At 43.8% G+C, this 144,179-nt stretch overlaps 3 protein-coding genes across 7 annotated transcripts; all 3 read left to right on the forward strand.

The window, feature by feature from the left end:
* Window positions 1-4,313: 4,313 nt before the first annotated feature.
* serinc2l (serine incorporator 2, like) lies at window positions 4,314-42,880 on the forward strand. Its single transcript, XM_080768725.1, has 14 exons — window positions 4,314-4,454; window positions 6,131-6,292; window positions 7,017-7,210; window positions 7,530-7,609; window positions 8,659-8,796; window positions 10,734-10,903; window positions 11,908-11,998; window positions 13,705-13,864; window positions 15,332-15,538; window positions 16,697-19,783; window positions 23,750-23,851; window positions 24,233-24,299; window positions 41,598-41,697; window positions 42,837-42,880. The coding sequence occupies exons 1-10, from the start codon at window positions 4,416-4,418 to the stop codon at window positions 16,833-16,835; spliced, it is 1,380 nt and encodes a 459-aa protein (XP_080624851.1). The 5' UTR covers window positions 4,314-4,415; the 3' UTR covers window positions 16,836-19,783; window positions 23,750-23,851; window positions 24,233-24,299; window positions 41,598-41,697; window positions 42,837-42,880.
* Window positions 32,190-97,667, forward strand: hivep3b (HIVEP zinc finger 3b). Of its 5 annotated transcripts, none has more exons than XM_080768719.1 (10): window positions 32,190-32,627; window positions 80,270-82,601; window positions 83,933-84,267; window positions 85,025-86,672; window positions 87,296-87,678; window positions 88,498-88,631; window positions 92,072-92,247; window positions 92,921-93,022; window positions 94,839-95,509; window positions 95,749-97,667. In XM_080768719.1, the coding sequence occupies exons 2-10, from the start codon at window positions 80,648-80,650 to the stop codon at window positions 96,415-96,417; spliced, it is 6,072 nt and encodes a 2,023-aa protein (XP_080624845.1). In that variant the 5' UTR covers window positions 32,190-32,627; window positions 80,270-80,647; the 3' UTR covers window positions 96,418-97,667. The 5 variants fall into 5 exon arrangements, with proteins under 5 accessions (XP_080624845.1, XP_080624846.1, XP_080624849.1 ...); XM_080768720.1 differs by lacking the exon at window positions 32,190-32,627 and adding an exon at window positions 42,941-42,998; XM_080768723.1 differs by lacking the exon at window positions 32,190-32,627 and adding an exon at window positions 42,972-42,991.
* Window positions 97,668-119,307: 21,640 nt separating this feature from the next.
* LOC308318682 (uncharacterized protein) lies at window positions 119,308-124,215 on the forward strand (the record flags this gene model as incomplete). Its single annotated transcript, XM_080768306.1, has 5 exons — window positions 119,308-119,427; window positions 120,429-120,588; window positions 122,334-122,447; window positions 123,651-123,716; window positions 124,089-124,215. The coding sequence occupies exons 1-5, from the start codon at window positions 119,370-119,372 to the stop codon at window positions 124,213-124,215; spliced, it is 525 nt and encodes a 174-aa protein (XP_080624432.1). The 5' UTR covers window positions 119,308-119,369.
* Window positions 124,216-144,179: the final 19,964 nt, after the last annotated feature.

A 144,179-nucleotide genomic window follows, 5' to 3' on the forward strand; every position in this document is an offset into this window, starting at 1 on the left:
ATTTATGTAGCAACATTCAGACCACATTGCAGTTTAAATGGATGTACAGGGAATAAAATGAAAGAACAAACAGCATAAAATGTAAAAGATAAGTACATGACATTTGTCACATATTCCGTGACATTGGGGAAAATACTACCACCGTGTGTTGGATAAAGGCAAATAACAGATGCTGACCAAGGATCTACATTAGTGTAGTCTCTAGAATCAAATATTTAATTTACATACACAAAGCAATAAACGCATTTACATATTTGTATGTAAATGATTTTCTTACATAGTCACAAAACATACAGCCTGATTAACAACTGGTTATTACGTTGTTGTTTTTTGTATAAAATATATTCAATACAAAAAGTATCTTTAAAAGGCTTTTTGATTGCATTGTACAACAAACTGACTGATTTATTCTCCTACATAATCACCGCTTTTCATTATTTCTTCTTACTAAAGATTGGTTGATTATTCAGACTTTGTTAAATAGAAACAAGAACTATGAAAGCACACATTCATTTCCATGTACAGTATATATGTCACTAGTACATATACACATATTTATACATATTTATATGTACCATACGTCATCAATCTCCATCTTTGGCTGTAGGTGTTCTGCAGAGTGCTCAGTATAAGTTAATTGTCCTGCATACTTGAGGAGCAATCGCTTTATTGTAAGAAGATAATTCCTGGAAACCTGCCATTTAAAGCCACAATGCAGAACTTATTTTAATTAACTTTAACCAATCTGTATAGTACAATATTTGAACACAATATAACTAGCACATCTGCAGTGGTTGGTGTCTGCTAGCTGGTTGAGAAGTAGTACTGCCTGAAAATCAGAAGGCCAATAACTCCCCTGGCCAAGGAGGGTTTCTGTCTTGAGTCAGCGGTCCCACGCTCAAGACGCGGGTTCAAATCCCAATAAAGACACAAAACTCACCTATAAGTCCCTGGACGGTCAGGTAATTAAGTGAGAACACTGTAACTCCCTCCTCCTCTTCAAATTACGCTTGCACCTCTTCATCCCTCGAACCCACACTGACTGGCATGCAGTTCACAATAGACAGCTGTAGTGTGCTGGGCACACATCCCAGGTTCAAGAGTGAGTATTTTGTACAGTAACTCTCTCTACAACTTGCAACAGTTCAGGCTAATTTTTTGCTTAGTCCAGTTGCAAAGTTAGCAGATCAATCAAATCAAATTAAGTACCGGCACTTAAAGTCCCGTTCTGGATCATCCATGGCACCGAGATCATTTCTCCTCCACTATGAAGCCTGTCTTCCCTCTGTACTGTCTCTGGAGGTGGAAGACAGCTCCTCTGAATCAGGTGACTGGGTCCCCCCCGGACCATCTGAGCGAAAACAAAGAAAGTGTCTTCATACTCTCGTGTGTGTGTGTGTGTGTGTGTGTGTGTGTGTGTGTGTGTGTGTGTGTGTGTGCGCGCGCATGCATGCGTGTGCCAGTATCCCAGCATTGTCAGATAACGTTATACAAGGTTGTACAACATATTCACACTAATGCAATGTATCCATTCGTAACAACCGATTTGGTTCCATTTGTACACGCTGTGAGGATATTCCAAGTGGACCTCCAAATAATTGGAGAAACACTAACGATTTTATTGATAGGCCTGTGTTTTCAAATTGGTTTTCATTGTGATACCAATATATGCTATAAGAACTTAAATTATACTATAATAATGTTAGTTGATTGATGGATCATTTAAAATAAACATTTGAAAATGCACGCGCATCTGACCACATAACGGCTGCTGTGTTAAGTGTTCAGATGGGTGGGTGTGTTCTAATCTAGACTACAGTCACCTGACCTGTTAGAGTCAACTCAGCCAGTTTGACTGAGAGGTCCACTGGGTTGACCCCCGCCGGGGAGCCCAGGATGTCCGGCAGGGCGTTCCTACGACCGGCGCGGTCCGATGAGGCAAAGTCCAACATCACTGGCACCTCCGTCATCTCTGTGGTCCTTATCGGGCTGCAAGAGAGAAGCAACAAAACACTGTCTTGATTTGGAGATAGATCGAACTAACGAACGGAACAAACGATTACTTCTGAGGGGAAATTAAGGTGTCCTTCATTTGTAACACTCACAGTGGATTATACAGAGGAGTAGCCCAAGGCTGTTCCCATATCTCTCTCTCTCTCTCTCTCTCTCTCTCTAGCAGTATGTTAACCTGCTTGTCCATGCAGTATTAATGTCCTGCTGCCTTCAGTCCACATCCATCCAGCAGATACAGTACTGTACTGTCCGTAGCTCTACCCAACTCAACTCATCATGATGATCTGTCACTTTGGCTCATGTTCCTCTCACTGAAAATGCTCACATTTTAAAATCCAACATTTTAGGACTAAAATGTGAAGTACTTGCTCTTTGCTTATTACAGACAGACAGACAGACAGACAGACAGATATTTAAATCTTTATAAGCAGATTCGGGTCCATAGAAATAGACCTGTATGCACGCATGGTCGCGCACACACACACACACACACACTGTACATGTGCACATGTCAGACATGCTACACACGTACAGTATTAACAATTAAGGTACTCTAGATACAGAAATCTTGACCTTTTGAACAGTGGACACTGGACAGCATAAACATTCTAAATGGGTTGATTTCCTCTTGCAGTGTGTTTGTGAACATCAGTATCATGGCAGATTGGCAGGAAATAAACTTAATTGGACCCAAACTGTGGCTCCCTTAGCAACCCGGCCACTCTAGTAGAATGACAGCATCTTAGTCACATTAATGCAGTATGCAGATGTTTCCAGCAGCTGTCAATTAATCATTCAAACTAGTCATTTAGGCTATATTGTACCAAGCCAGGCCATCACATACCCCCAGGGCAAAACAACAACACGTGCACTGAAATAGAATTTGGTTTGGGGAAGGTATTCACAATTTCACATAGGTGACTCCCATATATGGCTATAGATTAAAAACCTTCAATCAAAATGAGTAATGTATATATTGACGACAAAATATGGAAGTATAGGCTATAGCCTACATTCACCTGTTATCCACATCCATGCTATATCTTTTTGACAGCTGGAGAGTCTTGCAGAAAACAGCTGCTTTTTTCAGCCGACATAGACACGCTGTTTGACCGTCAAAAGATCCATGAGAATAATGAATGTAAACAGGTAAACAGAACAGCTACAAAGATAGCTGCATGTTCTACAAAAATGCTAGGCTATAATGGTTAATTACTTACCGTTATAGATCGAGTTGACTGCTGAGAGGGTGTTCTTGAAATAAAGACGAATTTCATTTAAGCCTCTGAATTCTTCAACGAATCAATCACAGATTGTAGCCTATTCACGATGGATGGACTGGAAATTTATCGGAATGATCGAGCCCCCATGCACCACCACATTCAGCTAATCAAAATCCAGTGCACATCTTCGATGTTGTTTGGTTGTTTATTTCGATTGACGTGGACAGACAGAGCCAAGGCGAAAGCAAGAGGGCGCTTGGAGATGATAGGCTATTTATAGTAGTAGGCTAAGTATGATAGTAGGCGGCTGTATGCCATATTATATTATATGTCAAATTAGGCCCCGAGAAGATCAGACGATCGTGGTGGTGATGAGGATAATGATGCTGACTGAGTGATACAGTGATGATTGCTTTATTTATATGTATTTCGTTTTACGTTTTACTTAAATATCCAGACTAAGTATTATTACTATTTTATTTTATGTGGGCGGGCCTATAATTTTGTTTAATTTAATGTATTAATTTATTAGGCTATCTTTTGGTTATAGCAGTCATCCAACGTATGTGCTACCTACCTGTATGAGTGACGTGACAAATAAATAATTGATTAGATTAAGCTGCTGATCTTGATTTTTATTTATTTATAGGCCGACGTGTTCATTGTATTGATTTGGAAAACCACATCCGACCTATCATCTTTAGAAGATTAGACTCTCGGTATGTAGGCTACCGCCTACCGCTATTTGGACATTGTATGTGGAAAAACGATAAAATAAATGATCTATACTATACGTTCGAGGGTATATCTATGTAAAAATGCCTGTCTGTCTGTCTGTCTGTCTCTGTGTCAGTCGCAGTCAGCTGTCAGGCCCTTAGAGTATACTCTAAGGTCAGGCCGAGCATGAACAATGTAACATTTATACAGTGAGGAGATACCGGTAGGCTGCTTTTATTTTGGAAACAGGTCAGACTGTAGAAACTGCAACAAAAAAAAGGGGGATCTACAAGATATCGACGCGGCGCGGGGCGGCGCGTCGATAGCTTGTAGATCAGCTCTGTTTTGGCAGGCTATTTTTTGAGTGGAAGAAGAGCACTTTCGTCGTCGCGTCGGTCAACTGTATATTTCACATGTTTACACATGATAAATAAAGATAAGATATATATTAAAATATAAAAAATGGGGGCGTGTATGGCCTTAGCGTCCTGCGCCAGCTGTGTAAGTATTTTTTATATTTTTATATTAATGCTAGTAAGTAACTGACGTTAGAGTTTTATGTCCCATAGTGGGCTAATCATTGTTAGCATGTTTTGCTAATGCTGTCGCCATCTCAAGTCTTACTGAGCTAAAAATGAACGTTGCTGTATTGTTGTTGTTGTATTATTGCTGGTATATACTCAAGTTGTAATGTCTTTGTGACTTTGTCCAGGGAAAATGTCATGTAGGTTAGATTACATGAATACATTACATCATTCAGTCCATGTTTCAGTTCAAGGTAGCAGAAACGGTTCATTTGTTCTATACTGTATAAAAAGCCAAACCCTCGAAATTGACAAGAACTTAGAAGACAAGTGTTCTCTCTGAAATATATGTCCTGAAGAGAACTGTCAGAGACCGACATATAGGCACAGGCAGACCGCATGATTTGCATTGGAGATGTTGAGATGTACAGCTGTGTAGTAGCCTACTGTATCTGTGTGGTTCCTGTTCCTGGATAGCAGCCTGTAGTCTGTACTGTACTCTGTATATGTGCAAAATGTGGACCACTGACTGGACCAGAGCAGGAAAGTTAAAAAAGCTACAATCCCTGTAGCCGCAATTTGCAAATCTAGAGTTGCAAATTGCGGCTACAATCCCTGTGCCCCTAGAATTATACATGTCATGTATCTGAACTGGAACACATGAAATAAATGTGTGTAATATCACCCTGGTCTCTCACAATCCAACGCTGAAGCAATAAATAATCCCCTGCCTGGCCAGGGAAGAAGCAGGGCTACTTGTCAGCTAGTGGGTGTCTGACTCCTACCTGACAGCAGGTGCTTAAATGGAACTTGAGAGTAGGGAGACCACTGTACTGTACATGTACTAGTTATTGTATTAACATACTCTACCGATGTACTAGTTATATAATTGTATTCATATTTTCTACCATACAGATGTACTAGTTATATAGTTATACTTGTATTAACAATACTCTACCATACAGATGTACTAGTTATAACTTATATTGTATGAACAGATTCTAACTGTAGCAGATTGCTTAAAATAACTTTTAATGGCCCTGTCCGGCCTAGTGGTCCAGGCACCTAGGCTGCTAAGCCTGACAGCGTGTCGCGGGTTCGACTCCCGATCCCGACGACCGTTGCGGCGTGTCACTCCCCATCTCTCTCTCCCTATTTCCTGTCAACTTATTGTACACTATTTAATAAACTATAAAGGCAGATAAAAGCCCCAAAAAAATCTTAAACAAATAATAAAATAAAAATAATGTTTATTTCATTGAACTAAGTTTCGAATTGCATGGCTTTGGGTGAAATCAGGACACAATAACTGACCCGTATGCCTTGTGACATGAACATGTCATAAACATGCTGATTGCTCATACAGTAGCCCTAGTGGGCATAGTCTCTCGAGCCAGACTGTTGACTCACACAGAAAATGTGAGTATATGGTGGTTCAATCATTAGCTGTTGGCGGCTTGTACACTACAGTACACACTACGTTATTATATCACAAGATCAATAGTAATTGTGTCTATCGCCCAGTCGTTGCGTGAGGCTCTCATCACTGTGGATGCTTGATACTGTCTCTCTCTCTCTCTCTCTCTCTCTCTCTCTCTCTCTCTCTCTCTCTCTCTCTCTCTCTCTCTCTCTCTCTCTCTCTCTCTCGCTCAGGCCTCCTGTCTGTGTGGATCAGCACCATGCTTGCTGTGCGGCTGCTGCCCCTCCTCCAACAACTCCACCATCACGCGCCTCATTTTCTCCATATTCTTGCTTTTGGGGACTGCAGTGTCTGTCATTATGATCCTCCCTGGAATCGAGGCATATCTCAGAGAAGTGAGTTAACTGTACCCTAAGTGCCCTTTAAAGGTATTTTATCAGCGACACAACACCTACAGTACATACTCACTTGGATCTGGTGGCTTGCACTGCACTGTATTCACAGCGTTTCTATGTGTTGCACAGAATAAAGTGAACACAATTCACCTCTGGTGTGATGAGCACGAATGAGTCAGCCAGGCCTGTCAGATTGCCCGCTCCTCCCTACATGCCTGCTCACCTCTCATTGAAAATGAATTTCTAGACGTGTCAGTCGCTCCCCATTTGAAAAGTCCTTAATAACAACACTGCAGTAGGGAAGGGATGACGATGCTAGTCCGTCCTTACTCCTTTCTCCACTTTTGGTACGAAACAAGATACATAGAAAATGAATTCCATGGATTACCTTGGGATTTGAGATATCTTGTGTGCAAGTAAATTATGGTCATGGGCCTTCCCTACTGGTTTTGATGCATGGCCTTCTCTCTAGTGTCACCCTTAGAACAAAGCTTACACTTGCTCACAAGATATCTCATCTGATGGGCAAATTTTCATGACATTTTTTCTGTGAATTAATTTGAATTAACATTTGAGTGACCCCCATTTATTTCTTATTGATACGCTGAAGCCGAAACAAAGCTTGTTTGATTTTTTTGGAGTATGGTGCATGGTTTAGTAGTCTCTTATATTGTTTCAGTAAAGCATAATTGATCTTTTTTCCTTTTTTCTTGCTGACTTCTAGATCCCAGGGTTCTGTAAGGGAGGCAGCACCATACCCATACCTGGCGTGGAAAACCAAGTGAACTGTGATGTCATTGTGGGCTACAAGTCTGTGTACCGGATGTGTTTCGCCATGGCCTGTTTCTTCTTCCTCTTCTTTGTAATCATGTTACGCGTTCGCAGCAGTAAAGACTGTCGTGCCGTCATCCAGAATGGGTAACTGGGCTGTTACAGCTTTATTTCTGTGTAGCATGCTATATAAATGCGCCATTTACCATTTAACATGCATGCATTTCAGTATAATACGGTGTACTGTGTGTGTATGGAACTAAAAAGCAATCAACCAATTCCATTTCCTCTTGAACATATTCAAATTCTGAATATAGGACATTTATATAGTGTAGGACATTTTGCACTAAGTAGATAATAACTATAATGGACAAGGAGAAATTCAGTTTCTAATGTGTTATTTTCAATCCATCTGCCAATGTGCCAATAATAGATTTCCCCTAAAGTTCTGTTGTATATCTTCCAGTTTCTGGTTCTTTAAGTTCCTGATTCTGGTTGGGATTACAGTGGGAGCCTTCTTCATCCCAGATGGAACATTTCATACCGGTACTAACAGTCTTTGACAGGCACATTCACACCACAGACAACACATGGCTATTATTAGGCATAATCGTTGCTGTCGGGCAAATCTCCGTAATTTCACTTTTTGTGTTGTGTGTAAATTAATGGCATACTTGATCATACTACAGCGTCACACAAAAGCATCAAAAGTAGCAGATCTGCAAGGTGGAAGCATGGTGTAAAGTGTTTTGAGCTTATAGATCTGCTACTTTAGATTTTCTTTAATTTCAATCCTGAAAAGTAGCAGTTTTGGACGTTTTCCACCCGACAGACGATATTTATTATTAGCTATTATTTTGCACTTTGTCTTTGGCTTTTAATATTTTTTTGTGTGTAGCATTTTGAATTGCGTTTTTGTTGAAAAGGGCTGTACAAGGAAACTAGTCTTGCCTAGTGAATTTTATTATAGTGCGAGTGCCACTGTAATACATTTTTAATTGAATCGAAAACAAGAATAGTGCACTGGCTTTATCATTCACCAGTGACTGTCTGGGATACAGGCCTATTCTGAGTACAGCCTTTATCATTCACCAGTGACTGTCTGGGATACAGGCCTATTCTGAGTAGTACAGCCTGGGGACATGGGATCAGCTGTATTCATGACGTCTTCATGTATTCAAGTTCTCAGTCGCCATGAATGATTTCAGTTATTTGGATTCCATTGAAGCATGTCGCACAGCGAAAATATAGGTTATTAAAAAAAAAAAAAAGATTTGAGCATTTTGAATGGTCAAACTATCATTTTCTATAAAACCCTAATGGTCTTGTATACTTACTATGAAGCAAAGGTTAAAGCCTCAATCTGTGATATCCTCACATGGTTGGCAGCATGTGGAACATCAGAAAGAACATGACTAGAACACCATCATTTTACAACTGTTTAGGAAACAGCACTTATAGTGTGGAGGGCTCCTTTCACACTGTTCACACATATCCCATAATAATAGGACTTGGCCATACACATTTTGTCAGTTGTAAGATTTAATTTTGCTTTAATCCAACTGTCTTGTTTTTGTTCTGCACCTCAACAACAGTTTGGTTCTACTTTGGAATGGTGGGATCCTTCTTCTTCATCGTCATCCAGCTCATTCTCCTTATCGACTTTGCCCACTCGTGGAACAAAGTGTGGGTGGAGAACGCCGAAGGCGGTGACAATAAATGCTGGTATGCAGGTACGGTGTGGTGCCGTGGGCGTAGTCTTCGTAGGCACTGGATTCATATTACAGACCGTAACCTGGCAGACAATGGAATGTATCAGCTCAGTCTATTATTCAGTATATTCTTACAAACAAGTGCGATCACATAGCTGTCCCAAAAAGTAACTCAGCCACTTTGAACTTATCGTGCATTAGTGATGCCTCAGGTCAGCTCTGGAGTCCAGGACCAGGTGATGCCTTGGAATCACAATCACACATTATTATTGCAATGTAAACTATACAAAACTATATTAGTCATTTTTTATGTACTTATATCAGTACTATGTGCACACTCATTTCCCTGCACAGAGGCAAATACTGTGCCCCCCAAAAACGATAGATTTGAAACTTATACATGTGTGCCTTGATATATTTACTTGCCTGGCGTTGGTCAGCCTTGGGCAGCGAAGTTTTAAAAACACGGAGCTGAACTTTCTGTCCTTCTGTTTTGTACAACACCCTTGCCGTCGCTCCATGCATTCGACTCTTCTCCCTGCTGGCTACCAAGCTGTGGAATGACCTCCCGCCTCAGCCAGAACTGCAGACTCACTCCCCATTTTTCACTGCATTCTGAAAACGCACCACATCAGACTCTACCTCACCCTCTAGCACTCCTTATTTTCCCTTGTATTACATTAACTGATAGATACTAGTTATACTATGCAGATGTATGTTGCTTCAACTTACTTGTTGACATAAACAATTGCTAAAGCTTATTTAGATAACATGTTTTTTAGACAGATGCTATATGCTGCTGTAGGTTTGATGTTTTTTACCTGGTATCCTTGTTACTTTGTAGCACTTACTTGTTGTGGTGTTTGTTCACTGGAGTCCATGGCATTTGCTCTTGCACTTTGTAAGTTGCTAGAGCCGGAATTGTAATGAACCCACCTGCAACTGCAAACCCATCCCACTGTTAGTAGACAGACAGGGATAGATAGATCTCAGCTCATAATTACATTTTTAGAGACAATGCTAGCACTGTAGGCTAGTATTGGCTTTTTCATGTATTTACCCAGGGTAGTAGCTGAGCACGAGTGCTCATTTTCAGCAACGCCCTGCACACACAAAACCTGGGAGCTGACCAGTACAACCACAGTCTAAAGCCCTGCACACACACCGTCTGCGAACGCCGTGCGTCAAAACAGCCGCCTCCGTTATTTTCAATGAACCTATCCCACACCGGCGGCGTCTGACGCACGTTCACGCCTCGCCTCGCCTGATGCTCCGATACGCCACTGTTCTATTTTACAGGCGTTGCCGCGCGGCAACGCCTGTGCCGCATCGCTGCGCACCCGGTGTGTGTTGGGCTTTATACTGTTGGCCACTAAGCAGCCCCACTGGAGCAGTTTGGAGTTCAGTCCCTTACTCAAGGGCACTTCAGCAGTGTTTGGTGAGCGATGGCCATTCACTTTCCCAACACAGATTTCTCCTGCCGGTCAGGGGAATCGAACCAGCAACCTTCCGGCAACAAGGGCACTTCGCTGTCCCTAATAATGGCCGTTAAGGAATCAGAAATCTTAAATCCTAAACCACCACTGCTTAATGGCTTAGCCTTAGGCCATATGATGACTTACCGTAATTGCTTATTTGCTTTGTATGGTTTTAACCACTTAAACCTTGTTGTAACATCAAATAGCGAAAGTAGCCCATCTTTTTCTTTTCATTTTTTGGACAGGACATTACATATGAATGCAACGTAAATACACCGGTTTTAGAAAAGATGCTAGTTTACATCTGCAGTCCCCACAAAAACATAAAAACAAAACAGGCTGACTGGCAGTGGAATACATTACATCTACAGTGCATCTACAATTCTTTGCCTATTATGATATGCCCAGAATAGAGAATGTGGTGTAGGCGTTTTAAGAGGTTTATAACCCTCGGTGTCTGTGTTGTATTGTCTCTGGCAGGTCTGTTGACCTTCACCGTCCTCCAATTCTCCATGGCCTTCGTGGCGGTGGTGCTCTTCTACGTCTATTACACCCAGCCTGATGACTGCACCGAGCACAAGGTCTTCATCAGCCTCAACCTCATCTTCTGCGTCATCATCTCCATCGTCTCCATCCTGCCCAAAGTACAGGTAACAGTAGTACGGCAACATGTCTCGTCTATTTGGCCTCAGCAGTTGACTTGGTGATGTGGGCTTCACAACAATGTGGTGCATTTCTTCTCTGTCCGGTGGAAACCCTCATATGTCCAAGACTGTTACTTTTCAGAATTCAAATGCAAAAAAGGGGGAAAAAAAGAAAATGTAGCAGAGCTGAAAGCTCTAAAGGCAGTACAAGTCGAGATACATTTGTGTGACGCTGTAGTATGGGTTGGGCATTAATTTAACAACAAAACACAAAAAGTTAGAATAATGAGATAAGAGGTTTCTGCCCGCCCCAATGCATTATAGCGCCTTCATCCAAAGCGCTTCACAACATTCATTAGATTGACTGAACAATTGCTAACATATGAAGAACTTGATGACTCACTGAGTCAAAGTGTTTATAGACTTGGCTGGACTTTCCCCCACTAGCGCTGGTTCAACCACAAAAACATGAGCACAGCTTCCAGGAAATACACAATTGCAGAATGTAACACTCTAAGAGAGAGCACCAAGTGAATTTTCCCTGGTAAACAAATAAATAAGAAACATACCAATAAGAGCCAACACTGACTGGAGATCAAACACACTGACTCCACTAATGTGTTTCAGCCAATAAAGGATATGCACGTGACATCATCATTTGATTGCATTAAACAACGTTAAACAACATTAAACTTACCGGTACTTTGTCACTCACTGTGACTTTGCCACTCGATTTCATGTGCATACCCTCTATATTGACAAGATGATCAATTGCACACTACTACTACTACATTGCTGCAGGACAGTGCATTTTTACTGGACATTTACATTGGTGATGTGGCTTTGATCTCAAAGTTTGTGTGTGTGTGTGTGTGTGTGTGTGTGTGTGTGTGTGTGTGTGTGTGTGTGTGTGTGTGTGTGTGTGTGTGTGTGTGTGTGTGTGTGTGTGTGTGTGTGTGTGTGTGTGTGTGTGTGTGTGTGTGCGTGCGTGTGCGTGTGCGTGCGCGCAGGAAGCCCAGCCTCATTCAGGACTGCTCCAGGCATCCCTCATTTCCCTCTATACCATGTACGTCACCTGGTCTGCGATGACCAACAATCCCAGTAAGTCCCTATAGACTTCTATTTGTCTATACAGGCATCTATTTAGTTACTGCCTCTGTCCATGTGTTGTGTGTTGAAATTCTTTATTGGGAATAACCCCTTGAGGTGAACCATCTCGTTTTCAAGGGGGTCCGCAAATACAGAATACATAACAATACGTAACATTATATATCTATATTACAGGCATCTATTTAGTCACTGCCTCTGTCCATCTACAGCAGTGGTTCTCCACCTTTTCAGGCCAAATTGAAATAAATTTTACAAAAGTATTGAGTGCATATATTGTCATACATTTCTGTGTTATTAATCCTTTTTTGAGTGGACTTATGTAATATCCTAGTCTCCTCCGAGGCGTCATTCAAATCGTTATGCATGCTGAATCTACAGTAGACTCTGTACACTTGCTTTTAGTGCACATTTGACGTACTGCAGTATAATGTATTGTAGTCTGTCACCTGTTTCTATTCATACCAAACATTATTCTTGACATCAACCTTGGGGGGTAAAAAAAATGCATCTCAGCTGAGTTCAATTCTAACAGCAAAATGTATCATCAGCCTTGACAACTTCCTCTGATAATTAAACACCCTAAAGAGGTGTTGAGCATATTATAACCATATAATAATGGTAATGCATCCAGAGTACTTTTAGCGTCTTGACTCTCGGGAGGCTGTAGAGCTGTGTGTGCCTTGGCTTGCCTGGCTTCATTAATTAGGCAAGCACATCACAGGCAACAGCTGGTCTTCCATATTGTGCTGCTATTAGCCAAGTTTCCAACCTCATCTGCATTACTAGTGCTTTTGTAAGTCTGAAGCTGAGTGCATAGTGAGTCATTCAGCCTGGAAAACCAGAGGCCCTGGTTGTCGCAGGTTCGATTCCCAGCCAGGCCAGGCCAGCAATGTGTCGACGTGAGTGCCTTATTGGTCGACAGAAAGCACAAAAGTGGGCCACTCGACACAGAAATACAGTCTCTGGACATGTATTAATATAACCTCATAGAGTATATTAATACAATATAACTAGTACATGAAATGTTGAAAAATGTGAAATGGTTGGAGGTGGTCTCCCTCCCTGCTCTTCCAGTTAGTGATTTTCTTTTTACCTTGGTGACAGGTAGGACACCTAGTGGTGGACAAGTAGTACTGCCTGAAGTGCCCAGTCTAATGTTGGGTTTAAATCTCTCCTCGAGACTAATTTCTTTTCTCTAGATTTTAATGTTTGAATATTTGTCGTTTACCTTGTTTCAAATGTTTTTATCTTTTGCTTTGTCCTGTGACTATGTTGTTGCACAGGCCTGTTCTGTTGTTGCCTTACTTCCATATACAGCACTATACATTTTGATTGTTGTAAATGCGCTCTCCCCTGGCCAAGGGGCATGAGCGCCGGTAAACGTTTGGATTTCACACACAGGAGGGCCGGGTTTGAATCTCAGGACATAAAACTTGCTGATTGTGGTTTTGTGAATGTAATTTACACGTGGATGTTGTTCTCAATGGTTCTCAACATCAGGTCCGGGGACCAACCAAGGGTGCCAATGGAACCATTGCGGTTCCATTTGCTTGCATTTTGTACTGTACATTCAGAGTTACATTGTTGTCGCATTGTTGAAATTAAAGTTGAGAATCACTAGTTTAAACGATCTGAAAATAATCAATGTGTGCATTCTGTGTGCAGCACGTCATATTTGCATATTGTGGTGTTTTCAGATAGAAAGTGTAACCCCAGCCTGTTGAGCCTGGTGTCCAACGTGAGCCTGGCAGAACCCACCCCGGGCCCTGACGGCAGCACCGCGCCTCCTGTTCAGTGGTGGGACGCTCAGGGCATCGTTGGCCTCATCATCTTCCTCCTCTGTACCCTCTATGCCAGGTAAGGTTAATGTCTATTCTGTACCCTCTATGCCAGGTAAGGTTAATATCTATTCTGTACCCTCTATGCCAGGTAAGGTTAATGTCTATTCTGTACCCTCTACCCTCTATGCCAGGTAAGGTTAATGTCTATTCTGTACCCTCTATGCCAGGTAAGGTTAATGTCTATTCTGTACCCTCTATGCCAGGTAAGATTAATGTCTATTCTGTACCCTCTACCCTCTATGCCAGGTAAGATTAATGTCTATTCTGTACCCTCTATGCCAGGTAAGGTTAATGTCTAGTCTGTACCCTCTACCCTCTATGCCAGGTAAGGTTAATGTCTATTCTGTACCCTCTACCCTCTATGCCAGGTAAGGTTAATGTCTATTCTGTACCCTCTACCCTCTATGCCATGTAAGATTAATGTCTATTCTGTACCCTCTCTACCCTCTATGCCAGGTAAGGTTAATGTCTATTCTGTACCCTCTACCCTCTATGCCATGTAAGATTAATGTCTATTCTGTACCCTCTAGGCCAGCTATTCAAATTCAATAACTGCAAAAGTAGCAGATCTACAAGCTTGAACCACGGCTGCAGATCTGCTACTTTTGATGCTTTTGTTGTGTGATGTATGAACAAGCATCAAGTCATTAATTTACAAAATATATTTTTTTTAAATATGGTTTCTGCCCGACAGCGACGCTTAGTTCCACCTGTGTTTTTCTCTCGTCATCACTCTCGCTGTCCCTCATTAACTCTTTTTCTCTCCACTGTTCATTTCCGTCGAGTAAAACTATGACGATTTGGTGACTAACACTACATTTATTGACAATTTTCTCAAGAAATTAAAACTAGACAAAATGTTAGGGACGGACTAGTGGAGAAGAAATCCAGCTCAAAACTGTGACACGTTGTGAGCTTGCACATTGGCTATTTTCAGCATGCAACCAAGTCTAAAATCAGCCATTACGGCGACATCATGGCCCACCAACCTACCTTTTAGTCAGCTAAATCTGTACTAAACTGTAGATTTAGCCAAAGAAAACATGTCAAATGACTAAAACTAAATGGAATTTTATTCCAAAGACTAAAGGCCTATTCATAGTCCAGTTTTCGGTGGAGATGTGACCACCGGCGGTGGTTAGTAAAAATCACACCCGTGTGAAGTGAGGGGCGCTCTTATCATCGTACATCGTCCATTCATTGTGGATTTGCTCTTCTACATATGACGTGAATTCCCCAGTCATTGTCAATGGCATTTAATAATATACACTATATATAATACACTATAGCTGAATATAGGAGAGGCTAGTGCCCCTCAAAAACAGAGCGATGTGTTGTGTGAGCGGTGACCACCGCGGCGTGACGCCATGTTGTAGTTTTCGGTGGTCACCTCTGCACCTAAAACTGGACTATGAATAGGCCTTAAAACTAAATCAAAATGTCCTTCTTCTTCTCTCTCTCTCTCTCTCTCCTCCCCCTGCAGTGTCCGCTCTTCCAGCAACACTCAGGTGAACAAGCTGATGCTGACGGAGGAGGGGGGCGGAGTGTCTGGCGGGACGGTGGGGGAAGACGGCGTCCTGCGGGCCGTGGACAATGAGGAGGAGGCCGTGGCCTACAGCTACTCCTTCTTCCACTTCCACCTGTTCCTGGCCTCGCTCTACATCATGATGACGCTCACCAACTGGTACCGGTACGTGTCTCTACGGGGTGTACACGCAGAGCCGACACACCAAAGGTCTGGAACATGCGTTGGTCCGACATGCGCTGCTCCGTGCTAGCGCTTATGGTTAGGTTAGGGGTTTGGATCGTCGGTTCAATAGTATGTCGGAACTAAAGCCTATTCTCTACATCATGATGACGCTCACCAACTTGTACCTTTACGTATACTCACTGTACTGTACATCAGTGGTTCCCAAACCTCTCAGCCCATGGCCCAAAACAGAAATTAGATATTCGCCCCGGGGACCCAAACTATAGTGAAAATAGCCGATCTACAAGCTCAAAACGCGGCGCTTCGCTCCACGTTGTGAGCTTGTAGATCGGCTATTTTCACTACCTCTTAAACAGTTCAATGGTATTCATGGTATTTATCAGATTCTTTTCGTTGATATCTTCATGAAATTACTTTAAAAAAGAAAATCATTGAATTTGCTTTTAATTCAGGAAATGTTATTTTGCTACTTGATTTTTTGAATATTTCTTTAAATAATATTAATTAAATAGATAAAATAAAGGGACCCGTCTGTGACACACAGATGGATCCCGACCCAGTGCTGTATGTACATCATGTTAAACCCTCAATCTTATGTTCAGGACCATAGGGGAGAGGGGGGGTCAGAAGGTCCTGAAAGTCCCTCCACTATTTATAAAGACTATTCAGCCTCTTATCTTTAGGACTGAAGAAGGAAGGCTCTGGAGCTGACATTTAAAGCCTTTTTAAATAACCTAAACCGGCTGCAGGCAAATCATGTGACAACTCACTGCATAATATCTACCATGCCAGGCTACCATTCTCCTCTCTACCACTAGAGGGCACAGGCCTCAATGACATCTCAAAAAGCACCATGTTCAGCATGGGAGAGAGAAATGGCCTGTTCTCAACAAGTAATTACAACACCTTTTGTATTGTTTGGCAGCAACACGTCGCAAGCTTGTAGATCAGCTATTTTCGGCAGGGGGGGGGGGGGGGAAGGGGCCTTACAGACCTTTACAAGCTCAGAGCACGTCACTTTGTTCAGCACTGCGAGCTAATACATATCCATTTGGGGGTCCTAACCTTAAGGTTTGAGCAGTACCAACTGGCCTAAATAGTGAATGGTCTGTCCTGTTGTGTGCTCCGTCCATCCAGGCCAGACACCACCATGCAGGCCATGCAGAGCAGCATGCCAGCGGTGTGGGTGAAGATCAGCTCCAGCTGGCTGGGTCTGGTTCTGTACCTCTGGACCCTGGTCGCCCCGCTCATGTTCCCAGACCGAGAATTCGCCTAGACGCCCTGGTCGTCCACATCATCATCACCGTCGTCATGAAGTGGTCGTATCGTTGCTGTTTTATCCTAAACTTAAGAATTATACTATGAAGGATATTGTAAAGGGTGAAATGTTTGATGATTATTATTATCGTTATTGTTTGAGGTTTGCTCATTTCTGTTGTTTACTCCTCTTGGCTGCTTCCTTTGATCATTTCTGTGAAGTTGTACAGTAGGATACTATGTAATGTCACTTTCACGTTTGCCTTTTAGTCGTCATGCTGCCCATAGTCTCGCGTGGCAAGGCTGTCGCCTCCCACACATTTCAAATGCTTCCAGTCATACATTCTGGAGCAACGGAAGCTCTGTTGATGATCAGAGGATGAAGCGAATTTGATGCCTCCTCCCCGCTTCCGTTTCGTCTTTACCGTCACACAAACGTATCCTGATATTATAGCTCAAAATCATCTAGATCAAGATATTTTAAAATATATTTTAACGGAACGGAAATGACGAACAGATGACAGCTTCCTGCCTCGGGTTTTGGGAGGTGTAGTTCCAGACTCTATATACTATATAGAGTCTGGAACTACAACTATATAGCGGTAGTATGTAGCATTCCAAGATTGTGGAATAGTTGTCTGGCTATGCGAGACTATGCTGACCACAACAGTTTTTCTTTTTTTTAGCCACGCAAAGTAGTTTGATTAACTTTTGGTGATTTCAACAGGAAGCTCAGATACTATATAGCAATGCCTCAGTTATAAGGTACATAAGTAATGACTCTGTAATAAGGTACGCAAGTAATGACTCAGTATAATACGGTACTCGATATCTGACATGTTTCAGTGAAGGGGGGATTCCATCTCAGAGGTAAACAAACAAGGAGTGTGTGTGTGTGTGTGTGTGTGTGTGTGGGGTTTCCCTGATTGGCAAGGAAACCCTCTTCAGAGCCCCCTCTGAGCCTGGGTGTAGCAGTGCGATAAGACCAGGGATGTGGACACACCCTATGGCTCACCACCACACTGTGTCCTCCTTTAGTGTGCAATCTGCAAAGCTTCTTGGCAGGCTTCTGAGCCCCATACACACAACAATGATGACATAAAAAACAACCGCACTCACAAGTAACGGCCTTTTAGTACCGTAGTCTTTTCAGTCTTTTACAGACTACTAAAAAGACCCTTACTTTTTACTCCTCAAGACCCTGAAAATCAATGTGCACGTTCAGCATACACGTGCACGACCATTCATGCATGTTCATGCACGTGCACATGTATACGCACTATAGCTGTCAACGACTGATTTATGCGAACGAAAATAAAAGTGACTACGACTGATTGACAAACATCAGCATCGAATTCAGACTGCTGATTATTATACGGATGCACCGATATATCAGCTTTATGTCGGTATCGGCCGCTATTCGCCTCGTTGACTGCCATCGCCATATCTGCAAATAAGTTGACATTCACCGATGGCAGTTAGCCAAAGTTCAGTTGTTGTGAGGCAGAACGAAGGTAGGATGTCCGCACACCGTTCTTAAGCTCCCAGTAGTATTTTATTAGTATTCAACGTTTCAAGACCCGTCTTGTGAGATTGTACATCTGCTATTTTTGAAAAATCTAATCTAAAACGACACAGATGCTTCCCCGGTAATAATGGGTTAAATAGCGGTATTGTATGGGCCCAGAATGTCCATATCGGTGCATTCCTCCCTAGTGTTGCTGATGATATCCTGAAGTTTACTTCACACCGCTGGGCAAACACTAAATACCACCTGTATGTTGGCAGAATGTTACATGCGCTCTAGTGATGTGAAAAAGGGAATTTGTGTGCATTTCAGTGATGATGTGTTTAAATGGTATTGATGCCGTTGGTACAGTAATTTCATGCATCATATGTTTGCCTCTATTTGAATATGAATAGAATTCTAATCAAATCAGTATATTTTGTATGCATAGTAGTAATGTAGTGAGAATGTTTTTTTTTCTGGGGGAACTTTAATTGTCTACAGACACTACTACACACTAGACTAGAGTTATGTATTAGTTATGTATGTATTAACACCCCGAATCTTTTTCTTTCTGTTTGCTTGTGTGGATGAGTATTGTGAATGGAAATGACTGGCACAATTCTGTCCGATTTATACCGTATGAGGCATGCAGAAAATATAGTAGGTATTTCAATATGTTTGCCCTGCTAATGACTTCATCGGTTGGGATGATGATCCTTCAGTATTGATTCAATGAAGAATTGTCAGCTAGAAGAAATGTTTTCTTAAAAAGTGCCTTTCTATAGTCCTGCGTTTCAAATAGAAAAAAAAACACGCTAATAATTCCTATGCGTACTTCTTGTGCCTTGCCTCAGACATGGTGGTGAGGCAGAAGTTTGCATGCCTCAAGTCTAGGGTTGGGATCTGGACCTGGAGAAACTGCAGGAACCGTATCCAGTATTGAAGGAATGGAATCGGTTCCATCACATTTGGAACTGTTTACGGAATCGGGTATCACACTAGACTAGAGAGCTAGTATGTGGTCTTCACGTGTCTGCTATAGTATACATATACTATACAAATACAATACCGGTGCTTCTCAAACATTTTAAGGACCACCATAACTCTGAGAGTGTACAAATGGAACACTCTCATTTGTACACTCTTACAAACCCCCCCCCCCCCCCCCCCATAGGAATTGTTAAAGGGAACCATTTAGGAATCAGACAATCGTTAAACTCCTAAAGGAGCCCAACCCTACTCAAGGCACAGGCCCATTTCATTCAATGACATTGGAAATGTTTTTTGTAAATAGTGTTTTTAATAAAGAAGTTTCACTCTGATTGGGTACATTATTTGTAATGCCTTCTCACTTTCACAGTTTTTTTCTCTCCAAACTTTGCCCACTAGGTGGAACTCCAAGTCTTTCAGTCATGCTTATTATCTTCCTGTAGGATCAACAATGGACTCTTTATCAGGTGGGTCCCTTTTATAAGCAGAAATAAATGTTTAATTTAATTGTAATAATAATAATAATAATAATACATTTGATTTATAACACACTTTACATTTGAAGGAAATCTCAATGCTACAAGTAAACACATTGGCATAAAAAGTAATAAGTTACAAAGTTGTGAAAACAACTAGGCAAATCATATATTAATTTACTTATATTGATCCTATAAACAATTTAATATCGGTATAGTTTTACCCACTGAATTCCTAATTAACGTTCCAATTTTGGAGCTCTGACTCATGGACTAAGAACCAAAAAGAACTGAACCAGGAACCAACCGGTGGAAAAGAGGTCAGACTGTATACAGACTGAAGTTGCACAGTAAACTCTAATTGGCAGGAAAAGCAACCCTGAGACATTGCACTGGCCTCCAGTTGAATGTGGTGACCCTTTCAGAGACTGCATGCGCTTATCTCCAGAGGCGACTCAGAGCCAGACAGAGTGCTGTCTATCTGGTTTGCTGAGTTGATGATGATAGCGTTCCCCATCAGATTGTTGCTGCAGGGGCACCTGATCCCACACAGATTAGGCTGAGGAGGAGGAGGAGGTCACCAGAGAGGGTTGTTCAGTGTCAGTGTGGGCCTGCTAAACAACAGCCCAACAACTTGTTATTGTGCAATCGCTGTATGTGTGGTGGGTGGTAGGAGGCTCAGTGCCTCACCCCTTGCATTGGTTCCCTTTCCACGCCTTAAAGCAGTGGTTGTCACAAACATGTTCATGTCAAGGAAATGTATATGCCGCAGATGCAGAACCCCATCTTTTTTTGCCAGGTCATCTTATAAGAAATCGTGTTGTTTTGTTCTTTTTGAAAAGAGACTATCTACAATCAATCCATTTTTGATTGATTGATTGTATAACCAAATTATACAGATATATATTATACAATTATATATATTAGATTGTATAATTGAAAATAACCAAAGTATAAAATTCGATTGAAGAGGTTAAATGAGAATTCCAGACTAGCTTTTCATAATAACTCCATCCTGAGCCCACTGCAGCTCCGAGTGTTCGCGGTGGGTTTAACGGTAAATCGCTTATTTTGATGGCTTGAAAATTAATTTAGTTTGTAGACATCTGTCTTTCATAATGTCATATAAATCTCTATTTTGTCCCAAATGGGCTGCCATAATGGGCGATTTACCGTTAAACCCACGGTGCATGCTCGGAGCTGCATTGGGCTCTGGATGGAGTTATGTCACCTGTACCACTCGTTCTTGGATTTGGAAATATAATCACAGATTCTGGTAAGAAAACGGCTAGTCCGGAATTCTCCCTTTTTAAAATGGACTGATTTTGATGCTACATTAACACATTTTGCTGGGTGTGGGGCCCTGGACCCCCAGCTAAACTATATGGACTGCCCCCACAAAAATGTGAATCAGTTAGGCAAGAGAAAGTAAATTAAAAGCTGCAATCCATACGTTTCATTTACCCAGGATTTGAACCCAAGTCTCCCACATGGGAGCTATAGGAGACCAAACTCATAATGCTAAATCTGCAGAGCTAGTTGAGGCAGACAACTCAAGGCAACACGCCAAACCCTGATCAGGTGACCAGTCACATGGACTCTAAGCCTGATCAGGGCGGGGCTATTTAAACTTTCATGCCTACCTGGTCATTCCTCGCTTCTCCTCCTTGTTGCTATCTGTGTTGCTCTGCTGCCGCTTGTCTCGGCTATGACGTTTTGCAATTCATCTCTGTTGGATGGAAACCTCATACTGTGTTCAAAATGTTACTTTTCAGGTTTGAAATGAAAAAAGCAGCCGATCGACAAGCTTGTAGTTCTGCTATTTTGGATACTTTTTGAGTGACACCGTAGTTTGACCAAGTCGGTCGTTAATTCACGAAAAAACACAAAAAGGTTCAAATTTGGAGATAACCGGTTTCTGCCCGACAGCTACAAAATGTTGCATCCAACGCCAATGTTCACTCACTACCTGATGTACTTGTCTGTCAGTGAGCTCTGACAGCAGCAGTGTCATGTCCCACGGTGTCCCCAGCCCCTCTCTGAGCTGTGACTGTGCTAATTAGGTGCTCGTGACAGCGGCGGAGCGGCTCTCCCGGAGAGAGAGTGAGGGAGAATTGAAAGTGCATGACTTAGTCAGTTATAATTATAGTCTTGTCTGGCAGGAGGAGGAGGAGGCGTTGAACCCAAATTGGCAGAAGTGTCTGAAGCCAAACGTCTTCATACCAGCCGACCACATCATCCCCAAGAGCTCTCATCCCCAAATACTGGGGGGGGGGGGGGGGTTCAGCCCAATGGCCACTTAGCTCAGAGGGAGATGAAGCAGGGTTTAATCTGCAACACAATTTCATAGATCGCTTCATAGACTTGTTTGACAGCTCTGTTGATCAGTGTTGGTGTTGGATTCACGTTAATGTGTGTGTTCAGACATGCAAGCACTTAAATCCTCAATACTTAGTAAACTTGACCTTCGGCTCTGTACTTGTTCTGCTCTTTTTTCCCCCCCTCTACACGAAACCTTTTCCTCCGAAAATGTACAAGCTCACCACGCCTCGACAAACTTCTGTTTGGCAGGCGGCCCTCTATCCATGACCGTCTCTACACATCCATGTTTGAGTTGTATGTCGTGCTACTGCTTACAGACTGTGCGTGCGTGCTAGCATGCGTACAGTATGTGTGTCGTGTCCTTGTTGCTCGGCTCGGCTGGCAGACGGGGCCTGTTGACTTTGGCTGCTCCTCCAAAGCCTTCAACTACCTCCCCTCTGCCACCTGTCGCCTCCCTCCTGTCCTCCTCCTCGCTCAGCCTGCTGCTGACAGCCCAAGGTTGATGGACTGTGTCACGACAAGCAGCACAGTGCTAAACATCTAGTTCCCCCCCAAGACATGGCCGCTATTATCAGGCCGGGGTGGAAACCTTGTACGTCCAAAACTATTCCTTTTCAGGAAATCGTCACTGTCAGGCAGATCTCCATTTTCGAACCTTTTGTGTTTTGAAAATTAGCGCCCTACGTGATCATACTACTACTAGACTAGAGGCTCTTTCATGTGTCTCTAATGGGGATCCTTTAATAAACATTTAAAGATATATAAACCACAGTGTCACACAAAAGTGTAAAAAGTTGCAGAACTGCTAGCACAAATTTGACTCCTTTGGACATACTGTATGAGGAAACAAACTAGATAAAGTGCCCCTCGGGGCACAGGTCTCCACCAGGGCAGCTCAGGGTTTGGCCTCCTGGTAGAGCTGGTGGAGCAATGTGAAAAGAGGGGCATTTCTTCTCATGCCTTGGATGGCAATTGGATGGTTTGAGGCCAATGTGAAATGGGTTGGACGTATTCCTCAGCCTAGTAGGAACGTCTGTGAAATATTTCATGTAAATTGCACGCTGCGTTCATGTGTTTTTCAAAAGTCGGCCTCCTGGTGGCGCTATAACAGGCCGTTCTGGAAGATTTGGGGCAGAGGTTCATCGTTGGCATCTAGGGAGTGTGAGTGCAAAATTTGGCATCGACCGGTTTAACGGTACCGGAGATTAGCTGGTAACAGACGGACGGACTCACACACACACGGACACAAAACATACTACTCTCTCCCTAACCTGGCTAATAAGTCAGACTAATATCACAATTTGCCAATGGCTGATTCGCGTCTGGCTTATTAGCCAGGCTACTCTCTCCCCATTCCTTCGGCCTGGTGGAGACAATAACTTGTGTTCCAATAGATCCAATGTAGTTGTTATTTTGTCGCAAGCTCTTGATACTTGTCATCAATATTAATAAAAACAACACGTAACCGCTTTCATTTAAAAATACAATTCAAACGCCTAATGACAATCGCAGGTCTACAAGCTCAACGCATCGCATCACGCCGTGCAGTGAGCTTGTAGATCGGCAATTTTCGCTACGTTTGCATGATGCCCTTGTATTGCACGACGAAGCAAATAATGTATATATTTTTTAAAGAAATATGGAGATACAGGGTTTCTGCCCGACCGACAACGTGCATTGATGGAGCCATCACACAGCACTGTGGACACCTGAAGGTTAGAGGGTGGTGATGGAGAGGTGCGTGCGTGTGAGGTCGCTCACAGATACCCATGTTGTACATGTTACGCCACTACAATTATTTAAAGATACAGATGCAGATACTCCACCGACGTGTCAGGTAGAGGCACTTGAAATACATAATACCACCACTTTTACAGAACAACATAAATGATACACAACCAACAGACAACTACACTGAAACAGACAACATTTTAACATTTGACCCAGACCGCCCCACGTGATGCCACTGGCGCATGCGCACAAACACACACACACACACACACACACAGATATTACACATTTTAGAATATCCCCACCCCCCTCTCCCCCAAAAAACAAAAAACAACAACTGTACTTCTACATTTGCCCTGCCAATACTTTTGTACTTCTACTCAACAGACAGATGTAGCGATGGATGGAGCCATCACATCCCATTCCCAGCCAGCAGTGGTGTGGACATGTGAAGGTTAGTGATGGAGGGATGGAGTTACTTAAGTACTGTACTTCAATGCAATTTTTAGGTATTTGTACTTTATTTCCAATTAAATACTTTTAATCCACTACATCTCGGATCCAAATATTGTACTTTTACGCCACTACAATTATTTTTAAACTTATTTGCTAGTTACTTGAATCGACTTATTGTTACAAAACATACACTAGTGTCAGATCTTGCAAATTAACGACTTCAGCCCTATTTAAACTACTTTATTTAAAAAATATATCTTTTATAAATCTTATACATTTGTATTTGTATTTTGAGTACTTTCTACTTTTGGTACATTTTGAAGGCAATACTTTTGCATTCCAGATTTTTACTCGTAACATTATTTACCATTTCTACATTGCAGTATTGATACTTTTATTTAAGTAATACAATATGTGGAGTAGTTTCTCCACCAGTGTTGTTGTGGGCATGTGAAGGTTAGGTTACAGAGGGTGATGGAGTGGAGCTGTGTGTGTGTGTGTGTGTGTGTGTGTGTGTGTTTGAGGTCTTCACGCTTCAAGTCACCGCGTGGAATGAATGATGCAGCTTGTTTATGGCTCTTCAATGAGCTCTTCCAACCTGTGCTGTGTGCCTGTGCTGCTGTGTGCACTCCCTCCCGGGAACATCCTCTTTTCATTTAACAAGCGTTGTTTTTATCACACCTTCAAGGGGGTGAGAGACCTCCATGATTTCTGAACAGTTGTTTATCCACCCGGCTACCATCATCAGCCTGCTAAAGGCCTATTCAGTGCATGTTCATTTGACTGCTAGAGTATAAAAATCACACCCGTGTGAAGTGATGATACAATGTTTTACACAACTGACTGACAACTGAATTTAGGTGATTGGTTAGCCGATTTGTTCGTCTACATTTTCCTTTCATTGTCAATGGCATTTAGTTTGTGTTGCCACAGATTTACGTCATATTTCAGGCACATATGACATAAATTCTCCTCTCATTGTCAATGGCAAATGTGAGACTTGTGAGTGCCCCTCAAAGATCCCACCCGTGTGAAGTGAGGGGCGCTCTTATCATCGTACATCATCATGACGCAACATGTCGATTTGCTCAGACACATGACGTAAATTCTCCATTCATTGTCAATGGGAATTTAACAAAAATACCGATTTGCTCATCTACATATGAAGTAAATTCTCCATGCTTTATCAATGGCATTTAATGTTTGTGTTAGGACAAAATAGCCAATTTGCTCAGACACATAATGATGTCAATTCTCCATTGTCAATGGCATTTCATGTTTGTGTTAGGACAAAAATCTGCACTATAGCTGAATATAGGAGGTGCTAGCGCCCCTCGATAATTTAACCAAATGGACCAGTTAAGGATCCATTTGGCTACATTTATTATTGTTGAGCTGCAAACTTGAATTTAGCCTATTTTAGTGAATGCATTTAACCAACCTGTGGAGTAATACAATGTAACTAGTATATCTGTATGGTAGAGTATAGTATGTTAATAGAATATAATTAGTAAGGATATCTCCCTACTCTTCCATTGAGATATTTAGGTCCTGGTGTTGGTAGGACACTTTGCTGCTACACAAGTAGTACTGCCTAAAGCCTATAATGCAATATCTCCCCTGACCTGACCAAGCAGGGATGACTCACATGGGAGTCCCACACACACAATGAAATGACACAAACAAATGAAAATGTCTACGCCAGGTGCATGCAAGCAGTAAACAGACCTTTGTTGGATCAAAGGTATACTCTCACTGTGTGGCCAAGGAGGATGAGGCATAAATGCAACGACAATGACTGGTTCTCAATTTTAGAGTTTTTTATTGAGCATAGAATAGGGTTATAGACAGGAAGTAATGTAGTACATATGTCATGCTTCTTTTTCTATTTTTACATACAAATACAGAGAACAGACAGGGAACAGGACAGTTCTGGTAGTACATGGACAGAGTTGTTTTTAAGTTGGTTTGGTCACAAAACTGACACTGAGACAAAACAAAAATTAGACTAAACGAAACGGAACAAGAGACAGGACGAGTAACGACCCCCCACCCTCCCACTTGGAACTTTGACGCCTTTTTCTATACATTTATTTCAATAGGGTAAATAGTAGTAATAGCCAGCAGGGATATATGAGAAGTAGAAAAGAGAGAGAAATAGACGGAAGTATAAGGAGTGGGGTTGGTGTGCGGAGTAGGAGGGGAACAACATGGTTTATAACCATTGGTCTATGGGACGTTCAGCAGACTTGAGAGATTCTCCAGATAGGTTATTGTCGGACCCCAGGAGGAGGTGAATCCTCCTGGAGAGCAACGTAGATCGAATTTAATTTTTTCGAGATTCAGGAATAGCATGGTATCTTTCAGCCAATGGTCTGGTTTAGGGGGGAGTGGGGATTTCCATTCTAGGAGGATTCTCCTTCGAGTGAGTAGTGATAGAAAGGCTATACAGTTATGAACCTTTTTGTTACACTTAATATTTTTTGGAAGTACACCAAAGATTGCCACTTCAGGACAGGGGAGTAAGGATATACTAAACATTTCTGATAAGGATCGAAATATAACAGTCCAGTATTGTGTTAATTGGGAGCATGACCAGAACATGTGTGTTAAGTTAGCTGGGGATATGTGGCATCTATCACACTTGTCGTCAACACTGGTATACATTCTAGCTAGTTTAGCTTTGCAGTAGTGAGAGCGGTGCAGAACTTTAAGTTGGCAATGACAATGACTGGTTCTGTTATATAAAGTCCAATTTATACCCGTAATAAGAGCTTGGTTGTAAAGGTAAAGGTTTTAATGTATTAAAATTACATTCTCGGGTGTAACTCTGCTGCCATCTTTGCTTTAACCAATGAAACCCCAGCATCCGTATACTGTGGGAAGAGCTTTCGCTGGAAATAGCCGATCAACAAGCAGTCACAACTGTCAATCAGAATAACAGAAAACTAAAGACACTTATAGAGCCCTGAGGGACTCCGCTCAACCATATGGTGTGTTTAATATCTTGAGGTTTTTTCATGAATTAATTACAGTTGAAATAAAATCAAGGTTCAAGGTAACTTTATTTGTCCCTTTAGAGAAATGTGTCTTGGACATACTCTCATAAAAAGAGAAAGACAGAATCTTAGAATCACTTAGTATACTGACTGTATATCTCCTACCCACTATATCTTATTAAATTGCATCATGATCATAATATTCATAATACACAACACATGTCTAGTATGTATTGTTGAAATAGATGCTCATAGTATTGGAATGTTGCTCCACTGTTTCATATAATGTATATCGACTAGTGCAGCTTTTTCAACCATTGATTCAGTGAAGCATTGTGCGGTGAGTGTGGTCCTGACAATCATAGACTGTAAAACAAATAAGGGTCCTTTTTTTTTTGCAGAATGACAGTCGATGCCTGTCATTGCATTTGAACCATTTAAGCCCTATTTCGGATGGTGTCACATGGCCAGACTAGTCGATCTACAAGATTACAACGCATCATGCAATTGCAACGTACATATGTCGTGAGCTTGCAGATTTGCTATCTTCACTAGGTATTCAAATACCGTTTTCTCTCGTATAATGACATAGGGATGGCAGGTTGAAATGGGTTATGTTTTGGACCCAGGCACATTGAATTAAACTCTGCATGCGGGAGGGCTAATTGTGTTTGTGTCCTGCTGGCATACTGTATGTGTACTGGAAACATTTACCCAACATCAAGGCCCAATTATTTCTGTCCAGGATGGACGACTTGGACGGTGGTATAGTGGAGGGAGATAGGCCTATACAGTATATGCTCATGATGATTGCTGGGCTGACCTGATGATGATATTGCACCTGAACCTCCAACCTCCACTGGACTGTCAGCCACACATTGTGTGTGTGTGTGTGTGTGTGTGTGTGTGTGTGTGTGTGTGTGTGTGTGTGTGTGTGGGCAGTGCAATGGAGTTCTCCCAATAGGATGTGTTTTTCGTGTGTATGTTTCTGTTTATTTGCAATGCAAAATGGTACATAGTAATAGTGTGTGCGTGTGTGCAGTTGTGCATGGTCCCCTGCAGCCCAGAGCAGCAGCTAATGCAGTTATATAACAGGCAGTGCAGCCGGAGTCTGCTGTGTTGTGCGTGAGTGTGAGTGTGAGTGTGAGAGCGGCGGGCCAGTCTGCTTACATAAGCCTGTCAGAGTTGTATTGTGGAGAGGGATCAGCTGAAGTCAGCTCACACCCACCCAGTGGTGGTGATGGACACCAACCAAGTAGGCTACATTCACACTACTGGAGTATTGGACTTAAGAAAACTCTTAACTCCACATTTTTACTCTTTGTGTTTTTTCGTAAATGAACGCCTTATTTGATCATACAGCAGCATCACACAAAAGTAGCATTTCTACAAATTCGAAACAGTTTTGGACATACATGAGGTTTCCACCTGATATTATCAATTAACCAAGGCCCATTTAAAATATACTGGTAGTGAAAATAGCAGATCGTCATTTGCATTGTGACTCAGTGTGTAGATTTGCCATATTGTCACTATTTTCTTCTTCTTTTACATTTCTGGAAAATCTTCAAATTTGTTAATGCAGTAGGCCTAATGCATTGGTATTAAAAAGGAAAAAGAATGCCTTCTAATTTGTGCTTTTGTTGAATATTCTTAAAGGCACATACCTTTCACGCAAGTATTTTTAAAAGCAAGTACTCCAATGCCAGGACTTGACCAGTATGCTTTGACTCAAGTACTTTGTGCCCACCACTGGTCTGACCACATGCTGCGTCTTTCCTTCCTCCCTCACAGTCTCTCACTTCTCCCCACTCTCTCTCTCTCTCTCTCTCTCTCTCTCGTTTTCCTCTCCCCCTAGTCCTCCTCTTCTTCTATACTTCTGCCCCCCCCCCCCCCCCCCCTTTCCTTCCATCTTCCTTCCCTTTCTTTCTGTTTTCTTTGCGGTGCTGTTGTTCTCAACTCGGGTTAACAAAGGGTGAGTGTGCTGCTGCCTGCCACTTTCAGATGTATGGACAACAGCTCAAGTGTGACACGCAATGCATAACTATGCACATTTGGATGAGAGACAGACAGATGGACGGATGGACAAAGAGATACATTGCTTTTGAAATGTAAACGTATGTTTTCTCATGCCAATAAAAGCCCCTTTGAATTGAGTTGAATTGAGATAGAGAATAATGTATGCGTGTATAAAGCGAGAGAGAGGCAGGGACAGAAATGTTTCCTCTCTACTGGAGAGCTGCACAAAATACCATCCATGATGATGATGCAGTCCAACTCCAACTGGGTGAAGCTAGAGAATTAAATGGAATTGTTCCAACTTCCAATCCATGTGATAATATTGCTCTCTCTCTATTCCCTCTCTGCCACCCCCCCTCTCTCTCTCTCTCTCTCTCTCTCTCTCACTCACACACACACACACACACACACACACACACACACACACACACACACACACACACACACACACACACCGCCACGCCACCCACATCCTCCATGGGCTGTGTCACCATGGCGATCGTGGATGTGAGTACAGATCAGGTGTGTCCGCCGTCGCCGCTCACTGGCGGAGCTCTGATGTCAGCTGGCCTTTCAAAGCACCGTCTGATGTCCGGCGGGGGGGTGGGGGGGTGGGGGCGTTTAACCCAGGGGTCCTCAAACCTTTTAATTTCAACCCAGAAAGTGTACAGACGGTTCCATCCATACACTCTCAGAATTACAATTCTGTAAGGCTCCATTCGGTTCCCAACTATTGGTATAGGGAGTCGGGGACTGGGACCCCCTAGCCTATAGGAATATTGTCACTCAGCGGGACAATGCACTGGGTTATGATCGTTAAGCTACATGGGAACATAACGCAACTAAAACGATGCCCAGCTCAAACATGTGACCATTGACCACTTTGTTTTTATACATTTCAAATTAGGCTTTAGATATTCTATTGTTTAGGTATTAGTCTTTATGTGGCTTTTTAGTTGGGTTTAGGTAGGTATTCCTAAATTCTTTTCAGTATGTTCTCTGTTTTGTCATATCTATGTGGGACCACGGGTGGAGATTTTCTTATTGATTTGCTTATGATATCACATTTATTGATTGGAATGTTCATTACTGACACTGGTATGACAATACCAGAAATAAATGTCCTGTCCTTGATCGAGATACTGAACACCTAACTGCTCCATGAGCTGCAGGTTCTTGGTGCCTTTGGATTGTGTGTGAATTAGTGAATGACATAATGTGCTTTGGATGAAGGTGCTATGCATAGAATTTGCACCACTTATATACCTTCTTAACATTTTGCAAAAAAGTACAGAGGTACAGTTATACAATAATGCCAAAAGGATAACACAAAAATGCCCTGGTGGCTTGTTTCCATTGTGGTCCATGTGTATTCAGTCAATCAAGACACAAAGTCATGCAATACTATACTATACAATTTATATATAATATACAAAGGTTAGAGGAGTGCCCTTGTTGCCGAAAGGTTGCCGGTTTGACTCCCCGGACTGAAGTGCCCTAGCTTGAACAAGGTACTTAACCCCCGTAACTGCTCCAGTGGAGCTGTTTAGTTGGGCCCTATTTCTGTCAGTGCTCCTAAACTTCTTTGCATGTTTTACTATTTTGAAAAACATGTTTGAATAGTTGAAATAGACGATCTACAAGCTCACAGTGTGTTGATATAGATTGGCTAGTTGAACAATTTTAATATGTTTTGCAAAATAGTAAAAAAGAATCACACCCGTGTGAACTGAGTGGTGCAACTCCCCTCTCTCCCACCTCTTTGTGGTGGTTCTGGAGAACCGTGGGACCAAACGGCTCGATACCTGGCACTGCACTCCCTGTGGGGGTGTGGAACGTGTGTGTCGAATGTGAAGTCGGTGGGTCAAACGGTTGTCGAGTTATGTTCATTACAAGTTAACCGTACACACACGCACGCAGAGACATGGCACATTTATAGTAGGATGTGTCACTTTATGTTAATAACATTTCTGTGCTGCTGGGTAGCAGTTAATGTATGTTTTGTGTTATAATGTAACAATTTAACAAAGAGCCTAACTTTTACCTCAAAGGACGACTTCACCCATTTTTCCAACCAATCTTCATAATTTTGGTCCACCCCACACACTAAGTAATGCTCATGATAATATGGTACAAAAATACTCTGTCTGTGAGTACCACCCTATACACTGCCAGTGACATAATCGTTAGGCAGGAATGGAAAGCCTCCAGTTTCTATTGGCTTGGGTTCTCCATCGATGATCTCACGGTTCTGCCTGATTTGCGGCCGTTTTTATACTCTTTGCTATTGTTTTACTGGCCATATTATATATGCTGGGCTGAGTTGCATCGTCACACATGGTGGTCCCGCCGCCGAGGACGACTTGTAAATCAAGCTGTCACTTAATGCCCCAGTGAAATAGTGCTACGTGCGGCAGGAAATTGAAGTGAAAAAGACAGTTGTTCTAATTCTGACCAAGGAAAGGACTTGCTCTGACTGTCAGAGCCGAGGAGAGGAGTCGGACTGTTGGACAGGAACCCCCAGTCGCCCACAAATTAATTGCGAGTGCATGCAGCCGGGCATTGCAGGCTAATCTTCCGTTAACGCGGTGCCGGTGTGTCGTGTTATGTAATGTTATTGACCGAGGCGGGCGGGAGAACTGCAAGCTAATCATTCTAATCACGCAATAAGAGCTTGTGCTTGTCAAAAAAATAAAATAAACAAACAAAAATGAACAGTCGAGACTCGAGAGTAAAGTTGCGCAACACCTCGTACTGGGAGCGCAACAAGGGCAAAGGAGGAGGAGGAGGGAGGCGGGGTCCACCGGACCTCCTCCTCCTCGTGGTGGTGTGTGGTGTGTGTGGGGCGGAGGAGGAGCAGCCCAGCCAGTGCGAGGTGTTTGTTTTTGTTGTTGTGGCGATCAGCTGCATTAAATGGCATCGCCGTCCCACGGTCCCACCGAAAGAACGGGAACGGGTGTCTGACTTGGACTGTCAACGCAGCGGGAGCACCCTCCGAGGCTCCGTCTCTACACCCGCCCCCTGGCCGGAGAACATCCCTTCTCCTCTCCTCTCCTCTCCTCGGCTCCACCAGGCTGAGAGCAGAGCAGGCAGCGTGAGGAGGGCTGGCTGGCAGGAGGAGCAGCCAGACACACTCTACTCTACTCTACTCTCTCTGCCCGACGCGACACATTCCAGCCCACTGAGCCCAGGAAGGAAGGAAATGCGGACGTCTCCTGCCTGCTGCTACTACTAGACCAGTAGACCTACTGCTATTACACGGGGATAAATGGCTGCATCGGCATGATCGGCTTACTGTAGCAAAGCTGGTAAATATATATTTGTCTAACGCGAGAAATGTGTTGTGTATAATCTAAAAGGACACTTCTGTTCATTTCTGTGCAGCGCCTTTCCTAGTTTCCTTAGTCTTGTACTTGAAGCTGGCTGTCAGCATGTCTGTGACTGAGACTGTCGGAAACGTCTCTGTGTGAAGTTGAGGTCAGTCAGAGAATCCAACAGTCAGTGTCGATGTGTTGAGACAGTACTGCTGCTGGTGGTGGTGTGAAGTTATAATAAGCTGCCAATTCCAGCCACACTGTAACATATAGGCTGCTACTCTATACGCTACAGTAATAATTAAGGCCTTTCATATGTTGTGTTGATAAATCTATGATGTGAAGTCGGAGGGTGCATTTATTTGAGACGTCTTTATGTATTTTTATATATTTGTATGTATTTGTGATGTCGGTGTTTCACGACGTGTGTGTGTGTGTGTGTGTGTGTGTGTGTGTGTGTGTGTGTGTGCGTGCGCGCACGCGTGCTGTCAGAGAAATAAATCACTCCAACGAAATGTCATTTGGGCGATTTCTTTGCACGGTTTATCAATTGTGCATGTGCGTGCGTGCCGCGGTCAGTTGAAAACTATATACCAGTAGCTATATACATGAAACCCAGCAGCGCTCAAAAATGCTTTACACACACACACACACACACACACACACACACACACACACACTCTGCACTGGCAGTGGCGAGACTGGCGACATAGAGACATCAGTACACTTACATTTCACCCCGATTTCCAGGGCACCAAATCAGTTTTTTTAAAGAGACAGACAGTCTCCTCCTGTGCTGAGAGAGAGAGTTGTAGATTCATGCAATATGCAATCCAGGCCACGTTTCAAACGGGCTACACCTACACTCTGCCAGATTTTTAGGAGATGACATCATGCTTCTTGGCTTTGACTCTGTGGAGGATTGCACTGTTGATGCGCTAGCTGTGTCATGTCCTCTATTAATGTTGGAAAAGGTCCACGGGTTGGCCGACATTAATTGTGTTTATCTTGGCTATACCCTGGTAGCTGTAGGCACACACAACGGCTTGTTGAAATGTAAATGCAATGACAATTATGTGCACCCACACCCATTATTAATTTGTATAATAATAATAACAACTTATATAGCGCCTTTCAAGAAACCCAAGGACGCTTTATAAAACAGAAAAACTAAAACAAAACTAATTGCCAAAAGCCTGAGTGAACAAATGTCTTTTCAGTGCAGACTTGAAAGAGTCCAATGTAGGAGTCTGGCGAATCTCCAAGGGGAGAGAGTTCCAGAAGGCAGGGGCTGCCACATAGAGGGCAGAGGGTCCGCTTTCTTGCGTGACGGATGGTGATTGGTGAGGAGCTCCATGTCCGGACTCCGAAGACCTCAGGTTCCGCTCAGGGGTGTAGTCCTTGAGGAGGTCTGTTAGATACTGTGGGGCAAGGGCATGGAGGGAAATACACTGAGACAATGTGTTTCTGATACTAAGACAGACAGGCCTACATAGACAGGGAGACTGACTGACTGACATATACTGTAGTAGATAGATTGATAGATTATGACGTTCAACAAACTGTGTGATATCAGTTTATCCGTAATCTGAGAACCAATTGGCAAAAAAACCTCGCAAAAATGTTCCTCTGGGGGCACAACCTGCGTCCCCACATAGAGACCGGATGTTGGCACGTTCACTCTTCTTCAGTCCTCTATGTTTTCATACTAACAACAAACTCTACACGTTCTATACTGGAGTTGCCGACAGATTCAGCTGTGGAGCTCTGAATGTGTCTTGAGAGATTAGTCTATCAGTTAATTGTAATTGAACATGTGCCTGTGTGTGCATTAACACAAAGCTCTACAAGCAGACCCACTCGGCTGCTAAATATAACGCAGTGTGGTCTTTAGTAGCCTATACAGGGCTGCTAATCAGTGTAATGTCCACCTGGAGGTCAATCTCGTCTCACTTCCATCCACGATCAATAGCTAGCTGAACAGCAAAATTAACTGGCCAAGCAGGCAAATCAAATCTGACATCAGGATAGCACGTTGGAACGTGGCAGGGCAACTTCAGATTTTAGCTTACTGGAGAGAGAAGACACGAGACAGCACCACCAATTTACATGCGCGCGCGGGCGCGTGTGTGTGTGTGTGTGTGTGGGTGTGTGTGGAAATGAGCATCTTGACGACTCTTTCTGACTCTGATGCCCCTTTTGGAAATGAAGTGATGCTCTGAAAATGTTCTCCGAGCTTATGAGAACCAGCATTGCTCATTAAGTGAGCTGCAGAGAGTAGATAGATAGATAGAGAGCACGTAGCTGTCTGGTGAAGAGGCCTGGTTCTTTTTATGACATCAGTACAGGCCCGGTGCTCCGGCCGGCGTAGCGCGGCCTTCAGCCACTAGCCCAAGGTAATACTACAGCGTCTGAGCGTCACACGAAAGCACAGATTTACAATTTAGGCATTTAGCCGACTTAGAGTAAGCAAGAACAACATATGGTAATACATCAAATACTTAGAAATATTGTCATCAAGGATCATAAGCAAGCTAAGAACCTAACATCCGTAACAGAATATCCAATAATAGCAGATCCACTTTGCTACTTTTGATCGTGAAAAGTAAGTGTGGACATATGGTGTGGACGATAATATACAGTACATGTAGCAACATACGCCTTTCAGGAAACTGTATTGAGAAGGCATTCTTAGAATCTGCCTCGGGTCTTCATGGTTAAATAAAAGCCAAACAAAGCCACAGTGAGTTCTGCAGTCTCCTCTCTCCTAGTGCCACTGTCTGGGACCATACAGTGAAGCTGCAAAAAGCCGAGTTTAAATTTAACAGACTGCAAGAGAAATTACAGCTTGCTGTTCACAGAGTACTGCTCTGCCTCGTCATAACTGCATTGAGTGCTGCTTTGGGTAGAAGACTCAGCCCAGGCCCAATTTAGTTCTTAAAGGCCAATACATACTCCTTACGATGTCGGTACATCGTCCGGCTCGGAAAGCCTTTACGAAGTACAGCACATCTGGAGGTGCACATGTTTACGTGGAAAGCTTCTGAGAACGCCTTTCCCAATGCTCGGAACGATGTCAATTTGTAGTTCCATCACCTCACTTTTCAGAAGAAAACTTCAGCCGTCGAGAAGGAGTATGTATTGCGCTTTATGCCCTTTATTCAGATCCCCATTAGCTTCCACAAAGTGGTCATGCGATCGTGCACTGTCGTGCACTGAAAATAGTCAATCTATATGCTCACAACTTTATGGAATCGAGACTGACCGGCACGCCACTCCATCCAGTGTGGATCAACACCACACATGGCGATGGCTGGAGAGACCAACAGGGACTCGGGGAGGGAGGGACATTCTGTCTTTTGTGAATTTTCAGGATTGTATGACAACATAATCTATATCTATTGGATCATATAAAAAAGAATAATGTTGTAGGCTGCAGTGGATTGCTGCCATTTATGGTTACACCCGTATGTGGATATGGGTGAGAGCTGCCAGTTTGCTCCCGCTTTGATCTTTTTATATCATTGTAACTTGGCAGATATTGGCTTGTTAGGAATAGCTGCCAGGAGGATATAAAGTCGAAAGTGAACATGTGCGATTATCTGTTTTTCTTTCCTGCTTTATGTATGCCAGTCAGCAGTTTCATTGTCAGTTCCAGTTCGCTTGATATAAAGAAAAGTCCACACAGCCATCAATTTATGCAGTGAATTTGTTTGAGAGAATGTGTGAGAGATAAAATTAGACCTAACCTGTTGGTCCCAATATTGGCAACCACAGGACATGAACTACTATCAGACAGGTGCGTGTGTGTGCGTTGGATCCTCTGTCTCTTGGAACTCTCCCTGGCACGTGCAACTGTCCAGATGGGTCAAGGATCATGTCTTGCCTGTTAACACAGGACTCAACACCTCGCATGTCTAGAGAGTGTTTCACACACACACACACACACACACACACACACACACACACACACACACACACACACACACACACACACACACGCGCGCGCGCGCACACACAAAGCTGCATGCAGATTTAAATGCATGTAATGGCACAGGGTGATGTGTTTCCCCCCCGCTGCACAGTATTCAGCCGTCTGTCTGTCAGACAGACTGAGATACCGGTAGACTACAGTGTTTCTCAACCAACTGTGCCCCCTTTTCCAATATCCAGGTCCCTTACCCCACACCACCCCCCTTTCTGCTGTGAAAATGTATGTATTGTTCTTAGAACTTATACAACATGTCACTGAATGAATACCAAATGACACATTCTAAATTTAACTGGACTTTTAGAATGTCATTATTAGCCTTCTTTGCGCGGAGAGAAAACAAAGAGAAAGAAACAGCTAGTTATGTACTGTATAGGCTATTGGTACATCAAACTGTTGTAACTGGGTCTCATTATTGTTCACAAACAGCAATCAAAAGGTGCCGATTTGGTGCCGTTCCCAAACCAGAAGCATTCTTATTAATAGTAGTTAGTTACCAAATGCGTATCAAATGCACTCTTTACAGATCCGTTTTTCTGAGTTTGCAGTTCAGTAATAGCTAATTCATCCTAGTGTATTAGAACAATTTCACGATAATTTAAACGAAAACAATAACGATTGTTGTCCCATCCCTAACACACGCACGCATACATTACACACACACACACACACACACACACACACACACACACACACACACACACACACACGCACGTGCACATACCCCTTTGGTAAGCGCCAGGGAACATTATTGTAGAACCCCGGGAACATAGGGGTGACCCCAATAGTTCCACTGTTGCTATTTGTGGAACACATGGGAATGGAAACATTTGGGAGCCCCTGGTTTAGGCTATAAGCTGCTGTTGGGGTGAAGTTGCTACACAGTAATAAAAGGCAGCACACATGGAACCCATGAATCTGGAGAATCTGATCTTTTACACCATTTAAGTGGTATAATGTTATGTCAATCAGATATATAGTATAATATCATTTTGCATCTTTGTGACAGCCCTAAACATTCTCCCCTTCCTCCCCACACACGGGAACGTGGATGTGGGTTTTTGACATATAATAGGACGTGTTTTTTTCGGCCGATCATGAGGAAAAACAATCAGGGATCGGAACCCGATCAGAGCATCCCTAGTTGCAGCACCACCAGCGCTCCTCCAGGGACTGCTGATGGGCGTCATCGGCCCTGTTCACCTGCCTCCTGCGTGACTCTTGTTTTGCCTCGTTCTATTATCCCTGCGGGGGGGAAGTTGTGTTGTGTTGTGTTTGTCTTTGTGTTTTTAAAGTGTTGTCGCTTGCCATTATCAATTGCCCTTGCTTTGTCCTGCCAGTTGGTCATTGAGTACAGGCACGCACACGCATGCATGCAAACGCACACACTCATGCCCCGTGTAATCCCTGGTGGCTGACGGACACGACCTTTTCATGTTCCTGACACCGGCCATTAATCCTGTTCTCCGAAACACCCGGGAATAATGGAAGCACTGTAGCTCTGGGAGAGCAGAGCAAGCCAGGAACACGGCCTGACACACTCTCTCACACGCACACACACACACACACACACACACACACACACAGTCACACACGCACCCAAATGGAGACCAGGAGTGCCAGTCTGGAATACTCTTGAATGTTCCACTAGCCTAATAATCTTTATTGCAGTCATTGACTCCCATTGTAACAAACTTTTGGACTGAATCACGTCTATAGTGAGGACACGTTGCGGTTAGTTTTGGGGCTGCATGTGGCCTTGTGTGTGTGTGTGTGTGTGTGTGTGTGTGTGTGAAATGCCGCTCGCTGCACTCTCGTATCATCTGGGTCAGTGTGTTGGAGCACTGTGTCTGTGTGTCTGTACTTGTATTACTTGTGAGGACCTTGTGTGTCCCCACAAGTAGGCTATATAGAATGTAGGACAAAAATACAGATTTTCTCAACCACATATGACATAAATTCTCCATTCATTGTCGATGTGAATTTAATGTTTGTGTAAGACGAAAATCTACACGAATAGCTGAATATAGGAGGGTCAAAAAGAAAAAAGGCAAAGAAGTTTCGGGAGAAGGGGTAATAGGGCACTGGCAAAAATAGGGCCCTGTATGCCTGAATAACACTAAGGTGCATGCTGGTGTCTTGCACTGACAAATAGCGGATCTACAAGCTCACATCGGTCACATGTGTCATGGTTCAAAATGGCAAAAATACATTTATAAAATTACTGTCAAAATGCCAATGTCCTCCTCACAAGTATAGCAATACAAACCTGTGTGTGTGTGTGTGCGTGTGTGTAGTCTATCAGTGCCTTGGCCTAGGCCCAACCCTTATCCCAAGCCAGTGTGTTCTCTCACTCAACAACAAGCCAAAAAAGTATTACCGTCTTGAAAGGTATAAACACAAATGAAAGAACAATTTTAAGAAGAATTACCCCAAGCGTCTTTTTCTGGTTGTTCTGTTAAAAAAAGCTGTATACTGTGATAGCCATTGTTGTCCAACTGCTGACCGATATATTGGTTGCTTTCGTTTGTCTGTTTAAGTACAGGTGGAGATTTCTTTGCACGTTGGCCACTGTTGTGCAATAGTCCCAGAACAGCTACTGTGTGTTCCCCACCACAGGTATGTGTGTGGCAGGGTTTGGCCTCGGTGAGGCATAGTGTTATACCAGGGAGAGGCCCACAGTCAACTGATCGCAGAGAGAACATCTCATGTCGTGCCTCTGCACATACTGTACAGTACAGGTTAGTGAATGAAGTGCAGGGCCAGGTGTTTACTACTGTACTAGTGAGGTGGCGCGCTGCCTTCACAGATCACATACACAGACACATGCCAAGATGTTTCATCGATTGGCCTTGGAGGCAAACGTATTACGTTTCACTGGTACTGTAGATAATATCTCTCTCACTTGTGCTCTCCAATCTGGTTTTGCATTCCTTTTCTCCCTCGCTTTTTTCTGTCTTTGTACATATCTCACACACGCACGTACGCACGCACACACACGCACACACATCATTGTCACACCCTCCCAGTGTCTATTCTCCACACAAAGTTACTTGTTAATTAAAGATGTATTGTGGCTTGCCTCTAACTCGGGGGATGCATTTCCTCCACCACCCACATGTTCTAGCCTGTACTTAACTTTCTGGCAATCATTTCACTAGATTTTGTGTTATTTATCTCTTGAACGTGTCCACCCATCATCACCAAACCCTGGAGAGATCTGCAGGGGAGAGAGAAATACAGGATGGTTTTGCCCTTAAAAACATTATGTGCCTACTCTTTATTCAACGCTGCGGACTGAAAAGGCCTTTTGTGAGGACTCGTTGCTGTTAGTTTTGGGGCTGTGGCGTCGTGTATGGGGAATGCTGCTCGCGTGTGTGTGTATGTGTGTATGTGTGTGTGTGTGTGTGTGCGTGTGTGTGCGTGCGTGCGTGTGCGCCTTGGCCTTCGGCCCAACCCCTATCCCGGGCCGGTGTGTTTGTTCTCTCTCTCCTACGATGGCAGATAGAATTTCCTTTGCCTTTGGCTGGCGAGTCGTCTCTGGATGCACCTGGAGTTGTGTTGCGTAATGCTACGCACACAGCCCAGCAGGAAGGAAGAGAGGGGACAACGGCAAGGTTTCACCAGGTTACCTACCACTGCATGGCTCTAAGACTGGGTCGTCATAACGGTTAATCATTACCTGCTGCTGCACTGCTTGCTGGCCAGCTGTTATGTCAGGGGTGTGTTCTCAAAGCGGAGGTCATTTGGCACTGAACTTCATCTTGCTGAATTTGGAACATACTGTAGTAGTAGTAGTAGTAAGGTATTTTCAGACGGGCAGCGACTGGCGCGCCTAGTAATTCATTTTCAATGAGAGGCGTGCGTTTATTTTGGACATGCAGAGAAGTTATGGGGCGAGCAATTATGCAAGCATAATTACGTGCCCGCGGGCCCCGTGAAATTGTATTGCGTGTTCTTTTTTCGTGCACATGCTGGATTGTGTTGAGTTCATTTTCATTTTTACGCAGTGCAAGTCGCGCCCCTCATGAGCAGACCTGCCGTTGAACCAGGCGACAATGTCTGTGTCACGCACTGCCTGTCTGAAAAGACCTGTAGTCCTCGTAGCAGTAGTAGTACTAGTACTACCGGTACATATCTTCCTATGCCCAGGTCACTCAGGTTAGTTAACCTGGGACACCTGTCCCACGAACTGAACTAGCCTAGAACGAGTCTTTGACACATACAGCTCCCCTGCACCATTGGTTCTCCAACGTTTTCATGTCAAGGACTCACAAAATTAATGTGTATTTGGCCGCGGACCCCCATCTGAAAGTAGCTTATGCTGGGGACCCCCCCCCCTCGTCGACCACTGGAGGTTCCCAGCACTCCGGCTCAAGACTCTGATCTATTCACTAGCTTTTGAATCGTTTGTTGTTTTTATTGCTGCTTTTATGGTTTATTTGTGTTCTTTACTGTGTTTTATATCGCTCATTGTTTATGCAGTTTGTGCTTTTAGTTTTGAGTTGTATGTCTTATTTTTCTATTTGGGATTTATCTACCTCCTGCTTGACTTAGCTAGTAGTGTTGTTGTAGTACGGTGCGGCATTTAAAAAATGCAACTGCACAACCCTCTGCATCGCTTTGCGGTTGAGGTCGGTGCAGCTGCCATACCAGGCCGTGAAGTAGCCGGTCAGGATGCTCCTCTGTGGTGCCTCTGTAGAAAGCTTTTAGGACTTTGGGGCCTTTGTTGTGCAATGCCTGTACTGGCCAGGTGAGATCCTCAGTGATGTGCACCCCCAGGAATTTGAACTCTGACCCTTTCCACTGCAGCACCCCCAATCTGGATGGGAGAGTGGTCTCCTGTAGTCGAAGATCAGCTCTTTTGTTTTGTCAACGTTGAGAGCCAGGTGTGTGTATGTATTTTGTGTGCATATTATTAGCCACTATTGTGTAATTGTTTTGGCACTGCTACTGTGTGTTCCCCACCACAGGTATGTGTTTGGCCTCGGTGAGGCATAGTGTTATACCAGGGAGAGGCCCACAGTCAACTGATCGCAGAGCTCATGTCGTGTCTCTGCAGATACAGTACAGGTTAGGGTTAGTGAATGAAGTGCAGGGCCAGGTGTTTACTACTGTACTAGTGAGGTGGCGCGCTGCCTTCACAGATCACATACACAGACGCATGCCAAGATGTTTCATCGATTGGCCTTGGAGGCAAACGTATTATGTTTCACTGGTACTGTAGATCTCTCTCTCTCTGTCTCTCTAAAATCCCTATTTACTCTCTACCTATCTCTCTACCCCTCCTCTTCTGTGGCTCTTGTCTCTCTCTCTCTCTCTCTCTCTCTCTCTCTCTCTCTCTCTCTCTCTCTCTCTCTCTCTCTCTCTCTCTCTCGGTCCCAGAGTGCACCCTAGCACCACCACCACACCCTCCAATAACACATCATTTTCATAACCTCCCATGCAGTGTCTATTCTCCGCACACAATGTTTTGTTAACTAAAATGTATAACTCGGGGGGCTTGACTGTCCTGGCTCCACCAAAATATTTATATTTCGGGTTTGTTTTTGCATTGACTTTCTGGCAATGGTTCCACGAATGATTGTAATGCTATTTATCTCTTGACAACGCCCACCTACAGTACCACCACATTGTGTGTCTGTGTGTGTGTGTGTGTGTGTGTGTGTGTGTGTGTGTGTGTGTGTGTGTGTGCGCGTGTGTGGTGGCTTAAACAGCCAGTGAGGATTGGAGGAGATTTCTGCTTGGGGGGGGGGGAGGAGGCGGGCTTTAGGGGAAATCCTCGCAGCCATGCCGTCCCGCTGCTGAGCCCATCCAGACCGCGGGCGACACTCCAACAATCGTGGCTTGTCACTCAAGCAGGGCTGTGGATGGAAGCAGGGGACCCTTAACCCATTCTGACCTGAGATCAGATTCTAAAAATGTCTTCTATACATCCTGACAGTTTTCTGAAAAAGCTATGTTTCCATGTCAGTCGTTCTTCGATTTTTCAAAAATAGCAGACCTACAAGCTCGTATAGCGTGCCACTCGGTGGCGCGCTATGAGCTTGTAGATCTGCTATTTTTCAATAGCTAAATTAGCTATTGAGTCCCCGCCCAGAATGTGTTATAGCCCCAACCCCCAGCCCCTTCCCGCCCCATGCAAAGCCCTGTGAAATCCCTGGCATGGTCCCAACAGCAGCTCCCCTGATGTGCTGTCTCCCATGTCTCAGAGCGCTGCCAGCCCAGCGTCTCGGCTGCACCCTGCCTGGCTTTGAGGATGACTTTGGCTCCCTGATTTGCTGCTGCTGCTGCTGCTGCTGCTGCTGCTGCTGCTGCTGCTGCTGCTGCTGCGTCCGGGAAGCCTCCTGTCTGCTTGTGGCTTGTTGTGAATGGTGAGTTCTGTTTCTTGTTGGGGGGGGGGGGGCTTCTTCAACACCACATCAGAGAAGTCCTGTGTCACAGTCTGCTGTGCTGTGCTGTGCTGTGCTGTGCTGTGCTGTGCTGTGCTGTGCTGCTCATACTTTTGAGATCCTTCAGGATTTTTTCGATTCCGGTTGCTTAACGGTCCGATTCCTTAACGTTTCCCTTTAACGATTTCTATAAAGGGGTTGCAAATGGACCCTTACGGGTAGGGATATCCCTTTCATCCACTTTTTCAGTGGTGCAACCACTCCAAGGAACAGCAATGTCCGTGTTCACCTATGTGTTCACCTACCTATGTGTTCATTAATGAGTACCAGTAGGGGCGCTGTTTGCCAGAAACATAGAGAGAGAGACAGTGCTTCACTGTTGCCTGCTAATGAGAACGATAGAGAGAGAGAGAGAGGGGGGGGGGGGGGGGGGGGGGAGTTGCACCACTCGGTTCACACGGTGTGATTTTTTTGTTTCCGATCCGATCCGATATAAAAAGAAAAAAGATCTTATTTTGAAGTCCACCGACCGGGAATAGTGTTTATAGCTATCTAGTTATATATCTCGTGTTGTGTTTACAACAGATTCCTCACTCAAATGTGCACTTGTAGTTTAGGCAACTTGAAAGCAAACTCCACATGCCCAAACATTTTATTTACCTGCCATAGTGTCAACCGCTTACCCCTGTGTCGGATCGGTGGTTAGACTGGCATATTCGCAGATACCGATATGACCCAAATAAGGGCCGATCCGATACTTTTCCGATACCCAGAGATGGGCAGTATTTGAAATACATGTACAATTTGAAATACTTTTTTTGTATTTAAAACACATTGTAAATGTATTTTGAGCTATTTTCAAATACAGAAAATACGCCGTTTCTGTATTTTCAAATACAGAAAAGACTTTTTTACCATACCTTTCTGTATTTTCAAATACAGAAAATACTTTTTTACCATACCTTTCTGTATTTTCAAATACAGAAAAGACTTTTTTACCATACCTTTCTGTATTTTCAAATACTGCCCATCTCTGCCGATACCGATACAGTATCGGGACATCTCTACTTACGGGTTCATTTGGTTCCATTTGTACACTCAGAGTTACGTTTGAGAACCACTGGTATGCAGACATGAAGTCCACAGACCAGCTCTGGCAGTGTGATTAAAGCATTTCTGGACAACTGTTCCAGATATGATGGAACCGATTCTCATTATTCAATGTTGGATCCGGTTCCCAGCCCATTCTAATTGCACTGGTTCTCAATGATTTATAGTTTACACTTTACAGGTGTGTGGGTCCTATTGGTTCCATTTATATATACACTAAGATTAAATGTAACACCTGAAGACCTTACAGTGTAGATGGAGGTGTCAGAGGTAAGACAGGTATCAAATGGGGGTCAGTCAGTCATTGGCGGCTTGGCCATAATCCATAACCAAACTGTGGAATAAATAAAATGGTTGAGATTCACTCCTCCAGTGAGTGGCAGTGCCATTAAATAGTAGAGACGTTGAGTAAATCAACAATGCGTGTGTGTGTGTGTGTGTGTGTGTGTGTGTGTGTGTGTGTGTGTGTGTGTGTGTGTGTGTGTGTGTGTGTGTGTGTGTGTGTGTGTGTGTGTGTGTGTGTGTGTGTGTGTGTGTGTGTGTGTGTGTGTGTGTGTGTGTGTGTGTGTGTGTGTGTGTGTGTGTGTGTGTGTGTGTGTGTGTGTGTGCGTGCGTGCAGAGGCCCAGCATTGTCAGGTAAGGTCATATGCAACACACAGCTTATTTTAGATGCTTTTTAATTATGCAGAGCGGTGGCTGGGGAGGGAAGGTCATTCCCTCCTCGCTCACCCTCCTGTTGAGCCCAGCAGAGGTGGACGGAATACTTGCACGTTTTTATTTAAAGGTAGAGTAAGTGATTTCACTTAATTCAAATATCACTTATTTTTTTGTTTTGTTGTGATAATCCTCTCTACTATAGAGTGTGCTGACCACATAAGGAGTTCCTCCCTGTCCCCAGTTAACCCCTGGGGGTCAAAAAACCTTAGGTTTCGTTTTTGACTCTCTATCCTGATTGGACGAAGGCTTAGGTCCCACAGCCAAAAACGAAACCTAAGGTTTTTTGAGTGAAATCACTTACTCTACCTTTAAGTAAGTAAGATGTAGAAATACTCTTGGTACAAGTAGAAGTCCAGAATTCTAAATTTACTTGAGTAAAAGTACAAAAGTATTGGTATCAAAAGTACCTAAACTAATTATGCAGAATGTTTTCAAAAGCGTAAAATGTAATAATAACAAGAATAATAATATTACATTTTATTTATAAGGCGCCTTTCAGGGCACTCGTACAAGAAGTTAAAAACAGTTTAAAAGCAAGAGCAAACAATAATGGTACAGCTTGCAGCAGAAGTATACAAAATCCTTTCAAAATAGCAGATCTACAAGCGCACAATGTGCCGTCCCTGACTCCCTAATGCAAGGTTACAATGTATCCCCATTTCTTTTGCCATTCCATTTGTATGTGTGTGCAAAGAGTAATGGAGAACTTGAGGAGGTACGTTTCCACAGCGTTTGTGTGTTTGTGTAGTAGATGTGTGTGTGAAATGGTAAATGGTGCATTTATATAGCGCCTTTATCCAAGGCGCTTTAGATTGTGCATTACATTCACCCATTCATTCACACACATTCATACACCAATGGCAGCGGAAAGTAAACCATGCAAGGCAACAACCAGCACATCAGGAGCAATTAGGGGTTCAGTCACTCAGTGTCTTGCTCAAGGACACTTCGACACTAACTCTGGGGGAGTCCGGGTTCGAACTGGCAACCGGTTGCGGTTACCATCCAGCCACTCTACCCCTGAGTGTGTGAGTGTGTGTGTGTGTGTGTGTGTGTTTAATATATACTGTACCGTCCATAGACTGTTAAAAATATGGACGAAGGCAGACTGTGATGTCAGATCCGTTTTGAAGCGAGGGCCGTAGAACCAGTGGAACACATGTCATGGTAATTGAAAGATGAACTAGCGACTGAAAGCATAACGTATTCATGACAACGTTTACTAAGCTATCAAGTGTAATCATCCATTGGGATTAATGGCATGAAACGGCTTCTGCAGCCAGCAGGAGTGGAAATGGCAACACCCTCTAGAGGCCATTAATGAGAGCTGCAGCGTTTTAATGGCTTCCTCATTGGCTTCATTAAAAAAAAAAAAAACTGATCCTTGCCACCTGATACAGGTACACACACACACACACACACACACACACACACACACAGAGTGTATGGGGCTGTTAATGTGTGCTGATGCCTTCATATCGCAGACCCATGCGAGGGCGTCTGCTCTACCTAATTGAAGGTCAATATTTGCATGAGCATTCCTACAGACCTCCAGACCAGACCAGACCAGGCCTGGACTGGACTGAACACAGGCCGGCTGTGTGTCCCTAACTAGGCCTGGAAGTGCCTGTCATGGTGCGCTTGCACACACACACACTGACGTGCAACGCACGCACGCACGCACGCACAACGTGGTAATGATGAGGTGGGTCGGACCTGGGGCCTGCCTGCTGCTGTGTTCCATCATCCGACAACACACCGGTCCGTGCACCGGGGGGAATTTCCACAATCCCAATTTGAGTCGTTAAAAATATTGGTAGTTGCTTGCGCGTTTATTATTTGAAATTAGCGGATATTTTCAAATAGCCGATGTATATGACGATATGGCCAATGTGGCCTATTGTTGCTTCTTGGACTTTGTTTTCATAGGCCTGGTTGCTAAACACAGGACTGAGGCCTGCTGTGTGCCTTCAACACAGCATGTAGCCTACCTGTTGGATATTCCAGCATCCACAATTTGAATCAGAGACAGCAGACCTTTTTTTCGTGGACCGCCAGAGTTGATGTGATGAACTAGTAGGGTAAACACAGGTGTTACCAATGCTACTAATTTAGGCTCTGTTCCATTTAGTGTAGCGGAGGCTTTCCAGTGAACCATCCTGTATAATTCCCTAACTCTTGTTTGACCTGAATGGAACACGACCATAATTAGTATCATTAGTAACACCTGCGTTTACTGTGCCCTACTTTTCATGTAAAAATGCATGGCTGCTTTGAAAAAGGTATCGAGTATGAGATTCAGAACATTCAGATCATTGTTTTGTTAAAAAGGTAGAGCTCTATATTACGATGGTAATAATCGAAAGTCACGTTGCAGGTAGATTTAATGCCTCGCCAATTTCACATTTCTTTTGACACGATGTCCAAATGGCTTTATCATTGTCAGTTGTAATTTTCTCTGCTGCCTCGGACAGTTTGTTCAGTCGCTCCCTCAATCATCTGAATTCCTTTCTCCATCTCCGATAGAAACCATAATGGAGGTTTTCTCAGACGAGGCACTTCCACCATCGGCTCTCCTCCGTTAGCGTGCTTTGTTTTGTCGTCTTTTTCACTTTCTTTTCCCCACTTTTTTCCAGTGGCATATTTTATACTTTGCTAATATATCACAGCTTGCTTTGGATCCTACAGGCCTGTCACAATGATTGCATTATTGCATAATCACAATTAATTGAGGTGATCACAATTTTTTTTTGCATAATCCTCAATCATTTCCATATTGACTTTTTTTTTATATATATAAAAAAAAAAAAACTAGTGAAAATAGCAGATCTTCAAGTGACGCACTTTTGCTACTATCCACACAACACATTTTCTTCGATTGAAAGTCTGATAGGGAAATCTTAGATTGGGTCATATAAGAACTATATTCCAAAAATAAACAAATCGGCCCCTTGATTCTGTCAGGCATGTGACTCTGTATCATTTATGTTATTGAGTTACATTTGATAATGTCTGTGTTTGGAGATTACAATTTCCGCATGTGCATTAGAGAGTAAAATCTCTTTGCTGATTTGTTTATTTTTGTTACACAGTTCTTATACGACACAATCTAAGATAAAATGACCCTATGGGATTTTCAATAGAAAAAAAGAAACTGTGACCCAGGACGATGACGTCTAGTGGCAGTGATGTCAGACATCAGTTTGCTATTAACTTTAACCTGCGTGACAACAACATTTTTTTAAAGACTTCAGTAACGCAGTCACAGAACAAATTTAGCCCACGACAGCCATATTTATAAGAGACAGATATGGAATATAAAGTAGCATTGCCATTTTTAGTGTACAAATATCTACGTATGCCAACGGAAAACAAATCTGGCCAGGCTATACTGAGGGTGGCAAATACTTTCCTTTGAATCATTTGGAGCCCAAAAATCACAAGGTCACAAACCAACTTCTCCTCAATCCTCACATGACAAGTCAAGCAGTGTGTGTAGTAATAACCTCAGGACAAGAATAAATTGCCTCATTTGGTCCGTGGGGCTGAAAGAGAGTTTAAGACTCCCTGGGTACCACTTGCATGCCTGTTTAGAGCGTTTGTGTCCTGCATTATGCTTCATTATTTGTGCTCCGGTACGATGGGTCCCCGCGGCTGGAACTATCCAATGTATAAGATCTTGTGAGCTTGTACATAGTCTATTTCCGCCACACTAGACCGGCCGGTGCACAACAAAGTATAACATCTTCAGAATGGCCCGCCGTGGGGCCCATCATGGCCCTGAGACACAGTCAGATGACTTGGCTTGTTTTGAGTTTCCTCGACAAAAAGACAAGTCACCCGCCTCACCCACTGGAGCCGGCTGGGGTCTCATATGACATCTTCAAAAGAATTGTCACAGTGTCACTGACTGGCTGGCTGGCTGGCTGGTTTAACGGGGCAGTATGTCATGAAGGAGGTATCTTTTCTGCTGTGCTATCCATCAACGCTGTGTGTGTGTGTGTGTGTGTGTGTGTGTGTGTGTGCGTGTGCGCGTGTATGCGCGCGCGCGCCTCTCTCTCTCTCTCTCTCCTTTTGACAAAAATATGTCCTTGGACCAAGTCATTTGCCATTCATTGTAGTTCACCATTGGCATCTGATATCAAGTAGGCTATTTATTATTGATAACTTTAATGCCCCAACTTTCTTACAGAATATATTCTCAAAGCCCCCATTGTTTTTCTAGAGATTGACTGCCGTGTCATTTCAAATGCAACGCTTAACTGCCATTGACGTGCTGTATACTTGGTGTTTTCAGTGTTTACGATAGAGGGTGCTTTTCCGCAACTTAATCTACGGCTTCCTGATCAGAAAACAAACTAAACTAATCCAAGACGGTTTAGTATAGTATTATAGGATTTATACAAAAATTAATGTAACTGCTTTCTGTTCCCAGACAGCGTTTTTGGTGAAAACAAGCTATATTCAGCTGCCAATAAAGAACGGAACATTGTGATAACACACTTTCCCTCTCCCGAAGAAAGTAGAAACTCTCTTCTTTCGTTTGAGATATTTGGTGTTTACATACCGGTAGTCATAGAACAAAATATTCTCTGGGTCTTGATGCCAGTAAAAATGCTGGCAGTGGAATAAACTGTATAGTATACCCCTGTTTTTTTATGCAAATAAATAAAACAGTTTTAAAAGTCTGTTGGGTGGTGGGGTCAAGACGCGACGATTTGCATCGCGTTTCAAGGCCGCGGATCTGCCATGGTCGATGCTTTTAGTATGATCAAGTCGGGAGCTTAAAAAAGTTAAAATATGGAGAGTTTCTGCCCGACAGCAACAAAATGATATGAGTGTTAAAAAAAAAGTCCCTGCTTAGGAGGCCCAGTCATGGCATACATATATTGATGTTGAATGTCCCCTCCCCTCCATGCCACCAGAGGATATAACCCAGTCCGCTCCACGCTGCCGCCAACAAGCTTGCCTTTTGTGACGTTGCAGAAGGGGAGAGAGGGCTCGTCTGGACTCTGGACGGCTCTGTAACCCCTTAGCTGAAAGAGAGAGAGATGAAGGGTCAAAGTCTTATGATTTGTCACACGTTACCGCAGTGAAATTTGTTATCCGCAATTCCGCATTTCACCCATCTCTTGGAGCGGTGAGCCTCAGCCGTGCCGCGCTCGGGAATCATTTGATTAGTTGATTTGACCCCCCAATCCAACCCATTGATGCTGAGTGCCAAGCAGGGAGGCATTGGGTTCTATTTTACTAGCCTCTCTACCCAGGCTTTCATTTTCGTCTGCACAAAAAATGAAAGCCTGGGGAAACGCATTGGCCGCTCTGGTGACTCTGGTCTAGAAGTGGGAGTCAACCCTTTCGGGTGGGCGTCGCTCCACATGATGTAATGTGGTGCTGCACTGGGGGGGAGAGGAGGGGCCGGGCTGACGGACAGATCAGTGAACCAATCAGGGCGTGCACAAATCTCAGACGCGACCCACCCCTCTAGACCAAAAACCTAACACGTTAGCTCAGACTACATTTTTACAGTCTTTGGTATGACCTGGCCGGGGATCGAACCCCGACCTCACCACAAGGCCACTGTCTGGGGACCCCCCAGTACGAATACCTCAAAACTGTACTTGAGTATTTCCTATTTCCAATACTTTTACTTCTACTCCGCTACATCTCGGATCCAATTATTGTACTTTTACTCCACTACATTTATTTGAAAAATGTTGTTACAACTGTTAGTTCATACATTTGGATTTTTGTTACAAAATATACATTAACCACTTCAGCCCTATCTGCTATTTTCAAAACTTTTTATACATAAAACTATAGAAATGTTGTAGCAGAGTATTTCCACATTGCAGTATTGATAATAGATCAGCTAAAATGTTTTAAAATAGTAAAAAAAATCAAATACGTTTAGGGATAAGGGCTTAGGTGTGGCGCAAGATATAGGGCCCTAAAGCTATTTCACTTTGATCCATATAGGGTGGTGTGTGTGTCTAATGATGTGTTGTTGTGTGTAGCATTATATATGGTGTGTATTGTGTGTAGTTGTGCGTGTATCTGGTGACTGAAGAAAAAAGGGTTGCAGCAGCGTGAAGACGGCTGTTCATGCACCCTGAGGGGGGGGGGGGGTGTGTGTGTGTGTGTGTGTGTGTGTGTGTGTGTGTGTGTGTGTGTGTGTGTGTGCGTGTGCGTGTGCGTGTGTGCGTCGTTATGTAATCATGCCGTCCCCAACAACCTCAAGCAGTCAGCAGTCCCTGTGTTCTCTCCCAGGTAGTTCCCTCCTTACTCTCTCTCTCTCTCCCTCTCCCTCCCATTGGTTGTTCCACAGTGTTGTTGCTGTGTCAGCAGTTCTCCCACCAGGGGAACGACCCCAGAGAGAGGAGGTCCCCTCATCCACACACAGTAACACTTTAATATGCCTAATGGCTCGCTCGTCCTCCAAGGACTAGAGCCTTGGTTGCGCCTTAGCACATTTTATCATATTTACGCATAGTTTTTGTGACGTTATATGATTATGGTTATGGTTTAGGCCTAGTTTTTGTGAGGTTAGGGTTAGGGTTTTTGGTGAGAACCACAAATAAGCCCTCCATGGGTTTCTTTTCTCACCTGCACATAATTCTCTTTTATTGATGTTACCTTTTTTTGTACTGTTTTTATTGTGCGAATAAATAAAACGAAACGAAAGATTAAGGTTATGCTAATACAGAAAAATGCATGAATTAATTAATTGGCTTATTCTAAACATAAATGAAAAACGAATAAATACAAAAGCAGAAAAAAACAAGCATAACATCACTGACTACAAGCCGTCTCAAAACGTCATTGCAAATATGGCGGACTGTGTGTGTGTGTGTGTGTGTGTGTGTGTTGTGGAGGCTCATGGAGGGCAGCACTGTGCCAGTGGAATGGAGTGCAGTTTTTGCGTGACCGGTCGGGGGGGACACGGTGCCCTTCTTGCCCATGGGACGGTGTTGAGGTTGGACTCACTCCATATGTCACGGTGACACACCGGTGGCGCCAGGAGGGAGGCGGGGCCGGCACACTGACCATGTGACTGACCGTGGTGGTTGTCGCTGGAGGGCACAACACAGCTGTCTGTCTGTCTGTCTGTCTGTCTGTCTGTCTGTCTGTCTGTCTGTCTGTCTGTCTGTCTGTCTGTCTGTCTGTCTGTCTGTCTGTCTGTCTCTGTCTGTCTGTCTGTGTCTGTCTGTCTCTGTCTCTGTCCTCCTAACTCTCACAGCCACAAAATAGCTGTCTGTCTAGTCACAGTGTTCCCGGTGTCATTGTCTGGTTGGACGGCGCGCGCGTGTGTGTGTGTGTGTGTGTTCGCTCCTGAGCCCTGTGGTACTGGCATCCTCTGTCCGTTGGCCCCACCCCCTGTTTAACTTTTTACTGTATTGTGTGTGTGTGTGTGTGTGTGTGTGTGTGTGTGTGTGTGTGTGTGTGTGTGTGTGTGTGTGTGTGTGTGTGTGTGTATTCTAGTATGGCTTTTAGGTTGTTGCTGATATGTATAATGTACTTGTATATGTAAAGTCTTGATGATGAATTGAGTACCATATGGACCACAATGGAAACAAGCCCATGTGGTTGCGTGCGACCGTGTGTGTGTGTGTGTGTGTGTGTGTGCGTGTGTGTGTGTGTGTGTGTGTGTGTGTGTGTGTGTGTGTGTGTGTGTGTGTGTGTGTGTGTGTGCATGTGACAGTGAGTCAATACAGCCCGGCGGTGCTTGGCAGGGTGTTGACTGACACACTCATTCAACCTGTATTGGGTGACAGAAGCCAACAGGAAATCAATGTGTTCAACCTCCCATGATGCATCAATACCACTGGCCCCTCCCCCCCCCCCCCTTCTCTTTCTACATTCTTTCTTTTTCTTCATCTCTCCTTCTTGTCTCTATCTCTGCTATCAGTGCAGTTATGGTCATTTGAGTTCTCAAATTCTGCCCGAACCCAACACGACCCAACCCGATACTTTCAGGCCAAGTCGGGCCCAAATTGTATGCCAATTTGTCGGGCCGGGCCTAGTCTCGGGTTTCGTAAAAAGAAAATAAAATAAAAAATGTGTTGGATGCAGCTCAAAGTGAACTTCACTCATCTAGTTGGTCGCCGTCCGACCTTCCTAGCCTGTGTTATTAAAGAGAAAGGGGCGACAATGGCCCAAATTAATTCGGAAACTGTGCGTGTGCGTGCATATATCACACCAATATACAGTACAGCTACTTGCACTGTATAGTTCATTCTGAGGTGTGCGTGTGTGTGTGTGTGTGTGTGTGTGTGCGTGCTGTCCGGTAGCCAGTGACACATTTCTGTCTGCTCGGCTCACACCACATGTCCGTTCATTATACATAAATTGAAAATTCATACAATAAAATGTCCTCAAGATTTATTTATTTTAATTTCTTTTGTAAAATAGCAGATCTAATTGAGTTGATCGACCAGTCATTTCTTCTGGGCTTGTTTTCATAGAACTGGTTCACTATTTATCTCGCAAACACTGGCAATGCGGCTCACACACACACACACACACACACACATACACACGCGCGATAATATCGTTAATCGCATTTTTTTTGCCACAATGTCAATAATCGTGACGTGTCATTTTCATATCGTCCCATCCGTAGTTACAACTAAGAGCTTAGTGTTTTCCTCGTGGCAAATTAGCAAGTCTGCATGAGGCTGCCAGAGATTTGCATCTTTTTCCATACACAGGCGAACAGGAAGACATTTGGACACCCACAAACAACTGAGTTTTTGCTCAGCACTGCAGTACAGAGGTGTTGACAGATGATCCTCATGTAACTGATCCATAGAAACGTTAGTTCGAAAATATATCTAATCTACAAGCTTGTAACATTATTGTAATTATTCCTTTTTTGAAATAGCCCAAGTATAAAATGTAGACGTGAGTGGTTAATGTATGTTTTGTATCAATAGTCTAATTCTCAAGTTTAAGTTTTCAAATTATTGTAGTGAAGTAAAATATTTAGTAAAAGGTACAATAATTTCCCCCTCAGATAATGAAGTAGAACTATACGGTATATAAAGTATTGACATTTAAAAAAAGTAAACGAGTAATGTAAAACTACCATTTACTAAATGGAGTTAGTAGCTACGTTCCACCACTATCACTGATCTGTGTAAAGGTGGTGTTTTCTCAGCACTTAAGGCTGCTGACAGCCACCATCGAAGGCTAAGGATGTAATGCTGGGATGACGTCAGGTGTGACTGAGAACACAACGGTGTTATGTTTAGCCATAATACTAAATACCAAGAGATGCAGATCATTATTAATGCTGGAAAAGCAAATAATGTAAAAAAAAAAAGAAAACCGTACCTGTCTTGTAGTTTTGTTTTCATTCTCATAAACATTCTCGCATAAACATTTTGGGGTGTTTGAGCAGCAGATCCACCCCCGCATTTCCCATCCTCAAGGCTGTGATGTCAGGAAGATATCATCCACCCTGGTAAACTGTGTGTACAAAGAACCCCAGTGACAGTTAGTATCATCCGTAATACATTTCATGTCACAGTTAACACAGTGGAAAGGCCTCCGGAGCATTGCAAACATTCTGGGTTTCAATGCTATAGCTAGACATTTCTGATGCGCATTTATTTAGAGGCTTATATTGTACAGTAAATCGTCTACACACCATGTACAACTTGTGATGTCAATGCTCGCATCCTACTGTCCATCGGTTCAGATCTAATCTATGCTCTGATAGGAATCGTTGCTGATGCTGTTCGTTTGTTCAGTAACGGGGGTCTTACAGAAAATACATTTTCAGTTGGTTACTGGTTAGCCAATTTTATCCAGAGAGCAGCTATTCAATCTATCAGCTTCAATTTGATGGCGTTCCAGTTCTGCTCATTTCTTTGTGTCTGCATCACATCTAATTTAACTTATTTCATCCTGCATCCCGATTGGATAAGATTGGTATCCCGACCTGAAAATGTATTTTCTGTTCACCAAAGAGCTGGAGAGACTCCTGTTACTGAACAAGATACTAATATCAATAATTAGTATTAACAACTTGCACCACATTTAACAGCAGACAGTGTTTTGGGTTGGTGCTGTTATAGCCACTGTGTGAATTGGGATTCGCGCAAGTTGTGAATAGTCCATGTCAGTTATTACATAATGGCCTAATCTCAATAAGTTATTTGTCTTATCTGCCCTGCGCAACTTTTATTTACAAAGCCTAAAAGCCCCAATTCATATCTATTCATAATGTTCCAGTAATGTTTGGCGACACAATTGTTGTTGTGTTTTTTCCCCTACTCGATCACACCACAGCGGCACTCAACAGCATCAAGAGCGGGAGATATGCAAGCTCGAAATGCGAGCTTGTACATCTGCTACTTTCTATGCTTTTGTATCCTGAAAGGTTACAGTTTTGGACATACAAGGTTTTCCACCCGACGGAGACGATATGGAAGACATGCACTTGACAGCCTTTATACAATTCACCCTCTCTCTCTCTCTCTGTTTCACACTCTGCTCCTCTCTGTTCCTCGCTTCCTTTTTGTAAGAGGGAGAGAGTTTCATGAGTGGCACTAGTCACACACGCACGCACTAGTCACACACGCACGCACTAGTCACACACGCACGCACTAGTCTCGCACGCACGCACGCACACACACACACACACACACGCGCACACACTAGTCACGCACGCACACACACACACACACACACACACACGCACGCACGCACACACTCCTACAGACAAACTTCAACTATCTGCCTTGCATGAAATAGACACAAAAACAGATGTGGGTTTTGGAGCAGGGTGTTGACGGGCCTTTCAGAAGAATCTCTCTCTGTTGTTGACAGACTGCTAATACAGCATGGCAGTGTGGGCACTGGGCGGGTAGCGGGAGGGCGAGTGTGGGGAAACCGACACGCCGCCCCTGAATGGAGCTGTTTGTTTTCTGTTGAGCGGCGATTACTTGGATTGGCCAGACTCTGTGTAAACTCCCCTCGCGCGGCAGGGTGCCTTCTCTGCCAGACCAAGGGATGTGACGTGTGTGTGTGCGTGCGTGCGTGCGAGTGTGTGCGCCTGCATGCTTGCACCTCATATTCCTGCGTCCAAAAGTCCTCACAAGGAAAGAGAAAGTCCTGAAAAGTGACTCTTCAAGGTCGTGCGTGCGTGCGTGCGTGCGTGCGTGCGTGCGTGTGGTTGTTTACACATTCTGCGGCCTTGCCTTGGTGTTTGAACACTCCCAGATAGAGCTGCCACCTGCCGGCCCTGCTCTGCTAGGGTGGTGTTTGCGCAGGAGGTGGGTGCGGGTGGCTCCAAACGTATAACGGCTTTTAAAATAATTAACATGGAGTGCAGTGGCGATGTGGCGATGATGAGGTACGCCGCCAGGTCAGGCCTACAGTAACGCTGTGTTGCTAGTGGTGCTCAAAACGTTTTCATGTCAAGGACCCCCGAAATGATATGTATTTAGCCACAGAACTCCAACTTGAAGGACCCCCAGGAGCAAACATTTGAGTTGAAAATCTTCGCTTTAAAATATATATTAAACGATTTTCATGATAAAAACATAAATTTACATAGCAGATCTACAATCTCATAGTGTGGCACGAAAGAATGAAGAAAGAAATGAGTTGGTGAGATGGGGATGTGCCAGTATGGGCAGCTGGTGGTGGTAGATGGCGGAAGGATGACTGCAACAATGTCACACATCTTGGGATCAGCAGCACACAGACGCCATCATTTCAAACCTCCCATGTGAAATGAAGTGGCAATTGACAAAGTATCACCGTTTTCCTTCAGACTGCTGTTTTGCCTCTGTGAGTGTGTGTGTGTTTATGCGTGCGTGTGTGTGAAAGAGTTTCTATTGGTATTAATGTTGACCTTGCTAGTTTCATGCTGGCTTCCTGGCGGGTTGGTGGCGCTGCGTTCAGAGCAGGATGCTACACATAGTATATCATCTACAGTAACAGGAAGTCATTTGAATAAAGTTTTGGACGCCCACGCTATCGTCAGTGAAACGTGTTGGCGGTGTGGAGGAGGGGGGTGTGTGTGTGTGTGTGTGTGTGTCTTGAAAATGTCACTTCCTCGTTCTATTTTTATCTCCTCAGCTGTGCCTTGTCAGAGTTTCCTTTATTTCCTTTGTATGCCGCTGTCACACGCTGTGTGTGTGTGTGTGTGTGTGTGTGTGTGTGTGTGTGTGTGTGTGTGTGTGTGTGTTCACTCTGTAATCTGTTTAATGGAACGATAATTAGGAGTCACCAATCAACCAAACAGCTTAACTTCACAAATTAATATAATTTCATTAAAAAATTGTCAGTAGTCTCACCTATACTTTTTTTTTTGCGTGCCCGTGCGCGTGATGCAGAGCTAACCAAAGCCAGACCAAGTTACTTTGACAGGCAGCACTCTTTCATTTCTGGTAAACATCTCTCTCTACCCCCCCCCCCCCCCCCTCTCTCATTTGCTTGGTGATTAATGCTGTGTTTGCCCTGGGTCTGTGTTTGTTATATTTGCTGTTATTGGTGGCAGCTGCATTCATCCAATCTGTTCCCATTCCATGTTTGAGTGCTTTGGGGCAGATTTATACTCTGTGGCACGACCAATATAACTCATTATTTCCCAACACAAGTTTTAATTAGGCTTTAGGGCGACACTGGAAATGCAAAAAGAAGTGTTGATGTCCAAATTAGATTATGTCAAGTAATTCCATAATAAAGGAGGGCATTAATTTACGAAAAAAGGAGTTTCTAGCCGATAACAATGAAATACTGTTAATGTTATACAGGAGGCCTACATAACGTTTCTGAAATCTTGACTCTCCATATTTCATATTTATGTTTTTATCCTTCGTAAATTAATGCCCTACTTTGTTATACAGTTGTGAAAAAAATAGCCTATGTAGTACATGCTCAGTTGCTCACAACGCGTCACGTTTTATTTAGATTGTTAAGTTAAAGTGAAGAGTGGTTTAAAGTATGTCTGTGGGTTTTATAAAATGCTTAACCAACGAAATATATATCAACAAAATATAAAAGAATAACTACACTGGATACATTGGAACACAACGGCAGCAACGATGAGTGCAATGCAAAAAGCAAGAGATCTGAGATAATGATGTGTGTGTGTGTGTGTGTGTGTGTGTGTGTGTGTGTGTGTGTGTGTGTGTGTGTGTGTGTGTGTGTACACAAAGGCTAAAGGGAGATAGGCACGTCACTGCAGTTGGGTGGTGATCAGTGTGTCAGTGTTGTAACAGGATCAGATCTCTGATGTTCAGAGAGGATAAGTATTGATTTGCATTAACATAAGACCTGCATGAAAGACTCCATTAGCTGGCCAGGCCCCTGGACTCTGTCACTGGGGGTGTGTACGGGTGCGTGCGTGCAGTGTTGTTTGGTTACCGGTATGTATATTCATCCAGACCAAATTTAGACTCAATTGTTTCTAAAGTGTAGTTGCTTGTTTTTTAATGTTGTTTAAACCCAAGGTTCTCAAATATTTTCATGTCAAGGACAAATGTGTTTGTCCACAGACCCCCGTGACTGTTTGTTTGTGGCTGACCACCATCTCAAATTAAACTGTCTGGAACACCCCCAAAAAGTGTGATTTAATATATTTTTTACCATTGGCCTAATAGAGCCCTGCCCGCTTGCTCAGGGGATAAATTCAATCTTGACCATCAGTATGCTTTTGTGTGCACAGAAATGGACTTGGTGCCGTTACTCAAATACACAATAGGTAAACATCGGTACCACAATGGAAAGTCTCCCAGATGTTATTGTGTTATCCTGTAAGTCTGTACTGTTTACATTTTTTGACTAATGAAGTATTCAATCAATCAATCAGTCAATCAATCCCCCACTGATACAGTAGAAGCCTAATATAATACAAGCCACAGGTGCTCTCTCCACATGTACAGTAAGTGTCCAAGGGCATGTTCTGAGTTCGAGCACGTTGTGTGTAAAACAGGAACAACATCGCAAATGTTGCATCATTCAAGCTCCCGAGATACGCACACTCCTGCGAGGGCGAGGGACTATGAATAACAGTGCAGCATGCCAATAAACCTTTGAATTGAGAGAGACGCACACATACACACACACACACATACATACAAGAATGAGAGCTAGGAGCTCCTGCTTATTCCAAAGAACCAGCTTTTGCCTCACTGGCAGAGTACAGGAAGTGTGAGTCACATTCTAAAATAAACACACACACACAGAGCGGGGTGAGCCACACACAGAGCAGATAGAAGAGGTGGAATGCAGAGCGTCTGTCTACCGTTGTGAAGAAGCACCAGCATGGACACATGGCTCCCTCTGGGATCAACACCAGAGGGTGTTGGGATTAGGATGGGCCGCGACTTCACGCAGAATATCTGAATGATTCCTTGAGTTGATCATTCAAATAAGCATGCACAGAACAGGCAGACCCACCTGCGGCCCACCCATCTGACCACTTAACATGCACGACAGCCAGTTAAGTGGTCAGATGAGCGTGAGTCTGTGAAAACAAGACCAAAAGAAGTGACTACTATAGGCTACATGAGAACGTTAAACCTACAGTGTACAGTATATGCATCGGCCATTTGAAAATAGTTTATCTATCAAAACTATTTCAATTTTTTTAAACAACACGTAGTACAACCTTTAGGAAACAAGCCCAAAATAACCAACTACACTTTAGAAACAAGCCCAAAATAACCAACTACACTTTAGAAACAAGCCCAAAATAACCAACTACACTTTAGAAACAAGCCCAAAATAACCAACTACACTTTAGAAACAAGCCCAAAATAACCAACTACACTTTAGAAACAAGCCCAAAATAACCAACTACACTTTAGAAACAAGCCCAAAATAACCAACAACACTCTAGAAACAAGCCCAAAATAACCAACAACACTCTAGAAACAAGCCCAAAATAACCAACAACACTCTAGAAACAAGCCCAAAATAACCAACAACACTCTAGAAACAAGCCCAAAATAACCAACAACACTCTAGAAACAAGCCCAAAATAACCAACAACACTCTAGAAACAAGCCCAAAATAACCAACAACACTCTAGAAACAAGCCCAAAATAACCAACAACACTCTAGAAACAAGCCCAAAATAACCAACAACACTCTAGAAACAAGCCCAAAATAACCAACTACACTTTAGAAACAAGCCCAAAATAACCAACTACACTTTAGAAACAAGCCCAAAAGAAAAGCAAACCATCATTAACCCTCGTTAATCCTGACCATCCACTGTTGAACGATTAACACCCACCCAAGTTCATGCCGTGTCCCCTATAGGGTACGTTACCTCACGAATAACATGCAGTAATCCTGGTCTCTATACTGCCTTCCCTCTGACCGTCCAGGGCGCCTAATAGAGGGGAAAGGAACTGGTTGGAATAACGTGTTCCTTAACAAAAATATACATTTAATGTTTTTGATTTTCAAAAAAAGGAGAGAATCACTTGCATCACCTTTTTATCCTTTCAGGATCTTACAGTGTGGAATACCGTACAGTTACAGTACATGATTCACATACCTCTAATAGACTAAACATTAAACTATTCCTCTCCTCATTCTCCATCTTCTCTTATTGATCCACGCTGTTGCCCTATTCTTCCTGGACTGTGTGTGTGTGTGTGTGTGTGTGTGTGCGCGCGTGTGTGTGTGCTTCCTATTCACTTTGGGGCCAGTCAATAGCAGTGTTGTTTGGGGACTCACTGCGCAGGGTGCTAACCCCAGGCACTGTGTGGCTGCAGCAAGTATAGGGGGACAGCAGGCTGGCTCTGAGGATGATGAGGATGGGGCCTGCCTGCCTGCCTGCCTGCCGGGGCCTGCATTGTGTCTGCTGTGAATGTGCTCATTGTCGCAGTATAAATGTACTACAACACCTTCTTGCGCTGTACTTCCCTGTGAGCGACTTTCGCCTCATCCGTCATCCCTTTGTCCTCTGTTTGTCCTCGCACTGACTGGGGGGTTGGGGTGGGGGGGGGTGGTGGCAGAGGGGAGACAAAACAGCCTCTGTGGGGACGATGGACAGGGGAAGCTTCTCTACACACAGACGTTATGATCGGGAGGCTGGCAGACGCTTGGTATTCTCTCTACGGCAGTGACTTCTCAAATCCAGAGTTTCATGTCAAGGAAGTTTTATTTGGAACATTTTTAATTATATGTATATCGATCTTGTGTTTGGGGGGGTCCTCGATCGGCACAAAACATCTTCAAATTCGTGATTTAGTTCCCATCGCTGTGAATGTCTGCTCATCATCCGCTGATTGACCACCCCGTCTACACCAACCTCGAGCATGTAGTTCTGGATTTACTGCACACACATCAGCAGCAGACCCCCCCACACACACACACACACACACACACACACAGCAACAACAACACAGAAATCGCACAGGGACACCTCCAACACAAAGGGCATACTTTACGAGGGGGGCCCGGTACATGTTGTTTTGGCGCGACCGCAGAGACTATAATTTGGGCCCCGAATAAGCGGTCTGTGAATTTACACACACCAGCATTACGAATACGGGCTGGCATATTTTGGGACATTCGCCCCATAAAGCTGCTAGACAGGGGCTGTAAAAGGCAGAATGGATGGGGAAGAACTCAGAGAGAGAGAGGCCTCTCTCTGTCTGGAGGGCAGAGAGGGCGCTTTATTTGAGACGTGTGGTCTTCCAGTCAACTGACCCCCCCCCCCCCCCCCCCCCCCCGCTGGGGTGCGTATGACTGCGGTATTATGTTTGAAATGAGATCCATTTAAGGAGGGCAGCCCACCTAGTGCACAAAGAACAGTGTGGTCTGTTTTACCTCTCTCTACCTGTTTATGTGTTTATTCTGGGGGTGTGGGTGGGTTGCTCTATCATCAAGACATAATGTATGGTGTTTGCACAAAGTATATTTGGCTACACGCAGATGACGCTGTGCTTTTTTAGTGTTTCCTGTGCCGTGTTGGGCACAACGACACGGGCAAGCGGAGCAGACTTTGATTAATTTTGTGACCGAAATATTGCATCCGTCCGTCCAGCCAGCGGGACGGTGGTGAGGCCCCCATAGACGAGTGGTTACGGTGCGTTCCACATTGATCACAATGTCCTGACTCGTGATCAGCGGGTCTCTCTGGTTCGATTCCCCTATAACACTTTGCTGGGTCTACTCTGTACATCTTTGATTTCCCCCTCATTTTGATATAAGAGAAATGGAGAATATGCTCTGGAGGTATTTCTAGTGTATGTATGGAATTGCCAATCCGTGTTATTTCACCGTGTTTGTGGGAGATCGGGTTGATAAGCCATACTGTATCTCTAAAACCGGTGGGTCAAATTGCACAACCAACATTTCAATTTGTAGCTATACAATTCCCTGCTTCCATTATGACATGAAAACAAATGCTAGATGACTCAGCTCTATTAAGAATGGGTGTATCACAAAACAAAATATGTCGTGATAATCCAGTGCATGACCCCTGATATGAGCGGCGGTGGCTCAGGGGGTAGAGTGGCTGGATGGTAACCGCGAGGTTGCCAGCTCGAACCCGGGCTCCCCCAGAGTTAGTGTCGAAGTGTCCTTGAGCAACACACTGAACCCCTAATTGCTCCTGATGTGCTGGTTGGTGTCTATGTAAAGCGCTGTAGTGACACTGTAGTAGTGTGGTCAAGTACAGGACGTTGTTTTAAGAAAAAACTAAATGAAAACACAAACGGTTAGAATATGGTAATATAGGAGGTTTCTGCGATTAGTTTTTATTTCCCTCTCACACCTCCAGCGTGCCTGTGAGTGACAGCTATAGGGCCGCTGGTGTTTACCGTGCGCTGCTAATCCATCAGGATACAACGATGGCCCTATACGAGGAGGCTGTTTATTGGCCGGTTCCTCCTGTCAGCACCCGCCTCCAGACAGGGTCCCGCCTGCGTCGCAGTCATGCAGGGAAAACCCCGTGCAAGACCTGTTTGTAATCCCATCTGCAGGCACTCTGCCATCGCCACTGTACCATACCGTACCACACTGTGTGTGTGTGTGTGTGTGTGTGTGTGTGTGTGTGTGTGTGTGTGTGTGTGTGTGTGTGCACGTGTGCGACTGTGTGTGTGCACAACATGACTCAGGCATGTCCTGAACTACATGGCAGCTACATGGCCGGTTGTACAGCGCTGACACTGATATTAATTAAACAATAACTGTTGTTTAAAAAATAGAGAGGCATTATTACAGCCCTTATGTGAATTTATGATTTCATGTGGAATATGTCTTTGCATTTGTATGATGTTTTTTATGTTGCTGTGGAACACATGTCCTTAACAATCAATCCTTTCTCTTGATTGATTGAATTAGGCAAGGTTTATTATTTTTAATAGTCCATTTTACAAGCTGTTCCAGATCACGCCCAATTAATAAATGATGTCTATAGAGGAACTATTCATATACTTTCTGTTTCTCTCTCCATCTCTCTCTGTTTGGGCTCACTGCCTCTCTCTCTCTCTCTCTCTCTCTCTCTCTCTCTCTCTCTCTCTCTGTTTGGGCTCACTGCCACTCTCTCTTTCTCTCTCTCTCTCTCTCTCTCTCTCTCTCTCTCTCTCTCTCTCTCTCTCTGTTTGGGCTCACTGCCACTCTCTCTTTCTCTCTCTCTCTCTCTCTGATTCTAAGCAACACACCCACTCAAACAGTCATATCCGCTCCCTCTCTCTCTCTCTCACACACACACACACACACACACACACACACACACACACACACACACACACACGCTGTCGGGCTCTCTCTCTGTGCTTGTATCACAGTGGCTGCGAGACGTCTCTGTGAGAGGGAAGACCAGGCTGCTCTCTCTCTCTCTCTCTCCCTCAGGTAATCCACCCGTCTCTCACTCTGTCTTTCTCCTCCTCGTGTCTCTCTCTCTTCTGTCCATATCGCCTCCCTTAAAGGAGTAGCTCACCCCCCCCCCTCCCCCCCCAAAACAACAACTTATCTTCTATCAATTACACCCCTCATGAAGCCTTAGAGATTTAGTGTTTTGTCGCATTCCTGAGTCAATAACTGGATGACCCATAGCGGAGACTCCGGGGCTTCATGGGCTGTGGAATTGATAAGAAAGTAAGTCATTTTGGGGGGTCAATTATTCCTTTAATCCACCACACCTGCCCTGCCTATCCCTACCTCACTCCCCCCTCTCTCTCCATATCTCTCTCTCTCTCTCTCTCTCTCTCTCTCTCCAAACACACCTTGTGAGGTTTGTCATTGAACTGAATGGTTATAGCTCTTTAAAGGTGTGGTAGGTACATATCTACAGTGTAGGACCGGACTGAGCATGCTGCTGTTGTACAATTATGCAGATTTTGTGTGTGTGTGAAGTGCGCGTTTGTGCGTGAATGTCAGGCTGTGTGTCTCAGTGCTTCTATCTTGGGTGTAATGATGATGATGATGATGATGTTGTGGTTGGTGATTGTTGGAGTTTAGCAGCCAGACAATGGTGTTGTGAATGTACTGTAGTTACAGGGTGTTCTGAGTTCTGTCCACTGTGGGAATGCTGGAGGCTGGGAGGTATTTCTTTCTCTTTTTGATTTACTGGAATGAAAACGCTAGGAGAACTGTGGGGGACATTTGTCTTTATAGCGTGTTTACAAGAGTAGTGTTGAAATGTTGGACGCCAGGTCCAAAACCTCTCGGGTGGAACCCTCTGTATGTCCAAAACTGTTACTTTTCAAAAAGTAGCAAAAGTAGCTGCTGTGGTTTGATCAAGTAGGGCGTTGATTTAGGAGAAAACACAAAACGTTAGAATATGCATAAGAGCAACGTTATGTTTGGCTTGGCTTCTAATCCACAGATGGGACCAAAAGCATCATGTAATGTAATGTAATTCCTTGTTCCACCAAGAGAGATGATTGGCAGTTAGGAACAAGCTGGTCCCGGTATGGTGGACGATTCATGCAATTTATTAGAAGTTTAGCTCCATTTGTTGTATTCTACAGACGACTGTTTCCACTGTGGACGAATTTGTCTCGCCGCCAGGGCTGTTATTCAGGCCATTGAAACCTGAAGATCAGACTCTACAAATGTCTTTTAAATCCTAACAGTTTTCTGAAAAACATTGCTGTATCAGTGGTGCTCAAACGTTTTCACGTCAAGGACCCCCAAAATCATATGTATTTGGCTGCCGACCCACATCTCAGAATGTTCTGTTCCAGGGACCCCCAGGAGAAAAGATTTGAGTTAAAGATGGAGTGCCACGATGTTTTCTACCCTAAAACATGATCATCAGGTATTATTATAATATAAGGAGGAAGAACTTTTTCCAAAGAGTGTACAGTATTTGTTAAAATCATGCTTTTAAGTGGACACGCCCACCAGTTAGGGATGGAGCCCGATAACCGATACCTGAAAATTTCCGAAAACAAGCTTATCGAGTACTCGTTATCAATAAGCTTTGGGCTTATCAAGCCTGTTATCGAGCATAGCGGCCCATGATGTCATGTTTAAACAATCAAGACAAGAGGCGATGAAGGTAATCGCCCACACTGGCACAAACATGTCTAAAAGTGTATTGATACCTGCCAACAGAGTAAACAACATAAGTGTTTAAAGTCACACATACAGTATTAACCAGTTCCTTACTGTAGTTGAAGGCCCTAATAAAATATACTGGTTCTGTTCAGAATTTATTATCTCCCATTTTTCCACAAAAGAATAGAAAATGCTCGATAATGAACTTGATAAGAACCCGGCTCCATAAGCCTGATCGATAAGGTGATCAATAAAAAATAACGAGCTCCATCCCTAGTGGTGAGCCACCTGAACTGAAGCCACACTCACAGCTGTAGTTGTATGATAAAGGGGGAGGGGTTAGGGGAGGGGCTGATAGTGTGATGTCACTATTTTACTGTTTATTTCATTGGCCCGTTTGACTGTCAAGGGTTCAGCCTCCAGGAAGAAACCCTAAATACAAAGTTAATACAGCATTGCACATAAAAACGACTCCAGGGTGTCTAATGAAGTACTGTCACCTCATAGACACATGAAAAACTGGAAAAATACAAAAATTGTGGCACTCCATCTTTAAAAATGTTGGCGAAAAAAAGTAACAAGCCAATAATCGTTTGTTTGCTCGTTCATGACTTGCACGCACACACGGTGCTCGCTCATGCGTTCGGTCCGGCACGTTAATTTTAGGCCCAACAGGGAGTATGTGCTGGGTGAGCAATTCAAGTGGATGGGAGGGAAAATCAGGTGCTATCGATGGGGTACACTCAGACTCAGATACTGTTTGTTACCTTCAATCAGGTCGATCTGCTCTTCCAATTTAGGCATTTAGCAGACGCTCTTATCCAGAGCGATTTACAGTAAGCAAAATGGCAGCACTCGTGTTATTATCATGTTTCTACGGCGACTTATAGGTGAATTGTATTGTTTATAACGTAGGTAGGATGTAGTCTGATGCGGGCATGCGGCCATGCAAATTGATTGTGGCCGTGGAGTTTCTTACAGTACTGCGTCCCAGGACGCCCGTCTAAAGCCCAAAACCACACCAAAGGGTCGAGGCGGGACGAGACGGTTTTTAAGGTCAACCACACCAATGCAACTCATTGAGTTGCAAAGAGTTGCATTGGTGTGGTTGACCTTAAAATGGTTTTGTCCCAAGGGGTCCCTATACCGGTGTGGTTTGGGCTTAAGGACACAGGACGCAGGCTGTAATTTGCATCACTGTAGATATTACAGTAAGAGTATAAAACAGTAGTGTGTGTGTGTGCGTGTTATTTGAGAGAGAGAGGGAGAGAGAGAGATATATATTGCTGCTACACTATGTGGTCATCTCAGACAGTGTTGTGGGTGCACAGCTGCAGCCCACAGTAGTTCCAACTTCATCCCTGACTGTCTGTCTGTCTGTGTATATATATATATATACATATACACAGAATTCATTTTTGAAAAGCTTAATTACCGGTATAACAAAGGAGGTCTTTATTAACCATTTAAACCCCTTGTGGTTGAACGGAGTTCCTCAGGGCTCTATACTAGTGGCTTGTCTGTTTTGTGTTATTGTGGAGAAGGCTTTCGCTGAAAATAGCCGATTGACAAGCTCACAACTCTGTGCAGTCAGCTTGTCCATCTGCAGCGGTACCCAGGCTTTTATTTTCATTCGCATTCGGCTCAAAAAGACAATCCTGGGGAAACCCATTGGACCGCGCCGCCACACAGAGTACCGCCACACAGAGGCGCTAACCGCGCCGCCGCACAGAGGCGCTAACCGCACCGCCGCACAGAGGCGCTAACCGCACCGCCGCACAGAGGCGCTAACCGCACCGCCGCACAGAGGCGCTAACCGCACCCCCCAAACAGAGGCGCTAACCGTTCAGATTGGTGAACCAATAGGATCCACCGTTTGTTTTCGACCGCCCCTCTAGACCAGAGACCAGTCCGGGCTGGGCCAGGCTACGCTGTGCGTGTCTCCACCGCCACACCCCCCCATCAGGTATAGGTGAGGGGTTCATGGTAGGGTGGGGGGGTGGAGGGGTGGTGGGCACACGCAGAGGTCAGGCAACCCCCCCCCCCCCACACACACACACACACACACACACACTCTTCCTACGCTGTCAGTGTGTGCAGTCTGTGCTCACAGAGGACGCTGGGAGATAAATTTAGATCCTCGGCTGAGTCGGCTCCCTCTCTCCATCTGCCGTTTGCTCCGAGTAGGCTGGTTTCCATGGGAACCGGTGTGCCAGGCTGCTGCCAGTAAGCGAGAGACAGAGAGAGGTGTGTGTGTGTGTGTGTGTGTGTATGTATGTGTGTGTGTGTGTGTGTGTGTGTGTGTGTGTGTGTGTGTGTGTGTGTGTGTGTGTGTGTGTGTGTTCTTGTGTGTGTGTGTGTGTGTGGTTATAGTGAAATGGCACCATATTTTCTAAACGGCACTTAAAGCTAATTTAATGTTTAGCTGCCGTAGTTTGTCCGATGATGAGGAGGACGGACGTGAACGATGGCTGACTCCCCTGCGGCGTATTCTCATGTTAATGAAATACTGGGGCTTATTGTTGGTGCTGCGCTACAGAGCAGGTATAATGGTGTGTGTGTGTGTGTGTGTGTGTGTGTGTGTGTGTGTGTGTGTGTGTGTGTGTGTGTGTGTGTGTGTGTGTGTGTGTGTGTGTGTGTGTGTGTGTGTGTGTGTGTGTGTGTGTGTGTGTGTGTGTGTGTGTGTGTATGGACGCAGGGCGTACAGGAACAGGAGCGCTAGCTGCCAATGTTTACCTTCATTACAATTCCAAAGACTTTGAGCAGAGCACACTGCTCCTCCTCCCTGCATGGGCCTGAGATGGAGACAGTGGAATCCACTAGGGCTACATGATGTCGCATGATCCAGAAGATTGTACTTTTGGTCCTTTTTTTTTACGTTTTATCAACGAATGGATGTGGCATTAAGTTGCTTGAGGCCTATTCGTACTCCAGTTTTAGATGATAAAGTGACCACCGAAAACTACAACATGACATAGCGTAGATCGGCTATTCTCACCATTTTTGAAAATCTATAGTTTTATTAATATGTAATATCGTCTCTGTCGGGTGGAAACACACAAAAAACTGGACAGGGGAAACGGGGAAAGGGGCAGATCTACAAGCTCAAACCGCGTCGCTATGCAGCACATTTCGAGCTTGCAGATCTGCTACGTTTGACGTTGATGTACAAAAACAACCCAGAAGTCAAAATAATTTGGAGATAAGAGGTTTCTGCCCGACAGTATGATGATGATGATGATGATGACGACGATGACACGTAGATGTATTTGTATGTATGTGCGTTACGTACTCTTTGAGAGAGAGAGACAGAGAGAGAGAGAGAGACAGAGAGACAGAGAGGGAGGGAGAGCACAGGCCACAAGGACAGTCAGTGTAAGCAGTACTGCGTATAAGGAGATCCCAGGGCACCTGCATCAGTGTCGGAGTTCCTGCTGACGAGACACACACACACACACACACACACACACACACACACACACACACACACACACACACACACACACACATTACATCACCGTGCACATTCCTCGTGCAAACACTCTGCTAGTGAGCATCAGTCTCAGTCACATTTTAGGCACAGACCCAATAGGTTGGTACATTGAAGTGATACAACAACACAAAGGCCTGGCAGGTTGACATGGACTCCTTCTTCTTCATACACACACACACACACACACACACACACACACACACACGCACACACACACACACACTGCACACTCTGCAGCAGAACACCATCTTGCACGGGGGTCACAGGTTTCTGCACAGCACCACCACCGTTGTGGTAAATGTATTGCTTTGTGGGGTGGTCGTGGAAACCTCATAATTATGTCCAAAACTGTTCGTTTTCAGGATTCAAATTCCAAAGTATCAGATTTGCGAGCTTCGCAACATGGTTGGAGCCTGTGGTTCTGCTATACTTTTGATGCCTTTGTGGTTCATGAAGTTGACGTGTTTTCTGTCGTATACGAGAGGATCGCATAGAACGCATTCCGAAAATAGCAGCTCTTCGTACAACAAAGAATACATAAACTTAAAGGCCAACGACAGATCAAGCGAACAAATGCTGTTGTAGAGATCAGATCTAAAAACATAGCTATGGCTAACCTAATCGTGTGTGTGTGTGTGTGTGTGTGTGTGTGTGTGTGTGTGTGTGTGTGTGTCTGTGTCTGTGTCTGTGTCTGTGTGTGTGTGTGTTCACTCTGGTCTATAAATAGACCAGAGTGAAGGAGCAGCCCCGCCCCACGGAGGTCCCGTTTCAGCATCAGCACCATGTGTTGTTGTTTCACTGCTGACATGTGTTCTGTTCACGGTTTCACGCGCGTGGCGATTTCTTACTGGAAATCTATATCAGCCGTTTCACTAGTAAGAGACCACACCTTCTGCTCAAAGTGTGATGTTTTCTTATTGAATGACAATGACACAAGGGGAGGTTGTGGATGGGGAACCCAGGTAGGGTGAGACTCAGGGTGGGGGAGTAGATGGGGAACCCAGGTAGGGTGAAACTCAGGGTGGGGGAGTAGTCCCAGGAGGATGGGGAACCCAGGTAGGGTGAGACTCAGGGTGGGGGAGTAGATGGGGAACCCAGGTAGGGTGAGACTCAGGGTGGGGGAGTAGTCCCAGAAGGATGGGGAACCCAGGTAGGGTGAGACTCAGGGTGGGGGAGTAGTAGTCCGACTCTGCTCCGGTACTGCCGGGTTCCTGGAAGAGATGGAGAGGATTGTCGGAGGGGGAGACTGAGGAGATGGAGGTGCTAGGGGTGGATTGTTCGAGACCACGCAGGTAGTAAGAACCGTATAAGTGACGGCTCACAGGTGTATTTATACTGTGGTGATTGTGACGGGGATTGGCCGAATGATAATGGAAGGCAGGTGATGTTGATAAGGAGGGAGGAGTGGTTGAGATGAGCAGAAGGAGGTCTCTCTCTTCTCCTGAAACTGCGTTAAATCCAACTTCCCTTTACAAAACATCATATATAGCTGAATGCTGATGTGTCAGTGTGTTTGGTCACCTCGGAAACCCAAAGGAAAGGGACGGGGGGTTTTTTTCCCTCCGGTTTCCGGAGGAGTAGTCGGACAACTACTGTATTCCACAATCTTTGCAATGATTTGTATAGAGTCTACACCACCAGTATCACCTGTTCGTCCTTTCCATTTTAGATTTTTCTGAGACATTTGCACAATGAAACGGAATTGGGGAAGGAGGCATCACTTTGCTTGATCATGATGCGCATATTGTACACATACTGTAGTATACTGTACAATAATGTATGCATACTGTACTGTACTCTGTACTGTACTGTACTCTGTACTGTACTCTGTACTGTGCAGTACTGTAAGAGTATTTACTCATACTGTACTGTACTGTACGAGTATGTATACCTAAACGGACAGAAAGACATAGGGACATACTGTAGGGACACACAAAGCACCGCTCAAAAAGAGAGTGAAATTAGTTTTGTGAAAAGGGTTTCTCCTGTATGATCTGCAATTGTTGCTATTTTGGAATTTTGATGGTGAAAAGTAATAGTTTCAGACATACCGTATGAGCTTCACACCCGACATCAGCCATGATAATATGACATATTATTATAACATAGGTTGGTCAAATCACACAATCTGATTGGATGATAGGTACTGTATTATACCTAGGGATGGAGCTCGATAACCGATACCCGAAAAATTCCGAAAACAAGCTTATCGAGTACTCGTTATCAATAAGCTTTGGGCTTATCAAGCCTGTTATCGAGCATAGCGGCCCATGATGTCATGTTTAAACAATCAAGACAAGAGGCGATGAAGGTAATCGCCCACGCTGGCACAAACATGTCTAAAAGTGTATTGATACCTGCCAACAGAGTAAACAACATTACGTGTTTAAAGTCACACATACAGTATTGACCAGTTAACAGTTCCTTTAATATTATTTTATTGGTAAAAAGGTCAATTGCCTTCCGTTTGTTAGAAAAGTATACTGTAGTTGAAGGCCCTAATAAAATATACTGGTTCTGTTCAGAATGTATTATTTATCATGCATTATCTCACACTCGATAAGAACCCGGCTTGATAAGCCTGATCGATAAGGTGATCGTTATCAATAGAAATATGAGCTCCATCCCTAATTGTACCCCACTGTGAATTGTGCAGTTTATATCACTCGGTGGCTAAGAGTCAAAACAACGGATCAAGGTTGTACTCTATTGTTACATCTTCTTGTGTACAGTCAGGTACATAAGAGTGAACGTATGTACTTATTTTTGTTTGGCTTCCTTACAGTCAATGCAGCAGCAGTGCAGCACAGCAAATAACAATACAATGATTATAGAATGTAGAGTGCAAGAAAGAGCAAAAGAATAATAAGAGAGAATCATCATAAATGCACATATACATGCATGTATAATGCATAATTATAATATTGGTATGTTGTTGTATACCATATATACAGCAGCTTGTAGTATGTACTGCAGGTCAAGCCGATGTGTGAGGGATTGGGGGTAGCGTTTTCCTTTGCCCTGGTTCCATAATGGTCCTTGTCTTCATGTACCTGATTGTTCGTGGAAAGAAGCTTTTTTTGCAGTCTATTGCCAATAGCTTGGGGGCGACAGCCCTTAATCGTTTTTTCGCATCCCGCCTTTGCCGTCTGCAGCACAGCCGTGCCAATAACCACCATAACCCAATCCCTGCTGTGTGTTATTGCTTCGACCACTAGTGTCTTTTCACAGAGAATAGCCGATCAACAAGCTCACAAAGCACTATATCATGGTAGTAATCATTGCTACAAAGTGTTAGTTCAGGAAGATTTCCAACAGGAAATAAATGTTCAGGTGGGTCCCAGACAGTTCCAATTGTGTCTGCTCATTTCTTTATGTCATCACTTCCAATATCACTTGATCTGTTGCCTGTCTGAGTTCTCCACCACGATTGGATGAAATTGGTATCCCGATCTGAAACTGCATTTTCTAAGAGCTGGATTAGTTTAGTTTAGTTTATTAGTTTGTTTTTTCTTTCCATACAAAACATTCTTAGTTCATCAGTTTTTTTCTTTTTCTTATTCTGGAAAGAAATAGGGTACAGACTGAAGCCTAGGCTTATTACGTCTACCCTTTTGTCCATTAAATAAAAATAATAAAAATGAAAATATATATGTACATCCCTTTTACAAGTCCTCAAACAACATTTCTACTGAACAGTGCAACATGGAGTGGAGACGCCTGTTACTGAACACTCTATAGCAGTGAGGATATATAGGCTTGCTATTCAAAGAAAATCTCTTACCCTACCATTAAGTATAACAGCACATTGGAGCACTAGTAGGCCAACTACAGTAGTTGTAGAACAAGATGGATTAGAATTGGGGAAAACCCCTCATGAAATGAATAGAAGGAACTGTGCAGAGGAACCAGGCTAGGATTACCCCATGACTGTCACGTCTGTGAGATGCTGATTTGATTCGAGATGGTGGACATTTTTGTCTTTAGTTATAGCAAATCCCCCCCAGCAAAAGTGCTTAATAGTGTATTAAGTATAAGTAATACAATCATTTAAACCACTTTAACCATACAATATTTTATACTATATTATATATATATCTCATAGTTTATAACAATTATTCAACGTGTCACAATGCAATGCGTTGTGATTTATAGATCAGTGATTTTTGCAATTTTTACCCCAGATTAGGGACATCAGAATGTATGTATTACCGGTACTGTATAGCCGTACAGTGTCAGTATGACAGTGCCGTATACTGAAAATAGCCGATCTACAGGCAGAGCAGTATGCACAAATGGATTACTCATCACTGAGGGCTTTGCTGTGTAGAGTACTTTACATGATGCTTGTGTGTGTGTGTGGGCTGTTCTAGTGCTGGCCGGTTCTTTAACTCTGAGAAGGGACATACAGTATTGCAGAGGGAAGGGTCTGTTTATTTTTGCAGTGTGCTATAGGGCTTATAGGATAAGGCAGGGGTCTTCAACATTTTTCAATTAACCACTGAAATTGTCGATACCCGGCAAACTTGACCTTTCACTATGTACTTGGTCTACTCTTTTGGTCTCTCGACACCAAATCATCGAAAATAGCCGATCTACAAGCTCACAACGCATTGTGCTGCGTGCTTGTAGATCTGCAATTATTTGGCTAAAGTTCTCAGAGTATGGATGCTATAGGTTGAAGTAGTTAAAAAGAAATAAAAACTACCCTATCACACAAATAGTTTTAGTAACATTGAGGAACCCCTGGTTGAAGACCCCTGGGATAAGGGTTAATTTAAGGTAAAGGGGTGGTCAAATAAATGGTGCATTTATATAGCGCTGTTATCCAAAGCGCTTTACATAGTGCAATTAATTCACCCACACACACACACACACACACACACACACACACACACACACACACACACACACACTTTTATTCTTATTGGACACTATAAGGACACTCTGGGGGAGCCCGGGAACTGGGACCCTCGCTGTTTCAATCCGGCCACTCTACCCCTGAGCCACTGCCACCGGAAAGTAGCAGTGTGTGTGAGTGAGCTCACTCACGTGCGTTAAGGTGTGCCAGCCAACGGTGGCATTCCTTGGCAAGGCCCTGACGCTGTGCTTCCCCCACTCAGAGGAGTCTAGACGGCCATGAATAATGCACGCTGCGCTCTGCATCAACAGCCTTGCCAGAGATCATTAAGCTTACTCACGCAGGCCAGGAAAACTTGTTCTCGGACAAAGAAGCCCAGCAAGTCTCGCAACTTTATTCTTCTCTTCTTGTGGTTTTCCTCTGCAACTTCTCTCTCTCTCTTTCTCTCTCTACAACTCTCACTTTTTTGTTTGCTTTCTTTGCCCTTTCTTTCGCCCTCCTCCTGCCATGCAGCCTTGTCTCTCCTGTTTACATCGCTGTATTCAGAGATTCAACCTTATAGGCATGGGGTGCCAACATTGGCACAGGGAAGGGTGATCACTCACAATGGTGAGTGTTTTTTTTTTAACTGACTCAATTTTAAGTTGAGTCAGTTGATGCCTGAGGAAGGTCCGGAGGGGCCGAAACGTTGCTTCCTTAAATACGAAAATACTCATGTACCGAGCAAATACACAGTGTGCGGGTGTACCTTATTGCTTTCATTGATGTCCACTGGCCTACGCACCTGTGCACGATACGCCTAACCCTAACCCTTTTCTCCTAAAGTTGAGTCAGTTAAATTAAGTCCACTCACTATCAAACTGATAACTCTGACTGGGGAGGGAGTCTGGGAGAGGGTTAATGTCTAATGATCATTGCAGCCTGTTGTGAAAGAAAATAATGTTGATATGGCACACTAACTATTAAGAAAATTAAAACACGGCACTTCATGTCAAAAAGGTTGCCAACTCCTATTCTCTACATCTCTTCGATTGATTGATTGATTGCTTGGTTGATTTGATTGAGCATATACGAGAAAACTAAAATAAAAAACTAAAATGGGTATTTTCACATTAAATTCATGCAATTCTCTAATCTCTCAGCCTGTTACTTTCTAAATCTTTCTCGTCTTTCAATGTACAGTATCAACTGGACACATTTACCCCATCCCACTCTTGCCTCTCTACGTACAGTCAGTGTACAGTACGTATCCAATTTTGTATACTTTTAAATAATGAAGAGAGGTCCCATCAAGACAGGCTTCAAGCATACTCTGAACAATTAAGGATACATTTTAAAGAAAAGGCTTTAATATGTTTACAGGGCTATTACATATTAAAACAATAAAATGCCACTCAACACCGGGAGGTTTCGACTCCACCGTGTCTTCTTCGGAGCATGGCTATCTTCATTATAAACCTGTTTTAACTTTGTGAGCACCTCAGCATCTGGACTGGATAGGAGTCATCACTCATCACTCTGATATATGTCACAACAGGTTGTGACATATATCCATATATGGAGATTTGAGGTTAGATGTAGAGTTGCTGGCCAATAGTGATGACATCAGGGATCTCCATATATGGGCTTAACTGTGACAGCAGGTCGCATTTACAATGCATCCCTGATGATGTCACGTGATGTCACCATGACCTGGGCACCATGTATGGTGGGGGCTGATGTCACGTGATGTGACGTCATGATGACCTGGGGGGCTTGCCTGGGGTGACCAACCAACCAACCAACACACACACACTGACGGGAAATGCTAGATTCCATAGTTAATTGTGACCTGCAGTCGCAATAAATACCCTTTTTTTGCAGTTTAAAAAAATAATACAAATCACAGAATCGATGTGAATGGTCATGATTCACCAGGAGTCAGGAGTGGACCCTGGGTGGCTTGAAGTAAAAAACAGCAGATAGATATATAGTTGCTCTGAAACAGATACCTGTATCGCCGATATACTGCCTAAAATGCTGGTATCAGTATTGACGGGTGTCAGTCTATGCCAGTCCCATATGTCATTTATCACATGATGAGATCTAGTTATGGGCTTCGGTAAAGGGAAGGAAATAATGGTATGGGTACATCTCTAGTACTGTACTGTGTACTGTGTCCAGCCTCTCTGTAAGCTGCATTTATGATCTAAAATGAGCAAAGTCCTCCCTGGAGCTCAACAGAACAGGGGGGGTGGGGGGGAAGCAGCTAACTGTATAGCCATGGAAGAACGCAATAAGAAATCTCCACTGTGTTAAGTCTGCCTGTCTGAGGCTGAGAGAGACAGTCGAAGACAGACGAGGGAATTGTGCTTCTTTTTTGTGTTGATCTGGTTTGTTATTGCACGTAATTGCCTCGCGTTGATGGCGAAATGCTGCTGTAATCAAAGCCCCCAGTTTGCTTAGAGAAACATTCTGATGGAACCGTGGAACGCCAGCCCTCAGCAGATGTGTGTGTGTGTGTGTGTGTGTGTGTGTGTGTGTGTGTGGGAGGTATAGAAAAGTGGAAAACGTTGCAGAGAATCTGTCAAGTCGTTTTCCAGAAGAGTGATCCTCGTTTCGTCTCTCCCCCCCCCCCCCCCCCCTCCATTGTAAATTGGCTGCAATGAAGTCCGCTGACTGCAACGCGCGTGTGTGTGTGCGCACTGCGTGCACGTTTGTGTGTGTGTGTGCGTGCTCTAGAAACATACGGCAGGCAGGAGGAAAGAGAAAAAGTGTGGCTCATTAAAAACAACTGTCAGCGCTGTCTTGCCACAACTGGCACCTCGGCCTCCTACTAGGCCTGTTTATCCACTGGAACACCGATTCACCTCTCTCTCTCTCTCTCTCTCTCTCTTTCACTCCACCTTTTCCACACTTCATCTCTCTTTCCATCTTTCTTCTTGCCCCCCACACACGCGCACACACACACACACACACACACACACACACACACACACACACACACACACACACACACACAACACACACACCTCTCTCTCTCAATCACAGGTTATGTATTCGGATTGATTTCCGTCAGCTTTGATATCTGGCCAGTGTAGCATTGCTGCATTCACCTGCCTCTGTCTAGACGTGTGTGTGTGTGTGTGTGTGTGTGTGTGTGTGTGTGTGTGTGTGTGTGTGTGTGTGTGTGTGTGTGTGTGTGTGTGTGTGTGTGTGTGTGTGTGTGTGCGTGTGTGCGTGTGCGTGTGCGTGTACTACTATACTACACACAATTGATTCCCTTGGGCTTGTTTTCAAATACAGACCTGACTGCATATTTCTCCTACACAATCTGGCAACACTAGAGTCTGTGTGGTGAACGAGCACCGTAGTGTGGATGTCTCTCCCTCATCGGTCTGATGATGATTGATGATTCTCTGGACCAGCTCCGAGCCGGGACGGGACCGACCGCCAGCGCTTTGTTGGTGGACGGATGTTATGATTGGCTCCTAATCTGCCCCCAGAATGTGTTTTGATTGGCTGCGGCGCAAGAATCAGGCGATCAGCCGTGAGATGGATGTTGGTTGTGTTGTGAGTGGGTAGATTATTACAGGACATTATATCTTGATTTCATCAGAGCGCTCCCTCCCTCCCTCCCTCCGACGGACTTTGTTGGTGACCAAGCCAAGACTCAGGGCCCCCTAATGAGCTCTGCTTCCCTGGAAGTGTATAAGTGGAGGATATTACGGTACATATATCTTGCTAAGAGAGCGGCGGTTCTCTCATACAGTAGATTTTGGCAGGAGTATCTCTCTCTCTCTCTCTCTCTCTCTCTTTCTCTACCGGTGTTGCCAGATTTTGAGAGAGAAACGAGTGTCCAGCTCTATGAAAACAAGCCCAAAAGAAGCTACCATGCATGCCACATGAGCGCTTTAAAACTATGCATTGGCATGTTTTCAAATTGATCTACAAGTTCACGCATCGCAACACGTTGCGAGCTTGTAGATGGGCTATTTTCAAATTGCTTTTAAGATCTGCTATATTTGATATATATATATATATATATATATACAGAGGAAACTATGCAAGGCACCAACCTGCACATCGGGAGCAATTAGGGATTCAGAATCTTGCTCATAAGGACACTTCGACACTAACGAATCTCACGGTTCCCATCCGGCCACTCTACCTCTGAGTCACTGCCGCCCGTAAGTAACTACACTTAAAAGACAAGCAAACAAAACGCAACCCACAACTATCAATAGCTATTTACATGCGACTTCACTCTTTTTTATTATTATTTTGTTTTCATTTAATTTTAATCAAACATACTTGTAAACGTACATGTAAACGAAACGACTATGACAATACATACAACAGAAACAAAACAAAACCAGACAATATACATACAAGGGGAGATGATCTGCTATTTTTCAACGGCTAAAGTACAACATCATTCTTATAACACCAAAAGGGGTTCCCGCCCAAAATGCGTTAAGGAAAAGCAAAAACTCCAAATTGTACTTAAGTACAGTTACAGTATACCTGAGTACACGTAGGCCTTACTTTCCACTTTCACTGCTGACTGAGTCATTAGAATAAAGTCCCTTCTAGTCGCCACCTTCACGTTTCCCCTTCAGGGTCAGATCAGATTAAAGCCCTGCAGGCTATGATTCCAATTCCAATGTATTTTGATCCGTTGCCATGGCGCTGTGGCCTGGTCAAGTCTGTGTCCAGGTTTTGGTTGTTGCCATGCATGCCGGCCAGGGGCCAGAACCTAGAACCCGCTCCGGTTCCTGCAGTGTAGGCCGGTCCTGAGTCACATGATACCCGCTCAGAGTTTTTAATGCAGTCTTTGTGTGTGTGTGTGTGTGTGTGTGTGTGTGTGTGTCTGTGTGTGTGTGTGTGTGTGTGTGTGTGTGTGTGTGTGTGTGTGTGTGTGTGTGTGTGTGTGTGTGTGTGTGTGTGTGTGTGTGTGTGTGTTGCATGTGCCTGTCTAATACAGTGGTTCTCACAGTGGGGTCCTCGAGGGGGTTCCAGCTAAACTATTTCAAAATCAGTTTAACCACTTTAACCATATTTTATTTCAGTAATTTTGCTTTAACTTTTTATTTTTACATATATCGTTTTTCCTCTATAGTTTCCTCCATAATCCAAATAGAAATTTGAATCCATTAAAATGGGTTTCCTTTTTTAAATAATACACTAAATGTCTCCGTCCGGTCGTACGCCCGCCACCACCTGAAAGGAGAGCGGCGTGCGCCCACGTGGCGCCGGCACCGTGGCTGCCTGGCAGCCGCTCTCATTACAGGTGAGGTCAGACCAATAACATGGTGCTTAAATGCAATTAAGTGTGCTAATGATCTCATTACAGCTCGCTGCCGCTCACCGCACCGAATATTAGAACAAGAAGTTCAGCCTCGATGAGTCCGGATATAATATGATAAGAGAAAGAGAGAGAGAGAGAGAGAGAGAGAGAGGGTCAATTGTTAACCCATTTTGGACTGAGGTCGATAAAAAAAGGCTTCTAAATCCTAAAAAACAATCTGAAAAACACATGTTTCTGTGTCAGTGGTGTTCAACCTTTTTCATGTCGAGGACCCGCCGAATTATCTCTATTGGGCCACGGACCCCCATCTCAAAATATGTAGTTCCAGGGACCCCCCAGAAGCAAATATTTTAGTTAAAAATGTTCGCTCTGAAATATATATTCAAAGATTTGCGGATATAGCAGATCTACAAGCTCATAGCGCGCCACTCAGAGCTTGTAGATCTGCTATTTTTCAATAGCAATTATAACATAATGTTTAAAACGCCAAAACAGGTTCCCGCCCAAAATGGGTTAAAGACGGAAGTGGATGATGATGAGGACTAATGACTCTGGCCTTTCTCTGTATTATATAAGTTATAAACTCCCTCCCGGCTGTTTAGCAGCGTTTTGGTCACACTCCCCCCTTGGGAATATATGCTTTTCATTTGAAATGAAAAGGTTTTGTGCCAGAGACCTCCAGAAGAGACGATTTTATGTTTTATGAAATTATTTTCAAAAATAGTAAAAAAAATGACTAGTTCACAACGTGTTGTATTGTGATGCATTGTGAGCTTGTAGATAGCCTGCCTTATTATTTTATAGCCATAGTATCAAACGGAGTTAAAGTAGTTAAAGTGGTACCCATTGAACCCAGTGGTACCCATTGAACCCAGTGGTACCCAGTGGATCCAGTGGTACCCAGTGGATCCAGTGGTACCCAGTGGATCCAGTGGTACCCATTGAATCCAGTGGTACCCATTGAATCCAGTGGTACCCAGTGGATCCAGTGGTACCCAGTGGATCCAGTGGTACCCAGTGGATCCAGTGGTACCCATTGAATCCAGTGGTACCCATTGAATCCAGTGGTACCCAGTGGATCCAGTGGTACCCATTGAATCCAGTGGTACCCATTGAATCCAGTGGTACCCAGTGGATCCTACTTTGAAACCCACTGGCATTTGTACTGTAAATCATCACTTATGGAGGATATATCCGACGGCGCTGACAAGTAAAGGGTGTGCAACAGTCACCTGGGTGTATTTTTACATTTCGGTGACTCACAGCTTCCTCGTCTTGCTTTTTTTGTTTTCCAGAGCCTGTTATGAGCTGAACGGTGGATTCTGCCAAGACGCCGCAGAAGAAGACATGCAGAGAGGACGGTGGCGGAGCCATTACGTTAAAAACACAGCTGGTTCTGGATGGGAGACGAGCGTCTCAGCGCAGAGCAGAGCCACCATCTATGCGTACCTGCATCCTCGCGCCTCCGGGGCACCTTTTAACCATGCCTTTCTCCGCCCTCTCCGGTGACTTTTGGCCGGCGCCGCACGGGTCCTCCCCCTGTCTTTGTGATTCACGACTCAGCCAGTCCATGTTCCCCCATGCCCCTGACCTCCCTGCCGCCATGCGGCCAGCTCCATGAGGCTCCCAGAGCCCGACCCCCTGTTTGTCCCTGAGGCCCCTCTCCCCGCTCCATGGAGGCCGAGTCCAGCCGTCTGGCCGATGGGGAGCGCTCCGGACGGCAAGAGCATCGGCCGGCGTCCGCCGAACCGGCGCTGCAGCCTCCCAACCCGCGCAGAGGAAGCCTGGGGCGTCTCCACCAGCACCGGCAGCCCAAGCGCAGTGACCTGCTGCTGCGGCTGCAGCAGCAGCAGCAGCAGGCAGTGGCGTGGCAGCACTCGGACAGCGCGGGTCCCTCGGGAGGAGGCAGCTTCCTCTCTCCACAGCCGTCCTCCACCTCGCCGCACTCCTCCGGGTCCTCCTCGGCGCGCAGCGAGCAGCACGCCTCCCCGGGCCTCCCGCCGCAGCCCAGCCAGGAGGCGGGCGGCCCGGAGGCGGGCGGCACCTCCAGGCGGGGGGACAAGAAACCCCAGAAGCCGGGGAAGTACGTGTGCACGTACTGCGGCCGTCCGTGCGCCAAGCCCAGCGTCCTCCAGAAACACATCCGCTCCCACACGGGGGAGAGGCCGTACCCGTGTGCCCCCTGTGGGTTCTCCTTCAAGACCAAGAGCAACCTGTACAAGCACCGCAAGTCCCACGCACACCGCATCAAAGCGGGCCTGGCGTCCAGCCGCGACGAGCCCAGCCTGAGTAGCACCGAGGCCCCGGGAGAGGACCCGGAAGAGCCCACGGAGGGCGAGAGTACAGACTCTGAAGAGGAGACAGGGGAGCACCGCCACAGGGACAAAGCGGGCCAGAAGAGAGGCGGTCAGGAGCCGCCAGCGCCAAGAGCCCCCGCGGAGGCCCCGAGACCCGAGGACTCCCAGGCGGTCAAACAGAGGCTGGCCATGAGGCTCAGTGAGAGGAAACGTGGGCCCCTGGGAGCCTCTCCCGACAACACCCCCTCCTCTTCCCTCTCCACCTCCTCCTCGTCCTCCCTGGGCCCCGGCAGCAAAGGCAGCACGGAGTCCGGCTACTTCTCCGGCTCGGGCTGCAGCACCGAGCTGTCCCAGGTCAGCCCCCCCAGCACCAGTGCCAAAACGTACGCCGAGATCATCCTGGGGAAATACGGGCGTCTGGGAGGGCAGGCGCGCGGCGGCCCCCTCCAGCAGCACCTCCAGTCCTCCTCGTCCTCCGGGGCCGACGAGAAGGCCCAAGTCATCGAGCACATCACCAAGCTCATCACCATCAACGAGGCTGTGGTGGACACCAGCGAGATCGACAGCGTCAAGCCGCGGCGCTCCTCTCTGTCCAGGAAGAGCAGCTCGGAGTCGGCCAAACTGGGCGCCCCTAAAGACCCCTACGCGTACGACCCCAAAGGGGAGGCCCGGGGCCTGGACGCCGCGGTGCCTCTGTTCAGGAGCCACTCGGTGCCGTCGTCGTCCTCCAGCCGGGTGGAGGCGTGCGCCCCGGCGGCGTGCACCCTGTCCCCGCGATGCCACCCGCTCAGCCACTCCCTGGACGAGCAGCAGGCCATGGTGGCGGGGATGAGGGCGGGCCAGCACGCCCAGCGGTTGCTGAAACGCCAGCCCGCCATAGAAGTCCCGCTAGGGGCGGAGCTGCTCCTGGAGGGGGCAGGGCCATCTTCCTCCTCCTTCTCCTCGGCCAGAGGGGCGGAGCAGGAAAGAACGCCCCAGCATCAGCATCATCCCCACCAACAACAACAGTTTGAGTGTGCGGCGTGTGGCGCCCGCTGTCAGGAGAGAGCGAGCTATGAGGCCCACCGTGCAGCCTGCCCCGGGCAGCGCAGGCTGGAACCAGAGCGACGGGACGTCGGCGGGACGCAGAGGGAAGACTCTCGCCCCCAGATGATGCACTACAAGTTCAGAGCGCTGGCCATGGCGGTCCGCAAGCGGAGGAAAGAGGAGAGCCTGGAGGAGGACCCTCCCAGCCCCCTGCAGACGGACCCTCCCAGCCCCCTGCAGCCCGGTGGCTGCAGCCCCCTGCAGCCACCGGGCTGCTCCACAGCAAGCAGCCACACCCCCTCAGGTTGGTGTCCAAAACTGTTACTTTTCAGGATTCAAATTCAAAAGTATAGCAGATCTCACAAGCTCGAAACGCAGCGTGAATTTCAAGCTTGTGGATCTGCTACTTTTGATGCTTTGACGTAAAGTATGATACGTACAGTAAGAAAAAAAACCTCAAAAAGTTATAATATGGAGATGAGACATCCCTTAAGGATGCAACTATCAATGCCGCAGTGCTGCCAACTATATATATCAATTTGGTCGTCCTTGGCACGAAGGACAATGGTTTGAGAACCATTGATTTACAAAACATTTCGTAGAATCTGCCTCAAGTCTTAACGGGTGAACTCTGGGAGAGTAAGAATGGTGTTTACACTCTCAGAGTTAAATTAAATGAACACTGTGCAGGAGGAACGGATGCTCTGGGGGTGTTTTGTCATGTTTAGTCTGGCAATACACTGCAGACATTTGAATTGCTAAACAGAAGTTCCCTGCAAATTAACATCAGTATTAACATAAACGGCAGAGCGCTTCCTCTTTGATGTGAAGCACCAAACAAACATGGAAATATGAACAGATAGCAGAGCTGCCTTATGGAAACACCACTGTATACCATTATATAGCTAAAGTCTAATATAAAGGTGCTGTAAAGTGATATATATTTTTTTTAAATATTAAATAAGTGCTCTATGCTATATTTTGTTTGTTCAGTAACAGCGGTTACTCCCCAGCTCTCCAGCTCTTTTAGCAAACAGAAAATACAATGTACATTTTCTGTTTACCAAAGAGCTGGACCCCTGGGCCTATTATTGAACAAACTCTGTTTAGCTATGATCACCATCAGAACATAGAGCTTTATTTTGAACAACACCTTTTTGTTTAACCAGAAAATATGCCTTCTTATTGTCACAATTATTACATAATCGCCAAATCGCAATTATTTTAACTAAACGCAATAATGTTTCGCATAATCATCCTAATCACTTCAATTCCATTCCAATTTTCCATACATTTTTCGAAATACTTTCAAAAATAGGGGATATAACACATCGACAAGATCAAAAGAAGTCACACGTTTTAAGCTTATATTTCCACTATTCAGTTATTTGTCATACTGTATATGCCCTGTGCATCTTTGTTGCTAGCATGCTATTTAACGGATGCTAACTAGCCCATTCAGGGCGGGAACCCCTTTTGGTGTTTTAAACATTATGTTATAATTTAGCTATTGAAAAATAGCAGATCTACAAGCTCATAGCACGCCACCGAGTGGCGCGCTACAAGCTTGTAGGTCTGCTATTTCTTTTAATCGTGAGTAAGAGATGTCATAATTGTGCTTTGTATTGTTGCTAGGCGTTCCCTTTCAGACCGAGCCCACACACCAGGACAGGAAGGGCGTGTCCGTCATCCAGCACACCAGCTCCTTTGAGAAGCAGGAGAGTATGATGTCCGCCGAGGCTCCGCCTCCCCACGACGACCCCCCGCCGCCGCAAGAGAGCCCCGCCGCTCCGCCGCAGCAACAAGCTCCGCCCCCACCGCCGCAGCCCAAAGCCTCGGCTCCCCCCACCTCCTCCCCACGCCTCCTCCAGCGCCAGCCCAACATCCAAGTGCCGGAGATCCTTGTCACCGTGGAGCCTGACACCGACATGCCATCTGTGTCGCCCCCCGCCGCGGTGCCCTCGTCCAAGGTACGGGAATATTCCAGGAGTTGGTGCTTTGGCTGTTCACTAGTAGGACTGCAAAACGTCCATTGTTTTCTTTTTCTGTCATTACATCAATTATTGATTAATCGAATAATCGACAAGCACGTTTATTTCATATACAGCAACGATTTTCTGCAGAAATAGTGAGAGTAGCCGATCTGCATTTGGTTCTCAAAGTGGGGTCCAGGGGTTTAGGTGGTCCCCAGCTAAATGATTGATAGTTAGGGACCCAATTGACCCTTATGGGTCTGTAACAGTGTACAATGGGGTCCCTGAGAAATTAAAAAGTTGCTATAGAGCCCATAGAGTATATAGGCGCATAGGCCCATAGGCGCATTTCCGCATTGGACCACCAAATTTTGGTGTTCCAATGCGGAAGTGCAACCGAGCGCTCAATGTTAAAGCCCAGCTGCACGGGGTTTCCTCGTCATGAATCCACGGGTCCGCCTGCAGTCCTTCCTCTTACCACTAGGGCCCAGCGCTTCAACGTTGGAGTGCCTCACTGGCCCCTTGATAGAGCCACACCGAATCTGTGGGCTAATATATTTACGTATATCAATTTTGTGGTACAAAAATGTTACATGTGAAAAATGTTACCAGTACCACTGGTACTGTATATATATATATATATATATATATATATATATATATACGTATGTCTTGCTTATCTTCATCTTATGGTTCATCTTATGGTTCTCCCATTGCATATGTACTGTACTGTATGTTGTTCTTCTTCTCCCAGGAGCCAGAGAAACTGGAGGAGTTCCAGTGGCCGCAGCGCAGCCAGAGCATGGCCCAGCTCCCCGCCGAGAAGCTGCCACCAAAGAAGAAGAGGCTCCGCCTGGCGGAGGGCTCGCAGTCGTCGGGCGAGTCCAGCTTCGAGTCGACGAAGTCTGTGCCTCGCAGCCCCAACCAGGAGGGCAACGTGTCCTACTCCTCGTCCCTCCCCGCCTCCTCCGTGGAGGAGGCCCAGGGGAGGTCCAGCGGCCAACAGGGTTCCCAAATGTTGACGGTGCCTTCCTCGTCCTACCAGAACCTCCAGGGCCAGCGCGAGATGCGTCGCTCGGCCTCGGAGCAGACCCCGGCCAGCCCGCAGCAGGCGGACCAGAGCGCCGAGGCCAGGAGCAAGTCCTTCGACTACGGCTCGCTGTCCCCTCAGCACCCTGCGTCCGCCTGGAAGGAGCGGAGGAAGTGTCTGCTGGTGAAGCACGCCACCCTGGGGAAACCCGAGCAGGAAGAACCCAGAGCGGAGAGCCCTAAAACCGGGCCCTTGTACTCCGGCCACCCCGCTCGCTACTCGCCTGAGGCCGCCGCCGCCGGCCGCCTGACCCCCGAGGCCATAGGGAAGACCCTGCAGCTGTTCCAGCCTCACGCCCTCCCTCTCTCTAGGGGGGCGCTCGCCCTGCAGCCCAGAGCCTGGGAGGGGTTCCCTCATCGGCTGCTCCCCGCCCCCGACATGGTGATCTCCGAGGTCCTGTCCGGCTCCGCCCGGATCGTCCAGAGAGCGTTCCTGCAGTCGCACGCTCCCCCTCCGCCCATACGGGTCCACCCGGCACAGATCCACATGGCCGAGCGGCTGGGCATCCCCCTCCATCAGCTCCCGTCGTCACTCCTCCCCATCCATTTCCCCCCGGGGTCCGGCGCTGCGTACCTGCCCAGACCCTCCAGACTCACCATCCAGGTCCCGTCCAGCTCCTCCATGTCTCCCCCTGCTCACCTGGTCCCTCGCTCCTCCTCCTGCCAGTCGCGGCCGGTCATCATCACCTGCCTGGCCCAGCTGACGCCGGTGGTGTCCCTGGTGGTGCCGGTGCGTCTCCAGGCCCACATGCCCCACTACGCCAGCGCCATGGACACCACCCTCTCCCAGATGCTGGCCTCCTCCGCCCGCTCCCAGGATCCCATCTGCTGCACCACCATGGTCATCATGGGTCACCTGGACAAGATGCACAGGTCCTACCTGAAGATCCCGGACATCCCGGACATCAAGAGCTACCTGCCGCTGTCCCTGGCCTCCGGCTCGGGCTCCGATGAGGGCTGCTGCTACGGCCCCCTGGGGGCCGGGGGCAGCAAGCGCATGCTGTCCCCCGCTGCCAGCCTGGAGCTGAGCACCGAGGCCCAGAGGCACCAGAAGAGGGTGAAGGAGGAGGAGGAGGAGGAACAGAAGAGGGAGGGGGAGCAGGAGGAGGAGAAAGAGAGCAAGGCCATGGGGAGTAAACTGGAAGAGGGAGAGGAGGAGGCGAAGGGGGCAGAGGTGGCCAGTGTGAAAGTAGAGGGGGACCAGAAGGAGGAGCCGCACGTGCCAAAGGAGGAGGAGGAGGAAGCTACGAAGGAGGCCAAGCCAAAAAGGGAAGAGGAGGTGACTGTGGTGCAGCAAGAGGGCGTCGGTACAGGTAGTAATAATCACCTGGTCGCAATTATTTGAGCTAATATCAATAATCGCTATTGATCGATTGATTACTTTATTAGTCAAAGATAGATAAACATCACAGACGTACAGTAACACTTTAAACACTATAAAAGGATAACACAAAAAGGTCCTGGGGACCGTTGTGGTTCAATTCATCAGCAGAATATAAAAACATTTATACATGCCATCAAAAAATACATATAGTAGATATATTTATAGGAGAAAAAGTTAAAAGAAAAAGAAAACTGGTTTCCTCATCAAGGAGATGTAATATCTAGCTCCACTCCGAATTGTTTGCATTTATGTATAAAACAGCTGGTTGAAATGAACTGAAATGTCATATTTTACATTATTTCCAGTTGTTGTCCAAATGCTCTTTGTAACCACTTGTATTGGACATTTAAGGAGACATTTGTCAAAAGTGTTGAAATACTTTCAGACATTTTCAACCTGTGAGCTTGTAGATAATTGTAGAAAATTCAGAAAATGTCTGATTACATCATGATTGTATTAAATGTATTGTATCCCTGTATGCTATCCCTGGTAATATAGCACATCATTTAATTATTTCTTTATCTTCTACTTAACATCTAATGATCATGACAGCCCCAGGTGGAAGACGGGTGTGCGCGCAGCGCAGCAGCGCCCCCCAGAGCCCAGAGGGACCAGTCGTCACCGCCGCCCCCTCCTCCTCCTCCCACCCGAGCCTCAACACAGCCACCACGGTCAACTGGTGCTACCTGAACTACGTGAAGCCAAACCCCGCGGCCCGGGAGGACCCCCGCGCCTCCGTCTACTCCGGCTGGAGCGTCAGCGTGCACAACCCCAACCTGCCGGGCCTCAGCACCAAGGTGGCCCTGTCCCTGCTGTGCTCCAAGCAGAGGCACAGCGCACACACCTACACCATGGCCACCGGCCCGCTGCATGGCCCCCCCGACAGGCCCAAGATGTCTGCCGCCAGCAGCAGTGCTCCGCACTGTGTGTCTGAGGTAAGTATACTGACAGTGGTGGAAAGCAACCAAGTACATTTACTGTACTGGAGTAAAAATGTTGAGGTGTTTGCACTTTGCTTGAGTATTTCCAATTTACACTACTTTTACTGTTACTCCACTACATTTATTTGAAAAGTTTAGTTGCTAGTTACTTTGTGAATCATGATTATTATTACAAATCATACAGCGACCACTTCAGCCCTACTGTATAATACATTTCAACCATTTGAAAATAGCAGATCAACTCTAAGCTCACAATGGTGCCACACCATATGACTGCCCCCTGGTGTTTACGGGGGGGGGTTCATAATCTCAGATTGTGAGATGTGCCATGCTTGCACAGCCACATTCAATTCAATTAAATGTTTTTCCCATTTATAGTTTTACATACATTAACTTTTTTTATGTCATCGCAATAAATAGTTAATATTTGATGAAAGTTTCTGTCAGAAGAAAGTAGTCCCAGACTGCCAAAAAAAAAACATTACTTAACTCATTTTGGTGTTAGCATTATGTTATGCTTTAGCTATTGAAAAATAGCAGATCTACAAGCTCATAGCGCCACCGAGTGGCACGCTACGAGCTTGTAGTTCTGCTATTTTTGAAAAATCGAAGAACGACTGACATAGAAACATAGCTTTTTCAGAAAACTGTCAGGATGTAGAAGACATTTTTAGAATCTGATCTCAGGTCAAAATGGGTTAAGGACATGTACTTAGTTTACTTTCTACCCGTTACCTTCCACCGATGGCGTGTGATCCTGCAGTGTTTAGTTCCAGCGTGTGTGAACGTGCCTGTGTTGTGTCTGGAGTGTAGGTACACGCCGCCCCAGCCGGCGAAGCCCCCGTCGAAGTGAAGGAGCCACACCCCCAACCGCCCCCCCACAAGGAGGACAAGAAGAAAGGGAAGAGGGAGGAGGAAGGAGCCTCCGTCCGCATCTTTGAAGGCGGGTAAGATGAGATGAGACACACTTTTATAGGATTCTTTTAATCCTTATGAAACATTACATGGGCTCTATATCAGGGGTTCTGTGTAGTGTAGTGTGTAGTGTGTCTGGCCCTTTGGGTGTTAGCGACAATACGCACTGCGAGTAGGGCAACACGCCGAGGGGGAAACATAATTGCCAAAAAGTGCCAAGCCGACACTCATAATAACATTTTCTCCACGGCTCTGCCGTGTAATGACGATATAAATGTATGCGAGTAGGGCAACCAAATCGTCAGTGACGTCCCTGGCCAAGACTGTTACTTCTCAGGATTCAAATTTTTAAAAAGTACTTTAACCCGGAGGGGAAGCCGGGCAGAGAGGGTGATATTTGATCACTGCACAGTGAAACAGTGCTGCCTCCTCCCGGTGGGGGCTCCTGGGGAGCAAGAACAGCAGCGGGAGGAATACATTGGCAACATTTAAATGTAAATTAAATGTTTGCGACTAAATTGGGTAAAAAAAGGAAATTGTCTCAGCAGCATGGAAACCTCATATGTCCAAAGCTGTAATATTTCAGGACTCAAATGTACTGTACTTGCTTTTGTGTGACAAGGTATGATCAAGTAGGGCACTAAAAACGCAAAAGTTAGATTATGGAAATAAGAGGTTTCTCCCCAACGGCATTGAAAGGCTAATCATATATTGCTCCAGTCATCATGTGTAGGAGACGAGTCGCCTTCCTGCCGCTGTGGAATTGACGGCTTTATACACCTCACACATCCTGCTAGGAGGAAGTAATATTCTTCACACAAATATTCTTCCACGTCTTAAATGTGGCTATTGTACCAAATGGGGGCAATCGGTCTGATTTCTCACTGGAACACCTGGAGTGCTTCTCAGATTGAATGAGGGAGAGAGAGAGAGAGAGAGAGAGAGAGAGAGAGAGAGAGAGAGAGAGAGAGAGAGAGAGAGAGAGAGAGAAAGAGCAGATACAGTCTAGCAGCGAGGCCAGAGATGTAAGCGGGAGGGGGGGGGGTATTTTTAGCAGCGATAGAAGAATTGTGCTGTATGTGTGTCAGTGAGCAGAGCGGCAGGCTGCCCCTCAATGAATGCAACGGAATCATGTCACTCCTGAGACCGTTCCTAACAGCTGTGGAACAATTTGGCTTTGCTCGTCGTCTGCCCGTCCTCGTTGTTCGACGATTGCTGCTTCAGCTGATTGAGCTGTACCTCCGGTAATTAAAGCTCCTATAGGCAGAGAATCACAGAGAATGTTGTACAGTGCAGAACTGTACACTATAGGGGCCTGGGAGATATGACTTCAAATCAATAGCACTGCACTCAGGTGGTAAAAGTGGCGCAGCAGTAAAAAGTGCCCGGCTGCGCTACCGCAGAGGTTGCGGGTTAAAATCCACCGCGGTGTATTTTCGGCTTTGCCGAGCGTCTATATGAACACAATTGGCTCGTGTTCGGGGAAGGGAAGCCGAGCGGGGAGGGAGGGTGGTACTCAACATCACGGTTATTTCAAACTTTGAATGATTATAGAGGGTATGCGGCTATGCGCATGCATGATGTGAGTGGCAAATTGAGTGACATATCGAGTGGCAAAGTAGGTTTAACATCGTTTAACGTTGTTTAATGCAATCAGATTGGACTTTTCTGTTTGGATGTATGGGCTGTCAAGGCCAGAAAGTAGTTTTATTTTTTGCCACTAGTAGTATTCCCACTTAACTTCCGGGTATGATGATGATGTCACGCGCATACCCTCTATTAAAAACGGGTAAATAGCGAGGTAGCTGATCCACGAGCATGTTTATTGCTATTTTTGCACACCACCGTTGTACAACGATGTACTGTATAATACAGAGCTTAAGTCTTGTCAGTTCATTGACACAGTACATTTAAAACAGTTTGGATATGTTTTGGGTTAATTGCCTGGCCCTGCTGTCCGTGTCGTGGGTGAGAAGTGGGGAGAAGCAGATTGCAGTTCCTCCATAGAGAGGACAATTCATAGCAGGGACATAAACCATCTGTGGTCGGTTCCACTGACTGCGGGGTCTGCAAATAGCCCTTCAGTAAACATTCCAGATTGCATAAACAACGTTTTTATAGAGTGGATCTAAATGTGTAGCTGGATTTTTATTTTTTAAATATGCAGCCTATTTTTTTAGTTGTTGGCCATAAGCAGGCTTCCCTATCCTTCTCTCTTAACCCATTTAAACCGGGAAGCATCTTCATTTTAGATTTAGATAGCTATGTCGAAATATCAACAGTTTTTACAGAAAACTTTAGATTTAGAACATTGATAATCAAAAATAGCAGCTCACAGCACGTCATTTCTTGCGATCTGCTATTTTTGAAACATTTTAGAATCATTTTATTTTTACACAAACCTTCTCTCCTGGCAGCGTGCGTCCCTGGCACAAAACATTTTCAGACCGGGTGGTTGGCGCGGCCAAATACGTATAATTGTGGAGGGTTCTTGGCACGAATAATCCTTTAGAACCACTGATTTAGAAGGTTTGTAGAATCGTCCGCAGGTCTTGCTGGGTTATAAGCTGACTGCTGTTGTTGGCAGGGAGGCCCGGACGCTGCAGAAAGGCTGGCATTATGTGTTCGCTCCACTCTGGAATAGAGTGCATGCAGGACGGAGGGAACCGCTTGCCTGCCAGGGGTGAAGTTGGGTCTTTTGGTGGGGCTTCCCCCTTCCAGCCTGCCTCCATAAAGAGGCCCTTTATGTGAAGAATGGTGTGTGTCCAACTGTCCATTTCCATCGTCGCTGCCAGGACCTCTTATCTTTTATCTTTTATTTTTGGAAATTAACACCCTAGTTCATCATACTATGGCGCACAAAAGTAGCAGATATACAAGCTCTTTGCGATCGCGTTTCGAGCTTGTAGATCTGCTGCTTTTGCTACTTATGAATTAGAATCCTGAAAACTCACAATTTTGGTCATATGAGGTTTCCACCCGACAGAGATGTTATGTTGGTTTTTTGGGGGTAAATTAATGCTCTACTTTGTCGTACAACAACGTGCGTGGATGAGCGCTATCCATGGTTTTGACCGACCATCCGAGTTTCGGATCTGATTTGTGATTTTCTTTTTTTAAATCGCGATCAGAATATTAACGTTTCTGGCGAAAGATAGACATCGTGAGCTAATGCTAACATTAGCCATTTCTTACAATGGTGGTCTGCGACTGCGAGCCTGGAAACTGGATGTTGAAATGCTGTATTTTCCCCATTTTCTACCACCAATGACCACAGGACGGCGGTCAAAGTGTTTTTAATGTCCTCTCTCTGTGGCTCTCCTCCCAGGTACAGGTCCAATGAGGAGTACGTGTATGTGTTTAATGTCCTCTCTCTGTCTCTCTGTGGCTCTTCTCCCAGGTACAGGTCCAATGAGGAGTACGTGTATGTGTTTAATGTCCTCTCTCTGTCTCTCTGTGGCTCTTCTCCCAGGTACAGGTCCAATGAGGAGTACGTGTATGTGCGCGGCCGCGGCCGGGGGAAGTACGTTTGTGGCGAGTGCGGGATCCGCTGCAAGAAGCCCAGCATGCTGAGGAAGCACATCCGCACACACACAGACGTCCGTCCGTACGTCTGCAAACACTGCAACTTTGCCTTCAAAACCAAAGGTAAGACATAATATATACAGTATATACGTCTCATAATGCACGGCGTCCGTTGCAGTTACGGTGATTGAGTGCATTGCGTTTCATACAACTATCCATACCTATCCAAAAGAATCATGGCATCCATCTTTAACATCCGATCGGACGGGGTTGCATTTTGTTTAGACCATGTCGTTTCCGCGTGTACCCTTCTTTGGAAGTGCTAGGTTCATTCACTGGGTGGGGAAGAGCGCCCTCTACTGTAAACTCTGAAAACACCACATGACGAATGGCGGTCGATTGACGAATTGGCGAATATTTGGCAGAAAGAGTTTTCCTTATGATACCGATAAATAGTAACTTAAAAGTATACTATGTTAGTTTCATTGATCCAAGCCCGAACATGATTGATTGATTGATTGATTTGCCTCGATTATAAAAATAAACATGTTTTGAAAATGCACGCGGCCCACCCATCTGACAACTTAACGTGGCGGCCGGACGTGTTTTGGATGCATGCACCTGATACATAGCCTCCCCAACTTGCAAGAAAGTTTATTACAAACGATAGTCCAACAAAGGAAATCCAGCATGACGTGTGCATCATGGCCACACGGTCAAGATCCAGCATGATATGTGCATCATGGCCACACGCTCAAGCGCGGAGCATTCAATCCTTTTCCTTCTTCCGTCCCAGGGAACCTTACCAAACACATGAAGTCAAAGGCTCATGGGAAAAAGTGCCAGGCCATGGGAGTGTCTGAGTCGTCATTGGACGAGCCAGAGAGCGAAGAAGCAGGTTTGAACCTTTGGCTTTGGGTACTATCCACCATAGACATTATAAAGGCTAGATGGCTCATCTGACGTAGTTTACCCGGCGGCCATCTTGCTGAGCTGCTACAGTACAGTATGTTCTATGGCAGCTCAAACTAAAATACCGTACTCATAAATTGCTCAAATCTTGATGGATTTACAAAAAGGTTGGTATATTACAAACGTTATCAACATGGCTATGATTCAGGATGCTTTTATATTGCAGAATATATTTTTTTATATGAACGTCATATAAAAGCGTTTAAGTATGCAGACCAAACCATTTGAAAATCGGTTTAAAATGGAGCAAGTTATGGTTATTTAAAAAGTACATGCCCCATAGACACAATGTTATGCTGCACCCCAGTAAGATGGCCGCCACGTAGCGACGTCGCTCTGCATTGGCCAGCAGTGCGGGTGAGCCATCTAGCCTATCTATGCTATCCACTGTTTACTCAATCTGAGAATCCCGGTCTGGGCCGTGGATCAGCGGTCCAGGCCGGTAGTCCGCAGTTTGCCGCGGGTTCGACTCCCGATCCCGACGGCCTTTACTGCATGTCATCCCCCCATCTCTCTCCCCCATTTCCTGTCAGCCAACTGTCTGTCCCTCTATAAAAAAATAAAGGCAAAAGCCGCAAAAAAAACTGAGAATCCCATCGTCATTCGATTAAGCACTTTAAAACTTGTAACAAAATGACATGTCGTAAGCGTGTAGATCTGCTATGATGAAATGCAAAATAATCGCTTTTATCTCAAATAATATTGCAATTAGACAGTTATGTAATAATTGTGACAGGTCATCCTCCTCTCCTCTCCTCTCCATTCCTCTCCTCTCCTCCTCTCCTCTCCTCTGTGTCTTCCTTACTGACATCACACTTCATTCATTAGAGCCAAGGACGTTCCATTCATATGTATCCATTCACAGGGCTGCTGTGTGTTCATCAATAGAGGCACAGAGGGTGCTAGCCAATGAAGTCCTGTTCTCCTCTATTCTCATTCGATGTTGTGGTTAACGGGTGCAGTTGAAGCTTTGTTGGGCAGACAGGTCACTAGGCACACCGCCTTGAGCTGGTTCCCAAAATGTGTGCTCATGTTGTGTCTTTCAGGTCATTGTTTCCCAAATGTGTCAGGGACTAGGGTTGGGATTCTTTAGGAATTTAACGATTCTGGTTCCTTAACGCTTCTCTCCATTAGAGTATTCTGGTGGGGTTCCAAATGGACCCTTGGAGGTCTGTAACTCTAAGAGTACACATGGAACCAAATGGACGGGCTCATTTGGTTCCATGTGTGCACTCTCAGATGGTTCTGAAATAAAAATGTTTGAGAACCATCGGTATTGGGTGGCACAGTTGGTAGCGCTGTCGCCTCACGGCTAGAAGTCTCCGGGTTCGATTCCCACTGGCCAGATGATAAGAAGCGGCATGCTCACTCCTCGTGCATTGATTCATTCCTCCGGCTCCGGATCCCAACCCTAGTTCACAACCTATTTGACATAAACTTTAGGTCACATGTTTTCCAATGTGATCACTGTTTGCTAATGCCTGGTAACCAGAATGAATGAATCTGTAGTGCTATGATTGATTACATTGCTTGGTTTGAGCCAGTACATATGCATTTGTATGAAACTATTCGTGCTAGGATTCGATTTGTAGGGGTTACATTTACACATTGGTTACTGATTTTGAGGTTGGGTTGTGTGTGGTTAGGCTATGTTGGGCTAGCAGGTCAAGTACAAATAGTTTTGGTGTCCCCGCAGCAAAGATAATAAGACAAACTATGTCTACGTGCATCTGTTCCAACAGGGGGCAGCGAGGAGCGAGTGTACGGCTCTGAGGAGCAGGAGGAGCATCAGTTCTCTGACGTGGACGGCTCCGACGAAGAGGACGAGGACGAAGAGGACGAGGAGGAGGAGGAGGAGTCCTCGTCCCATGACGACCCGCCGTCTTCCTGCTCCACCGACACCCGACGCTCCAGCAGCGGCAGGCGGTCCCAGCAGGGCACGCCCCCGGGCCTCAGCCCGAGCCGCGGCCAGGAGCCTTCCCCCAGGAGGCCGTGGCCCGGCGGCGGGAAGGCCGCCTCGCCGGGCAGCCGGAGAACCCTGTTCTCCCGCCGTGGCGGATGGAACGCAGGCCCGCCACGGCGATGCTTCTCCTCCCCCAGCAGCGGGAGCTGCTCCCCCAGCCGCAGCCTGTCCCCCAGGCTGGAGCTGTCCTCCCCGGTCCCCAGGCTGGACCTGTCCTCCCCCAGCCGCAGCCTGTCCCCGAGGACGGACCTGTCCTCTCCCGGCCGACACCTCTCGCCGTCCCCCGAGAGAGGCCCGTCGCCCATCAGAGCTGCGTCACCCCTGCGCCACCTCTCCTCCGGCGGGTTCCGGGCGGCCAGGAGGTCCCGGGTCTCTCCCTCGCCACTTGGGCTCCAGCACAGACCTCCTGCTCTCCTGCCCTGGGAGAGCCCTGGGACCAACAGCACCTGGGTGAGTTCCACTGGATTTAGCATTGCTTTTTGACAGAATAGATGCGCAAGGGTGCTGCTTTAAACTTTTAACAAAAGACAAAATAAATAAATAAACATTTTGTCTTCACCAAAAAATATCACTTGCCCTACCTTTGACCAGAACTACTCTCAGCACTGCTATTGTAAGTTCCCATTTCCAGAGATTATGAAAGAGTTATTGTATTGATTGTATTGATGGTGTCTTTCCGCCCTCTACAGGAGAGAATTGGTACAGCAGGCGACGTGCCAATGTCTCCAGAGGCCACATTGTTCCCTCCGGCCTTCCGCCTGTCCCCCAGTGACGGCCACCCTGGCCGCCAGGCCACGGACCACGTCTTCAGCCACCTCCCTATGCACTCCCAGCAGGCCAAGGTCCCCTACCTGATGATCCCCATCGGGGGCATTCAAATGGTCCAGGCCAGACCCCACTCGCACCCCACCACCACCCACCACCACCTGTCCTCCCCGACCTCTCCCCCGTCGTCACTGGCCAGGTTTGAGTTGTCCTGGGGCTGGACCCCCAGAACTCAAGGGCTTAGGACTCCTGGGCACCCCTGGTCAGCGAGCCAGGGAGAAGGAACCAGCCGGTCAGCAGCGGACAGTCGTTCCAGACCACAGTTAGAGACCACGGACTCAAAGCAATATGGCAGCTTATATGGCTTCACCCACACACACCACCGCCACATGCCCAGGTGTGTAGCCGTCACCGAGACCGCTGAGCGCCGCTGCTCGAGAGACAGTCACTCGAGACTGCCCCCCAATCGGGCCACGCCCTTGCCCTTGCACGCCATTGGACAGCCGCCAGCGTGGGAGGATTTGCAGTCTGTTGCTGAGCCGGTGGAAGGAGGAGCTAAGGGAGAGACGGAAAGATCCGACCGGAGCACTTGAGCCTGATTGGTGCAGAGTTCCACGCCACAGTGTCACTCGCTGACAATAACCCATCTACATGCTCACAACGGGGCACCTCACAACACGTTGTGAGCTTGTTATTTTTGTTTGCGACACTCCGTGCAATTATGTATAAATCAGACTTTAATTAGTCTACACCTTGATGCACCATGCATCCATTTTTTGCTTTGTTGGTTCTTCTTTTCTTTTATTGCTTCGTTTTTATACAGTTTTCAATACTAAATGTTCGTTCTTTGGCAATATTCAGGTTTGTTATAAAAAGAAAATGCACTTTTTTTTCTCTCTTTTGTGGAAATAGTGTTTCTGTAAATCTCTATTTATCCCACATGTATCTCTGTTGATACTCGCTTAATATCGTAATATCTATTTGAATGTGTCAAAGGAATATTGAATACAATTTGTAAATGACCAAAATCTTTAATCAAAAATAATTCCTTTTTTCTTTTCTTTTTTTGTCCCAGTATTATTCAGACTGTACAGTTATTACTTGTGCCTTTTCTGTCTGGGTTTATGTTTTGAGATGTACAGTAACAGGTCAAATGAAGATGGGGAAGGCTGTGAATTTTTTTAAATAATATCCTGTTTTTGTTTTGTGTTTGGGAAGGGGTTAGGTAGGGTGTAATGTTTGATGTTCAGATTGTTTCTATTCCAGCGGTTCCCAACCTTTGCCAGTGGTGAAAAAAGGACTCAAATGTTTTAAGTAAAAGTATCAAAACTGCAATGTAGATTTACCCGGAATAGTCAAAGTACTCATTATGCAGTATGTCCCATTTCAAGTTTTCACTTGCATTAAAAAAAAGTTTGAAAATTGCAGATCTACAAGTTCACAATGGTCACATTGTGAGCTTGTATATCTGCTATTTTCAAATGGCCGAAATGTATATAGGGTTGTAGTGGTTAATGTATATTTTCTAATAATAATCAAAATCTACAAAGTAACTAAAGTTAATTGATTGTTAAATAATTGTTGTGGAGTACAAGTACAATATTTTCCGCTGAGATGAGATGGTAGGTTGGTAGAAGTAAGTATTGAAAATTGGAAACACTAAAAAGAAAATCCTCAAATGTGTACTTAAGTACTTTCCACCACTACATAGGGCCCACTTGAAAATCTGAAAGGTGTTCGCGGGCCACCCATCTGACCACTCGTATGTCATATGGGTGGGCCGCCCATCTGACCACTCGTATGTCATATGGGTGGGCCGCCCATCTGACCACTCGTATGTCATATGGGTGGGCCGCCCATCTGACCACTCGTATGTCATATGGGTGGGCCGCCCATCTGACCACTCGTATGTCATATGGGTGGGCCGCCCATCTGACCACTCGTATGTCATATGGGTGGGCCGCCCATCTGACAACTCGTATGTCATATGGGTGGGCCACCCATCTGACCACTCGTATGTCATATGGGTGGGCCACCCATCTGACCACTCGTATGTCATATGGGTGGGCCACCATCTGACCACTCGTATGTCATATGGGTGGGCCGCCCATCTGACCACTCGTATGTCATATGGGTGGGCCACCATCTGACCACTCGTATGTCATATGGGTGGGCCGCCCATCTGACCACTCGTATGTCATATGGGTGGGCCGCCCATCTGACCACTCGTATGTCATATGGGTGGGCCGCCCATCTGACCACTCGTATGTCATATGGGTGGGCCGCCCATCTGACCACTCGTATGTCATATGGGTGGGCCGCCCATCTGACCACTCGTATGTCATATGGGTGGGCCACCCATCTGACCACTCGTATGTCATATGGGTGGGCCATGTGTATTTTAATGATCAATGATCAATTGATTGTGTTCCAGCTTGTTAAAGCACCACTATATAACTTTCCTCTTCTACCCCGGATTTGGACCCAGTCATAAATGAACGCTTAAAAAATAAATACAATAAAAATTGCAGTTTTTTTGTAATACCCTAATAATGTTAATTTATCATAGAAATCTTAGTGTTTTGCCAATTATATACTGGGGCCCACTTGCAATATTCTCTCAGCCCACTAGTGGGCCCTGGTCCACACGGGTTGGGAATTGCTGCTCTATTCTAAAGGCCATTGCTTTGATGTCAGGGTAAGAGAGCGTCCAGGAGGCATTTGAAGGAGTAGAACTTGTCAAAGAGAAAATAATGCACTGAAGTTATATTTTTTATTACAAAACATTTTAAATGAGAACGTATCTCTGTACAAAGAGGAGTGTCCTTATTTATTGATATTTGATGACATTGGTCATTGTTTTTTGCTCCGATCCGGAATTTAGATTTATTAAATAAATAGTTATCTTATGTGTCTGTATGGGGGGGAGTATTGCAACACAACAAAACATGTCGTTTGGTTGGAGACATTTCCCATGCTCCATGTTAATGAAAAATGGTGAGGTCTGCTTATCAGACCCGTTTAAAAAGGCCCCTACTACATGCTCCAATGTTTGCCATCATACCGACCCACCCTTTCTTCCTATCGCTTATCTACCAATAGTTCCTTATTGATTAGACCATTGGTTCCCAATCTAACCCTTTCATACTGAAGTACCACCTCAGACTCTCTATGTACCACCATAATAACTGAAGTTAAAATACAGGAGCCCCTTTTGTTCCATTCCTAAGCCAATAATGCTGCTGCTCTGATAAAACTCTGTCTAATCACTAATCAGCTAAACTGATTATTTCTAATGATTAATCCATTCTCAAATCTTCTATGAATAGCTAGGTGTGCTGTCATGCTTATTTCAGCACGGCTGGATAGCCTATTTCAACCAATTGCTTGGTCAGAAGAACTACCTGTAGTAATTTTGATTGTGTCATTTTTTTGGGCGACTCTTGGGGGCTCAGGGAACCTCTGGATTAGACACCATCATGCTCTTTTGAGGGTTGACCTCGCCTCCATCTGGTTCCCAGCCCTCCAGGAGTGGATGGCTAAAATTGGAGCATGTAAGGGCCTTAAAAGGCTTCCTTTTGGTTCCTATCAATCATTCTGGGGACCCCCTGGGAATCGGGGGTGCCCTGGAATGGCATCTTTCCTGGGTTTTTTTCTGTAAAATGAATGCTGAATTAAAGTTTCACACAGAAGTATTGAAAATACTTGCAATGCGCCACGTTGTAACTTGTGAGCTTAGATCAGTACATATCTCTGCTGGATAGCTGGATACTAGCCTCGGTACCATGCACGCTTTCATTTTCATTCGCTGGTTACCAACTATGGAAGCGCCAGGCGAGCTGCTCTGCCATCTTCGCTGTAGTTCGAACATAATTTCTTTGGGAAATCCCGGATTGGAGCTTTTTAAGTGTCTTTTTTTTTAATGCAGTTCTTGTGACTTGAAATGGAGTTAGGACAAGGAAGGAGATCGGTTGGCTGGTCATCAGAGGATCAAATAAAGGGCCTGCGGATTTTAAACTTCTGGTCTCGGAACAAATTAAATAAAAAGTGCACCTGTTTGTGAACCTTTCTGAAACCTTGTGTTTTGTTTTCTTTACCTGACTATACCTATAGTGTAGGCTCCAGGCACGTGCATATAGCCTACTGTAGTGTACACTCTCGTCACTGTAATTTCACAATTTGCTGTTGAGTATTGATCGATCACAGGAGGAGGCAGCCCCTCCTGATGCACATTGCACACATGGCCTAATGTCCGTTCTGCAGTACTACCACTAGATGTCACTACTACACCCAGCATACAGCAGCATAGTCATGTCTAATAGGCCTATTATGCAGTGAAATGTCACTTTAATGAAATAATTAATTTGTGTGGTGAAGCAAGAGCAGATCATTCATCATTGGTGGTTTTGCCATTGCCTGAAGAGGAGATTGAGAGGCAAAATCAATGGTTTCGACCAAATATTGATATTCTGGAGGGTTTCATTAAAGATGTACATGCAGGCATCAGAGGTGAAACATATGATCAAGACACATATCACTGTTGAAAATGTCACTGTTGAAAATGAACCACCGATACACATCTCTGAAGGTGAAAACCAGAGCACTGTCAATTCTGATGATGTTGGACCCCATAACAGCGTGTAAAATATTTTAAAATCTGGTTGCAAATAGTCTAGATCTAAATTAGAAAAGGTCCTTTCCAATCAGTAGGAATAGCAGCACTCAGGGAAATGTCCTTCAGGCACGTATTTGCTTGGCACAGTGCCAACTAAATACAAGGGCCTGCAGGGCTGGTATTCCCTCCGATTGAAAAAAAGACCAGACACAATACCATGCACGCATGCATGCACACACACACACACACACACACACACACACACACACACACACACACACACACACACACACACACACACACACACACACACTGTATAGGTCACTAACCTTACCTGACCCATCGCCAGCTTAATTGAAGACTATAGTTTAAAAAGATGAAGAATATTTGGGAGGCGTGACCCTGACCCCACAGTGACTATACAGATTTAAATCAATGATCCTAAATGAATAGGCCTAGTAACACTTACATCTTTATCCTAAATGAATAGGCCTAGTAACACTTACATCTTTTAAATGAATAGGCCTAGTAACACTTACATCTTTTGAGTGTGCATGTGCGTTAAATAAATAACTATATGTGTATCAAATTGACTAACAACAGCTTGTGTGGGAGGGTCAGGATTCAGGAGATGGACTAGGCTGAAATGAAAGTTTATTTTCGCAAAACAGGAGAAACACACTGGAAGAAACAGTCTGACTGAAACAAGTGTACACACTTAATTGGGACTAAGGACCTGGCACAGCTGTGGGGGAGGGAACAGGATTAAGGTAATTAAAGGTAATTAGAAAGGAGGTGGAAGGCAAAAACAGGGCAAACACAAGATAGGTGAGTATAGGGTCCATTTTGTTCCATTTGTATACTGTCAAGAGTTATGGGGGTCGTGGCCTCATTCATACCAAACATGAGGGCGTCTTTGAAAATGATTTAGGGTCACTGGCTCAATTCGCTCAGTTCCACTTGTCTTCCAACATGACCAAATGCACAGCAGGGTGGAAAAAAGAACATCAACAAGATGCTCAATGGAGGTGCAGACAAAGTTTAAGAAGTCGGCTGGTGCTTCAAAGATCAAAGGGACTGAAATGCTGAAGAAAAGGCGACGATCCGAGCACAAAAAAATATAAAAACTATATACTTCATTAATAATGTTAAAACGCGTCTCACAAAGGAGTCTTCATCATGGCAACTTGGCAAGTAGGATGTGTTTTATTATGTATAAACCAACACACACTGACACATGCATGAGCAGGACAACAACAAAGGGGAAGTCCCATAGAGTTGTTGCTGTGCCTTGAACATTCCATAACATTACAAACGTGGCAGTATGAGGGAGGGAGGCGTTATTTTGTGAAGGTTTATTATTATGTCGTCTCTGTCGGGTGGAAACCTCATTATGTCCAAAACTCCAAAACTGTTACTTGTCAGGAAAAATAGCTGATCTACAATCTTGCTCGCTTATAGCTTCTTTTGAAGTTTTGTGTGACACTGTAGTATGATCAAGTACTGTATACAGTAGGGCACTCATTTACGAAAAAACCTGTTAAAATATGGAGATAGAAGGTTTCTTTCCTCCGATAACAGTGATGTCACAAATAAACAGAACCGTGTAGCGAGGAGGGAGTCAGTCTGTGCACCATAAGGGGAGTCAGTGGGTCAAAGGTAGAGCTGAGAGAGAGAGCCATGAAGTGTATAAGGCCTATTATTTAGGAGTGACAGTGTGTAGAGGAGGCAATGTTGTTAATTAAAAATAAACACCTGTTTCCATGACACAGTCAGGGGGAGTGTAGCGGCAGAAAGAAACAAAGCGCTTATCTGACTTTTCCGTTGATTTGCTCCCGCCGTGGAGTCAACACAGGGACAAGAGTATATTGTAGCTGTTTTGACGGGTTCATGTGTTTGGTCCGACGGAGCATTTGTCCGAACGACAACCTACCTCAAACCCTCACCCTAACCCTAACCTCCCCCGGGGCAGCACACCTAAACCTAACCCCAACCCTCACCCTAACCCTAACCTCCCCCGGGGCAGCACACCTAAACCTAACCCCAGCCCTCTCCCGACCCCCAGTGCACCGCTCGGAACCAATGCTCCTTCGAACCAATGCTCCGTCGGACCATAGTATGTCTCCCGTTTTGACTCCTTGTAGCCTGATTTATGCTCTGTAACAGTGCGCATGGCCAATCTACAAGCTCACAACAGTCAGCTATTTTCGTTTTTGTTTTTGTAGGTGTTTTCTCACTTTTTGATTCTAAGAAAAAAGTCTATATGGCAATGATTCTGCCATTTGACTCGATCCACAGAGGCTCGATGATGAAAGACCTACCATCAGTGAACGAGAGCACGATCTTAGCCTCACCATAACACCAAGGAGGTCAAGAGAACACCCCACAGTAGTCCTGACTCCTGACAGACCTGGACTACGCGGACCACATCAGCCTGCTCTCCGACCACGTGGAAGTTATCAACTATAACATGCCTTCGGAACATCCACTTCTGACAACAACAGAAGGCACCGCTCTGACGGAAGTCAAGGACTTCAAGTACCTGGGTTCATGGGCCAACCCAACTGAGCAAGATCCTAAAGTGAGGAAGGCACTTGCATGGAGGGCCCTGAACGGCATAGTGTATGGAACTCCAATCTCCCCCGTCAAATCAAACTCAGCTTCTTCTACACAACGATAGTCTGTTCTCCTATACCACAGTGAATGCTGGACCCTGAAGCCTACCCGGCAGAAGTCTCTAGATGGGTGCTACTGCTACACCAGAATGTTGCGTGCAGTACTTAACATCAGCATGATCAGTATGATGGAATGCCAAGGGTGAGCCAGAAAATAGTAGCCAGGAGAATGAGACTATATAGCAGGACACTGCCAAAGACACCAAGAGCTTCCAGCCTGCTGTGGGAACCAACACATGGGCACCGTGTCACGAGGATGTCCGACATTAACATATGTATTGTGGATGCAAGATGAGCACCAACGAGCTGGCCAGATGTATGGAGAACCGGGATGACTGGAAGCAACGATGGAGGGCTTGTCTGAGGACGACCTAGACCTAGAGAGAGAGAACGTTTTCTGAATGGCCCCTATTTCTGAAGTTATGTTATTTCAATATATTCTTCTCGTTAGTTGTAAAGTTGTGTAGACAAAGATCTTCTCCTCTTTAGCCCATTAAGACCTGAGGCCGATTCAACATATGCCTTCCAAATCAATAGTTTTCAAACGTTTTTTTTTTGTGCCAAGGACCCCCACAATTATATGTAGGCCTATTCCGCCGCACACCCCTCATCTGAAAATGTTTTAAGACAGCTACCCTCGCAGAAGAGTTGACAAAAAAATTAATAAAAAATAAAACAGACCAAAAAAATGTTTAAAAAAAAATAGATATATTTTTTAAATAAGCTATTTTTGAGAACCACTGTTCTACATCCGAAGCAGAAAAAATCAGAAAAATGTAGTTGCTACATAACTCTAAAATGACTTAAATGCTTTCCTGGTTTTAATGTGTTGAAATAATGTCTACTATGATGCTCATTTTCCTGCAGGCCTCCTGATAATGGGCTGATTGTCGACACCCTGTGCCTTTGATCAGCCCACATCCAAACAGAAAAGTACTGACATACATTCCACATACAGTATCAGACAACCACATTCCACAACATAAGATATCCTTAATTATACAAAACAGCCATCCATTAGACCAGTGGTTCCCAGACTTTTAGCTTGAGTGAAACCCAAAAGAGAAATGTGTTGTCTCCGGACCCAAACTGTAGGGAAAATAGCCGATCTACAAGCAAGAGTTGTGGGCTTGTAGACTATTTTCACTACTCCTTTAAACCATTTTGGGCGGGAACCCCTTTTGGTGTTTTAATAGATCTTTTTTAATGGAAATTCTTTGATTCAGTAAATTTTATGAAAGGTTGTGATTATTATTTATTTTTCACTTTTTTCAATCTTTTGAAATAATTTATATTTTTCAATGGAAGACACAACAAAGCCTGGGGTTACACAATATATACAGGACACCAACAGCATGAAACAACAATTAGTGCTGTCAGTCGATTAAAAATGTGTTATCGCGATAAATCACATAATATTGTGTAGTTAATCTCACTATTAATCATATATCTAATCGCAAATGTCGGCTGAAACGTGAATGATGAACTGAAAAGTGCAATGTGCTGTATATTATATGCAGCAGGACACATTCAAATGTATTATTATTTATTACATTTCTGGTATTCCCAACGCATACAATTTTTCATTATCTTATAAATGATATCCTCCCTGGTGCACAGAGACACACCCTTTATCTCTCCCTCTCGCTATCACTCTCTGAAGCACACGCACGCACATGCTGCGCACGCACACACACACACACACACACAGTTGGTCCTCCTGGGAGGTTCCCAGAGGACCTGAGATAAGAAATATCTTAAATATTCTGAGAAAGTCCCATTATTATAAGAAGCCTGTATGGTCATAATTATGAGATGGATACTAAGTCATAAATCATGAAGAAAATATCTCATTATTGTGAGGTGTCAACAAGTGGTTATTATGAGAAAGTAGTTAACTTCATTATTATGAGAATGTATCAGATTATTATGAGAAGCTATCTGATTGTTATGAGATACTACGGAGGGCCCAGAGCACACTGTTCTTCCTCCTGAGGAGGGGGCTCAGGCCACTGTTGCCATGTCTGCTTATTATAAGCCACTTTGCGACTTGTTTTTCTGTAAAGTTGCTTGTAGAATATTGGTAGTTGAAGGTTTTGCTTGTTTTTAAAGTGTAGTTATTTGGGCTTGCTACAACCTTTTTTGTTTAATCAATATTATTGTTCTGAAACATGTTAAGGATGCCCCAAATTAATGCATTTCTCCACAGACCCCCATCTGAATGTTAAAAAATAATTGATATTCCTATTATTTATTTGTTATAGATCTTCAGGCTCCCAATGAGTTGGGAGCTTGTCGATCTGCTATTGTACAATATAGGTTATGCTCGCTGTTTTTGCGCTTGTTTTTCGTAGACCTGGCTGCTTGTTTCTCTCACAAAATCTGGCAACGGTTGATGCTGCAGATGTTCTAGTAGCAGTCTGTTGTTGCCAGCATCCTCTTCTCTGCAGGGGTGAGGGGGGGGGGGGGGTGCATTACTGTAAGAGGCTGAACAAGCTAGTGTCTCTGTCATTGGTGCTAAACAGGATGGTGTGACTGTGGGAATAGGTGGTGGCAGATAGGTGAACACAATGAAGAAGCCATGCTGCTGGTGTCATATGGCTGACCCTTCCATTCCCTCCAGAAGGAAATAGCAGTGACCACTGGCTACCATCCTTCCAATACCTGTGGACTGAGGTAAGTCCTTTGTGCCAGCAGCAGACTGATAGATTACTTGATTGATTAAATACTTATACTTTATTAACAAGTGTGGTAACATTGCAGTTATAGTACAGTCAAATATTATTCCAAAAAGATGCTGTTTCCATTGTGGTCTATTGTGCTCAATTAATCAGTAATGCATACAATACAAAACAAATACAATGGTGTAGAACTCGGTAGCATCAATATTTACAGAGAAAGGAGGGGTGTGGAGTAGAGCAGGCGTCTGTGACCTTTTTTAAATGAAGTGTCATGTTTTTATTTTCTAGATCGTCAGTGTGCCATATCAACATTAATTAATTTTAATAACACCACGTGAAAAAAATACTTTCTCACACACTTGCCAGTGTGCCAGTGATCACCCTCCTTTGTGCCAATGTTGGCACTGCATGGTGCCTAAGGCCTCACTCACACCTTTCGATCATACAACATTGATGCATGCTAGATGTAAGCAAGATGTAAGTGTCATGGCCGCCCCAATGCATTTCCAATGGAAGTCACACGGTTTGATCCAACATTTTGGACTACAAGCTGTTGTATGGCTTTCGGCTGTGTTTCGACTGCCCACCTCCCCCCCATACAACACAAATGTTGTGTCAAACCATGTGACTCCCATTGGAAATGCATTGGGGCAAGATGTATCACACCCTTTGTATACAACAAGCATACATCACATACCCCTGGAGTAGAGGATGCTATTACCAGGCTGTTCAAGGACTCAAGCTGCTCAATAGTATTTTAAGGTCAGTCCATCTTTTAGGTTAGTTTTGCGTTTGGGTATATGGGGGGGGGGGGGGGGGGGGGGGGGGTCGAGAACCCTCATGTTCTTTCGGGAGGTCATTCCACATTATGGTGGCATTAACAACATAAAATGCATTTCTACCCATGTTTGATAGAGTTTTTAATTTGAAGTGTTATTGTTATGGGCGGGAGTTTGTTCTTTACCTTGAGCCACAGCCCAGACTATAGCAACGCGTGTGTGAGGCCTGGTAGTAGTAGTAATAGTAGTAGGCTATAGTATTAGGTTGTTTTGAGTGGTCTGTAGTTTTGTATTGTGAACCACGCGGTGCATTCTCATGTATACAATGACGCCAACGCTTGATCAACCACCACCAGGCGTCCTGCCCGGTCTGTGGTCGGTGTTGAAAGATCAATTAGACTCTTGTTCCTGCACCTCTGATAATGACAAATTCTGTGAAAGTCTCATTATAAGAAGACTATAATAGTCATCATTTTGAGATGGATACTAAGTCATAAATCATGAAGAAAATATCTCATTATTGTGAGGTGTCAACAAGTGGTTATTATGAGAAAGTATAGCTAACTTCATTATTATGAGAAAGTATCAGATTATTATGAGAAGCTATCTGATTGTTATGAGATACTACGGAGGGCCCAGAGCACACTGTTCTTCCTCCTGAGGAGGGGGCTCAGGCCACTGTTGCCATGTCTGCTTATTATAAACCACTTTGCGGCTTGTTTTTCTATAAAGTTGCTTGTAAAAAATTTTGGCTTGTTTTTAAAGTGTAGTTATTTGAGCTTGCTTCAACCTTTTTTTAAATCAATATTATTGTTTAAACCAGCTCTCAAACATTTGCATGTCAAGGACGTCCCAAATTAATGCATTTCTCCACATACCCCAATCTGTATTTTAAAAATCACACCCGTTGAAGTGAGGGGTGCTATATATTAAAGTCTAACTGATGTTGATTAGGTGATGTAATGGTGATGTAAAACAAACGGTGCCAAAACAAACATAAAATTATCTTTATTGTTAATGGCATTCATTGTCAATGGCAAACATTGAACTAAAAATAACATTAAACCTATATAGGAGGGGCTGGCGCCCCTCAAAAATATACATGCCAAATACTTCCATAGAACCTTTTTGAAAATAGCAGATCTACAAGTTCCCAACAAGTTGAGAGCTTGTAGATCTGCTATTTTCAAATTTCATAGACCTGGCTGCTTGTTTCTCTCACAGAATCTGGCAACGGTGGATGCTGCAGATGTTCTGAATCTAGTAGCAGTCTGTTGTTGCCAGCATCCTCTTCTCTGCAGGGGTGAGGGGGGGGGGGGGTCCATTACTGTAAGAGGCTGAACAAGCTAGTGTCTCTGTCATTGGTGCTAAACAGGATGGTGTGACTGTGGGAATAGGTGGTGGCAGATAGGTGAACACAATGAAGAAGCCATGCTGCTGGTGGCCGTCATGGCTGACCCTTCCATTCCCTCCAGAAGGAAATAGCAGTGACCACTGGCTACCATCCTTCCAATACCTGTGGTCTGAGGTAAGTCCTTTGTGCCAGCAGCAGACTGATAGATTACTTGATTGATTGAATACTTAAACAAGTGTGCATGGTAACGTTGCAGTTAGTCCAGTCAAAGATTGTGCTGAAAGGATGCTGTTCCTATTGTGGTCCATTGTCCTCAATCAGTAAGGCATACAACAACACAATACAATAATGGTGGAATACTCCGTAGCATCAATATTTACAGAGAAAGGAGGGGTGGGGGGTATTGTATGCTACTGCATTTTTACCCATGTTTGATTTGTTTTGGAGGAACGAGGTCAGATGCTCCTTCTGGTGTTATGGGCGGGAGTTTGTTCTTTCAGTACTCTGTCTTCTACCTTGAGCCACAGCCCAGACTATAGCAACACGAGTGTGAGGCCTAGTAGTAGTAGTAGTATAATACTAGTAGTACTAGTAGTATACTACTACTACTATAGTAGTAGTAGTAGTAGCAGTAATCGTATATGTTTGTTTTGAGAGGTCTAGTTTTGTTTTGTGAACCACGCGGTGCATTCACATGTAGCCTACAATGACGCCAGCACGTCCGTGGTCGTGGTTGAAAGATCAATATTAATAAAAGAATGTGAAACTTGTATCTAGTTACATCTGTCTGTCTGTCTGTCTGTCTGTCGTACTTTGAGTGTAGTACTTTCCTGTACTATTTTGAGTAAATATGTCATTATTATGAGATACTACGTCATTTATTTTGACATACTTCCACTCTCTTTAATGTTTATGTTTACACACAGTCGCGCACGCACGCACACACGCACAACACACACACACACCAATCTAATCAAAATGTTTAAATTAAGAATTGAATTGGCTGGTCACACGGCCCTGGCAGGAACATGTTGTATGTAAATACAGTTATTTAGGGAGCTTTTAATGACAGTGTGATACTGTTCTTTTCACCCCAGGAACATGTTGTATACATGGAGCTAGACGGCTCCTTGTTTGGGTTATAAACGCTATGGGAAAAAGTGCAGAAGACGGGATCTAAGGTAACTAAGTATATGTACTCAAGTACTGTACTTAAGTACAATTTTGAGTATTAACTATTTTCAATACTTTATACTTCTACTACAGTAAATCTCAGAAGCAAATATTTACTTTTACTACTTAGATTGTGATTATTAATGCAAATCATACATTAAAAACTTCAGCTCTATTATACTTTGACTATTTGAAAATAATTTATATAACATATAAATGAATCAAGTGGTTATGATTGTGATGCTATGTTAGAGGGCAAGGCCACTTTGGTAGAGGTTTTGGTTGTGTAGTAACTCCAAAGGTGGGCAAGACATCAGAAATAATTCCTCCAATGATTAGAAATTGATCATTCAAATTCAAAATATGTTCCTCTTTGACTTACATTGTACAGTGTAACAGCTCTCAAAGACACTTTTAGCACATAACAAACACAAACAATGTGATTCAGACGATATAGAACATCACCAAGCAGCAGTATTGTTTTTCGTTTTAATAATAATAGGCTAATAAAAAAGAATGTCAACTTCCTGTTACTTTTACTATTAACTACCGGATCTGGTTCTTCAAATAGTAAAATCAACAGGAAGTTGACATTTTTACAAAAAAAATGAAAAAAGAAACGTGCTAAAATAGTTACTTTGAGAGCTGTTTAACCGTACAATGCAAGTCAACGAGGAGCATATTTTGACTGAACGATCAATTTCTAATCAATGGAGCAACTATTTTAGATTAACTTAAAACGTGGAACTACTACTTTTCAGGATCCAAATAAAAAAATAGTAAAACTAGCCGATCTACAAGCTCAAAGTGCACACTTTCTCGTTTTTTCTTGTTGCTCTGTTTCTCGTCTGTGCCTCTTTGTTTGGCGTCTGGTGAGAACGGTGTGTGCCTCCTCTGCCTGTGTGCCCTGGCTAATTACCGCACCTGTGCCCGCTTATACAGTATATACACAAGCTCTGCTGTGTCTAATAATATTGCAAAATAACCAAAATAACCTCCCAACAACAAAACATGAATGCTACAATGTTTTGAACACGCCGACGGAGGAGATGTTCAAGCCTCTGGGAACAATGTCAGGGACTTCTCAGACACAGCTATAGGGACTGGCCTTATCAGCAAGTGCTTGTATTGATGATGTTTGTTCCCAATTAAAACCAGCCTGTTTGGATCTTCCCTATAACTGGCAGTAGCCATGGATTAATGGTGAGGTACAGCGAGTGCTGTACAACATGCATGCAACGCTGCCTTCAGATCCTGGAAATGTGGGGTCTGCCGGTATACTGCCGACCGCCACAGCATCTTCAGACGGGAAGGAGTAGGAGTAGGCCTACACTACAAGGTTGAAGTGGAGGATGAGTTCTATACAGCGCTCTAACACCAGGAGGTTGTGGCAGGCAGTGATGGAAGGAGTATACTCAGTAAAAAAGTATCAGTATAGGCCAGGCCTATGTACTGTACACTATTGTAGAAATAGTCTGTGACTAGTAGTACAAGTCCGGTATTAAAAGTACAAAAGTATTGCCATCAAAATAAAACAACAATCTACAACCTCACAGCTTGTAGATCTGCTAGTTTCAAAGTTTAAACAAGGCTGAAAGTGGTTACCGTATATGTATATGACTCAAATGAATCAAATGTTTCATGGTCATGATTCACCAGGAGCCTGGGTGGCTTGGTTCCAGGCTTAAAATAATTGATATAAATAATTTCAGTAATCTCTAGGCCTATACGGTAATCGAATGAATGGGTTTTCTATCTTTGGCACCACAAAATCTGCTATGGACTTAGACATAAGTGCTGGAGGCTGTGTGTGGTGGAGGCTGTAGGCCTTATACTCTCACATTCTCCATCAGCACCTGGCTTGGGAACTGCTCGGTTGTTGAAACTGCCCAAGAGTCACAGCAGTCTTCCTTCCATTGAGGAAGCATCTACGTCAGCAGCAGGTGCAGGAGCAGTGCGGCCCCCTGCATTATGGAGGACCCCCCCCCCCCCACCCACCTACCCACCCAACCGGCCTGTGAACTGTTTGACCCCGCTCCCCTCGGGCAATAGGCTGCGGAGCATCAAAGCTAGATGAGCCAGGCTCAGTTCCTCAGCTTTTATCTAGTATCCATCCATAGGCTGACCGCCGTTCTGCCTTGCTGTTCTGTTATACAGAATGTCATGCTGCCATGGACGGTTATGCTTATCCTGACATGATGAATGGTGGATGCAGCTGTTTTTAACGTGCTGCACAGTTTTAATTCACTGCACTTTAGTATTCTTATTAGATAATGTGCTTATAATTTAATTTATTGTATTTCAGGCTTACTGTACACTGTTGGTTGTGAATACTGTCTAAATTTTCATTTTGTATTTGAATTGCGATGGCCCTTCAGGACAGTGTTGTTCGTGGACTATAGCCTACTGTACAGCTCAGCATTCAACACAGAGTCATGTCATGATCTGTGTGTCTGCCCCTCTGCCCTTCTAGCCATTCTCTTTCCATGGACATTCCTGCTGCGTTCCACTACTGTGGGCTACAGTATATATGTTCTTCAGCCTTTGGACTTTTTTAGTTGCATCCTCCGTTCTTGTTCCTTCTTTGGTTTGCCTATCGTATTGTTTCCCTGGTTGCTTATGTGTTTGTAATCGTTATATTTTGCCTATAGCGCCTGTACCAGGCTTGTCACTATAAGCTTGAGAACAACCTTGCTCTAATGCCAAAAGGGCAAAGGAGCTGATCGTGGACTACAGGAGGTAGAGGAGAGAGTACGCATAGTGGGCTGTACTGGAGCCGTCGTCTGAAGAAGTTTAGAGTAGGCACCTGTATCCTCAGCTTGTAACAATCTTCAATAGCCTACTTTCAATAGGCCTACTTTACTCCACTACAATTAGTTAAACTTAGTTACGACGACTGTGGCTCAGGAGGTAGAGCATGTTGTCCAATGATCAGTGGGTCGGTGGTTTGAATCCCGGCTCCTCCTGTCTACATGTCGAAGTGTCCTTGAGCAAGACACTGAACCCCAAATTGCTCCCGATGTGCTGGTTGGTACCTTGAATGGCTTCCGCCGCAATCGGTGTATGAATGATTTTGAGTGATTGATCGATTTTGATTATTATTACAAAACATACATTTATCACTTCAGCCCTATACAGTACATTTCAGCCGATCTACAAGCTCACGATGCGGCACTTTGTGAGCTTGTAGATCTGCAAATTTCAAAAGATTTTTATACATTCTATAAATTTGAAAATTTATGAAATGGGACATTCTGCATAATGACTTTCTACTTTTGGTACTTTCGGACCAAAATTCCGGACTTTTACGTTTAAACAGAGTATTTCGACATTGAAGTAGTATTGATACTTTAACTTTTAACTTTTTTAAAGTATGTGAGTACTTGATTCTTCCAATACTTCAAACATCCACCCGATCCAAAACAGCGTACATATGTATACCTTTGATTTGATTTGAGATGTTTTCCATCCTGCTCTACTCTACCTCTATCCTCACGTCTCACGAAACTACAAAAAGATTGAGCACGCTCTTCTTTACACCAGTAAAACTGTGATGTGAAAATGAAGTTGATTCTGATAAATTAATGTGGACAAGACATCACAAATAATTGCTAATCAACGAGATTAGAAATTGATAATGCAAAATATGCTCCACGGTGCACTGTACAGTGAAACAGCTCTCAAAGTTACCCTTTTAGCATGTAAACCAATGCAAATAAACCTGATTCAGGCAATGTAGAACATCACAAAACCTTGTGATACAAATGTCAACAGGACAACAAATACTAACAGGAAGTTGACATTTTTTATTAAATAAAATAAAACAAAACTAATATATTATCTGAATCAACTTTGTTTGTTTACATGCTAAAAGAGTGTCTTTGAGAGCTGTTTCACCGTACATATATACGTCAAAGAGGAGTATATTTTGAATGATCAATTTCTAGTCAATGGAGCAATTATTACATAAGGTAACTACACAACCTAAAACTCTACTAAAGTGTTCTTGCCCTCTATTATTTGACTGAGCAAAACTATTCTGCCATACAGTTCTTGGTGCATTAATGTAAAACAACGCCTTTGTCAAAGCATCGTTGCAGTTATTGCATACTTCCATTATGGTTGACACTAGCCCACTCACACAGATAAACTGTCATGTTTCTTCCATGCCCGGGGGCAGACATTAGCCTGGGGTTATGTCTGACCCTTGTGTCGCCCGGTGACTGGACACAGTAGCCATGCCCCGGCCCTTCCTGATAGCCAAATGGAAGCCCTCGCTCATGTAAATGAAAACGACCGCTAATCTCCCAATACACTCCTGATCAGCGAAAACATGATGCTATCACCGCGCTGCGGCTGTATCTTCATGGCAGCTATTCAGCCCAAGCTGACAGGTGGAGGAATCAATCGTCTGATAAGGAAATTAGGTAATGATGAGTATGGAAATGGAGGCAGATCAACGTGTCAGTCAGGATGATTTGTGCCTCAGCTGAGACAATGTGGGCAAGTGATGATGATTCAGACACTCATTGACAGGGGAAGGCCAGGCTGTTTTAGACTAAAGGTTGTCTATATCTCTGTGGTTCACAACCTTTTCAGGCCGAGACCCCCCAAAAATAATCATATTTGAGCTGGGAACCCCCCTACCCTGACAAGCACTTGGAATCATAGGAGTTGAGGCGTAATAAATGTTGTTTGACTTGGTTACACAGATAAATATTGTGAAAATAGCAGATCTACAAGCTCACAATGCCTCGCGTTGTGAGCTTGTAGATCTACAAATGTTACTAGTTTTACAATTTATTTGACAATTTGGCCAATGTTTGGGTGCGACATTGAATGGGACATTCTGCATATTGAATAGTTTACTTTATGTAGCCTACTTTAAGTATTATTTTTATGCGATACCTTTGTACTTTTACTTTTACTTATTTTGAATACCACACTCCTACTTGTAACATGCTATTGTGGTATTGGTACTTTTACATAAGTACAAAATGTGAGTACTTCTTCCACCACTGGTGAAAATAAAAATCACACCTGTGTGAACTGAGCGGTGCAACTATACTTGTGATAGGTACTGTACTGTACTATGTACAATACTTTACGGTGCTCTGTAATGTAGTGTAGTGTACTGTAGTACTCTAAAGGTCATTACACACTGGCGAATTAGCGACGCGATTTATTCGTGCGAATAATTCGCATTTTTTTTAAACCAGTTGAAGTCAATGAAAGCTTCCACATCAGTGGCGAATGTGCGAATGTGCGAAAATGCGACAGTTTTCGCTCTTTATTTGTTCGCTCTGGTGTCGAATTTTGCAGATATTCGCAGGCGAACTGCAACACCTCTGAACGTGCGAGAGAGAGAGAGAGAGAAACGCGTCTCTCTCTCTCTCTCTCTCTCTCTCTCTCTCTCAGCAGGGAATCATAGCTTCTAATGTACATTGGTTGTTCAAGTTAAATTGACGTGTTGATGTTATTATGGTATTTACCATAGGCAATATGCCAATATTGAAAAAAGTTAAAATGACCAGTGAACAGGCTCATCAAAAAGGTAAGATTTGCACTAGGCTATTTCTGCTGTGCAGACCCGTTTTTGACCCGAAAATAAAGACTTTATAACCGGAATATATGCCCACATGCACGGGCGCGGCCGGTAATGAGAAGTGCTGAGGCTTGGGTCTGAAGAGGTGGGTTTTCTGAGTTGACGGTGTCAGATAATGAGGAGTGACTTCACAAGGTCAGAGGTCAAACCTGGGTCATTCAGACAGATTTCAAAGCGTTTAATATATTATGTAACCTAGAATCATTCAACTTTTAAACAATTCAACCTTAAATAGGTATGTGTTGTTCTACTTGTTCATGAAGACAGCGTTTTTTGTCATATAGTGATTAACTACAGTATGTAACTACTGTCCCTTTAGTTAAAGTTTTTCACTATGATTTGAATGTTATTTGTTCAGTTTATCACCCTCTGTGTGTAGCAAAGAGTAAAGATAATAATAATGAAATAAAACAAAACTTCACAAATGTTTATTTAAAAAAGGTTTCCTCTTTTGGTAATCAAATCCTCAGAGACAAAGTTTATTATAACATTTGTGGTGTTCAAAACATGGCCCTTTTTTCAAATATTTCCAAAAATAAGCAAATGAAAAGGCTACCACAAAACTTACCAGAGTTTGGAAAAAGATATTTAAAGCTACAGTATAAGCCTATTGTAGGGTTCCTGTATCAAGGACTCTTGTCAGTCATTTATAGGTCCATTTCAAACTCAAACAAAACATTTATGTTTTGTTTTAGTGTGTCACTTCTTGACTTGTTAGGATGGAGACATCAACAAAACACAAGGAAGAAATGTTTTTGTTTCTAAGAATAAAGTTATGCTAATTATTTTAGCAGGAGAAGCAAAAAATGGAGTGAAAACACAGATAAGAAGTTTCCAGAACATGTCCTGATGATGAAGGTCCTTGTCTTTACTGAGACGTTGACAAATACAAGGATGGAATGTTGATCCTAGTAACTAAGTACATTTACTCAAGTACTGTACACATTTTTGGTATTTTTTTACTACAATTATTTGGAATATTGAGTATACTTTATAGATTTTGAAAAAAAATATGCATTTACCACTTCAGCCCTATTTAAACTACGGCTATATGAAAATACCAGATCAAGTAGATCAGTAATTTTCACAAGATTGAAAACTTGTGTGAATAATTACTAATTACTTTTGTTCTTTAAGTAGGCTATGTTTTGATACCAACACTTTTGTACTTTTATTCATATTGAATATCAGGCTTTTGCTTGCATATAACATTGTATTTTTGTTTATATACTTTATATTTTTTATACTTTATACTTTAAGTAAAAGATCTCAGTACAGCAGTGATTATGTCATCATGGCCTGTCCCCTCCGGGCACAGTTTCCAGGGTCCCCCTCCATCCATTCATCCACTCCCGCCCCGGTCTTCCCCTGCATGTCATTCCTTATCACAGCATATTCAAATCAGCCAATCGCCATTCATCTCCAGTGGTGGAAAAAAGTGCTCAATTTCTTTTAACTAGTAAAAGTATCAATACTGCTTATAAATACTATAAAGTAAAAGTCTGGAATTCAAAATGTTCTTGAGGAAAAGAAGGCTACAAAATATACTTAAAGCTAGTACAAATAAAAGTAGTCATTGTGCATAATGTCACATTTCAAGTGTTCAAATGTATAATCTTTGGAAAATAGCTGATCTACAAGCTCACAATGTGTCGCATCTATTTAAAATAGCAGATCTACAAGCTCACAATGTGTTGCATCTATTTAAAATAGCAGATCTACAAGCTCACAATGTGTCGCATCTATTTTCAAATGGTCGAAATGTGGATAGGGCTGAAGAGGTTAACCCATTTTGATCACTAAGGCCTGACTCACACCTTTACAACAGGATGTATGCTTGTTGTATGAGTTGTATAGCTGATGCAAGCTCGCAATGCATTTCCAATGGGAGTCACATGGTTTGACACAACATTTGTGTTGTATGAGGGGGTGGGGGGCAGTCGAAACACAGCCGAAAGCCGCACAACACAAATGTTGTGTCAAACCATGTGACTTCCATTGGAACTGCATTGGGGCAAGATGTATCACACCCTTTGTATACATCTAGCATGCATCAATGTTGTATGCTAGATCGAAAGGTGTCGAGTCGGGCCTGAGGCCAATTCTAAAAACGCCTTCTAAATCCTTTTCTGAAAAACTTCAAATATTTATACATGTAGCAGCATACATATTTTGTAATTCTTGAATACTGTACATACTGTACAGAACCCCAAAAGGGGTTCCCGTCCAGAAGGGTAGGGTTACATAATACAAATCTACAAAGTAACTAGCAAATAAAGTATTGGAAATTGGAAATACTCAAGTAAAGTACAAATAACTCCGAATTGTACTTAATACAGTACTTGAGTTAACTAGTACTTAGTCACAATGTAGAAATACCCTGTTACAAGTAAAAGTCTGGAATAAAATAATGTACTTACTTGAGTAAAGGTACAAAAGTATTTGCATTAAAATAATACTTCAATTCAATACATACATACTGAATGTAAAAGTGCTCAATTTGCAGAATGTCCAAGTTTGCAAATTAATAAAAATGGTGCCACGATGTGACACGCTGTACAGTAGATCAGCACTATTTTCTTTTTCCTTAAAATAATATGAATAAAAAGGTGTTATGGATGTACATGGTTTCGAACTCAACAGATATAGTTGAATAAAAAGGTTTTTCAGACGTACATGGTTTCGAACTCGACAGATATATTTCAATAAAAAGGTTTTACGGACGTATGGTTTCGAACTCGACAGATATACCGGTAGTTTAATAAAAAGGTTTTACGGACGTATGGTTTTGAACTCGACAGATATACCGGTAGTTTAATGAAAGGTTTTTTGGACGTATGGTTTCGAACTCGACAGATATAGTTGGAGGAAGAATGAAGCCATCATTCATCACTCAAACACTGACAACAGACATACAGTATTATTGCCAGAGGATATCGTCTCTGTCGGGTAGAAACCTCATACTGTATGTCCAAAACTGTTACTTCTCACAATTATAATTATAATAATTATAATTCCACACTCACTCCAGAAGGCCACATTGCATCTATTGTAGGGCAGAAACCTCCGTATTTTAACTTTTTTTCCTAAAAACACAATAGTAGCAAAAATAGCAGATCTACAAGCTCAAACACGTCAAAGACGCTACTAATCATTAAGCTACCTTTAATCCACCCGACACTGAAACATATCTTTATTACGTCACCATCGAAAGCCAGTTATACCCTGGCATTGGTACATATCTTCATTACGTCACTCTCAAATCATGCAGCCATGGCATACGCATAAAACAACCCAAGTAACCACAGTATACTGCTCATCAACTTACAAATTACATATACATAGTAAGTTGTACTGTTTCAGTGTCCGGTGGATTAAAGGTAATGCCTCTATGTATACATATATGTAATCTGAAACCTACCTTTATTACGTCACCATCGAGTACAGATTTGAGAGTTCGTAGCGGTCGACAGTACTTGCTCGCTCGAGTAGGCACTCGACAGAGTGCAGTTCTAGTTATTATGTTTTCAAAATGTGTCAAAATATTTCCAAGGTAGCAGATCCTCAAACTCACAACGTGTTTGCATCGTGAGGTGTTGTGGGCTTGCAGATCAATCATCTATTTTCAAATAATGGCCTAAATACTGTATAAAATAGGGCTTAAAGCGGCACTATGTAAGTTTTTTATTTAATAAAATGTGTATGGTAGATGTTTATACAATATAACTCATATAGCCTCATTTGAGTGGTTGTATTTAGTCTCCCTGCTCTTCTATTGAGCAGACGTACATTTAAATCGTGTCAAAGGTCATGTCTCACCTACTAGACACAGGATCTGACACGGATTTTGACCCGAAGGTCAAGATAAAATGTATCCCCTGTGCAAGCAGGCAGGCTCTATTAGCTCAATGGTAAAACATGTCAGCACTTGCACAGTAAACCGGGTTCAAATCCGGGCTAGAAGAGGAAAGTTACATAGTGCAGCTTTAATTACAAAGTAATTTTAAAGTTTTCAAATAATTGTGGTGCAGTAAAAAAAAAAGTACAATATCATGCCTCTGAGATGTACAGTGTTTGGAGTAGAACAGCTTAGAAAATGCACATGTACTCTCTAAAGTAAAAAGCAACACAAAATTGTACTTTAAATACAGTACTTGAGTTTGAGTACACTTTTAGTTACTTTCCACGGCCGCATGTGGCAGTCGATAAGTGAACAGCTTCTCTTCCCTGTACGGTGCCGGGTCCCAGCCTGCGGCGGGCTGTAGTGTGTTAGCTTGACAGATAGGGAGAGGGGGAGAGGAGAGGGGGGGGGGGGGGGGGGTATAGGGAAAAGAGGAGGGATGGTTGGAAAGGAGGGGGAGGAGGTGGAGGAGGAGGAGGAGGAGGTGGTGGTGTGTACTGTGTAGAGACAATGAAATGGCAAAGATTCCTGGAATGTTTGGGCTAGTCAAACAGCCCCTGGGGTTGTATAACTGAAGTTGTAGCAGACCATGGCTTTGCATGGAGGCGGGGCTTGCAGTGTGACATCATGGCCGGGGAGGTTGGTTTATAAGTTGAGAGGCTCATGTGCACCTGCAGACTAACAGTGTTGTATAGCAGCTCCTCTTCTCCCACTGGACTCTTAAAGGATAACATTGTGCACACACAGCTGCCATTATTAACCATGTCCTCTCACGCCGGACTGCTCCTGCTCATCACTGTGTGGGCTTCCCTGCATGATGGTGAGTGCTGCTGATGTTTGTTTGTTTGTTTTCACCCCCAGAGAGAACAGATGCAGCTACGGTACATGCAATGCGTAAAGGAGGAGGGTTTTGTAATGATGCTGTGACTGTGTATTATAATTATCCCATGTAGGCCATGTGTTTTTGTAGTGTCCAGTACTATGCATCCCTCAAGACACATTTCTCCCACATTGGGAGACAAAGTGAACCTTGACCTTGAGTTTGGAGTAGTCTGCATTTCATTAATTAGTTCATCTGAAACTTGGGTAGTTTAGAAACCTGCTTTTTTTGTGTGTGGAGGGAGCAATGCACATAATGAATTAATCACTTGTGCATTACACTCAGTCACACTGCGCCACAAAGCAATAACTGTCTTCTATAGGCTATAGGTGCATGTTTCAGCAAGTCCCTTTCCTTCGCCTTTCTTCTTAAATTTAACTAATTCTAGTCGACATTGCATAATAACTACAATGACAAATAGCTGCAGCAATCACTCGCTATAGCCTGTTGCATAACATTTGATCTTTTTCTTAGAAAATACTTTTCTTTGATGTTTTGACCAGAGTGAGCTGTCAATTGTCATGCTACTCGTCTGGTCTGCTGGCTAGTTACATCCAGCTCTCATTCATAATTCTGTGATATAAAGTAATAAACCTCATAATAATTCAGGCCTCTTTAACTTAATAAAAAAGTCCACTTTTTGTCTAAATTGGTTGCACCAAGGAAAGTCAGTCTCCACCACCCGAAGGGTTGAATCTATTTGAATCCATTTGATATCTTCTTCTTTTCACTGTACGGTAAGGCACGCTATGTGCCGCTGACAGTACACGAACGGAACAGCTGAATCAGCACCACTGATCTCATTGCCCCGAGCGAACAAGTGTTTTTGTGTTATCATTATTGTATAGCTGTACCTCTGTACTTTTTTTGCAAATAGTTAAAGTATTCAATCAATCAATCAATCAATCAAACTTGTCTCTTCTTGTCTGTTCCGACGGCAGGTTTGTCTCTTCCTCTGAGGGAGGAGACGGACGTGGAGGCCAGTGCCGCCGTCCTGCCTCCACGCCGGGTCAGGACCAAGCGCTGCGCCTGCAGCAACCAGCTGGACTCTGAGTGTCACTACTTCTGTCACCTGGACATCATCTGGGTCAACACGCCAAGGTTTGGATTGAGTTTTTATTGACAAAACATACATATACAATAATATACATGTATATAATATACAAGTCCATATCGTCGCTGTCGGGAAGAAACATCTCTTATCTTTTCACTTTTAGTGGGTTTTTTTGTAAATTAACGCCATACTTCATACTACAGAGTCACACAAAAAACATCAAACGTAGCTGATCCGCAAGCTTGTCCATCTGCTACTTTTGGAGCTTTTTAATGTGAATCTTGAAAATTAATACGTACATAATCTGTCTGATAAAAAGGCCAGCAAAACAAATACAAACAGGTGCAACTCTGAGAGAGAGAGCAACTGGAACCAAATGGTCAAGGTTCCATTTGGCACTCGGAGTAATACATTCATATAATGACACGCACGCAAGCATGCATGCACGCACGCACGCACACACACAAACAGACACACACACACACACACACACACACACACACACACACACACACACACACATGCATCATATGTTCAAGGCAAGCACAAATGTGTACAAACACCCAGTGATGGAAAAACTACTCAAATGTTTTACTTAAGTAAAAGTATCAATACTGCAATACCAAAATGTATACAGTAGGGTAGGGTAATGTATGTTTTGTAATAATAATAAATAATCTACAAAAGTAACTAGTAACTACACGTTTTCAAATAAATGTAGTGGAGCAAAAGTACAACATTTGGATCCGAGATGTAGTGGAGTAGAAGTATTGGAAAGTACAAATACCTCAACATTGCATAGATAGATAGTTACTTGACAGACACCACTGCAAACACCCACACAAAGCGCCATGAAGTCAAACGTGATGAGCATCCGATCCATTTATCAACGTTCCCGTGTTCTGTCTCTGTATGTAACGTACCTATGAGCGGATGTTTGATATAAACCATAGGTTATCAGCATACGGTTTCTGGAGAACTCATCCCATGCTATCTGCACGCTCTGATTATTACTGTATAATTAATCTTGCTGCGCAGTCATCATTATCAAAGAACAAAGTTTGAACAAACAAAACGCTTATTATCTTTTTTATCGTTTCCATAGAAGGATTAAAATAGGTGTGGCGGAGTAGCCCTGCCCGAGGTCAACAGGGCCAGGGTTGAATCATAGATTTAATGTAACAGAGTAGACCTGGATAAGACCAATATCTCCCTCTGGTCAAAGGGGGATTCCCTTTTGGATGAGCGGTTAGGATTCCCAGGCAGGGGGAGACTTTATATATTTCATCCCATCCAACCCATTAAAACCGCAAAAGCATGTTGTTTTTAGCTATGTATTATAGCAACATAACGCTTTATTTTTTCCTGTAAACTCCTAGGTTCACTGTGGCTCACAGTGGCTCAAATATATAGCAGATCTACAAGCTCACAGTGTGTCACTTTGTGCCGCACTGCGAGCTTGTACATCTGCTATTTTTGAACATTTTTGAAAAATCCTGAAAGTGTTTGAAAACATTTTATGAACATTTTTAATTTCTTTTCACGAATCTTCTCGTCTGGGGGTCCCTGGCACAAAACATTTTCAGATGGGGGGAGTCTTCGGCCAAATACATAATCATTTTGGGCGTCCTCTACACGAAAAAGTGTGAAGTTCTGGTTTAGAATACATTTGTAGAATCGGCCTCAGGTCTTAATAATGGGTTAATTATTGACTCGCAAAACATCATTATTGAAACGTATCAACAGTACTTGATATCTCTCTCTCTCTCTCTCTCTCTCTCTCTCGGTGCAGCAAGACAACGGTCTATGGTCTGGGCAGTGCCCTGTCCCGGCGTCGCAGATCTACAGGTCGCTGTATGTGTGCCAACACTGCCGATCACAGCTGTGCCAGTTTCTGCCACAACAGGTGAGTTGGGAGCCCGAGACACACAGACAGACAAACAGACAGACAGACAAGACAGACACACACAGACACACACACAGACAGACAGACAGACACACTTTTCCATTGAGAAAGAAAAAGTATATATTTGAGTGTGACAGCTCAGACACTTGGTCGTGACCGTTGACACTTGGCATTGGTCTGCTGTGTTTACAAGGGCAGGGTCCAAACAGCTCTTTATGGAGCGTGAGGCGCCGTGCCGTCCGTCCGTCCGTCCGTGGCACCCAGGGGTCAGAGAAGAGATGCACTAACACTGATACACTGCATGTTCAGTAGTACCCTCTCATCAGAGCGTTTTGATTGGCTGAGGGTTGCAGTGTGTAGGAGTTTGATAGGACGAAAAGCCTGAGTCAGGGGATTCATGGAGACGACATGTAAACAAACATGGCGCACCAAGAGAGGCACACTACAGAGACCACAGCTGAACTATCTGAACACTTAATTAGCGTCTCTATTCTGGGGTGAACATTGGCTGAACTCTATAAGCTCACAATGCAGGACTTAGCTTGGATACTTTTTAACAAAGATATTTGGTGTTGTAGGGGAATACAATTTAAGTATACATGAAGGTCTATAGGTCTATAACTTGAACTTCAAGTTATAGACCTACCTAAAGTGTCAGTTTCAACTTTCAACCACTTCAAGTCTTCAAGTCTTGAAGACTTGAAGTGGTTGAAAGTTGAAACTGACACTTTTGAAATGTTTTGAGAAATGATAGCTACATACACAGTATAAAACAGCTACATAATCAATTTTCACAGGTTACAATAAAAATCTTTAGTGAGCGTGTACAGATAAAAATGTTTTAGGTTTGCTCAAATAAAAGACAAAATGTAACAATAAATTCCTTAATGTAGGGAATTCTGCCATCACGCCAATAAAACAATAAAATGCCACGTGTAGTGTATAAAAAAGTATCTTCACTGAAGACCTTCAGTTCAGTTCAATTCAGTTTATTTCATTTCACTTCAGTGATAACGTCAAACTCACTGTTTCCAAAACAGCGGGTCGGGGACAGATTTCTTTTGTGGGTCGCGAGCGGAGCAACGTATTGTAGATCTGCTATTTTCTCTAGTTTGGATCCCAGGGAGACATATATTCTCTTTTGGGTCTCGAGCTAAAAAGTTTGGGAACCACTGGTCTAACTCTATGACTCTGTCATTGCAGCCCTGACACCCCTTCACCAAAGAACGCCGCGAAGATGCTTCAAACCAACGTGCTCAGTATCCTCAGGTAAGGCTTTGAAACCCACGCATACACACACAAATCGATATGGGTTCTTTGGGGTGGTTGAGCACAGCACCGCTGCCATACAAAGAACCTGTTGACCACATAACCCTAGTTGGCATGAATGGGCAACATATAGGCAAACATTAGGTAGACTACGAATGGAACATTTTGCCAACGTTGAATATGTATATATTGGAGCTGTATGTACTGGATCACCAAAAGAGGATCCCCTATGGTTACAAGCCAAAGCCACTTCTTTAATGTATACGCACGCACAGATCTCACAAAAAAATATAACATAATCAATGCTGGTTCTGTTTCTGTTTGTCACTTACCTGTATGTTTGTGTTTCTTTTCTTTTTTGTCCACCATCAGATCTGTGGCCAGCATGTCTGCCAGGCTCCGGGATGAGGCCCTGTTGTCCCACAGTGCCAGGCTCCGGGATGAGGCCCTGTTGTCCCACAGTGGCCGCCAGGCCTCAAAGCAGCAAAACGAGCGCTAAACGGGCGCCGTTCCGGAAGGCGGCGAAAGAGAGAGAGAGGTAGAGAGAGAGAGAGAGAGAGATAGGAGCGCGAGCACCTGAACAAATGCATGTCCCTCCTCGGACACGGAGGGAAAACAAAAGCGCTGCTGAGAGACGTACGCGTCCCACACAGGAAGTGGCCGCAGTGCCGCTACACGCTGGTCTGTTTGTACCCACGAATACAGTAGAGAGGGTGGAAAATATGACACAGCACGGTCCTGTGGACAGCGTGACAGCTCATGGAAAGCAGACGCTGGGGGATTATAGTTTTCAGTGAGAGAGGACTATAGGAGAATAGCCGTAGTCCCCCCCCCCCCCCCCCCCAAGGCTGTTGGGCAGTGGTGGAAGAAGTACTGAGATGTTTTACTTTGAGTAATAATAAAGTATCAATTCCACAATGTAGAAATACTATCTGTCACAAAGTCTGGTATTCAAGATGTACATTGAGTGAAAGTACTGGCCTCAAAATATACTTAAAAGTATACAAAAATCAATTGATATTTTTTAAACACAAAATATATTTTAAGGTCAGCTACCAGTTTTGTCCAATCAGAAAACACAGATAGAAAGTGAAATGAGCAGAAAATATTGGAACTGGACGGAACACTATAAGATTGAAGTTGACGAATGGGTTCCCTCTCCTAATTGTATGAAATTGAAATAAATATGTTCCGTTTATTAAAGCGCAGGAGAGACAGGGAGACGTCCAATGTTACTGAACAAACACTCGATAGCAATGATTATATACAGAAGAGCATTATCTTTTTTAACAAAGAATTAAACTTACAGACAGTACTTTTAACACATTGTACTGTCACCTTATGTACCTTATGCAACTTATATAATAGCAGACTGTCAAATACAAGAATAGTGGTGGAATTGACTGAAAAGCTTCAGACTGGCTTCTGATACAGTACAACCACTGCGACTCAATCCTCCTTTAATTTGTCGCTGTTGGGCAGAAACCTCTTATCTCCATATTTAAACTTTTAGTTTTTATCCATAAATGAATGCCCTACTTGATCATGCATCATATAAAAGCATATAGCACTTTTTATTTAATTTGAATCCTGAAAAGTAACAGTATTGGACATATGAGGTTTCCACCCAACAAAGACAAATAACTTCTTTGACATTCTTTATTTTACTTAATAGCAATATTGTGGTTTTGCTATTTATGTCATACATGAAAACCTACATCATAAGGGCTGGGGTTTTTCAAACCTTTTCATGTCATGCACCTCCAAATTGACTCATCACCAGGCCATGGATGGGTCCTCCATTTCACCAATTATTCCTTTAAGACCCTGATATAATAGGATTGGTTTGGTTTAAATTAAAATTGTGCAAATTAAATACATGAAAAGATTCATAGATGGTGATACTGAAACACTAGTAACCAATTGATTTTTCTTGTTAGTATTGTACAACGTAATAATGTTAAGTGAATTGAATTATAGAATAGGATTTATTTAATATATTAAATATATTTAATATACTGTATGTACAGTATATTGATGACTGCCTGGGTGTTGAAAGGTTAAATTAAGTTATGTAGAAGACTGTCAACTATATATTATTAGTGAGTAGAGTCAGTTTTGAATTTCAACACTTATGTATCGCTTGCTGTTGTGTGGAAAAGTGTGAAATGAAATCAACTGAATAAACAGAATGTTTTGCATTTAATATCTTTCACTGTGAAAGTTCTTGACTACATAAGGTCTTCAAAAGCAACAGTTTCTGGTTTCTGGTTCATGACTGAAGATGTTTGGAAAGATGAGAGAGGTGTGATGTGAAAAATGACTAAATATGACACATTTACATTATAAATATTAGTTATAGCTGCAATTTTCTCCTTTAACCCATTAAAACTGGGAAAGCATCCCGTGTCATTTTAGAGATGATAGCATTGGCTATTCGAAAATAGCAGATCAACAAACTCACAGCGGGTCACTTTGTGGTGCGCCGCAAGCTTGTACAACATCTGCAGTTTCTTTTTACATTTTTGAAAAAGAAATTGGGGGTCCTTGGCACAAATGTTTGAGAATAGTGATTTAGAAGGCATTTTAGAATCTGCTCAGGTCTTACAGTAAGCATGGGTCATCAATATGTCTGTATGACTCCGTGACAAAGACTTCATTGTCTTTGTCTGTGGCACAGTATTGATTTTCTGTTTTACACACCATTACACTTAATGTTAGTCTAGTTGACACAGATGTACTATGACACTATATGGCACATACAGACACAGTACTGTAGTCTAGTAACTAGTACTATAGTGGTTCTTCTAAAACATTTGATTTGCAAGGGCCACCATAACCCTGAGAATCTGAGAGTTAAATAATATCTGTTATGGTCATTCAGGGCTATAGCTTTTTATGTGTTTCTTTCTGTGGCAAAAATGGAATTTTGACAAAAAATGTCCACCACAATCCAACATGGCGATGACCCCTGACAGTAAGTAAACACTGCTTTGAGTTCAAATGAACTCAACATATAATGAACAATGAATCAATAGTTTGACAAGCAGACTCATATTATGTGATCATAATGAATCCATATGGTATAACTTGGACACAAATCAGAATGAAAGAATGTGATGCTTTGTAACTTTCCACAAGGAATGAAGAGGGGTGGGGGTTGGGGTCTGTGCTTCTCATTGTAGCCTATACAAAAGTTCCGTGTCAAACCTTGTTCTTATAGTTTGTACATACTGTCCTTATTCCTTAAACATTCACATGACTCCTTAACACACTCTAGACACGCAGCCCACAGACAGGGTTGTGGTCTCTAGCAGCATGGGGGACCATCAATCACAAAAAGCACGATGGGAATTAAAGCCCAAAGTAATTTTACTGTCACTTGGTGAATCATAGCGCTTAGTGAACTGACCTGCACTTATGCCTTCTGACGGGGATGAGTGATGCTCGTGATGAGTCCACCTGATAACACTCCGGTGCTAATGCGCCTCTAATTACTGTACTGTCTCCCCAAGAGAGTATGCGTCCGGTGTGTGTGCGCGTATGTGTGTGCACATACATGTGTGTGTGTGTGTGTGTGTGCACGTGCACTGTGCATGTGTGTGTGTGTGTGTGTGTGTGTGTGTGTGTGTGTGTGTGTGCACGTGTGTGCGTGCACATGTGTGTGTGTGTGTGTGTGTGTGCGCGTGCATGCGTGTGCTTACTGTCTTGTGCATGCTGACAGCAGGTCAATAGCCTCCATTATTATTATACGAATCGATCAATGACAACTATCACTATGACATTTTTTAATTTGTATAATTGCAGAGCAATCATCCCTCCAGGCTATGGGATAAGCATCCAGCCAGGCTCACCACAGGCTCAAGGCGACATTTGAGGAACACCAACATGTCATACACACATTTTTCCTGGTCATATGACCGTGTCACATGACCAGGAAGTAGTTGGGATGTGATAAAAGGTGAGTTCTCTTTATTACTCTATGGTTCCTTCCGGTAGACAGACCTCTCATAGTTTTAGGCTATTGTTTGTTTATGTTTTTAAAGATATGAATGTTTGTCAATGCTTCTAGGCCACTGTTTGACACCATTTGTGTTTGACACAATTTGTGTCAAACATCATCAGTTTCAGATTACAAATGAAGTGACCTCCAATAAACTGCTGTGTGGCTCTGGAGACCTGGAGACATGTAAAGTATCCTTTCTATATATTGTACAGTATGTGTCCTCATTGTGTATCCTATACTGTAAACCCTCTGTGAGAATACATTTCTCGTCATTGGGTTGGTCCCCGCAGGCTATGGGATCTGTAGCAGTTTTGGCGACGGGTTTTGATTGTTATGGTTACACCCCGTGCAGGCTATAGAATGGACACACGCACGCACGCGCGCACACACACACACACACACACACACACACACACACACACACACACACACACACACACACACACACACACACACACACACACACTTTCTATTTATTTATTTTCCTCTTATTTTTTGTATCATGTCCAGGTGGCAGAAGTGATGATTGAATGGGTGTGATCAGTGTCAGTACTGTCCGAGTGGAATAGTAAGAGAGTAGCGACACGCTTTGATCTCGCCGCAAAGCAGGTGCCTATAGGGCTATAGTTCCAATCATTGGAACTATCCCATTGAGATAGAATGAGCACTTCCGCATTCCATTGTTACAATGGGAGTCAACGCTAGTGTCGCCACTCTCTTACTATTCCAGTACTGTCACCTGTGAGCTTCCTGGGGACGGGGCCATGCTCTGACTGCAGAGCCATAGAGTGAGACAGAGTTACGACAACTCCATTCACTTCATGGGCCTGTCCAATGGTGGCTCTTCTACATTTTACTTTTATTGGAGAATAGGGACACCGGAAGTTTGCATTTGAGTCTATGGGCTCGCGCGAGTATACATGAACCACGTGACCGGCCTGTTTTCTGCCCCCTCAATGTTGCAACTCTGTCTATACTCTATGGCTCTGGTGCTCTGTAGAGTAGACACTGACAGGCCAGGGTGCACACCGTCATGATGAAATTATGGAACATGTACTGTACTTGTATGTCTGCAGTGATAGTCGACAACCAGGTCACACCATTACCCATGTGCTTTCAGTCTTGCGTGAGTCCCCATTACCGCACAGTATACACAGTATCAACCAAAAGGGGAATTTCCCTTGGATTGGGGAGATATTAGGCTTTTTACTCATCAGGCAGTGAGGCAGAGTCATCTAATTAGGCTTTTGAATGTCAGTCAGCATATATTCCTAGGCAGCGTGGCTATTCTTTTAACTAACCTTAAACCCTCTGCGTGGCAGCGTGGTTATGAGATACAGTGGCAGTAGGTATTCAACCCTCTGTGTGGCAGCGTGGTTATGAGATACAGTGGCAGTAGGTATTCAACCCTCTGTGTGGCAGCGTGGTTATGAGATACAGTGGCAGTAGGTATTCAACCCTCTGTGTGGCAGCGTGGTTATGAGATACAGTGGCAGTAGGTATTCAACCCTCTGTGTGGCAGCGTGGTTATGAGATACAGTGGCAGTAGGTATTCAACCCTCTGTGTGGCAGCGTGGTTATGAGATACAGTGGCAGTAGGTATTCAAGTTCCACAAAGAAAAACAGGATATACCGTTTGTACATTCCTGTCCGTCCACGGCAGAGAGAGGAGAAAGGGCAGGAAGTAGCAGGTCAATCACAGGAAGAGATATGAACTGGTACACGCTTGATAATGAGGTGATTAATCTTCACCTCAGACTGTTTTACACCCCGGTTGCCAAGCACCTGCATAAGCAACAACAACAAAGGATTGTTGTTGTTTATCATTGCTTATGCAGGTGCTTGGTAACCGGGGTGTAAAACAGTCTGAAGTGAAGATCACCTGTGTGGGATAGATAGATACAGGATGAAGTTTATCCTGTAACAAGTGTGTCCTAGCTTCCCTATTCACAACCTTAGCAAAGAATAACAATTCTACACACTCACAATGACTCACAGTCACAGCACAATCTTATACAGTAAAATGTATATATTGTATACTGCAGTGGGGCCTGTTTCATCTCTATCTCAGATAGATTAGTTTTTCAGGTAGCCTGAAAAACATTGAAGACCCCTGATCTAGGTCCCTATACTTTTTTCCTTTAGACAAAATAAAATCTTTGCAGAAAAAATAGTCAATCTACAAACTCAGTCAATCCCTTATGGTATAGTTAGAATGTTCACTCTAGAATAGTGATACTGAGCTGATCAAGTGGTTAATGTTCAACCAGCTCGATGGACTCTCTATATAGGGACATAATTGTGTAACGTAGAAATCGCATGTAAACCTCATATATAATCCTGTTACATTTCAGGATTCAAATTCAAAACTAGCAAAAGTACCACATCTACAAGCTCGAGCTTTGCGGAATCGCGGAGTTCAGACTTCATGCCACGTTTCAAGTTTGTGGATTCACCATTTTTTAAGCTTCATTTGTGTGACAGATCAACTAGGGCGTTCATTTTATGAATAAAATCACAAAAAGTTTAAATATGGAGATCAAGAGGTTTGGTGGGTTTGGTCATTCAGGAATTGCTGCTGGCAGGATGCAGCCACATCTTGGATCAGGCTCTCTCTCTCTCTCTCTCTCTCTCTCTCTCTCTCTCTCTCTCTCTCTCTCTCTCTCTCTCTCTCTCTGTCTCTCTCTCGCTGGCAACTCCAGTGCTCTGTCCATGGTGCTGGAGTTGAATCATTTGACTGCTGCCATGGCAGCTAATGATGATGGGCTGCATTAACAGTCAGTGGGCGTTTGGGGTACTTTTACCATCGGTTTTTCGCCTTTAGAAATTCTATATCAATCCATCTCCACTGAACAACATCACTCCATTCAACACAACACTTAACAACTTAAGCCACATTTGTTTTATAAATGGTCGCATTTACTCTTGCCAGTTTTGAACCTATGTAGGGACGCCAGACTGAATATGATTAAAGCAAATGTGAAGTTACTGATAGAACTTTTATAGCATTTCACTTCCATTTCAACATGTTCCCAGAATTTCCTCAAAGTGCAGTAATGAAATGGGTTGAGGGAGCAAAAAACAAAGGGCTGTATTTTGCGTGTCTTAAGTACCAGGTCTTATTCCTTAACTTAAGTAAACTAAAGACCTGGAGGCGTGATCAATGCCATTTGGCTATTCTGAGTGGCCAAAGAGCATTGATCACGCCTCCAGGTCTTTAGTTTACTCAAGTTAGGGAATAAGACCTGGTACTTAAGACACGCAAAATACAGCCCAAAGTCTCTTACGTAAGACTATCTGAAGTAGACACGAGTAAATGAATAAGTCTGTGAATATGTAACCGACTGGGGATAAGACACAAATGTTCACTTTCAGCAGTGTGATTGCCAGCTCCATTAATCAAAGTGTTTGTAGGCCGAACCGTACCAGAGGCTGATGTAGGCCTTGTATCAACGCCGGTGGAATTCATTCCCCTCACTTCATTAGTCTCACAGGTCAAAGGGTCAGACACAGTAGTGGGTCAGTGAAACTCAGTGTTCTCTGGATGGGGAACTAGAACAATGTCTTATAATCATGTCACCATATACAATCAATGATACTGTAAAGCTGTAGTATAATACTGCATATAACTTGGCATATAAGCGCTATGAAAGCAAGAAATGTCAACCATGCAGAACGTGCTGTTCCAACAGCAAGGATGTTTCGCTTTGAGATCGCAAGGTTGAAACATTACTCAGAGAAAGCAGTGGGAATAAAAGTACACTATGAATCTGAGATTCATAATGTTATAGCCACTCGTCTTGTTTTTTCTCTTTCTCTAATTAAACCACATGGTTCCTGCTGTTGCTGTTTTGGACTACATTGTCAAAAGAATATTCTAACTTTGTCACTTGTCTTTTAGTTTTTGTTGTTTTGTTTTTTAATTTGTTCACACGTCATGATGCAACCCGTTGTGAGCATGTAGATCGGTTATTCTTGCTATTTTGTAATACAGTATGGCTCAACTGGTTAAAGGCAAACAGCAGTAACTAACTGGCCAACGAGTGACATAATGTAAATGAATAGCACCAAGAAACCGCATTGGAGACATGTTTTTATTCTGTTATTCTTTTTTTTTAGTTTTTGGGGGATTGACTAAGCTCTTGATAGGACTATAATAGTATAGAAGATAACAGATATATAATTGCTGCTTTGCTGTACGTTTGCAATGTCTGTAAACATTTGAGTCAAACAGACCTTAATGATTTATGGCAGGTTGAGCAAGTTCGAAATCACATTAGAATGTATATGTGCATGTACTGTAACCCTATATCGTACACATCATGCTAAAAGCCATCCAGGACTTGGCCTTTAAAGGTCAGAGTTTTTTATTTCACATCAATCCAAGTAAACCCTGTAGATTTCACTAAACAACATCCTATCCACTTCAGCATGAATAATTCATTTAGCAGGACAAGAGAGAATAGCTGAGTGTGCGTTTTCGTGGACGATAAAGTCAAACGTTTGCCGGTGTCCATTATTCGTATCCACCTCAGCTGACCCGTGGCAAAGCGATCTGCACAACAGGAAGCAGAGCTTCCTCGACAGTCCAAACAAACAAACTCTCCCTTTTCACTCCTGTTCCATTCTCTCCTCTGATAAACAGCCCTCTCTCTCCCATTGTCCCGGGTTTGGCTACTATACGAACGACCCCTTTGACCCCCGTGGAACACGGCCTCTGGGGGTCATGCTGCACGCTCTCATGTTGTGTCTGGGATTGTGTTGCTTGGCTCCGTTGAATGTCTCAAATGCACACGCGACGTGACTGCCGAGAGCACCTATGGGACCCGCAGGGTGAAACATATTGTTCAAATGATTGTTCCAGCTCTTGTTTATAGGGAAAACGAATTGTCTGACAATGAGATAAAGAGAGTAGGATAGGGGCTGACGACCATGATGACATAACATACTGATCAAGACTATAACCTTCCCTACCAATAGTCCCTACAGTATGTGTACTTACTTATTTTGTTTGTGCAAAAAGGTTGTGTCAGAACACGTGTGTCTTGCGTGTGTCTTAGGTGTGAGTTAGGCCTTAGTATGTTGGATGTTAAAGGGATATTTCACTTTCAATAAACATAAAAAAGGAAACAAGTAATGGAAAAAGCACGTCCCCCTCATGCATTAGAAGGACATTCTAATGTGTGAGGGGACCGTAATTTTTCTATTCCTTTTTCATTTGTCAGGCTGCAATGCAAATTGTTGATGGAAATGTTGGACAACAGAGAGCCACCAGGTACAGTACTGTATGTTCATATTCATGAATATCCTCTCTGTCGGGACAACGGAGTTAATCAGTTTCCTCTCTACACATGTGGTGGCTAAGCTGAGAGCTGAGAACATGTGTTCATCTTTAAAAAATGTCCAAGTCATAATATGTGTATACATAACTACAGCATGAGGTTTGGTCAAATAGCTTTTATACATTAATCACAAGGATTTCACTCTTCTTCTATGCCTCTGTTGTTCTGAGCTTGTAGATCTGCTATTACTAAGTAGGCTATAAATCATGCAGGCCCTAAGAGGAATGTAAACACAGAGTTATATGCGGCAGCAGGCAATGCTGCAATTTCAGGGAATGGGATATTTGTATTTTTGGATACTATACGTATTTCAAAGACAATAATAGACATGTGCCCCTCGGGGCACAGGTCTCGAACAGGCCAGGTCAGGTTGTGGCCTCCTGGTGGCGCTATAATAGGCCAATGTGAAAAGGGTGTCATTTCTTCTTACGCCTTGTATGGCAATTGGATGATTTGAGGCATTTTTTCCAAAGATGTGTTTTGCAAAAATCCACCTGATGGTGGCACTATAACAGGCCAATTAATGTGAAAAGGGTGGGATATATTCCTCAGCCTAGTAGGAAAGTCTGTGAAAGATTTCACGTAAATTGCACGCTGTGTTCATGATTTGAGGCTTTTTGTTCAAAACGGGCCAATCTTGCAAACTTTGAAAGCCAATATTAGCCAATTAGGCTAAATGTATATGAAATATCGGACAGATCCGTCTTGAACACATGTAATATCAGTAAAAAAAAAGTCGGCCTCCTGGTGGCGCTATAACAGGCCGTTCTGGTCAATTTTGGGCAGAGGTTCATTGTTGGCATCCAGGGAGTGTGTGTGAGTGAGTGTGTGCGCTTTAATACAGCATTGCATTAATATTAAACAGAAAATATACTTTGTAACAGTGTTGGACATAATGAGGTTTCCACCCGACAGCTAGAGACAATATTCATTCTTTATAAATGGTTTAGATTGTATATTTTAACGTTATATTACTAAATGTTCTTAAGCATTTTAGTTGCATTACAGTTTCAGAGCCAAGAGTCGGAGCTGCATAAAACTGTGGTTTCAGGTGACTAATTGGTATAGTCAGATATTTAACCACCATAATAATGTATGTCCTTATTTACTGAAGCTAATCATTTAAGTTACTCAAACATTTAGCCAGAATTAAGCATTTTTTGACTGAGTCTGAGATAGAGACTCATGGGGTGCGGTGAGGATGTATGGAAGCTTTAGATAAATAGCTAAACAAATATCGTCTCTGTCGATTGGAAACCTCATATGTCCGAAACAGTTACTTTTCAGGATTCAAATGTAAAGATAGCCAAATTAGCAGATCTACAAGCTCTGTGTGACGCCTCTATGCTAGTAGTATGCATCAAGTGGGCGTTCATTTACAAAATCACAACAACAGCAAAAATAAAAGAGCACACAAAAAAATGAACAGAACACTTAAGTTCAAATATGGAGATAAGAGGTTTCTGCAACGATGATTGCCCCCTCTCTCTCTCTCTCTCTCTCTCTCTCTCTCTGAAGTCATTAGTCATTAGTCAAGCAGGTTGCCAATATTTAAGATATACAGCGCTTTAAGATGTTTCATCTGGTAACACTACAAACATTGGTTATGCAACTGATGGATTTGTATACATTGAGTAGACGGGGGGTTCATGCCCTATGCACACAAGGAACACTATAGGGAAGGAGAACATGGATAGTGTCTTGTTTTTTGTATTCCACGAGAGAGAGAGAGAGAGAGAGAGAGAGAGAGAGAGAGAGAGAGAGCGAGCAGGTGCAAGTACATCTGGTACTGATGTTTCATATTTTACGGCCGGACACATTGGGGATAAGCTTTGTATATTTTTCATTAAGGAGGTCAGAATACTCTGATTGGCATCTGTTCCCCGAAATTCCACTAGATCCTTTAGTGATTCTCAAAAAAGAAGAAATAAATAATAAAATGAGTCACATATGAATAGTGTGGTGTTGAGTTCACATGTTTGGAATGTGAAATAAATGGGAAGCAGTTTCATTTTGCAAGCTTATTATGGGAACTGAGCCTAAAAGACTGACTAGACCAGCTGACACCCAAGTCTTGGTAGTTTTGTTTACTCGCTGATGTTGTATTTTAGCTAAATTTAGCCACATCACAGACATTGATTGTAGCGATGTAAGGATCCAGCATGCACCCATATCCTAAGAACCAATATCCTAGAAAACTTCATCAACCACATCTCCATATTCTAACTTGTAATGCTTTTTCGTATGCCCTACTTGATCAAGTTGAGTACAGCGTCACACAAAATCCTCAAAATAAGCAGATCTGCAAACTCGAAATGTTCTTGAGCTTGTCGATCTGATACCTTTGCTATATATAATGTGCTCTTACCGTTAGTCATGATTGAAAATAGCATGTTTTTGTATTCTTACACTATTGTAAGAATACAAAACATGCTATTTTCAACTAAATTTGACTGAGGGACTGCCATTGGATTTTTCACGTCATATGAAAGCAGGGAATCATAGCTTCAAATTGACATTGATTGTTCAGTTTGAACCACCAGTTTTGGAGATATGGCTTATAGAGTAATTAATGTCTTGCAGAAAATATAGCGAGTTGAGAAAACAGGCTTGAAAGGTTCACTAAAAAGCAGGTGACTTGCTTTGCACACATCCAGTTCCTTGCTGCATGCTGGACAAAAGGTAGATACATACAAGGAAGGAGATGTCCGCACACAAATTAATAGAATAAAACAATACCTATAATGACATGCCAAGAATAGTTGAAAGTGAAAGTAATTATTCTCTTAATAAAGTTGTTGTTTTGACTTTTTTGCCACTTTGAGTACTATATAAACTGGATGTATTATTATTAATAGGCCTACCTGCTATTAAAACATAAATCACACACGCACGCACGTACACACACACACACACACACACACACACACACACACACACACACACACACACACACACACCTCATTATCTATTTATATATGTCTCTATTGCCATAGCATTCGAAAAATGTCAGTGATAATTAAAGTTGCTCAACATGAATAAGGAACTCAAGTATTTATTTCCTATCCAACTACAGCTGTCCTCCAAATAAAAGATGATGCACATTTCTGCCTAGCTACGCTATCATTACGCATTTCATTTACACCTGGTCATATATTTCATTCGAAAAATGTCAGTGATAAAGTTTCTCAACATGAACAAGGAACTCAAGTATTTATTTCCTATCCAACTACAGCTGGCACATTTCTGCCTAGCTACGCTATCTCAGAGGCTCAGATCCCTTCACAAGCATGTGTGCTGGCATGTGCTATGGACAGGAACGACAAGACCTTGTGTGTAAATCAGGGTCAGGGGTCCGGGGCCCCTATGGGGTCCTCAGCCATGTTTGTGTGATAGGAACTTTTAACTTTTAACCACTTGAACCAGCAGCATCCCTATTCCGTGGATAACATTAGCCGAAAATAGCAGATCTACAAGCTCACGACGCTTCCTATAGAGCTATTTAACTTTTTAAGAAACAAAAATTTGATTTTAAATCGCTGACTTTTATTATTTATATTATTATTATTATTATTATTATTATTATTATTATTATTATTTATTTTTAGCTAATAGAGCCTGCTTGCTTGCTCAGGGGATACATTGAATCTTGACCTAAATTGAGGTCTAAATTCATTTCAGATCCTGCGTCCTTTGACATGATTTAAATGTGTCAATAGAAGAGCAGGGAGACAAAATACAACTTATATTGTAAGCTTACACAGTGCCTCTTTTAAGTGCTTATTAATAATAACCATCAAAACACCCAGTGGGCTGCCTTTACACTTGCAGGCCACTGTACAGTCTTTATCACCAGGGTACAGCAGCACCATGTTCTGTTATTCAGGAAAAAAGCAGCTGGCTGTTCCCTTCTGTCAATGTGTGTATGAGAGAAGACACAGCACATGTATGAGCCCTGCTGTGCCCTATGGTGTGGCTCTTCACTGTTTTCGTAGGAACATTTTGAGTTAGGAACACAGCATGCAACATTTTACTGAGTGGGATTTTACACATGTCACGGACCAAAGTGTCAAAGTTATAACTTCAAGCAGTTCTACAGAAGGAGGACATAAAAACTGAGATTGCTTCATAAGCACTCATTAAATGACTCATCACAGCATTCACAACACTGGATTAACCTTCCTTAACCTTTCATCAGAAGTCAGTGTTAATTTCTTCTACTACGAAAAATGTTTGTTGACCTTTTTTAACCAAGTTATGATGGCTTAACTAAGACTTAATATATTGACGGTTTCGTCAACAAAACTAGTCTAAAATGCTAGGGAGCATCTAGTGGAGAAGAGATCCAATAGAACTAAAAGTAATTTTATGTTTGGTTGTGCTTGGGTGTTGCGCTCTGAAAATGCCAAAATACATTTTTGGTGATAAAATCAACTGTAGATTGAATCAACTAAAACAAGACTAGAACACCTGGATTCCAGGACTTTGATGTTATTCCAGGTCCTGGAATAACATCAAAGTCCATTTTAAACTTAAAAAACATTTTTCACCCTTGGCTCCTATATGGAAGAACCCAGATTTTCTCCCCTCATGTCAGGACCCAGTATTCAGGGTTTGGCATGATAAGGGACTGGATCAGCTTGCTAAACTATATAACAGAGGCATAATGGAGTCATTTGAGAATCTAAGGAATCAATATTCATTACAATAGTCACATTTCTTTAGATTTTTACAAATTCGTCATTATGTAACAAAGAACATGCAAGCCCCTAGAGGACATCCTTCCTAGAAAATATTCTTACAACCTGTGCCAGAAAGATTTATTTCCTATCTGTATGAATGTTTTGATGTAAGTTCAAAGCACTCCACTGATCATAATTATTCGAAGGCAGTGGCAGATTGACTTGGAATGTCAGATAGATCATAGAAGACAATACTTGCAAGCTTCATGGTCTCAGCTCTCCTAACTGTAATAAATGTGACACAGAAGTTGGTACATATGCACATATGCTTTGGAAATGTACAAAGATACAGGTGTTTTGGAATGAGGTGAAGAATGAGCTGGACACCTGATTGAATATTATTTGAACTTGTCACCTCTCCAGTGTGTACTAGCAGCTAAGGTATCCAGTGCAAGGACCAGACACAACGCCAAATTGGTTGGAATACTCTTATACATTACATAGTGAGAAAGACTATAGCCTACTCAAGCTTTGGATTCATAGAGACGTTCCTACACTGGATGATTGGTACAAGGAGGTAATGACTGTGGTTCCTCTGGAGAAACTGACTCACTGGTCTCCTCCGCGATAACATGGAAGGGTTCACGAAGGTATGGGAACCAATCTTAGATACAGTGGACCCTTCTAGACTGCGCTTCAGTGTACCTTATTGAACGGTAGAGAATAAGAAAGACTCTGGTGACCTTAATGTACAATCATGTCAAGACTGTGGTGTACTCGTTTTGTCTTGTTTTGTTCTTTTAGTTTGTATTTAGTTTTTTGTCTGTGTAATGTCCGTATTGTGGTTGTCCGTGTTGTTTTCCTATGTTGTGTTTAAAAAAGAAAAATGTGTGGTTCTATATACATTGAATTGCGATTGTTCAGCTGTGACATTTCAGAGCCTCAATAAAAATACATACAAATACAAAATAGACTAAAACTAGTATATAAAGTATATAGTATATAAAACAGTATATATCAAGGGTTTCCAAACTTTTCAATAATCCTATTTGACCTGGGGAGCCCCACACTGACAAGCACTTGGAATAGGCATTACATTTAGTTTGTATACTAGTTGGTTCCACTGATACATATTGTGAAACTATATATAGCCAAAGGCGTTGTAAGCTATCAAGGAAACGGAGGACCTGCTGCAGGACTCATCAGGAGTTCCCAAGTCTTCTTTTCCTTTCCTTATTTTATCTGTAACAATAAGGAAATGACTGCAGAAAATGATGTCAGCAAACCATGACAGGCCAATTGCACATTTTGAGCAATAATTGCTTCAAATAATATAGGCCTACTCATCAAAGGTGTTTCACACACAGCCCTTTGCCCTAATATATTAAAGACTAAAAATAGCCTATAATAAATTACAATAATGATTCTTCCTCATTTCTAGGCTATACATCATGTTTTCTCAGGTTTTTAATGTTATTGTAATAATTTGACTGATTTATTGCCCTCTCTCGCTTACTCTATTTTCTATTAAATTAAAATGAAGAGGGTGACATTTTGTGAATGATATATGAAGAGAGAGAGAGAGAGAGAGAGAGAGAGAGAGAGAGAGAGAGAGAGATGGAGATGTGAGTTAAATAATACATTTAGACCTGCTTGCTCCCTCACATCACGGCTGCTATACAAATGTGTTTTACCACCATCCCTTCATACTTATATTGGTTTAATAATGTATATGTAAAGTAAAAGTATAAGTGTGTGTGTGTGTGTGTGTGTGTGTGTGTGTGTGTGTGTGTGTGTGTGTGTGTGTGTGTGTGTGTGTGTGTGTGTGTGTGTAGTGTGTGTGTGTGTGTGTGTGTGTGCGCGTGTGTGTGTCTCGACTTCAATATATTGACATGCTATTGTCATAAATGGCCACTAGATGGCTGCTTTGTCTAATCTGCAAACCAATGCTCAAACAAAAGGTCTCACACACGCGCAGCTGTGTCAGCAACTCAGCAGCTCTGTGAAGATAAAGAAGATAAATCAATTTGATTTGTAAAGACACATAGTGGCAAGAGCAATGTCAAAATTAATTTGACATTTGCAGAAGTTAGTGTTAGTGCCAACGCTGCATTTAACACTGCCATAATATTACAGACAGAGGCAGAGCTCTACCGTTTTACATGTACATATAGGCGGCCTAATAATATAATATTGCAAATTAAATTCGAGTTTAAACCATAAGAATCTGTTTGGACACATACTTTAATCTGCTAAACATGTAGGTATGTTTGGTGAAACGTCATTTGAATAAAGAAGAAACAGAAATGGTGTGTGTGTGTGTGTGTGTGTGTGTGTTTCGCCTCCGTGCGTGCGCTCACGTGCCATTTGTGCGCGTGCTCGTCTTTCTTCTTTTTTTTTTACTCTGGCGGCCGCAGTGGCTTATGGGCAGCGTAGTCTTAAAAAGCACAAAGGACAGCGGCGCGTCCCGGTCCCAGCGCCCACAATGGAAGCGCGTTCCCCACGAAGAACTACCGCTACCAACATGCCCTCCTCCTATATAGTGGCTGGTTTCCGGTAAATGCGTAAAAACTAAAAAGTTTGGGACCGCGGTGGATGGATGGATGATGCTGGTCTTTGCTAGATGGATGGATGGATGAATGGGTGGATGGATGGATGGATGATGGGACTATACTGTGGGAATGGGGGCACAGAATGTTGAGATGTGGTGTGGAAATGACCCGGAGGAGTTGCTGTTTGTAATCGACTGTAACTGATTTCAAAGGAGGAGGGAGGCAGGATGAGTCAGGAGGAGGAGGTATGTGAAGTTGTGAATTATAACTGCACTGCACAGTGAAACACGATCAGGATCATCATCATGCAACACGCACAGGGAACATGCACATCTCCCTGTCTGTGTAGCGCACACACACAACAAAACAACTTGTTACTAAACTTGGCTGAAACAACCAGCTAAGAACTGGTATTTACTCACACATGTTATAGATTGTACCCCCGTTTCAGAGCATGCCATTGCAGGCTCAAATCAGTGCTATTGTTGTCCAGCACGTTATCCTTCTCTCTCTCTGCAGAAAGGCACACCGACCACACAAAGGATGCGTAGCCGTAGAGAATGATGTGGTTTAGTGACTGATGCTGTTTTGTGTCGAATCGGCGGCGGATGTTTCAATGAGTGGGAGTCGTGGGACCATGGCCATGCATGACCCCGACACACACATGTTACATATTTACTACTAACCCCTTTTCCCTGAAGAGAGTGAAGTAATGTGTAATGTCAGATAATAAATAGACGAGGCTCCGAATCAGAGGCTGCAAAGTATAGCTACGTGTTTAACTTGTCACGGTAAAATCTAAACTCACGCGTTCAACTACGAGAGTGTGTGACCCGTAATAATGCGTCCATTTGGTTACATTTGCACACTCTAAAGTTAGATCTCAATACACTCGCTGGCTGCAATTGTGGATTTTTGTGTTGTTGTTTTTTTTTGGGGGGGGGGGGGGGTATTCTGTCGTAAGTAAGGTTGTTGTGATGAAAACTGTCACAACGATGCCCTCTTGCGGCCGCTCAGGCCAACTGAAACACCGCCGTGTCCTATCCTCATTCACACATCATGCTGGCTGCGACGACTGACGCGCGCTCACACACACACGCACGCACACACACGGCCACACAAACACACACACTCGCATGCACGCCCGCGCGCAAAAAGAGGCGGCCATACAGATGTGTGTGATGCTACGCTACTACTACGCATTATTTCTCATTCTTTATTTCTCCTCTTCTGATGGACTATAATTCGAGCCATTTAACTCCCCTTGTCATGAGACGCGTTCCCTCCCCCCTATATGGTGGCAGATGATCTAGCAGGTATTTAATTTTGTTCATTTATGTTATGCATTTAAACGGACGGTTAAGTTGTCTTGTCTTGTCTTCTCTTGACATGGATGGGTGGATGGATGGGGAAAGCAACGCAATTGGATATCAACAAATTCCCCATTTCTTTACATCTAATTAGGACGAGGACTGTTTCTATTGAGGGCAAAAGATGGAAGTCATGTCGCCTGTTAGTGTGTGTGTACTGTGTGTGTCTGTCTTAACAATCGGATGGTTTGTGCATGCCTGGCTTGTGGTAAAGTGTACAGTTCAAGCCTTGACTGTCATAGATGTAGGCACCCTTGTATCGATGACAGTACGTTTTGATCCAAGGCTAATACTAGAGTAGTCTGTCAGTCAGATCCTAATGTTGTGGGGGGCTGAGGTGAGGTGCAGGGTGCAATGGGTGTATCATGTCAAGAGGATGTCAGGTGCTTATTTGCAACATCTGGCAGTGTGTGTGTGTGTGTGTGTTTCCCCTAAATCTATACATCATCATCAAGGAGAGTTACGCTTCAAGGGCACTGTGGAGACTGTGGAGACTGTGGAGTGATGCCAGAGGTGTATGTTTATGTGAGATTATAGCTGACACATTGTGTGTGTGTGTGTGTGTGTGTGTGTGTGTGTGTATGTGTGGTGGGTGATGTAGATGTCTATGCACTACTAACCAGTAGTAGCTACACAGGTTGTGTCTCAATGGTCAATGCGTTACTTACAATGCGTTACTTACAAACCTGCCACAGTGCTATTTAATGGAACGTGTGATGGACAGCGTTTTCAATACGGTAACAAAAGGAAGGAAGTGTGTGTGTGTGTGTGTGTGTGTGTGTGTGTGTCCTTGCTTGCATGCCAGTGTTTGGGTGCGCTCTTAATTACTGTCATATTAGCAAGCACGTTCTGGTTTAGTCACCGTGTTTATTTCATTACGATGGACATGGTTACTTAATTAATTTAATATCCTGGACTGTTGATAGTAAAATAAGATGCCACACACACACACACACACCCACACACACATACACAAACACAATATGGCATCTTTGGCTTTTGAACTCTACTAGAGTTGCTCCGATACCAATAGCAGTATCAGCAAAGCTGCCGATACTGCCTAAAATACCATGGTATCGCCGAGTATGGCCGTCTATCTATGCCATTCGGACACCATGTCATTCATCACACAATGAGCAGATGAGATATATTTGGATGCTTCAGTTGATTGTTTTACACTCTTACTGTACTACTATTTACATTATTAATTTACCAACTTGTAGATCTGCACTTTAACAATTAATAATGGAATTTCTATTCATTCCTATATCAGTGGTTCTCAAACCTTTTCATTTCAAGGACCACCATAACCCTGAAAGTGTACAGATGATTTCCACACTCTCAGAGTTATAAACCTGTAAGGGTCCATTTGGAACTCCCTCAAGGAACCCAGAGATTCCCTGGACTCCACTTTGGAATGGGAACCACTGTCCTAGATTTTATTTTAAATGATATACACTGGTATCGGATCGGTACTCTGTATCGACCGTATCCAAAATAAAGGAATAAATTGTATCAGTACATCTCTAATGTCAAAGCCTGCATTTCTTTCAGATTTCTGTGTGATTGTGCGTGACCGCTCCGGGCTTTTAAAGAGTCACTCTCCCTCTCTTTCCAAAGTGAATTGACTCTGGAGAGAAAACGCTTGCCTCAGTTGTTCTTGGCCCTTTCTACTTCCTATTGGAAGCCCCCTCCCCCCCCCCCCCGTAATGGGCCATTAAGAACCCACCAAGATGGGTTAAACCATCAGCTGAGCCTGATTGATTCAGTTAGACCGCAGATTAGACTGATCTCTGCCTGAGATTCCTCCATAATTCTGAGTTAATGCCCTCCACCGCCACCACCACTATACCACCACCCTCCTCTTCATCCCACACTCACTGGCAGTGGTTAGAGGCCCTCGGCCCGGGCTCTAGGCCGTGGAGCCGTAACTTGGAAGAGCTAACCAGGGGGTGGACACGAAGGCATGTGTATCATACTGGCCAATGACCCCTTTAGCTGAGAGAGAGAGATGAAGCTGGTCCCCCAACTACATTATTGTATAAAATGGTGTTGCAGATACAACTATTTTTATAGAGTTAATGGGTTACTTGATTGACAGCACAATGATCAGTGTTGGATTCATGTTAATGTATATTTTCAGATCAGAGCTTGTTCCCTTCAGAATAGGTTTTCTAGAGTTCAAAATAAATCCTATCCGATTTGGCAACCCCCCCCCCCCTCTAGTAACTCTGAGGACCCCCAAGGGGTCCCACGTCCCAGACCCCCTGTTGAAGACCCTTGCATTAAATTTCTGCATGTGCTCCGTAAAGTTCATGTCTGCGTTGTAGTGTGACGATGATGAGGAGGATGCATGGCGTCCGAGGGCGGACGGACGGTGTGTGTTTGTGCCAAGGTCCGTTCATTCTCCTACGCCACACCTGGGCGTCTTGTTCTTTTACACCCAGGTGGAGAGTGAGAGAGATGTTGGAAGAAGTAAAAAAAAGAAATGAAAAGAAAAAAAAAGTTTTT

The sequence above is a fragment of the Protomyctophum bolini genome (assembly GCF_963924005.1).
Source record: "Protomyctophum bolini genome assembly, chromosome: 7".
Taxonomy (NCBI): domain Eukaryota; kingdom Metazoa; phylum Chordata; class Actinopteri; order Myctophiformes; family Myctophidae; genus Protomyctophum; species Protomyctophum bolini.

What these genes read in the sequence shown, in the direction of transcription:
- hivep3b (XM_080768719.1), top strand. Translation starts at nt 80,648, where the DNA reads ATGGAGGCCGAGTCCAGCCGTCTGGCCGATGGGGAGCGCTCCGGACGG. An exon ending in GTCCGCATCTTTGAAGGCGG is followed by an intron (nt 88,632 to 92,071) that starts GTAAGATGAGAT and finishes CTCTTCTCCCAG; the next exon opens with GTACAGGTCCAATGAGGAGT. An exon ending in CTTTGCCTTCAAAACCAAAG is followed by an intron (nt 92,248 to 92,920) that starts GTAAGACATAAT and finishes CTTCCGTCCCAG; the next exon opens with GGAACCTTACCAAACACATG.
- serinc2l (XM_080768725.1), top strand. Translation starts at nt 4,416, where the DNA reads ATGGGGGCGTGTATGGCCTTAGCGTCCTGCGCCAGCTGT. An exon ending in TAGCGTCCTGCGCCAGCTGT is followed by an intron (nt 4,455 to 6,130) that starts GTAAGTATTTTT and finishes TCTCTCGCTCAG; the next exon opens with GCCTCCTGTCTGTGTGGATC. An exon ending in TGCGATGACCAACAATCCCA is followed by an intron (nt 11,999 to 13,704) that starts GTAAGTCCCTAT and finishes TGGTGTTTTCAG; the next exon opens with ATAGAAAGTGTAACCCCAGC.